General features: G+C 44.9%; 1 protein-coding gene across 1 annotated transcript; it reads left to right on the top strand.

Annotated features, from left to right (window-relative positions):
- The first annotated feature begins 7,320 nt into the window (after window positions 1-7,320).
- Window positions 7,321-80,813, top strand: znf827 (zinc finger protein 827). Its single transcript, XM_056279769.1, is given in 15 exon segments — window positions 7,321-7,389; window positions 20,180-20,264; window positions 25,120-26,400; window positions 28,921-29,093; window positions 29,344-29,839; window positions 40,344-40,622; window positions 52,834-53,076; window positions 54,453-54,510; window positions 56,241-56,341; window positions 66,895-67,032; window positions 70,846-71,017; window positions 73,226-73,392; window positions 76,317-76,520; window positions 76,669-76,846; window positions 79,763-80,813. Coding segments are annotated over 15 exon segments (4,695 nt in total).
- The last annotated feature ends 27,546 nt before the right edge of the window (window positions 80,814-108,359 follow it).

Raw genomic sequence — 108,359 nt, forward strand, 5'->3', positions numbered from 1 at the left:
CACATTTGATTTGGCATATTTGGGCCATATTTGCTATTATACATGTGGGCCACTTCAGGCCCACATCCATTTTGTCAGGGCCAGAAGAAGGCCATCAGTGCCGCATCATTGCCTGAAGTGGCCCACATCCAGATGCTATCCGGGTAGTGGTCTATTCTGTTGCCTACCAACACGGGGGACTCCGGTTCAAATCCCCGTGTTACCTCCGGCTTAGTCAGGCGTCCCTACAGGCACAATTGGCCCTGTCTGCAGGTGGGAAGCCGGATGTGGGTATGTGTCCTGGTCGCTGCACTAGCGCCTCCTTTGGTCGGTTGGGGTGCCTGAGGGGAATAGTGCTATGTCCCCCTGGTGAAACTCCTCACTGTCAGGTGAAAAGAAGCGGCTGGCGACTCCACATGTATCGGAGGAGGCATGTGGTAGTGTGCAGCCCTCCTCGGCTCAGCAGAGCGGGTGTGGAGCAGCGACCGGGAGGGCTCGGAAAATAGGGTAGTTGGCCAAGTACGATTGTGGAAAGAAAAAAAAAAGGAGGGAACATTTTTAAAAAAATGTAGTAACAACGGCAATTGAAGTTGGTTTAAGAAAAGGGTTATCACTCCCTACGGAGGGCAGAGAGGCTTACAGAAAGCCTTGCAGGACATTTTCTCACCTAGAAATATTTCACTTCAAGAAGGAAAGAGTCATCATGAAACCATCATTGCACAGTATCAGAGTCACAATGCTGCTTGACCAAGACAGAGACACTTGAACGGTTTGTGTTCAGTCTATATGGTTCAACTGGAGAATGCATACAGCATGTGAAAGATCGAGTCTACAAGTGGATTTTTTTTACAGAAGTAAGATTCCCATTATTCTGCAGCTTGTCTGCAGCTTGTCTGCAGCTTGTCTGGCTCTCAGACATGCTCAAGTGGAGTGGAAGCATCGTAGTGGGATGCCCGTTCATCTTGTCAGAATCGGTGTTGCAAGCTAAAGTCGCCCCTGGCTTGAAGGACCTTCTCTGGCTTCCCAGGCCTTTTAGGAAGACCTCTGGCCTAGTTCACCAGGGGCAACTTAGGCTCCTCCTCTGTGTGTGTGTGTGTGTGTGTGTGTGTTCGTGTTCACGCATGCGTGCGTGCACATACTGTCTTTTTGCGAGGGAATTGTTGAAGGTCAAAGGGTAACAAGTTGGCCACCTGCCTCTGTCACACTAGCAGAGGTAGCGCAGGAGGGAGAAGGAGCAAAACAAAAAAGACATAACAGACAGACCGAGAGAGAGCGAGAGGAGAGAGAAAGCGAGAGGAGAGAGAAAGAGAGAGAGAGAGAGAGAGAGAGAGAGAGAGAGAGAGAGAGAGAGAGAGAGAGAGAGAGAGAGAGAGAGAGAGAGAGAGAGAGAGAGAGAGAGAGAGAGAGAGAGAATAAGAATGGGGGAGAAAACATGCATGCAGCTCTCTGTAGCTGTAAGTACAGAGTCTTTACTACTAGAGCCTTTGATAATGCAGAGTAATATATATTCCATATATATGAATATATATATATGTCTGTCGAAGCACTATTGCTTTAAATAAAATTGATTGACGTTCCCCTGGTTGTCTTATCATTTGCATGGAACTTTGTTTACTCGGTGTCCCGGAGCCGATGTCTGACCGAGGGGACTGACTGTTAGAGGCGCGTTATTTCGACAATCCCAATATTGAAAAAGCTGGTGGAGGATTTGCCCCCATGCCGTTGATATTTGGTTGGAGTGACAATCTCCCCTCATAAACGTGCCAGCCGAGGGTAAGAGCGTAGAAGGCCAGAGGGCAAAAAGAGAGTGGGCCACCTGCTTCTGTCACACTGTCAGGGTGAAGGGGGACGAGAGCAAATAGGGTGAAGTATGTGCGTGTGTGTGTGTGTGTGCGTAGGGTTTGGGGTGGAAATGTTGTGTAGGAGGGGGACAGGTGGCATGCCGGACAGCCCTGGCACAAGCCACCCCAGGATTTATCACTCAGCGACAGTCACGGCTAGGCAGGGGACAGATGTTTCTGTTTACCTCAGGGCGACGTCTGACTTGCTGAGCCTAGCGTTAGCCCAGCTAGCCTCCGCACACGGGGCCGAGCCTGAAAGGAAATGCAAGACAAGGAGAGAGAGAGAGAGAGAGAGAGAGAGGTAGGACGAGAAATAAAGAAAACAAGTAGAGGAAACTGGATGAGGTTAAGTATGTCCCTGAGGCAGACGGGCTAGTTATCTTCTTTCTTTTTTTTTTGCTCTCTCCTCTGTTGCATCCTTCGCCGAGGCACCTGAAACTCGTTTAGCCCCCGTGCGCCGTTGCGGGGGGCCGCGTAAATAAGCGATAATGGCGACTGACAATATGAGCCGTTTCCAAAGCGGTTCAACTGTACCCACTTTCATAAAGTGACAGAAAAAACAGGTTTGGTTTTTTTTTTCCTCAAAAAAGGGGACGGGGGGTAGTGCTGGTGCCTCTCTCCCACTCTCTTGACTCAACTGAAAATTGCTATAACAGTAATGTGACACACACACACACACACACACACACACACACACACACACACACACACACACACACACACATTTATCTCATGCTTGACTATGCACAAAAGATATAGGTCACACTGACAGATACTCGCTGCCGTGTCCTCGGTTAATAGGAAACCTTTTTCAAATACACACGGCGTTTTCTCTTTATTGTTATTTTAAAGGCCTTTTGTGTCGGCGTTGCGTTGCGTGCGCGCCGGCCGGCAGGGTAATCTGAGAGCCGTCAGAAGCTATAGCCGGAGCGGCACATCCCCCTGGGCAACAAGGAATGACCTTTAGGTTCAACCCTGAGTGAGGTCATGTTAATGTTGCCATAGCTACTATCGGAAGATTATCCAGTTGCCAGCATTACCTCAGCTGCCTGGCATGGTCGGGGTCAGAGAACAGGCTGTGACCTCCCCGTGGTGACCAAGCTCAACTGGGAGTAAAAACACCACAACTCTGACGACTGAGTGCGATGCATATCTCTCATGCACTACTTTTTCTTTTTTTTTCTTCTTTCCAGGAACGGTGCATGTCTCGCATGCACTGTTGGTGGGAAAAGGTCCTCGAATTAGGATCATATATATGCTGATTTACACCAGGAATTATTGGTTTGCTAAGTTTGACATGAATAGGACACCTGTATATCGTTAGTTAGGTTGTTTTTTGTGTGGTATATTGCAAGCTGAAGGTGAATTCACACACAATAGTTATACAAGTTTGCTTAAAAAGTTATTTGCACTATTTCAAGAGCCTGCATATGCTAGTAAGTACTACGCCATAGGGGCCGCAACGCGAGCAACCGTGCCAAAGGTGGATCCCTTTTTTTATTAAACGAGTTGTATAGAAGATACAATATTCAGTATTCAAATATATCTGTCAAACAACAAATACAAACAACAGAGTTGTTAATATAACCAACAATAAACCAGAAAAAAAGGGATCCCTGCAAAATGAAGACTCATATCTGTGACGTCATCAAGACGCGCTAACCACAGCAGTCCCAATAAGCAATTAACGAGTGACGGACAGAGACGCATATTGGATTTGAGCTTTTGCCAGCAAAACTGGTTCATTTAACGGTGGGACCCGCAACCAACCGGGACCAGAAAGTGTACCCACGCCCGACACATTCTCATCAAGCGAAACTTCAGCAGTATTTTCACTGACTTCCAAACCTCCCAGAGGTCCTGCCATGTGCTCCCAGCAGCAGTATGGAGCGATGTGCAAGAAACGCGAAAAACAACAAGCGTTTAACCTTTTTTTCTTTTCACTGAACCGTCCACTTTCTGGTCGAAGCATCTGGTCCTCACAGTTCTCATAAGAGGTACATCTGCAGGTGCGGGTGAAAGACACAGCTGTGCACAAACACACAAGCACAGACACACAAATATCAGCACCTTCCTTCACAAAAAGGTTAAAATAAAGTGTTGTTTCTCTTTATCCATATAGGTAGTGCAGTATAGTTTGCAGCTCAACAGGCAAAGATTGTTTTGTCAAGAATCTTTGCTCTCACAAATGCTTCCGTATTCTGACGCGAATAAACAACACACGAATAAACAGTTTAGGCTTTCAACATCACAACCTATTATCCACTTCCCAGCAGGGAAAATAAAAACCTGATTGGGAAGTCTGAATCCTTATCGGCTAGAGATGTTATGAAGCATGATGTATTGGACAAGGCTCTGAAATGTTAGTAACTGTCCAGCATCTATTTCTGGAGCAGCCTTTTCCTCCACTCTCATCCTGACACACCACAGTTAATAATGTTGTTCTGTTTACTAATTAGCAGAAATGCAAAGTGTCTTTGTCACCTGTGGACAGCCAAGAGGGCTAATTTGGGCCTTTCACTAATTGCCACGGTAACGAGCCTCCTGCGCCTCTGCTGGGGTAGGTGGCAGGGATGGCGAGAGGAGGATGGAAGGATGGAGGGACGGAGGGACGAAGACACAGCTCTTCTCACACATGGCTGAGGTGTGAAAGAACGCGGCAGGCCGACAGAACACAGCCTGGAGGAGTCCGGCAGCAGGGAGCGGGGACAGCCTGCACTGTGAAAAAGCCCAACACCAAGCTAGGGGGGGGGGGGGGGGAATCAACACTGGCCGGTCTTGGTCTCTCAGCATTGATGGGAAAATGCTTGCATGGGGTCGGATATGGTTTAATTTATCCATTCACTCGGGTACTCAAACTTTAGGTCTTGCGATTATTTGGCTTCTTTTTCCCTACCGTGAATGAGAACTGCCTTTGAGGTGTAGCTCAGTGGGCTAATTTCAAGATTTCGACTCACCGCAATCATCATTCCACTAATGACCAGAGCTGTCACTCTAAATGCAGTCCATACCTTTTCTATAGGCAGCTTACAACAGGTTTATTGGTCTATATGAACTGGAAATAACGACTTACCTACAAAATATGTTGTAACAAGGCCAAATAACCTATAAAACACAACGTCTGTTGTTTTGTTTTAGTTGAAACAGTCCCAAAGACCCAAAAGCTCTGCAGATGGAAAAAAAACTTAGATATTTGTTTTGAACTGGACAGCACAATATTTCTAATACACAACTCCAGTTGCAAAATCTTAGGTTATACTTCTGGGGCCGAATATTTTGCCAATCCGATCTACAATATGATCGTTGAATGCGGAATTCATCCTATTCCCTTGCTTTTCTGGCTTTCAGATTGAAACAACCCCCTCTCTCCATCTTTGCATCATTTGCAACTTTGACGGCGTTTCACTTTTTTTTTTCCTTGAGGGCAACCGATTTGGTTTTATACTTAACACATAGAAACTGCGCTGTGCTTATACAGACATTATTCTTTTTATTATTACTAATTAAAGAAAGAAAGAAAGAAGATCACTACTTTGTTTTAATACATTTTTGCGTGAAGCATTACACCCTGAAAGCTTTTGGGGGGCACCTTGTCTGTACGCAGCGTGTGTGTGTGTGCGTGCGCGCGCGTGTGCGTGCGTGCGTCTGTGTGTATGTGTGTGTGTGTGTGTGTGTGTGTGTGAGTATGAGAGAGAGAGAGGGAGAGAGAGGGAGAGCGAGCTAGAGAGAGAGCGAGCGAGCGTGTGTGTGTGTGTGCGTGGCCAGCGTGCGCGTGCGCGTGCGCGCGTCTGCGCTGCTGTTGCTGCCCTTTGATCCCTGCATTAGTGTTAGTTAGGGGCTCGGAGACACACTTGCACCGAGAGCAGCCATAGTCAAGACACGGCAACAACAACAGCAGCAGCGCCTCCTCCGCCTCCGTTCCCTGTTCCCGTTCCTCAACAATACACTTTAAAGCCGGAGGGAAGCCAGGTGCACGACCGAGTCCCTGCCATCACCGGTCTCAATGGGGGAGAACCTTTTTTCTTCTGATCCCTAAAAAAAAAAAAAAAAAAAAAATAAGGACGAGAATGTGATTTAAAAACGGGGGGAAAATGCCAAGGAGGAAGCAGGAGCAACCCAAGCGACTGCCTTCACGTAAGTCGTGTACTCGATTCGTGCGATTTGTGTAAGGGCTCTTCTCGTGTTTTGCGCAGTAGTTTAGGGTTAAAGAGGTGAAACAGACAAAAGACTCGGCAGTAGCTTATTTCTCTCTTTTTTTTGAGGTCCGAGCGAAGGCAGCCATGTTGTTGGCGATGGGTAACGTTAGCTAGCCAGCGAGTGCATAAATGATACGTGGCTTTATTAAAGAGTATAATCGATGAAGGTCCCGTCGCTGTTAAGGTTGCGGTCGGTTGGCATATGTGTCCGTTTGTCTGTGTGTGTGTATGTGTGTGTGTATGTGTGGTGTGTGTGTGTGTGTGTGTGTGTGTTTGTGTGTGTGTGTGTGAGAGAGAAAATAGCGTCCAAGCGTTTTGGCTCGTCGGTCCGATGGAGCTAGTCGCTTTCGGGGCAGAAAGGGGGAGGATCTGAAAATCTGGCCGCAATAAAATGAAGGGTCAGTCGGATCAGACGAGCCAGACTCGGGCTGCCCGTGCCCTGGCGTTCCTAGTTAGCAATGGCGCTATCTAGCAACGTCCGGCAACTTCCATTTCCCCGGTGATAAACGTCTAACTTTGCCTTTCGGTTTGCTCCAAATCAGGGAGCGAAGCGCTCTCTGCTTGTTCTGCCGTCGACTTTAAAAGTGAGGTTGCGGAGACATTGGGGGTTTTCTTTTAAAATGTATTATTATTGTGATTTAATGCAAAGGTATTTCTCTACCCCTCCCAGTTCAGCGGGGTCGTCTGCAACGAAGGCTGTGTCAAAGCCATGGTCGGTCACCTGAAGTTCACTGCTTCTTTTTCCCTTGCACCCCCCCCCACCACCCATCACCACCACCACCACCACCCCCCCCTTTGCAGCCATTCATTGCAGACAGACTGCGATCAATAGTACGATTAGAAAATGGAAAACGACAATCAGTTAATGTTCAGGATTTTTTTTCTTTTTAAGAGAGTACAATGCCACAGTAGCCGCACTAGTTTGCACGGGGAATGAAAAATAAATACGTCTCAAGTAGTAGATCTACTTTTTTGTTCGTTTGACCCAGCGTAGCTTGGACGTTCGTACGCTTTTATCGGTCCAGATAATGGAAAAACCTGCTGTGTCCTAGTCTGACCGCTAGAGGATTGCTTAAGGTGGATGTGTGCAAGAACAACGATTATTTAAGGAATCACCTCCTTGTGTCATTTTTTTTTTGCTGTTCAACAACTTTGTGCACAATTCACGCACAAACAAGCGGATTAATGATTTTATTTGTTTGGAAAATGCCACAAATATTTGGGTGACTAGTCTTAAATCAACGACGGCCCCAATACATTTATCTCATTGCACTATTATTCTTTTTTTTTAAAAATGTCAAACAATGCCAGCTGCTCAGCATAACCAGCTGCGAACCAAAGCCTTCTTCGTCAAGTTTGCACCCACATCCGAAGTGAGAGGGTAGGGTGTCTGTATTTGTTGCTCTTTCGCATTTTTTGATTGACTTTATCGGAACATATTTTGCATTTAAAGGAAAACATTATTCCATGTGGTGTTAAACAACACATGAGAAATAAGGGTTTTATCAATATCTGCTGATATGGCACTCAGGTGTTTGACCCGGGGTTGAACTTGGGAAATTGCAGCAGTTGGCTTGGAGGCATGGAGGTGGAGGCTGGTTGAAAGTGATCTCAGATTGTGTGTGTGTGTGTGTCTGTGTCTGTGTGTGTGTGTGCGGGATAGAGCAAGAGAGAGAGAGAGAGAGAGAGAGAGAGATATTTGTACAGTAAACCCTCACTCATATGCTACTAACAGAGTATTTTAGCCACTTTGTTGGACAACACAGATCAGGGTTGATCTCAGGATATGCTGCCATACACTCACTTTGCATCTGAAACTCCCAGTTCAAGTGCTCGTCCACTGGTGACTGCTTATAAGTGTGTGTCTGTGTCTGTGTGAAATGAGATGTAGAGACTAGTGTTTTTTACATGTATCTCATGGGTACGTTTTCCTGAGTTTCCCGTGTTTTATAGTGACACTAGGCTGTTAAACTTTTTTCTCCTCCTGTAAAACTGTGTCCAGTGGGTCCGTGTCCATTTTTAGTGTTTCAGCTTGTTATATTGGCTTTACAGATACTAGGACAAATAGCATACCTGTTTGTCATGCGAGAGAAGGCCTAGTCTTGGCTGGCTGGTGACTGACTCATGGTGTAAGAGTTTATGTCACGTAAGCCCGTTGATTAGTTACATGCTGAAGTAGTGTCTGAAAAAATAGCTTTATAATGATAGAAATGCAAAATGCTTAGTTTTAATTATGCCCATGTTAAAACCAAAATCTAATATGTAGGCTGAATTAATAAGATGGTGATTGTGATTCATTGTTATTGATAAGAGGTGTACAGAATGAATGTTAGATATAGGTCGACCAGTTAAAATGCATGAGGCTAGGTTTGCATAGCTTGTTTTGACCAATGAAGGTGTGTAGTTGAACTGCTCTGTAAAGGACCCTGTACCAAAAATACCCTTCACCCATCCACCTGAAATCGGGTGTCTCTGGGAAGACTCCCATCGTAAAGACCTGCCTCCTCCGTACGCTGGAATGAGCTATTTGAGCTAAAGCTATTTCTAAGTTCAAAGTTCTCCCCCATTCGGGCCAAAAACTGACACTGAGCGGTATGGATTTGTTAAAAAGCTCTTTTGGTCTGTTTGTAGCCTCCCACTCTAGAGTGGACGTATCATCTGGTTCTATTCGCTGTCAATCTGTATGTTTTCATTATTCAGCCAACACCACCTTGGTGGTTTGCCAGCCAACAAGCACAATATCGAGCTTCAAATCTCTTCATCTGTGGTGGGAAAAGGGCAAACTAATACACTGCCTTTAACACTAGAGGTGATTTATCTTAGCACAGACCCAGATGCATGGGCTGTGTAGACTAGTGTGTACTGCCTCCGTGAATTGTCTATGGCATGCCTTGATCACATAGACCCCATGAGCATACGTGAGCACAAATATGAGGAAGCACGCAGTTTGTGTGTATTTGTGTGTGTGTGTGTGTGTGTGTGTGTGTGTGTGTTGTGTTGCACAAGGCAGTGATGGAGGTCACAGTACAGTATGGCGCCCTCACTCTGACAAGTAAACATGACCTTTGGTGCCACAATGAAAACTGCCATTCTTTATGACCTTGGTGAGTATTGCTGTTTGTGTAGTTCTTTTGGCTTGTTACCAACTCTTAAAAGGAACACACTTTCATTACACACAGGAGTTTTATTCATATTTTGCTTGTGAATTGATTTCCGGAAAAAAAATATGCAGTTTTAGCTGTTAACTTGAGTTGTCAGGTCATTAAATAAGAGGGTAAGATACAGTGCTGTAATACAGTTCCAGCTCGTCTCTGTCTAGTACCTAAAAGGCCACTATTGTGTGGTGGAGAGCTAGGTTGGAGGTGATGTGTTTCTAAAACTGGGGGGTTGAGATGCGCTGCTGACTGTGACAGTTTTTTTAGTTTCTTCCCACTCATGTCAGACTACCTCAAAGTCTCCTGTACTACATCACCAATCAGGGTGGGGTTGCTGGTGCAGCAGGGACGAATATTGAAATCCGAGGAAGATGACGCAACTATTTTCATTTCTCATTGTAAGTCATCTAATGAAGTTGCCCAGTATTGAAATTATGTCTGGTGTCAACTGATAGGTTTCATCAGGCAGAAGAAAGCTCTTTGGATATGTCTGCGGCTCAGAAACATGATTTAGGGTTAAATTACACTTGAATGTAGGAAAACGATCAAAACGTAATCCCTCTCTTAGTCCATCTCAGTATTTCTTCACCAGTGCTCTTCATGTGCCATGAAAGTGTTGAGTATGATGAGTATGCTAAAATTCACATTGAGGGAGAATTTATCACAACGGGCAAAACCGGAGGTCTGATGGGAGGGACATTTGTCCTCTGCTCCTTCCTCCACTAGTTATATGCATTTTGAACGAAGGGATTTTCAGTCTTCCACACGGACTTCTGCTCCCACTCACCAGCAAATGGCCCACTGTGTCTGGGTGGCTCTCTACCTTACCGTAATGGCGGGTCACTGGCTCCCTTCCACTTGCTATGATTATAATGACCTTGGCGGGGCTGGGGCTTGAAAACATTGGATTAAGGGGAAAGGAAAATGAGGGGAGGTTTCCATTTCGTTCTTGGCATCAAATTTGTGGGGAATTTCTGCCAAGAACCCCCACTCCCCACCCCCCATCCGCCACGTCCCCCCCTCAAGTTGATGGGGCTTGGGTGCTCTCGCAGTGTCGGCCGAGTGGAGCTCAAGCGAATAATGATACACAGGCTTTCACTTAGAAATGAATCAGGGGAGGGGAAAGGTGGTGGATGCCTCTCAAGCCACACACCGACGTGGAGGGCATGGTAAACCCGTATTTGATGAGCATGAACATCCATGGTTTTGACAGAGACTTGAACAGATTGTAGTTGGAAATGCTAAGGCTGACACAAATGAAAAATTTCAGTTGGGTAAGTTTTGCTGGACCTGGTTTCAAAGAGATGGCCAAGCCTCAAGATTCTCATTGACAGATTATCCTGTTACTTGCTCTGTTAAACTGATAAGATGGCCACCGGGCAGGATGATTGTTTGCTCATCAGTAGTAGCAGGTTTTAACAAAATTGGTCTGTAAATGCTTATTGTCAATAGTAAAGGCTCTCACTGAGCCTATCTCGACTGACCTGAACTAGGCTGTTATATGGAATGAGTCTCAAAATCTGTAGCGTGTGCATAATTTGTTTCTTGGTGCTGTTTTCCTGACACCTGCCCAGTAGCCGCTCTCATTTAGTTGCCTACTTACCTATTTAATTATTTACCCTCTATTTGACCACATTTGACTGAACACAATGCGGAGCCCTACTTCATATTCATGCGGTTAAAGAAAGTGACATCTTGCAGAGACCCTGTACAACCAGTCCTCTCCTCTTCAGAGACTGAGCAGCCTAGGTTTCCTTGCTCAATGAAAGAGCTGTTGAGGGAGGAGAGCGCATTGCTCACTCTCCCCCCTCCCGTCCCCCTCCCATCCCAATCTGCCAGCCAACGCAGGGACTTGAACTGGCAGCTGGCCCGTCATAAACCCATTTTTCTTACCTTTTAAGATTACCACAGTCACCAAAGAAATTCCTCACAGCTCACCAGAAAAGGTGTATTATAATAATATCTGTATTTTTTAATGACCTTCCCTCAGACACGACACCATTACTCCACACAAATGACAGGTCTTTGCAAACGGTCAATAAGGATTATATTCTCAAGGTATCGGCTCAAAAGGAGTCTGAGAAATTTGTTAGGGGAACTGGGCTGAAGATGCTCAGCTACACCTGTTCATTAATTTGCCTCAAAAAATAAGATTGTCTGCATGGAAAGCACAAAGAAAATAAAAAGAAGTTTTCATTTGATTTTTTTTAATCTGTTTTGCTTGTTTCCAGAGGTAGGTAGTGAGCCTGCTGCACAGCTGCTAAAAAGTGTAATGCGGTGTGCTAGTTTTGTGACTTTGCTCAAGAAAACTAGCAACGAAGCTACTCTGTCCAGCCCAACAAAATCCTAGTTATCTAAGTCATGAATTAACAACATGCAATTACGATTGTTCAGCCTACATGATGCTTAGTATGTCTGACAGACAAGGGTTTCATTTGCTATTGTTTTGTTAGTAAGACTAGTTTTATTAAGATGCATTTGAAAAAAACAACACATGGCTGCAATTAACATAGTCTGTTTGTCTCCTGTTTGTGCTTTGACTTGTCTGCCAAACATCTTTGCAGGGTTTTGGTACTCTAGGCTACATAGAAGTAAACTTCACACGCTAACACTTGGGGATGCACCGGTGCTGGTACTGGTATCAGATATTGGGCTGATAACCAGTCTAAAATGCAGTATCGGTATCTGACATACCCAGTGACTAAAATCCAGTACCAAAAGCCACGCATAACACGTCGTAAATAAAAGCAACATGGCTTTATTTACAGCCCTTTTTTTGGCACATGGAAACCTGTGTCTTGTATGACCAAAGACATGTAGGTCGGGTGAATCAGCCATACTAAATTGTCCCTAGGTGTGAATGTGTCAGCCCTGTGATGGACTGGCAGCCTGTCCAGGGTGTCTCCCCGCCTGCCACCCAATGACTGCTGGGATAGGCTCCAGCATCCCACAACCCAAATTCGGATAAGGCACGGATGGATGGATGGAAACCTGTATTTCGTCAGTGGTGTATTGCAACTATTTTGTCCATTGACTGCAAACTAACGATCTAAGTCTTAACTGTTCAGCAAAAGTAATGGATGTGATCGGTAGTCTGTATCGGCCAATACTTTGAGAATTTGTACTTGGAATCGCTATTGGCAGTGAAAAAGTGAGATCTTTGCATCCCTACCCCTCCATTCATTCTGTGGTCCACTTGAAGTATAGTGCCAGAGTTACTGACTTCAGTCTTGGTGCATCAACAAACACCCATTGTGGTGTTGGGGTGCAGCGTTGACTTGCAGAATGGTCGTCACAGCTCTAGGAAAAATAGAACAGAAATCTATTTTGCTGTTGATGGACCAAAGTCAGGGTTTGGTTGGCTTTTCTCAGGTCGACAAGGGAGTTAGTTGATGGCTGGAAAGTTGGCTGACTTGTCAGCTCGATCGGCTCAGTAGAAAGAATGGACTTGGGGTGACCGGTCTGACCGCGGTGTGAATGGAGGGTAAGGCAAAACTAGGTTTTTGAGGATAGAAATATCAAACTTTTTAAGGGTATGGTACAAATCTGAAGTAAAATTGTCAAATGGCTAAATCTCATTTGAAATTAAAATTTCTAGCACTCAGTCACAAATTATTTTTGATACCCCACATGTGGATATGTTGAAATCCAGTCTTGAAAGATATTAATTACGACAAAGCACCACTTCTAAGTGGTTTTTCATCTGTAGCTCCTGGAATCAGGCAGCGGCATAGTTGTCCTCCACTGGAGATTAAAAAATGCCCTCAATACTTATTACAGTACCTGCATGTCTGCCTGGTCTCAATCAGAACCCCCTCTGTGTGGAATGGAAGTACCTCAGCCTTGGTAACGATTTTCCCTGTGTTGACAAGTCACAACATGGAGATCTACAGCTCGGAGAGCAGCCCTTTGGCTACACAGAGCTCCGCTTGCACTGAGTAATAGCAATCTCTCAGGAGTAGCAGGCTTTCAGCTGGCAGCAGTTCATACGAAACAGCTCGCCGGTGCAGCTGGGAAAGACGAGCAGAGTAGAGAAGGAGAGAGAGCGAGCTTGTGGTGGTGGTAGCGGTGGCGATGAAGGGAGGGAGGAAATGGAGAGGAAGAGCTGTTAAGAGCTTTGGGCGGTTTCTCTGTTGTTGTACCACACAAGTGCACCGAGGGCCCTGCAGGACAGGCCTTTAACAGGCATGGAGAGCATGAGAGAAGAGGAGGAGGAGGTGGACTGAGAAGCTGAAGTCGACCGGTCGTGCCAGACGCCCGCTCTAAACAGGAAGGTGATTTAATGGGCTCTGTCTCAAATTTTGACTCTTAAATGAAAATAAAAGAGAGCGATGGAAATGAAATTGTTGAGAATTGCAGAACTCGTTGAATTGTCTCTGTAGATAGACCATCACCTGTGGGCATTGGAAAAAAAAGATTTGAACTGAGGGAACATATCTAAGTAATGAATTCAGTTGGGGGAAATATTTGGATACATGTCTGGCCATTTCTTTATTTTTTCAGTGGCAGTTCACTGTAATTTATTGATGTATAATAATGTTGCAAGGGGGCTTGGAATGGCTCATGGCCAACATGTTGATCTTTGTCACCCTCAATGAATGCACTCAGCACCTCGCAGTGCTACAAATGACTTCACTTCCTGTGTGGTTAAAGAGGGCAGCAGGCCTCTTATACCAATACACACACACACACACACACTGAAGCACAGACTGGGCTTTATTAGCCTTTGGTGCACTGGCCAGGCAACACCCCATCTTGAGCTGCTGTGGGACTATTTCCACAGTGAATGTTCACGCAGTCAGGAGCCAGGGACAGGCTAACGTGTTTAACTAGCTGGGCAGCGTGTAAGCTTTTTGTGACATGGGATCAGTTTTATAGTCCTGGAGATTAAAAAGTGTATTGAAAAAAAAAAGTGCTCTCAGACACAGAACGGTTGGACCACAAGGCACTGACAGCTCTCTAGGGAAACAATATATCACCTCCAAAAAGAGATTGCATGTGCTTGGCCGTGAGACAAGAAATCCAAAGAAGTTAATATCACTGATGTGAAGTCATCTCTGTGAGAGTTTTTGTCAATGCGACGTGGATTTATGTATGATACAGAAAACAGGTGAATGGTTGACCCTGAGTCTTCTACCTACATTTAAGAGTAGGCGTTGCCTTTGGCACAGTAAAAGGTCTTTGCCTATTAAAAGATGCTACAAAAGATGCAGAAGTTCAGATTTCAGCCTTTTGGTTTCTTTAAAACAAGAGCATAAGGTCACATGATTTTTGTCCTCGTGATGCTAATGAGATTATTTCAATGCTGCACAATTTATTCTGGGAAGGCCTCATGTAGCCTTAGATGCCCTAAGACCTTTCTATAGTCTGTAGAGTCTATCACTGAAGACAAAGTAGAGACATAGCAGGCTTTAAAAATATCTAAGGTAAGTCTTAGGATGAAAACTGAAATAGCAATATTCAGTCCCTGATTGCCTATGTGTTACCTCTACCCATAAACTCCTGCTTTGAATGAAGGCCATGTTCATTGAGATGGACAAGTCATTAATCCCTCATATTCTACAGGGGAGTGGTCAGTGGCAGATGTACTTGCACTTCCTCCAGAAGGTTTTCCAGATTAGTGCAAATCCCACCTCCGCTTAGAAAAATAATAATTTAAAAACCTAATTTTGCACGCACAGCAAGACTTTGTACTGGCTGAAGACGGCCATCCCTCCTCTCAGTCTCATTCTCCCCGACTCCGCTTCTATTTTTCCACCTTTTGGTTCTTGGAGCTTAGCTCCTTGTTGATTTGGATGGGGCAGTGTAATTGTTTGGAATCTGTGTTCTGTCATTTGCATGTAGCAAGCAGCCCCCTTTCCACTTCCACCTTGTTGTACCTGGCAGCCAGAAATGTGATCATCAGAGGAGTACACACAAGAACATGACCTATCCATGGCTTTTAAAGGGTAATTCTGGTATTTTTAAACTCGGGCCCTATTTTTCCATCATTTGGGGTCTAAATGACTAATGGGGACAAAAATTTTTTAGAACTGGTCCAGTATTGAGCAAGAACGCTTCAGCTGGCAGCCGCGAAACGGGCTGCAGTGTAATCCGTGGGGGCAAGTGCACCCGACAAAGTACGTCCACTAAAAGTGCTTGTTTTTGCTACTGACAGGCTTAGATTGTTATTTTAAGTGTCTGACAACATTATAGAAAGGATCCCTACAGAGATGCAGAGAAACGTTTCATCATTCATCTAAGTGACTTCGTCAGTCTCAGCTGACTGCCGGTATCCCTGACCTTATAAACAGCACAGTTGCATAACGACCAAAACCAGCACAGTTCGGCAATCTGTTTATGCAATTTGTATATGAAACTCATCGCCAGTTTTGGTCGTTATGCAGCTGTGCTGTCAGTAAGGTTGGTGATACCTGCAGCTGAAACTGAGTGAGGAAACGTTTCTCCCACTGAACTTTGTGTCCAGAGGAACTGATTCAACTTTCTGGGACATCAGGTCTGCAGTGACCATTTTGACCGAGATGACTGCTGCCTGCCAAAGAGGCTGGTTAACACTCCTCTGCCTGCCCCCCCCCCCACCACCACCCTCTCTTCAATTTCTAGGGGCTCTTCATCCATATATTCTGGCTCAAATAAATACGAGCAATCATTAAATTCAAATGCCTCATCCACATTGTTACAATCAGCTAAATATTCAGCCATGACTTTGGAAATAAATTATTGCTAGCAGTTCCTCTATGTCCTAGGCTGCGCTCCCTCAAATGAGTGGTGAGCTCTGATAAGATTCGTCATGACGTCTTCTTTTGTAAACGTCCGAAACCACACCTCTGCACGCAAATGGTAGCAGCAGTGAAAGGGGTGTTACAACAGAGACCGGAAGAAGCAAAACATAAAGAAAAAGATCTATCGCTGTAGGGATCCTTTCCATAATGTTGTCAAACACTTATAATTATCAATCTGAGCCTGTCAGTAGCAAAAACAAGCCCTTTTTATTTGATGTACTTTGACAGGGCGCACTTGCCCCCACGGATTACACCGCAGTCCGTTTCGCGGCTGCCGGCTGAAGCGTTCTTGCTCAATGCTGAACCAATTCCAAAAAATTTTTTTTGTCCCTATTAGACCCCGAATGACGGAAAAATAGGACTCAGGTTTAAAAATACCGGAATTAGCCTTTAAGTGATGGTTGTCATAGTAATCATTATGCCACTAAACAGACTCAGCGGGTGAGGGATGGCTTTGAATGCGGCAGCCTGGGGTCACAACCTGGTTATGACAAAACAGATAGACCCATGAAGGCTGCTTACAGCAAACTGACTGCACAAAGTAAATGGCAGCATACATCGCATGTCAGGTTCATATAGATTTAAGGTCGAAATTTAGCCTTCCTTGGGCAATGCGTCTTCTCTCCACCTTGAAGAAAGGAAGGCAGATATTGGTGTGACAGAGAGGGAAAGAGCAGCATGGGGTGAACAATGCCTCTCATTCCCATCAGCTGCCCTGGCCAGCATTTAACATGGAGATTGGAAACGGAATAAGCTCTCCCCCCATCCTCCCTGGACCTGCATGTAAATGAGGTTAGCGGTTAGCGTTTCCTGCTGTGCCATGGCAATTCTTCTCTCCCTCTCTTTCTCTCTCCCTCCCCCTCTTTCTCCTTTTTTTATAGTGGCCTGAAACTGCTCCTGTATTCCTGGGGAAGGGAGCAGGACCAATCCTGATTAGTGACCTGTCCTAACTGACAGACTAAAATCCAAGCAGGCACTGCCTTCAGCGCCTCTGCCAAATTGCAGTCAACCCAATACTGCCATAAAAAGCCCCACCTCTCACCCTCACCCCGCTCCCACCATTTTACAGATTCTCTCCTACTTTCTCCTTGCCCACTTTTCTTCTCAATGCTCCACTGCAAATAAACAGTGTCTTTTGCCCCTCTGCTATACTTGTGCTACCATTTACATATTTGCACCTATAGAATTTCTATTTCTTATGCCCCTTGTGCCTTAGCTTAGCTCATCTCTTGATTGACGAGTTTATTTAAAGCTGCTGAATGAGCCTTTGCCAGTTGGGCAATTTACAAACAATGCATGGATGCTGTACACACACTCCTACCTTATTTACCCTCCTACTCTTGCTTGTCTCCCACAGAAACAAAATCAGCTCTCAGCTTTAGTAAGCCAGGAAAGCTATGCAGCAGAGTGATAGCTTCTTCAATTCAAAGAATGCACTGTCTTGTGAAGAATGATGATTTGACATCTAGCTTACTCCTCAGTGAATGAGGTTACTTTGTCAGCTTGAAATGGAAATGTGTGGGATTCTACCAGAATTTCACGTGGCATAATTGTTTTAAAGACACCATTAAATTGGTTATCTGAGCTCAGTTCATGACATGTTACTCTGGGGGGGGGGGGGTGCAGGATGGAGTTTCGAGAGTTGAACAGTGGTATAGTTAGAGTACAGAATGGTTGCCAAATGCTCACTGACAGCAGTTGATTTCACAGTACTTGAGATGAGGAAAATAAAAATAATACAGCAATGAAATGTGATTCAAGTAATTGCATGATACTTGGTGTACTGAACTGGGATTACTGTCTTTCTTGAATTTGCTATAACACTGAATGGTTGAAAACACAGACTAATAGAGACTAGCATATGTGACACTGACAGTGAATCCTCAATACAGTATCTTGAGTTGTCTACTTCACTCAATATGCTGCATCTCTTTGTGCAATTAAGGAAAGATTTCTTCACTGAACATTTACAGGGAATTTTTTTTCTGACTTGTAAATGCATTAGGAACGATTATATTAGAGGGACAGCTCAGGTTGGACGGTTCGGAGACAAAGCAAGAGAGGAAAGATTGAGATGGGTTGGACGTGTGGAGGAGAGATGCTGGGTATATTAGGAGAAGGATGCTGAATATGGAGCTGTCAGGGAAGAGGAAAAGAGGAAGGCCAAAGAGGAGGTTTATAGATGTGGTTAGGGAGGACATGCAGGTGGCTGGTGTGACAGAGGAAGATGCAGAAGACAGGAAGAAATGGAAACGGGTGATCCGCTGTTGCGACCCCTAACGGGAGCAGCAGCGGTAGTAGTAGTGACTCGTAAATGCAAATATTTCAGGGGCACAATTTTTGTGAACTTTGGGCAAACATAAACCCTCAGGAAAAACATTTTAGAAATTATTGGAAACAACATTTACAGTTAAAATGAAACCCTTTTTCCCCCACTTTGTCCATTGTCCTTGTTTCACCGCGGGGAAATGCCACACATCTAAGTTTCTCTTGTTACAAAGGACAGCCCGATCAGTATCTGTAAGCATGACTAGCTCTGCACCAAACCTAGAGGCAATCAAATGAAATACAATAGTGCTATGGTTGCAAAATGTACCTTACCATAGCTTGTTAGAACAATATCGCATTATAATGTGACGGCGTTACTGTCAGAGTTTTTTTTCTTTTTCTAAATTCACTGCTTAGCTGTACATTGTTGCTCCATAAGAGAATGAGATCTTCTTTTCACTTGGCAATGATCTACTGATCTACCAGTGCCAGTTAAGCAGACTCGCTAAAAAGCAAATTTGATCATTGCCACAACTAACATTAATGTTAATCGAGTTTACCTAGCTGGCTAGATGGCAGCAGTGGTGTTATATTAGTTAGCCTTCATAATCAACTGCAATGTCTTGTGCACATTTTGATTTATTTTATTTTTATTTTTTTGTAGCCAAATTCTCAGAGGCTTCGATTAAAATGGAATGAAATAGTTCAGAAATAATTTTTATGGCATCTAGAGATTAGATTAACATTTACGAATGTTTTTAAGATTGTGTGTTTTTGTCTTCATAATCAAAATAAGTAATGTAAGTACTGCAGCTGTGCACACAAAATTCCAAGCCAATGATTTCTCCATGTGGGCCAATAGCTGTCAAAAGTTAGTGGCGCAGTGGGCCACTGCAAAAAGTGCCTTTTCTGCTAAGTGCTGGTATATGTATATGTTTATGCATGTGTTGTATGCATATTTGATTTAGAAGGTTGACGTGTTTGTTGATTCGCTTTGGATGAGACAGATGAATGCATTTTCCCCAAGCCTTTGTACCCAAATGGCCTTAGCAATTCTACTTGTGTTATGGTATTAAAATAGGACTTTTTCTCAATTATTTCAATACAGCTGTGACTGAAAAACATCCTGTGGCAAACCCTGTACCACAACCAGGGTTCTCCGGCACATGGACACAGACAAAGATGGTATTTGAGGGCGCAACAGCCTGTTTATTAAAAACAAATGGTAAACACCTGGGATTAAAACAGTTAAAGTCTAAAACCAGATGCCTTGCAGAGTCTTGTGATGGGGAGAGAGCTATGCGGGTCGATGTCCCTGCAGCTTCAAGCTCACCCCTAGTCCTTGGTGGGTCTTGGTTTGGGGCATGGATGCTATTTAATCTGCCATGAGTTGATAGTTGGGCCACACCCCACTCTGTCACACTTACATTTTGTATTTTTAATGTCAGAAGTCATGATTACTCCTAAGTGTTTTGTTAACGATTAGCCTTGTCAATAATTGATTGGTAACACCAGTGACAATCGATCAAGGAAATTTCTTCAAATTTGCCATGTGTGCGCGTGTGTGTGTGTATGTAAATGTATACACGTACATCTACATATGTTTATGTGTGTGTCTGTGTGTGTAAGACAGTTTGGGTCTGTTTCATACATTGGTCCTTGTAACACAAAATCATAAGATAAAGATAGAAATGGAATTATGTTGTTTTCCAGCTTAAACACAGCTTTCGTGTTGTATCTCCTTCTGCAAAGATACAATGGACCCACTGCTCTACCCATCTTGCAGTTTAGTTTCATAGCTTTGATGACACATCTGAGATTATGAACATGTACAGATTTTTTAAAACACGAGTTGCTAAAAATGGAAGGGAAAAATAAACCAGGGGGTAAAGGGCGCTCCATCTGCGGTGAGGAATTTCAGAGGTCTGGGGCTCTGAGTCGTCTCATTCTCTTCCAAGAACACTTCTCCTTCCTGTTTCACCTCTGGCTTGCTGCCCAAAGTACCCACAAACCACGGAGGCCAAGGCTGAAAATACACAGATGGTAATTTGCACTACATTTCAATACAACTCAGCCACCATTATATATAGCCCTGCTGCCTGAACCTTGGTCCATACGGCGAGTGTCGCCTTACCTCAGATTTCAGCAAAACGGCGAGGTTTTAGTGTTATCTTTGTCAAAGGCTGCAGGTTGGTTGTAGAGATATGCAAGAGTGAAAAGTTTGAAGTTAAGTCATTTTGGCTTGATGAGATTTGCTTATGTTTATAACTGGGGGTGATGAGCTCAGTGATCCCCAGACAGTAGGAAATACCAATGGGTTGATGCGGGTCAAATGGCTCAGCCGGCATTCACCTCAGACAAAAAAGGATAATGAAGTCGCAGGAATTGGAGATGCACATTACCTTTTTGAATCTTAGAAGCAGAGTCTGTTGGCTCATTAAAATAAAAAAAAATAAAAAATTGCTACCACCAAATTGCATGAGGCACCAGTACTCTGGCAGTAAGAAAACAAGTTGTATATTAGGGTTTTCATAAGGTCCTTTGTCGGGTTTCATCGGCTTCAGGAGTAAAACATTAAAAGTTTGCTTAATCGACAGATTCCTCCTCCAAAACAGGGGGACAGATAGACGGATTTAATTTACGTCCGCCAGTTCATCTGGCACATTATTTTTACAGGATCTGTACTTTTTTGTTCTTTTTAAACCCCCCCCCTTCCCCCATCCTATTCCTGCAAAGGAAGAGAACTGGAAAGAAGGAGAGGGGATACACAGACATGGAGAGAGAGCGTGCCGTGTGGAGTGATCAAGTGAGGGATCACGAAAGAGAGAAGGGGAGAGATCCTGATCCGACGTGTCCCAATTAATGGAATTACCTTCCTCCTCGGGAGAACTGTTGGTCATTTGCAGAGATGTGAGCCTTCGGTGATGCGTCTCTCCCACCATATTGTTCAGTGAGCACTAATAAGGCAGCCTTGACCGCCGGGCATGCTCATTAGCATAGCCCGCGGCCGTGGCAACCCCCGCCAGGGCCTAGCTGGACACTTAATTACTGCCGTGGCTTCTTCCCCACCGCATCCACACTCACTCCGTTTCTTCCTGCTTTCTCAGCCCTCTGCCCTCCCCCCTGTAACCCCACCCACAACACACACACACACACAAAGTCCAAGTAGGGAGGTTGTAGATATATTCAGTTCATGTGCGATATGGGTACTGTTGCGTTACTCTCATAATGTGTTGTTAATCTTTACAGTTGTGAGATATTTTACGGTTGACAATCATTAGTACAGTTATTAGTGATTCCCTGACCATCTCAACCGCTGCTGCTTTTCATTAATATTATTCCAACTGTTGTGACCTCTCTCTCTCTCTCTCTCTCTCTCTCTCTGTCTCGCTCTCTCTCTCTTGCTCTCTCTCTCTCTCGTTGCTGTATTAGCTGATGGGGATGATTCTCCTTTAGACATAAGCATATTATAGATGCAATGTCCAGGCAGCTTAATCGGCTAATGGCCTCTTCCTTTCTTCTACCCTGCGGAAGCAGCATCCATTCATCCATCCGTCTGTCCATGCATCCATCCCTGTGCAGACCTTAGGGTTGGTAAGGCCAATTTTCATGCCTGGCTAAGTCAGTGAATGATTTGTGTGTGTGTGTGTGTGTGTGTGTGTGTGTGTGTGTGTGTGTGTGTGTGTGTGTGTGTGTGTGTGTGTGTGTGTGTGTGTGCGCGTGCGAATATGTGGTCAGAAGCCTCACGCAAGTCATGTGGTGGGTGACCTGTGGATCAAACTTTAGTACCTCACCCCGCTCTCCCTCCTGTAACTCCCACCCTTCTTCTGACCAGGGCTCATTGTGTGTGGCAAGGCTAGATGAAATCAGGCTGACTTGAAACTGGACCCCAGCAAAACACGAATTTGCTGCATTCATGCACCTTTCTGCGCACACACACACACACACACACGTCCACAAATCCACTCGCCACCGGCTCTAGAAGCTATGGATAAAGTAACCCTGCCAACTTCACAATGGAGATTGTCGACAGCACTGTATGGTGAAGCGATGAACAAGCAGGCTACCTGTGATTTCCAGCTGTTATAAGCTTTATTCTCAGGCTGTGGGCTCCCTGTCTCAAAATGTTGCGGGTATGATCTTCTGACAGGTCATCACAGCACATGGATTTCCTAGTGCTCGAAGTTCTAGAGGTACTCCATCTCAGAACCCAGTTCTTATAATTGTGCAGAGAAAATCTGCGATTAACTTGGAAAGTGAAATATTTCAGTTGGTCTTGCATGCTGTAGGCCTCCTTTTTCCATATTCTTTGTTCTGTATTCTCTTTCGCTCCTATTCTTAATTGCTCTTTTTGTCTTTAATGTGGTGGCTCTATATATCTTTGTGTGTCCCAGAGAGAGAATCCCAAGTCGCTGCACCACTGAATCACTCGCCTGTGAGTGATAACAGCTCTGGACTGCTGAGCACCCTGCAGCTGTTTGTTTCAACATGCAAGTCATCCCCGCCATTACACCACTAAATGGTTCCCTTTCAGTGGCAGACGCTTGCCGCCTCAGCCCGTATCTCCCTGCCTCCATCACTGAGGGGCTGAAGTCGCTGTCGCCTAGCCAGCCGCTGTACTGGAGGCAAGGCAGTTGTATGTGTGTCACAGGGAGGGGGGGAAACCGTGTGCAGCATGAGGGGGTAGTACTGGGGTTGCGGGTTGCTTTTAAATACATTCTTAGTTGTGTAATTGTAGTTAAACGCTGATGTGCATACATTTAATTGTTCCTGCCTGTATATTTAGTGGGCACAGAGAAGTGATCACGAATTGGGAGCTTTGACAGAGCCCTCTAGGAGCCTGGGCTCGGGACTTTGACCTTGGAAAATGTCATCCTACCCGCATGGTTGGCTTGCTTATGTCACACAAAGCCATGGTAGTGGGGCACATCAGGGCACTGTAGCATTCCACCATTAGCCAGGCGGTGTAGTGTTGCTTTCAACTACCCACCCCCAAGGTTTAAGAATGGGCCTAGGAAACAAGAGAGTTCAGTCTCGGAGCTGAGACCTCGGATCAGCAATCCTGTCATTTCTCTCTAACCACATTACGGTCATTAGAGACCCCCGCTGCTTTCTGCATGGCAGACTGAAACGGTTCAACCCCTCACTTGCTCTTTCACCTTCCTTCACCTGCTCTTTCTCCCACACCTTCGTTGCTGTCAACCCTACTCAGGTGACAATTCTTCAAGGATGCAAAATTGGTGTGTCACAGTCTGATGTTCTTTTATCACCTCAAATACAACTGAAGAGTCTTGATGATCGGTAATGTACGCCATGCACTCTTATCGGTGTAAAATACCTCGCATAGTCAAGATGCCGTGTATTAGACATGGGTGTTTGAATGTATGAAGGAATGTCTGTAAGCAAGTGTTATTGCATTATCCATGAGCGACAGATGATATTAAGTTGTTGGCAAGTGGGCAGGCCCTGTTTGATATCTTTTGTGGTAGGAGTGCAATGGTCAGAGCGCCTCATGGTTGTGTTCACCTTCATGAACCGTGGTCACTGGCCAGATGTCAACTCTAATGATCCCTTAAGGTCACTGGTCTCAGGTTGCCCGGCAATGGCTTTACTTTTGCCTATAAACACCAGGTTTTTGTCAGGGTCATCCGGGTGAAGACATCTCGTGTGTGTGTGTGTGTGTGTGTGTGTGTGTGTGTGTGTGTGTGTGTGTGTGTGTGTGTGTGTGTGTGTGTGTGTGTGTGTGTGTGTGTGTGTGTGTGTGTGTGTGTGTGTGTGTGTGTGTGTGTGTGTGTGTGTGTGTGTGTGTGTGTTGAGAGATAGAGAGAGAATAAGAGAGGGGCAGCAGTTTTAAATAATTCTTTCATTGCCTGACAGTTTCGAAACTGGATGTTTGCCCTATTTGTCCTGTGAATTTCATCTAGTTCATATACATGGAAGTTTTGTTTTGTTGAGGATTTGTTAAGTAACCCAGAGAAAAGAAAAAAAAATTCACTTTTGACATTTCCTTTTTGCCGAGGCTTGGTGCTTTTGACATTCTTATGCAGGTTTGTTAATATGTATCAGGAATATCCACTTCTCTTTGTTCGCCCTTGTCTGGCAAGCTGTAATGTTTTGCTTATGAATATTGATACATGAAGTGTATATTAATGACCCTCAGTGACCTTAACCCTATCCTTATTGGCTCCCTGGTGGTATCTTCAGGCTCATGAATATTAATCTAGTTCTGTAACCTCCATTACCCTAATCTTTGCTGTCTAGCCTCCCAGAAGGACCCGTTGTCATGGTAACCCTTTCACTAGGCTCTTCTTGACCAAGGGTGGGAAAAATGCAGTTTAAAAAAAAAAACTTTAAGTGCCATATTTGTTGAGACTCGTGGAAAGCTTCCAATATATTCGTTTTTTTGTTTTTTTGTTTTTGGCATTGTGACTTTTCTGATCTGCTTGTTGTTACCCCTGCTGCGAGCACCAAAGTCTATTGGGCAGCTTTAAGGGGCGATTTTAAGTTGTGCTTTGCTGTTAATTGAGATCTCTGAGGTGTCAGAATAAGTTGTAGTCTGGCTTGGTGATGGTACAAGAGACTTTTACCGTACGACAGCCAGTGATGACAAATAAACCATATATCACATTAATTTGCAGAGATAACAACTGTATCATTGCTGTCAGCCCCTGTCCATGGTGACCTCCTTTTCCTAATTTCTGCCAAGTCAGCAGCTGGCTCTGAATAAATGACGTCTGTGATCTTGCTGAAAGGTTATGGCTATGCCATGTCTGTTAACAAGAGCAACATGGTGATGATGCTCTTCCCTTCTTATGATAGATCGTCACCATCTCTGTTACAAAACTGTCTGTGTTCCTGCATTTGTTCTGTCAGTGAATTGTGTGTTCTTTCCTCCTAGATGTGGACAGCAATGAGGAGGGAGGGCCTGATGGCAGTCCTGTGGAAGAGGAAAGCTGGTTTGGGAACGCCTCTGACACACGCTCGGAGTCGTCGTCCTATGGAGATGCACAGGATGAGCTCCTCCTACCCCGGGGCTCCTCTCCTGAAGAACGGCCTGGTGCAGCTGCTGGGTCTGGGGATCATGACACCTCTGGTGGCGAGAGTTCATTGGGGTGTCCCACTCCTGTTCATCGTGCCTCCCTGGAGCTCCTTGGACTGGACGGAGCTGCATTCACAGCCCAAGACTCACTTTCCTCAGTGGTGTCGTCTCTGTATGGAGAGGCAGCATCCCAGGCCCTGGGGAAGCCCCTCAGCAGCAACCTACGGCGCCTTCTAGAAGCTGGATCCCTGAAGCTTAACGCTGGTGAGCTCCTGGGCCGGTCATCCAAGGGAGGTGCTGGGGGAGAGTCTCCTCCCATAGGTCTTGCTCCACCGCTGACTCTCTCGCCATCTTCTCACCATGCCCAGCAGCTAAGTGCTCTTGCTCGGAAACTTGCCAGTAACAACAGCAACTCAACCTCAGCCTCACCAGCCTCCTTGGCACCCTCAGTCACCAACATTAAGCAAGAGCCCCTTGACCCCTTTGCTTCTGTTACCCCAAGTAACGGCAGCAGCTTTGTATGGGTGGGTGTGGCAGACAAGTGGCCTCCAGCTGGCTGTTCAGCGCCCAGCGGATCAAGCCTGTCTCCAGACTCTGCCATCCAAAAGCTAAAAGCAGCAGCAAATGCTGTACTTCAAGACAAGAACGCGGTGGCTTCCTCTTCTTCCTCTTCGTCCTCCTCCTCTTCCACCTCTGCCCCTTCCACAGTGCCCACCCTAGGAGGAGGTGGTCGAGGGGAAGATGTGGTGCGCTTTGATGCCTTTACCTCCCCATTCAGCCCGCAGTCGGCTAGCTCCACTCTCGCAGCACTCTCCAAGAAAGTCAGCGAACGGAGCCAAGCCTCGTCAACAGGCGTTGCTGCTGCTGACCCCCAGTCCTCAGCAAGCTCTTTCCTCTCGCTAGTCTCAATGACCTCCTCAGCTGCCTTGCTAAAAGAGGTTGCAGCAAGGGCAGCAGGTAACCTGCTAGTGGAAAAGAAGGAAGGTTCCCCCCTAGCCACTGCTGGGGTCCTTCATGAGGACGTGAAACCCCTCCTGGACAGAAACCAGAAAGCCCCTACACCCTCTACACCCACCCAGGGACTAGAACTGCTACTTCCCTCCACACCCAAGGGCAGGGGAAAACTGGGCAACCAAACAGGTAACCCAAATCATGTCCAAACTCATCATGTAGGATGAATTTATTGACTTTTTTTTTCCTTTATAAATTAGGACGTTGCCAAATCTCCTGAATATAGCGTTTCAATATGGCTTAAACTGTGAGGACATTTAAAAAAAGAAAACCAAACCAAGCCCCCCCCCTCCCCCACGAAAAAAGATTGAGACCTTAACTTAAAATTTTCTGCCATTTCCAGTAAGCAAGAAGAAAGTTTTTTTTTTTCTACAGTAAGCCTGGATGACGGAACATAGTCATGATTCACGGTCAGCTCTTGCCATCAGTTTCACACAGAAATAGGCCAACAAAGGTCAAACAAGCTTTTCACAATCTAATAAAAAGTCCTTTAATGTTTATACTGAACAGAAAGACTATAAAGGTTGAAGAGCATTCCAGCACCACTTCATGTTTTAGAAAGTTTTTTTCTCCTCTCCATTTTACTTTCTTGTGACAAGTAATAGTACAAATTTAATTTGAATTAAAGTTCTAGAATCTACTAAAGACAACTCCACGTTTGACTTGACATGTTATTGTTACTTATTATGATTACAAGTAAAACAACAAGATGACCTAGTGGTTAGTCAAGTCATCCTCCAACCAAAGGGCCCAGGGTCCAACTATAGTTAGGATCTAATTTCAGTGATCAAGTTTGCTCATCAACCCCTACTATACTGAACAAATTTAGTACAGTCCCGAATGTCCGTGGCTTGTTTACCCTAATGTTATAATGGTTTTGGTCTCACCTCAGTGACATTGAAATATTGGGTAGTGTAGCCTGAGTTTAACTGTCAGCCGAGCAGAGAGCAAAAACGAAAGAAAACAGCCCTGGCTGGCCTTTGTATCTGGGAAAAGGTCTGTGGGCTCAACGGGGGGTTTCGACTAAGACCTCACTGCCTTCCCAGGCCAGCTCGTTTGCGCTCGGATGTGCATGCTGCCAAAGGGGGCCGTCAGTGTGTGCTCAACACAGTGGGGAGCCCTGGAGTCCATATCCATCTCAGCAGCCTCCTCCTCCCTTCAACCCCCAATAACCAGAGCCCTCTGCACTGATCAGCCCAACAGACTTCTGGCCAAACACAAACCATCAGACTTTCCACTGACTGGATACAGACACGCATGCAGGCATGCGCGCACACACACATACACACACACCTCTCCTTCACTCTGAGTAACTCACAAATGGCCACGCACTACTTCTTGCAAGTGTGAACTCAGACATAGACATATAACCCAAACAAGTGTGCACACAGAGATCTCACTCTCGCAGAAGGAGAGAAAGAGCAGGCTTTAAATGAGCAGCCTTTAGTGAGAACAGAATGTTTTCAGGGAGATGGATGGGCGCTTTTGAGGGATTGTGTCACAACCCCGCCAAATCTAAAATGGCTGGATCAAATTGACTTCAGACAGATGAGGCAGTCGATGTAATACTCTGTGATCTGCATGCTAAAAAGGGGGTCTGCTCTAACCCGCAAACCGTCAAGGTCGAGCAGTGCCGTAAAAATGTAGGTAGCTGTTTGGTCGCCAGACTGAAAAATGTGACCTTGATTGTTGACTGTCATGTCTTGTTTTATTGTGGTCCCCTGCCAGTTCTGCTGTAAAGCAATATTACACTACTAGGTTGTGTGCGCTGTATGGATATGTGATGCATAGCTCTATATTTGGAAAATTGATCTTGATTATAGAAAACAGGCATGTAAATGCCCGAATCTGACAAAGGCAGAATGCTGGTCTTCCCCCCACCCCCCACTCCCCCAGCATACTCTCACACACCTCGCTATCTTTATTGTTGCTTCACTCTCCGCATCCTAGAGTAAGCAGAAGTCGTTTTGGCACAGTGATTTCTTGTGCGCTTTGAGAGGTTGGGCCGCAGATGGTAGTTTATTGTTGCAAATAGTCAGTCTCGAGGTTTTACACCTCAGGTCAATGAATGGCTGAGCACAGTAATTTCACCAAACACTGATTACCAGATGTTTTTCAAGGAACAGCACTAGAATACTTATGAAGCCATCCTGACAAGCCCTTGTAGAATTTATAATGCAATCATGCCTCTTTCTAATAAGACCAATTAAACAGTAATTGATGCCGGATATGAAGCCAACAACAATAATCGGGATACTAAAACATGCTTCAGTTTTTACCTCTCTTGTTCCATTGCTTCTCACTCTCATATCCCCTGGTAGTTTTCACTATAATGTGTTTAGACCTACATCCCTCACAGACATGCGTAGAGTTTGTTTTGGGATACACCTTAAGGGATTTTTTTTTTAGATATTCACAGGAAGAAAACTGTAAGCACATTTCCATCAACCCACTCTTGTCTTGCTGTTTAAGGCCAAATTCTAGTCTTTCCAAATATTCTTGGAATTTAAATGACCATTTAACCTAACCTAACTCTAACCACAATCCAAATATTGTCTGTATAAATCACTGATTTTTAGTTAGAACATGAAAGCCTCAACCTGTGTTTCCTTTTGCGAAGAATAAAAATGCTGTGTGGTCCCCCTTAAGGTTCACCTGAGGATGGCGGCAAACCGTTCCAGTGTCCTGTTTGTGGACTGGTCATCAAACGTAAGAGCTACTGGAAGAGACACATGGTTATCCACACAGGCTTAAAAAGCCACCAGTGTCCCCTGTGTCCCTTCCGCTGTGCTCGCAAAGACAATCTCAAGTCTCATATGAAGGTGAGATTAGTGGGATTTTGTTGTTTATTCAAAATGTAACCTGTTTTCCTTGTATTGTACATCAGCCATCTCCAGTGATGGTGACCAATATGGCACTCGAGATGCAACTAAATGCTGACATGAAATCATATGCATCTAAAACACCATATGACAAGGCACAAATTAATACTTGGTTGTAGCATGTCTTCCCTAGTAAGAGAATTGTCTCTTCAGTGGTGATTCCACACATAATGAAAACCTTTCTTTTCAGGTCCATCAGCACCAGGATCGGGGAGAGACGTTCCAATGCGAACTTTGCCCTTTCACCTCCTCCCGCCACTTCAGCCTGAAGCTTCACATGCGCTGCCACCAGCACTTCCCTCGAACAGACGTCAAGGTGAAGGAGGAGGCCACCACCGACACGGAGGGCGAGGGCTCCCTGATGGGAGACAGTGGCTTCACGGACCTGAGGGGGACTGAAGCCTCCCCACTGCGCTCAGACAGCAGGCAACAGACATCCCCCCCAGTTGAGGCCTCCACCAACCATGTCAACGTCAAGGAGGAGCCACAGGAGAGAGACCTGTCTGTGCTCTCTCCGTTTACCATCTGCAGGGAACGCCCCAGCAGCAGTGCCAACTCCTTGGACCTCTCTGGAGTTGGGTTAGGGGCTGGGATTAGGTCCAGTCCAAGTGGTCCAACCACAGCCTCCCTCTTCAGTCCCGATATCACCACCAAGACCGCCACTGACCTGCTTATGAAGCTGTCAGGTAAGGACAAATTTGCATTGCATGTTTGTAAGCGGCTGTTGGAACATGTATGCTTTCAGTTAAATACATCAGATTTGTGCTTATTGGTTGGTTCATGTAAAATGACATTAGCCTTTTAGTGGGAATTAAAATGAAACACTGACCAGTGAATGGAATGCATGTAGTTTTTGTCCCTTTTCGAACAATATGTCGATTAATATCCGACAAAATAGTCTCCCGTTTAATAATGGTGAAATGTTTTTGTTTGTTTTGTTTTTTTGTTGCTTTTTTGTTAGTTTGTTTTTGTTGTTGGTTTTTTTGGTGTAGTGTTTCCTGTTTGCATTACTTCTTGACAGGAAAACAACAAAGCCCTTGCGATTACGAACTGTTAAGTTGTAGTAAAAATATGATGACAAAAATCTTTGAAACATTTTAGTACTTGTGTAGCTGACCTGTAGACATTTTAATATGGTAATACTTGCATACTTGCTATAAAACGACACAACACATCAACACAGATTTGTCACATCAAAGAAATACATAAAGTAAGTGTACAGTTTGTATTATAGTTGGATAACATTTCTGAAGGTTGCTTTGTTTTCGTCACGTACTAAAGAGAAATAGAGGCGGTGATATCGTATTACATAAAACATGGGAATTCACTTTGTCATTTTAAAGATTTCTCAACTCTTCAACTATTAAAACTGACCCAGGCAACACAATATGTATTGACAGGTACGTGTGTGCTGCCTGGTACAGTGTTACTACATTAACCATTTCACCAAATGCTGCAGTTTTATTGAGTCAATCAATGCAATGTATTGCAAGGCAAAGCATTCTAGCCATCAAGAAATAATATGATAATGAATAGTATGAATGTTGATGTGAGGGGTTATGTTAGGGACTGACATAATGATAAAGTATATTCTAATAATATTAGTCAGGGCTCTACACTAACTTTTTGCATTGGTTGCACTGGTGCGCCTAACTTTTTTTTTTTAGGTGCACCAGCACAAAATTTAGGTGCACCCACATTTTTCATTGTGTCGCCTTTAACACCAAAAGGTCTCCTTTTTATCGCTCTTCTGTCATATAATGTGAATGATTTTTTTAAAACAATAAGGTGTAGAAAAAGCTTGTCTTTATTTTAAACACAATATATAAAGAATATATATATACATATGAAGAATATATAAAGAAAAATAAAGTGTTTAAAGTGCTACACTGAGCTTAAATTGAACATTTAAAACATTTAAACAGTTCCAAATAAAAGTGTTTGTGCTTAAAGTGCTTCAATGAACTGAAATTGAACATGTTAGATTTAAACATTTCAAGTAAAATAAAACATTTGAAAATAAAAAGTGCTCAAGTCCTCCAAAGTCTTATAGCAGGTCTCCGCCTGCTGCCACATGTCCCTCAGATGGCCAACACCTGTAATTTGGCCTTCTTCTTCATTAGAATGATCTGTGACTTAAATTTTGTGAACGGCATTTTCTCCTTGGCAATGTTGTATGCGACATTGAATTTTATGATAATTTCTGATTCCTCCGAGGACCTGATCAATACAGCCTGACGCTGAAATGCAGCTGGGAGAGGGGCCACTGTATTTACACACTTGTTACGGCATGTAGTATGCTTTTTGGACAAGTTATGCTTTTTTAATGTCTCGATCCGAAATGTTGTCGACTCTCCGACGAATGCACTATTACCGGCCATACTCTGACCACACTCCCGACAGTAAACGCAGTGCATTGCGTTCCGTTCTTTGTCGTACCTCAGCCAGGGAAATTGTTTTAACCAGTAACGCCTGAAAGAATATATTTTGGGCTTTTTGATTTGACTCTCGGGGCCGGGCTCTATCTCAGACTCGGTTGTCTCCTCTGGTTCTGAGTCTGATGTTATCACGGAAGGACCGGGGCTCGGCATTCTCCCATGGACCGTCACCGAGGCCAAGGGCTCCGTGTCTTGGCTGGCTGTAGGCCTACTCTCGGTAGATGAGATGGATGGAGTGACAGTAGGGCTGGTTGAAGGAGTAGGTTTCGTTTTTTTAATGAAAAAACTTTCAATGGCTCTACCCCTCTTCATTTTCACTCGTTTTGTCGCGTAGACCTATAAGCTATTATTTTCCCATTCAAGTTCTCTGGCGCTCAGCCTGTTCAGGTCGCTGGCATTTTTTGAACTGACACTACTTAGAGCAGTGAAAAGGACCACAGCCAATCAGAGGCAAGGACCCGCCCGAGCTCTGTCTCTTATTGGTTTAGACCACGATACCATCAGGAGAACACAGAGAGATGCTGCGCTTGCGAAAGAGATTTCAGTATTCACCCGAGCAGCATCGGGTGCACCAGTGCGACCTATAATTTTTTTCAGTCGCACTCTTAAAAATTTTGGTTGCATGTGCGACCAAATTGGTCACACTCTCGAGCCCTGTTAGTGAGACTATCTGAAAATATGGTGTGTGATGAGTCATTGAAATGGTTCGGGGGAACTGTTGTACAAACCGCATGACCCTAGTTCAGGTCCCGTTTTCTTTTTTATTTATCTATTTTTTTCTTCTTCTCCCCAATTGTATCCGGCCAATTACCCGACTCTTCTGAGCTGTCCTGGTCGCTGCTCCACCCCCTCTGCCAATCCGGGGAGGGCTGCAGACCACCACATGTCTCCTCCGATACATGTGGAGTCTCCGGCCGCTTCTTTCTGCCTGACAGTGAGGAGTTTCACCAGGAGGACGTAGCACATGGGAGGATCCCGCTATTCCCCCCAGTCCCCCCCCCCGAACAGGCGCCCTGACTGACCAGAGGAGGCACTAGTACAACGACCAGGACGCATACCCACATCTGGCTTCCCGCCCGCAGACACGGCCAATTGTGTCTGTAGGGATGCCCGACCGAGCTGGAGGTAAGACGGGGATTCAAACCGCTGATCCTCGTGTTGGTAGACAATGGAATAGGCCGCTACGCTACCCGGATGCCCTCAGGTCCCCTTTTCAGCAAGTATCCACCCTGCGGAAGTGACCATATATGAAACACTGAATCCATTCTAGCTTCAGGGGCTCCCAGTGGTAGCTGACTTTGCACTCGGACCTCCAATAGAATTTACCCACAGGGAAAAATGGTGTCTCTCTTTAAATTACGTTCTAAAACTGTAAAAGCTGAATGAGTGGGAGAAACTGTCCAGAGTCCTTCAGTTATGATGGAAAATAAATAAAGATGCTTTCTTTACAAAACGCAAGTCAGGAAATGGAGAACATCATCAAACTTCAGTGGCACCAGCAGAAAACTTTGAATTGGATTGCAAAAGTGATTTTTGGGGGGTGGCACTCAAATTCTTAAAACTTGGAGTATCATGTAGGAATAGTAGTTACGATACAATTGCAGCTTTTGTATTCATATAAATGAGAATAAGTAGATGTAATTTGGTAAAGTAATGCAAATGACGTGGATGTGAAAGAATAAAAAACTTGTTGGAAGACAGAGAAAGGAAAATATTGTGCTCACACCATTTATGCATCTCCTTCATTATTGTACTGTAGTTATGGTATTTGCGGACAGCTTTATGGTGGAGTATTGAAGTATCTGGAAGCAAGATCACGCTCTTGTAATTTTAACATTTCTTGTAAGAATGCTGATCTGAGACCAATGATGTTATCTTGAACTGCTTGGTGTCATGTGGCTCAACCACTAACACCAAAAAAGCATCAGTTTTATTTCTATTTGATGACCAATAGCCAGCCATTGAGCGGTAATGGAAGACTATTGTATAAATGCACAAAACTGCTAAAATTTGTGACACTCATATTTTGTGTTGATTAAATAAACAACTACAGCTTTTTCTGGAAACAAACTTGACAAACTTGCTGTGCTAAGACATATTGGCTCTACAGCATGTTTAGATGCATTTCATCGTGTTTCAGAAATGTCAAAGGATGAACTTTTTTGAGACAATGGCAAGATTGATGGAAAAAGGTTGACCAGGGTTCAGTGCCGGGGTCGAGGCTGCGGCTGCCACTCTTCCTCTTAATGCCATGTAATTAGATTGAGATCTCGAGTGAGGAGGGGAGGAAAAACCCTGGGAACATTAGATTAATTAAAAATTCATGCATAATTCATAATTAAAAAGGAATTCATAATTTGAAATGATTAGCGCCCTCAGCACCATTCTGTGACCCCACTAGGATGCGTAGGGACGAGGCCAGCTTAGTTAACTCCCCCTCGATTTCATGCACCCTGCCTCCACATGGATGCCCCCCGGGTGCCAGTTGCACTCCACTCCCAGACTGCACAATCAAGCTCTGGCAACTCCCCGAGGAACCAAGATGGCTCCTCACAATGTCAGCCCAGTGTCAAGTGGCGGACATCTTAGTCAGGGCATTGCTCAAGGAGAATGAGAGAGGATTTCAAAAGAGAGGATGAGAAGATGGTGAACTTGAATGAGTGATGATAGGTTTTAATGAACACTAGTTCTTTTGATCACAGAGTTCTGTCTTCGTTGGTGGGTGGGGTAAAAGAGAGAGGAGTACAGACTTTAGGAGAGCTAGGCTCAGATCTTTGCAAGACTGGGCCGTGCCATAAAAGCAGACAGGGAGGGAGAGGTGAGAAAGTTCCCCCTGGGACCTCTAGACTCTATTTCTTTTGACCTCCCTGCCAACCCAGATTGAGTGTGTACATGAGCAGCTCATCCTTCCTGCTTTTACACTTGCTGTCTCGGAGCCACAATCCCAGAAGGCCTGTGATAGTGGGAGGAAGAGGGAAGGGGGAGAGAGAGAACAGAGAGGGCAGAAACAGGAGGGAGGGAAGCGGGGGGTGGAGAGAGGGTATATGAAAAGATTTTTAAAATAAAGAGCCAGATAAGTTGACAGTGAGTGAGGGAGACGTAGGAAGTGGCGGTGAGGGAGATGCATCTGAGTTCCCTGGGCATAAAAAGCTAGTGAACTCTTTCTGACCTCTGACATAATAAGCATATCATTTTTTGCATTGGCCTACTCTCCACTGGGTGTTGGACCGATCCCCTTTGATTTTCATCCTTGCATGCTGACACAACTGTCAGCTATGCAGTGTGATCCACATTTTGATTCAGAGATGAAAGCCACCAAGGCACTTTGAAATGCACAGCCCCTACCCCGTGCCCAGTGGACCCAGAGTTAATAATGACAGTGGGCACTGCAAACCCTCAAAACGCCACCCCAACCCCTGCTGTGGTGACATGGGGACAACAAGCTTGACCCCGACCGGGTGCGAATAATTGGCATGCAGGGGGTTGTGGGAGGTGTCATATCTGTCACGATGCTTCTCTACTTGTCTTATTTATCTAATCCTAAGAGAGAATCTACCACACAACGCATTTACTCCGCGGCAATAAACCACAGGCCAAATGTTGGGGCCATGTATTTGGGAGATCACATCAGCATTTACAGTCAACAGTATGTTTAAATTATATATTTGCTTATGGCCCAGTCTGAATGGTCATTATAAACCATATCATATATAACGTATAGTGGTTTTAAAAACTTGTCGTGTCTAGTTTTTAGTTTTCCTTTCTCCCCTCTTTAACATCTAGCATTAATTTGAATGTCCCAGGCATTCCAGTTCTGGATGAGCGGGCACAGGCAGCCTTTTATGTGTGACCTCTCGTCCATACATCCCCACTGCAGCCATCAGTATCGCTGTCTGGTGTCCAGCACACTGTCAGCTATTGTTGGGTTCTCAACCTGCCCATGTAGCCTTGTTTTTTTTTTTTCTCCTGGAGAAAACTGCAGCCAATTGTTAGGGGGGAGCAGACCGGTGTGACAGAGGTGGAAAGCTAATGAAGTTATTTGACGGCGGCCCAGGCCATGGAGCGAGAGGTGAGGCGAAGTGGACAAGCACCTGGCAGTGATATGGATGAGGAGAGGGAGAGAGAGCTGGAAGGAGCGCTGGTGGCAGGTGTTGGCAGAGTGTTAGGACATAAAGACAAGCTGATGGCATCGTCAGCCCTGGGCCAGAACCAGCTCGAAAATTCTACACGCAGACTGCTGACGTCGTTTAGGTTACATATTCACACAGCTGGGAAGCTCAAAACATAGATGCCCGATCACGAGATGAACATTTTCCTCCTCAGATCCGTGCCCCCCCCCCCCTATTTTACAGTCAGATGTACAAAAGTGAGAGCACATGAAGATATACTCATTGAGAAATTCTGTCAGACTGAAGCTCTGCAATGTAAGTCAAATTGTTCCTGCTGATACCGTGGTGTACTTTGTTAGTGAGCAGTCTGCCTGGAGGAATAAAAACTTTCCCATTGGATTAGGCTACTAAATAATTCAGCGGGCTCTGTAACATAGATTCAGAGTAGAAATACTCTATTTATAGTGGCAAATCAAATGATCATTGGAGCGAAGTGACTTGGTTTTTGAGTGCACATCCTGGGGTTGTTTTTTGTTTTCGTGAAGCCACCGAGCAGAAGGATGTGCGAGCTTAAGTTTGTGAGGGTCTTTTCCTCCTATTGGCTTACATGCTACACATCACTTGTGTGCAGTATGATACAGCATGTATACAGCATATTGCCTACATGTGTGTTCAGCACATATGCCTATTGTGTGTGTGACTGCAGAAAGTCCAGATTTTATTCTGGAGACATACCTGCATGTCTGTGCAAACGCGTCAGTGTTTTTTTTTCCCTCTATGTAAGGTGGCGGTGGCCAAGTGCGCTGTTGCTGTGTGATCCGACATGGCCCAACACGGTTCTAATTAGAGGACGTCCTTCCAGGTGCTGACCAGGTTATACTTAGCTTGCCCGCTGATATCTGACGGTGTGACATTTCCAGCTGGTGCCATGTGCAACCCTGTGCTACTGCCCCCTAACTTGAAGGTTACTGCCCCCTCCTCCACCCTCCTTCCCCTGCCCTCTTGAACTTGAGCCCTAGCATGCCATGGTGTGGCATTGTAGCACTGCATGGGTGGTCAAAACACCAGCATCTGTCCCCTTCTCTTGCCCCTTATCCCCTGTCTCAGAGCCCTGTATCCCTCCAGTGTAGATCATCATTAATCAGAAGAACTGGAGCCAGCACAGATTGATGATGCGGGCAGGGGGCAGCAGGCCTATGGCGGTAAGAGATGTTAGGTGAGATGGCAGGGTGAGGAGTGGAGCAGATCTCTGCTGGGGCCGGAGGAGACTGGACAGCATTCAGCCCAAGAGTGATAGCCTCTCTCTTATATCTGAGCTATGTGTGTGTGTGTGTGTGTGTGTGTGTGTGTGTGTGTGTGTGTGTGTGTGTGTGTGTGTGTGTGTGCCCGCACACCCACGCATTGCTATACTCGTGAGGTCCGACCTTTGACGGCCCATCTTTCTCATGAGGACAAACTGGGTTTGTGAGGATATTACAGGTGGTCCTCACTACTTCAGGGATCTATTCTAGGGCTATAACTTAGAGTCAAGGTTAAGGTTAGACTTATTATTAGGTTAAGGTTAGGGTGAGGCTTAAGTTTAGGCACTTGGTGCTGATGGCTAAGGTTAGGGGCTAGGGAATGAATGTAGTCAATGTGGGGTCCCCACAACTGTAGAAATACCAATGTGTGTGTGTCTGTGTGTGTGTGTGTGTGTGTGTGTGTGTGTGTGTGTGTGTGTGTGTGTGTGTGTGTGTGTGTGTGTGTGTGTGTGTGTGTGTGTGTGTGTGTGTGTGTGTGTGTGTGAGAGAGAGAGAGAGAGAGAGAGAGAGAGAGAAGAGGGTTTTGAAAAAGTCCATTGTCATGAATAAAACTCAAGAATCTCAGAGGAGGATCTCCAGTACTTCATTGTTTACCTGCAATTTGCTGGGACAATCTATCAATGAAATTTCATTTCTTTGCATATGCAAGTGCATGTAAGAAATGATAATAAATTGTTCCTGATCCCGATTCCTGATCAGAATAATCCAAATCTTTTTTTTTACTTACCAAGTAGATTAAAAAGGAATTTCCTTTGGTGGGCTGCTCATGCAAAAGACAAAAGATGTAATGCAAAAACAAAGGTAATTTCACTTCAGAAGAAGTAGGGAAAGAAAACAAGATTTTAGGGGAATGACAGAACTGGATCAGTCACGGACTAGCTTTAAAAGCATGCTTCTTGGGATTGGTGTTCATTCCCTCTCTGACTTAAATGTAGACATGTGCCTGTCACAGTGAATTACTCCAAAAAAAAATGGTTTGACCTCTACCTGCAGTTCAAAGAGTGCTATAGTGTGTGTCAACAGAGAGAATTATTCATTTCTTACAGTCAGAAGCACAATTTAGACTAAACCGCCTTCATTACGTTCACTCAGATATGCAAACTTACGTCTTGTTTTAATTGATTGATTTAATTAATTACCTTAATGCATACTGGCTAAATGGCATAAAAATAATTTAAGACAAAGAAAAATTTTCAGACTGTTTTTGAACGTGAATGTACAGTTTTGGGAGCGCTTCCTGAATAAAGCATTTATGAGTTAGTAAATGATATCTGGGATCGATGGTCTTCAAGGGAAGCAGTTAATGATTTTCAACATTACCTGGGTATATATATGTTTTGGAGATGATGCTCCATTAGCAGCCATAACACTGAGCAGTTCTCTGTGTGTCTTGTGTCCACCGCTGTCATTACTGAAAGACAACCTGTGAATGTGAAAACTGAATCTTTTGCCTTATCGGCAAAAGATTCAGTTTTGCTTTTTCTTATTCGAATAACAACGTCAGGTAGCCTTGTTATTCACATTTTGTTACACAAAACAGCTTATTGGCAAACCCTCACTGTGCTTGATGGGATGCCACGCAAGATTAGTACTCTACCAACTGTCTCATACTCGTGAGACACCGAGGGGGGTTACATTACAGGAGGATTGCAACTGACCAGGGGTCTCAATTATAAAAGTTGTGTATGCACAAAACGGAGCCTGAAAGAGGCGTACGCCACTTCCTCACGCAAAATTTGTGATCTATAAAAACAAACCGGACGGGAGAATGTGCGCACCTGTACATAAACGCAAATGGTGAGGTGGGGAATTGAAGCCAGATTGTATAATGATGCCTCTCACATTTATGTCTGATTTTGGCGCCATTTTCGGCTTTTGTTCGCATGTACACTTTTAGTAAAGCTCCTACGCACTGTTTTATAAATGAGACCCTGGGTCTTCAGGAAGCTTAATTGACCACATGTGAGGCGCATTAAGATCACCGTGATGTTCACAGTGTCACCTACTTTTATATTTACAACAAAATCATTGTGAATATATCTTAAATATTCAATATATTGTTCACCCCTACTCGCCACAAGACATTTTTGAGCTAACATCTATTGTTTTCCCTCACCCTTTTACTGAAGTGTAGTATGAAGTGGCAGTAGGCATAAAGACAGGCACTGGACTTGCTCTTGGCAGTTAGTGGAAGTTGTTTCATGTCTGATAATTAATAATTCATTTAAGGCGGATTAGATGTGGCCCAGTTTCTCCTGCAGATGACTTAGGGCAGAGGGATCTGCCTGATGGTTCATTCCCTAACCTAGTCTATGTGCTGCTCTGATAGAAGTTATAACTTCAGCTGATTACTATCACCTCCTACAGAATTACAGGAATTATTTCATGTTCTTAATGTCTGCGGAGGATTGAGACATTGGCAGAGGGAAAGCGAGGACTAGGAATCTAATCATAATTTGAACTGAGTTTAGCACAAATTGTACAGAAATGACAGAGAAATCCAGTGAAGAATAGTGAAGAGGAAGTTGAGGAAGGAGTGGCAGGTTGGTGGTGGATGCCTTGTAGACCTGGAGGCAGAGGGACTCAGTCATGATGTCTTACCATCTGTGCTGGCCCGTTGTTTCCCAACATGATTTTTGTTGAATTGATAGTCTAACGTGTGGAAAAACCAAATTCACTTCTGACCATGAGCCGAAACCTGTTTTATATGTGGTATCGCTGTTTTGTATGTGGTATCAATGTTTTTCTATTGCATTTTTTATACTGTTATGTTGCTGTATATTTAGCTTAATCTAGTAATATAGTGTTCACAAGTGACTGTAATGGCTTTTATTTCTGCAGCCTGAAAACAGATTTGTCTGCATGTCATTTATGTATTGGATGATCATTTTAAACAAACACTAGGTATCAAAGACAATGTGCTAGTGTTCATTATCACAGATATGACAGCTAGTGCTCAAATTAGGCATACATGATCATCATAAAAGGCCAGTGCAGTTGTCATACAATATTCGTAAAACTCGGATGTTGCTGATTCTGTGCTGCATACATTATTTGAGTTAAGTTGCTTTACAGTTCTGCACACCCGATGCCAAGCTAGAGAGGATCTGTAGTCACTGCATGACTTCCAGTGAGCCTGATATATTTGGGTTGAATTCATCAATCACCACATGAACCTAATACTGTTAGACCAAGCTCTTCTCCAAAGTGTTGAATATTTGACAGAGTCCACAAAATATTAAACAATGTGCTCATGGGAGTTTTCCCCTACCTTCACTCTCTCCTCATTCCTACTCTTTTACTTCTTTGCATATCTTCTCTTTCCTTTTCTTCTTACCCCAGCGGCCAATCAGAGGGAGGCTCTAAAGTCTCCATTCCACCTGAAGGAGGAGCCCCAAGCCGAGGAAGCCCTCAGCCCAAGGCCTGCCTCCCAGTCCCAAAGCCAAGGTCAGCCAAGCTTCCCTGCCATCCTTTGCCAGGATGGACCAAAGGGGGCTGTTGGAGCCACAGAGCGCCCAGGTCCACTCAAACCCAGGGAGGGGAGCCCCATGGCTAAGAACAGCCTGTTGAGCCAGGACATCAATGTTAAGGTGGCTTCTGAGCTGCTGATAAAGCTGTCAGGTAGGGCTTGTTTATGTGTGTCTCTACAAGGTGGGGTTATGGGCATGACATATACACAACAAGCCACAAATCTTTTTACATTTTAAAATAAAGTTAGTCTTTTTTGTTTAGCTTACTGACACTTATAGGGATCCGTGGTAATTGCCATGGACTCTTAGTCCCAGAGAGCTATTCAAAATGAAACACAGCAGCCAGTTTTGTAATTTCAGCACCCTTACCTCTGTCAAAAAACCCCATTGTTGAACCTGGATTTTGACTATCAGTGTTGTAGTATCTTTTGGTAAATGTATTTTATGAGATTGTTGTGCTATGAGCTTGCTATCTATAGTAACTTTGCCTCATCAAACTCACCACCACTTGCTTTCTTTTTCTTCATTTGGCTGCTAATCAGAATTTTATTTATTGCCAAGTTATTTACAGGGTAGTGCAGGTTTTATGCAAGGTGTCCATATACAGAGAACACAGTAGGAAAGATAAAAAAGGGGTGAGAGGGCAGCAGTGTCAGGATCTGTGGGTGTCTGGGGGCTTGTTAGAAAGGCTGAATGCTGTAGGGAAGAAGCTGTTCTTGTGGCACGAGGTTCTGGTTTTTTTAGACCTTAGCCTCTTGCCAGAGGGGAGTGTTTTGAAGAGATCATGGCCTGGGTTGGAAGGGTCGGCCATGATCTTTCCTGCTCACCTCAATGTCCTGGAGGTGTGCAGGTCATGGAGGGACGGCAGGTTGCAGCCAATCACCCTCTCAGCAGAGCGAATGATATGCTGCAGTCTGCCCTTGTCCTTGGCAGTGGCAGCAGCATACCAGGTAGCAATGGAGGCATTGAGGATGGACTCAATGATGGCCATCTTAAAAGTGCACCATCATTGGCTTTGGCAGGTTGAATTTTTTCACCTGCCGCAGGAAGTACATCCTCTGCTGTGCCTTCTTGGTGAGGGATTGGGGACCTGGATGATGATGGTGCCCAGGAAGGGGAAGGATTCCACAGTGTTGAATGGGGAGCCACACAGGGTGATGGGGGTGGGTGGGGCTGGGTATTTTCTGAAGTCCACAACCATCTCAACTGTCTTTGAGCACTGAGCTCCAAGTTGTTTTGGCTGCACCAGGACACCAGGTGGTCAGTCTCCCACTTGTAGGCGGACTCATCCCCACCAGAGGTGAGCCTAGTAAGTATGGTGTCGTCAGGAAACTTCGGGAGCTTGACTGGCTGTTGACTGGAGGTGCAGCTGTTCATATACAGGGAGAAGAGTAGAGAGGAAAGGACACAGCCTGAGGGGAACTGGTGCTGATGGTTCTGGAGTCAGAGATATGTTTTCCCAGCTTCACGTGCTGCTTCCTCTCAGATAGGAAGTCGGTGATCCACCTGCAGTTGGAGTCAGGCACGTGCAACAGGAGAGTTTGTCCTACAGAGCCGGGATGATGGTGTTGAAGCTGGCATAGGTTCCTGCAGGGTCCAGGTGCTGGAGGTTGGAATGGAGTGCTGTGTTTACTGCATCGTCCACAGACCCGTTGGCTGTGTAGGCGAACTGCAGGGAGCCCAGGAGTGGGTCAGGGATAGCTTTAGGGTGGGACAGAACAAGGTGCTCAAAAGACTTCCACAGAGGTCAGGCCGACGGGTCTGTAGTCATTGAGTCCTGTGGTCCTTGGTTTTCAGGGGTCATGGATGATGGTGGAGGTCTTGAAGCAGGTTGGTACATGGCATGTCTTCAGTGAGGTGTTAAAAATGTCTGTGAACGCCGGAGACAGCTGATCAGCACAGTACTTCAGGGTGGAGGGAGAGACAGAGTCTGGTCCAGCTGCTTTGCGGGGGTTCTGTCTCTTGAACAGCCTGTTAACATCCCCTTCCAGGATGGAGAAAGTTGTCCTTGTGGTAGGGGAGGAGGGGGCCTCTAAGGTGGGCAGTTTTGGAGAGGCCCGGACTCCTGCTGAGGCAGGGGAGGAGGTGCTGGTGGATGGAGTCACGGAGGATGGTGTCAGGCCTGTCCCAATGTCTTTCAAATCAACAATAGAAATTCAGATTGTTTGCCAGGTGTAAGTCATTAGTGGAGTGGGGGGCTTTTGGTTTGTAGTTGATCTGTCTGAGGCCCTTCCAGACAGAGGCCGAGTTGTTTTCTGGGATCTGCTGTTGAAGCCTCTCAGAGTACAGTCGTTTGGCATCTCTTACAGCCTTGCTAAACCTGTATTTAGACTCTTTTTAAACCAGACCTTGTCCCCACTCCTAAACGTTTCCTCCTTTACCAACCTAAGCTTGTCGTCTGAGTTTAGTTGTAAACCAGGGTTTGTCATTGTTGTAAATAACCTTGGTGCGTGATGGTACACAGCTGTCCTCACAGAAGCTGATGTAAGATGTCACAACCTCAGTGTACTCTGCCAGACTGTTGGTGGCAGACCTGAAAACATCCCAGTCAGTATAGTCCAAGCATGTGCGAAGATCCTCCATAGCTTCACTGGTCCACTTCTTAGATGTCCTCACAACAGGTTTAGAGAGTTTTGATTTCTGCCTGTATGCTGGAATCAGGTGGACCATGACATGATCAGAGTGTCCAAGTGTAGTGCGGGGGACCGCGTGATAGGCACTGTTGATTGTAGTGTAACAGTGATCTTAAGTGTTCTCCTCCCTGGTCAGGCTCTTTATCAGCTGACAGTATTTAGGTGGGTCATGGCTGAGATTCCCTTTGTTAAAGTTGCCATGGACAATAACGAAAGGGTTTGGATTTGTCCGCTCCACACACAGTATCTGGTTGATGAGCATGCGCTGTGCCTCCTGCATGTCGACCTGTGGTGGAATGTAAACACCGGCCAGAATGAATGAAGTGAACTCAAGGGGGGAGTAGAAGGGTTTGCAGTTGATGAAAAAAGTTCCCAGAACAGGAGAACGGTGCTGCAGAATCACTGTCACTATGGTGAAGATTTAAAATGCAATGCACTATATCACTTTTCCTCAGGACAGTATACCCAACTTAAGCCTACAAAATGAGCAACTGCAAAAGTGCAATTCATGATTTAGATATTTGTGGATGTGCTACAGTCTTAAGTACACCAGTGATGTAAAGCAATGTGGTTAATATATAAAGAATGGTTTTTGGAGGGGGTGTATAAGGTCAAGCTATTTAATGTTTTATTGATATTTCTCCTTGCTGTCCATGCAGATGGTCTCTTGGTGTCTCGCATCAGCCAATAGTGGCTCAGAAAGACAGTTGTAGGCCAAAGGTTATGCTGCTGACCACCATAAAAGGATTCTGTTGTTTTTCTGCCATGGCTGCCCTCACAAATCTGAAATTGAGGGCTTTTCAAGGGTGAGCAAAGGTTACCTGTGGAAAAAGCTCATCTGGTGAGATGGTCTTTGTTTCTCTGAGGCCTCTGCTCCAGATTTTGGCTGCAAAGTCGCTGTGTGTCCCAGTGACAAAATACAGGTCACTCTTGTCTCGACCTTACATTTTCTCTCCATTCTCTCTCTCTTTTTGATATTTTTGCCATCCTAAGTTTTGGTGACATATTGACAACAGGGAAAAGATAAGGTTTTTTTTCCCCTTTTTTTTTTACGTGTTGTGTAGTCAATCTTGTTTTGTAAGTTCCTCACCTAAACATGGCCAATTGATTGACACTAGGGCTATCTGTTTGCAACATCGCAGCTGAAACACAACCCAACTCTGCCTCGCCTACCTGTTCGTGGCAGATGATGAGACAATACAGAGTTGACTAACAGCCTGTCCTGGAACCTTTTTGTCCATTAGAAACCATTCTCCATCATCTTCTTGGACTTCATGAATGAACCTGACTGTTTAGGATCTGTTTCTAGCTAGTTTGAAGTTGATAACAAATCTTCAGGTAGGGGCTAAAATGTTTGTGGTGTTAAAGCTTACATGGCACTTATTATGATATGAATATTATTGTTGTTTTTATTTTTGTATATTTAATTACAGTCATTTATTTTCATCACTGTTAACTGGCATTTAAAGTCACTACTTGTTTTAGAATCTATCTAAAACATTATCAGATGCCAGGTCCAGTTCGAGTGTGTTACAGACAGGTGTTTCTCCATTGTGGGCTACTGAAGTGTGTATCTCTTAGGTGTAATTTGCTCAAGTATGCATCACTGCATGCAGTTGGGGCTAGCTGGAAAAAAAATACAAGATGTCCAGGATAAACTCTAAATATTTCCAGATTAAATGTAACGTTAGTGTGGTGGGGGTTGACGGGTAGGGTGGACGGTGGCTTGGCTCAGCTTTACTCATCTCAGATTTCCTGTTTGAACATAATGAAAGATTCCTCTTGTATGCAATTTGATCTCTATACCTGAGATGATGCCCAGCCCAGAATTATCTTGTCTAGTAGGTCACCTGAAACACCTTTTAACTCGGTGATGAAAAAAAAAAATCTACCTGCTTTGGATTAGGAAATTTTACTGGTCAGTGTTTTGAAACTGTGCGATCAACAAATTAACAGGTTGAGCTTGGAAAATTTGTGTTCAAGGGTTTGCATGTGTATGTGCATCCATGTGTGTTGTGCACATGCAGTGAATGGCAATCTAAGGTGGGTGCAGCGGGGCATTGTTCTATCCACAGCCCCTGATCCTGCGCCTGTGTGTGTGCTTGACAGACATCTAACACACCAGTTACCATTGTTCTCTCTGGGTCGGCTGGTGTTCAGAGTGACTCATGCTGGCCGGGAATGCTGCGGTAGTACATGTGCGCTGCTCCACTGCCTGCCCCTAGGTCACGTTCCTCTGTGTGTGCGCGTGTGCGCGCGCGCGCGTGTGTGTGTGTGTGTGTGTGTGTGTGTGTGTGTATGGAAGTTTTGTACTGTGTTTGTGTGTGTGTCTGTGTGTGTCTGTGTGTGTGTGTGTGCACGCATGCATGTATATGGAAGTTTTGTATGTGTTTGTGTGTGTGTTTGATAAAGACAAAGATTAGGACATGTGCTTATGACACTGGTCAGGGTATGTGTGTTTAACAGAGATATGGGAAGTGTGCAATTACTCCACTGTACTGTCCCTGCCTTTGTTCTGTTTCCTCTCTCCCTTACCCCCCCCCCCCAGTCTCTCTCTCTCTCTTCCCCTCCTCTTTTTTTTCTGTCTTTGCCATCCCCACCTGCATTAACGCTATCCTGTTAAACTGTTTAGGCCACGAGCGGTGTGGCTAATGTTTATTACCCTATATCAGTTAGACTAGCTCTACGAGATTGACCTAGGCGAGGGAAAGATGCTGCAGCATTTCGTCCGTCCTTTGGCTCCCTCTGCCCCCTCACACAGTCCTCAAAGTGCAGTACCGTTCATTGCCATGGCAACAGCGGGGGTGGTAGATGGAGAGGGCTGTCTGGAGTGACAGTCCTGACAAGAGTCTGGACCCTCAGATGACCCTAGGGGGAGGGGAAGGAGAAAAAGAGCCTGTGAGGAGGAGAGGAGAGAGGACCAGTGGAAGGTCAATGCCATTCCGGTCATGTGCGATTATGGTCATGAGGTTTAAGGGTGTCTGCGCTGCAACCCTTTCTTGATCTCCGCTCAAGGTCAACCTCAAAATACAGCGGCGCAGTATGGACACTAATGTAAAGAAACATTATTGGGAAGATTAGGATAAGTATTGTCCTGATTTAAAATGCCACTCTCTATCTGTTAAAGGCAAAGTTCGGCTTTTTTGAAGTGGGGCTGTATCAGTGTATTGCCCACAGTAGATGGTGGTTGGTGCACCTGCAGTTTGGGGAAGTAGGCAGGGTTAGCAAGCAATGTACTGCCTTGGAAGGGGCCAGAAACAAAACGTATTTTAGCCACCTAAAAAAATCAATATCAGTTTAAGTGTATGCTATATTTAGAATATTTTCATCACTTTGCTGTCAGACAGCCTTTTTTTTGGCACTTCATTTTCTCAACCGTAGAACTTTGTATACCTACGCATAAGCGCATCTGTGCAAGCACTGTATTACACCACCCGCAGATCAGCTGTTTGGGTCAGAAAGTGATGATGCTAGATCAGACTGAAATCAAACTTAACTTTTTCTAAAGATTTCAAAGATGATGTGTGCTTGTGCTTTTCTGGGCTTTTTTTTTAGGGTACCCCCCCTTCTCCCCAATTGTACCTGGCCAATCACTCCGCTCTCTACATGGCCAATTGTGTCTGTAGGGACGCCTGACCAAGCTTGAGGAAACACGGGGATTCAAACCGGCGATCCCCGTGTTGATAGCCAACTGAATAGACCTCTACTTTACCCGGACACCCATTTTTCCAGGCTGTTTAAATAAATAAGTCCCCTGGTTGCCATATAGATTTTGCTGTCTTCCGTTGAGGGATATTGGCCTTAGACAGCCATGGCTAATTGCACTGAATATAGACATAAACACTCCACCTGCAACAGTGAAACGACTCTGCGTCTGCAGTGATCATTTTTATGAAGGGGGTTATGTGAAGCCACTGCCAAATAAGTCACATAGACACTTGCTGAAGAGCACTGCTGTATCCAATGGCGCTAATTACCTACAAATAAATGAAACCGTTTACCAAACACTTCAGTAAAGTTGGAAGTACATTCACAGATTTGAACTTCCCAGATCAATAACTCATAAGCGAATCATTGTTAAAACACGAACGACACCTCTTTCTTACCGTGGTAAGACAGACAATGTTCTACAAGCTAAATTTCACCCAAATGAGCCATTCTCCAAGCTGGACAAATAACATTGGACTCTATGAACAGCTGGCTGTGAGACGATTGTGCAGGGGCTGTCTAAAAAGTGCAACACCAAAAAGAGATGCTACAACGATATTCAATAACTTCATTCTTATACGGTGTAGTGTCCCCAAAATCACTTCACACATCAATAGTCTGCTGTTGGTTATACTTGTGCTTAATGGTGGCTAAAATACGTTTTGTTTCTGGCCGCTTCCACAGCAGTACATTGCTTGCTAACCCTGCCTATCCTCCCGCCTGCTTCTCCAAACTGCGGGTGCGCCGATCGCCATCTACTATAGGTAATACACTGACTATAGATAAGCACCTCATGCCACCCCACTTCAGAAAATAACAAACTATCCCTTTAAATAATTTCCTATTTCCTCACTTGTCAAGAAATGCGGTAAATAGCCCCACAGAACATTGAATATTGTTTTCCCTTGACCATGGAAGTGGAAAATCAAAGCATGTGGGGTCATCATCATTATTGTTCACCACGTGGTAACATGACTTGCATCATCCCTGTAACTAGGTCACTTCTTTTTCTTTCTCCTGTCCCACTCTCCTCTTTCCTCCTCATAGATGGTGTTCGTTAGCGGCCATGAGTTGCCTTGCTAGAGCTACCTCCCCCCACATCTGTTAAAAACCAAGCTGGTGGTGTCTGGGGGCTAATTATGCCAGACTAAATAGTCCCCGGCGCCAGTGGCTACCGTGTGCCAGCAGATGGGCACTGATGTTGCAGGGCAAGGGGAACACGGCGTCACAGGAAGGGGGGGGGGTTGGGGGCACAGGGTCCTAGATGTTGCCCCGGCAGGCTGGCAGAGTGAGTAACTGCTGTGCCACCCACTTACCACCAAGCTTCACCATAGGTGTGGAAACACGAGCTGCACTGGCTAAACTCACTTGTCATACCTTGGATGTGGTCCTTCCTCTTTTTTAGATCACTGGACAGGCCCTCTCATTCCCAACTGGTGGCCGCTTCACTTGAATAAAGGTGGTCCATTGTGATCGGAGACGATATTCAAATGCTAGAGGAGAAGCCATCATCGTAACACATGTCGTGCACACATTTATATGCTTTTTCTATGCTGCTGGCCCATAAACATGCAAACACACAAAGCTGCTCATTAAGAGCATGTTAATGGATGTAATGTACTTGAAAAAAAAACAAGCTTTAGCCGCGCTTAATTGTAGCTCAATGTAGCCTGCAAGCAAACTGTACTGTCCTGTAAGCAAACAACTCGCCATTCTAATTCATAGCACTGGCAATGTGCCTGTATCACGTTATCTAAAGCTCTTCAGTGCTCCGCCAGTGCCCTCACCATGCCCCCTCTTTGTGCCCGCTCAATGACCTTTCTTACTCCTGCCCTCCCTGCAACCACATACCCTCTCTCTGTCTCTCTGTCTCTCTGTCTCTCTGTCTGTCTGTCTGTCTGTCTGTCTGTCTGTCTGTCTGTTTCTCTCGCTGTCTGTCTGTCTTTCTGTCTTGTCTGTTTCTCAACCTATAGGCCCAGTATTATCCGTAGGTAGAGTTGCATCCTATAGCCCTTTGTTATGTGTCTTTTCTTGGGAGACCAGCCTAATGGGCGACATAATGATTGACTGAATTGCTGAGAGGCAACTGATTGGCTTCAACTGACTGTTTATAGTCCTCTTGTGTCCTGATTTTTTTGTTATTTTCAAGTAAATGCCTCGTTGACTGTGGATCAGCTGCAGCCGTTGTTTTGCCTCAGACCAGTTTGTAGGGGCCATCTCGGGCAGCTTATGGACTGTTTATCGGGCCTGCTGGTCTTTAGTCAGGTTTATCTGTGGTTTACAACTATAGGGATGCTTGGCTATTTAAAGCTAGCTGGTCTAGGATCAACTGAAGCAGCGGCAGCTGTCTGTGGAGGCTGCAGGCTAGACTGATGTGGCTCCCACATGACATGCAGTCTCCACACTGCAGCCTTTGAAGCGCCTGAACTCTTCACCCCTGTCTGAGCAGGTCGGTGAGAGAGCAGCAGAATAGAGAGAGGGAATGGGGGCAGAGAGAGAGAGAGAGGGAGAGAGAGAGAGAGAGAGAGAGAGAGAGAGAGAGAGGGAAGAGGGAAGAGGAATGAGAGAGGTAGAGGTTGTCATTTGCACTGAGGCTTTTCCTCAACCTCTCATCCTTCCCCAGCCCGTCTCTTATCTCACTTTCTTTCCACCCCTTAAGTGTTTGTTTTCTGGCACTCTGGGCTTTATTTTTCTCCTTTTCCCCTCTGTTTCTGTCTTTCGGTTTCTTCCCCGCTCCATCAATGTCTCAAAGCGCAGCATGATAAGATGGCTTTGCATGATTTGAATTGGTAATGGAACATGACTGCTTCACCCAGTTATGGCTACTCTGCAGTCCAGGGTCCGTAGCATCTACCTACTGCATTACACACAGCCGGAAAAGTTGGCTCTTATATCCACACTGATTAAACCAGACACCTAAGGTCAAAGTTGATGAGTAAAAACAGAGAAGCCCAGAAACACCAGTCACTTTCATTCTTTTTCAAAAGCTTTGGGGGGGCAATGTTGGGGAGAGCAAATGATCTATAGTGCATTTACAGTGGCTCGACTAACATACGCCAACGTTTTACATGTCTTGTGTTTATGGCTTTGTTATTCAGGCATCTAGTCCATATCACTTGAGATATTTTGGGTTCTACCAATAAAACACAGCTATTGCCTTAAAAAAACCCACAAAGTCAGCTTTCATTTTGGCATACTTCAGAAAAGTTTGACACCACATTTACGTCAAAATCATTGAACATTTGTGAAGTGTATTTGTAAGCGACGTTTGTTAAGGAGAGGGAAGAAATACACTCATACGATTATACTGCATCGGTAGTTGCTAAAGTATTAGGAAGATAATGCAGTTTTATGCAAAGTTTGGGAACTGCCCACATGATACCATCATCTAATAGCGTTATTACATTCGACTAAATCTGTATGATTTATGCTGTGAATAAGATGCTATCTTGTTGGTTCAAGTCTGACCACCATTGCCCACAAGATTCAAAAACAGTTTTCGAGAGGTCACGTTATTTCAAAATAAAAGCATACGTAACCTCGAGTTGTGTTCGGTGATGTCACATTATAATTCAAAATAAAAGCACACGTAACCTCCAGTTGTGTTTGGTGGCTTGGTCGGAGAAGCGACAAAGCCGTTGCGTTGCTGTGGTAGTTGCAGTTAGAAAGGTTAATGGGAACATTTTTTAACCGGGACACAATCACACGTGTGTGCGCGCATACACACACGCACACAGACACTCCTCCAGAATGGAGGCTGTCGCCTAATGGCAGCTGGTGCATCACAGACAAAAGTCCTGCACCAGAGGGGATGGCACATACGTGCGCATACACGTGGACACACATGCGCGCACACAAAAGCTAAACTAGTTTAGACTAAGTCCATTGTTGTGTTTTTTTTTTTTTTTTAAAGCCCTATTGGCATTGGGGGCGGGGGTGGGTCAGTTCTTCTGTTATTGCAGGTAGACTTCTGACCTGATCTGAGGTGTTGCGTTACTGTCAATCTGAAATATTGTTGCTCTGTGTGGATCGATGTTTTACTGTAATCTCTGTTCGGCAGCTCTTTGTGAGCGGGTTTCTGCCAGATATGCTGGCGACCGTGCTTAAAGTATCTCCCTGTCTTTGTGCGTGTGTGTGACCCAGCAGTCCACTCATCCCACATTAGGGGTAGTGAACCCATGATGGGAGGGCACGAGAGACTGAGTGTCCCTTGGTTGACCCTGCCAGCTCAGCGCTGCCTACCCCTCTGCTCACTCCTCCATCCCTCCTTCCCATCTCCCCCCCCTCCCAGGCCGCTTCTGGCCAACTCGGGCCACCTGATTAAGGGATTAGTGGGGCTGATGTTTGTCACTGTCCCTCGTACGTTGGCTGTTGCCACTACCGAGACACCCAGGCCTGCGGGGAGAAGCCGATTAGAAGCATACACAAATGTCCACCCACACGAACACGGATACACACATTTTTTTTCGGTTTCTACATACACATGTACACGGGGCAGTCACAAACCCATTTACACATGCACGCAATGTAGGTCGGGTGCCTGCCTCGTTGACTCACTATAGCCACGGCCAGTGGGGGAGGAGGAGGAGGAGCAAATGTTAGGGGAGGGGGTAGCAGGGGTCAGTGCAGGGTTAGTGTGCCCCACCCTCTCTTTTTCTCCTGCTCTTGTAACCTCCCTCTAGCCCCTCCCACCACTCTCTGTATCGTGCCAAATTCATATATCCTATAATCGTCCCGGGTCGCTATGTCAGCAGCACCGTAGCAGCCCCACTGCTTTGTCCTCCTGCTCGCCGCAGCGCTGAGCCGTTGCACTCCTGCTATCACTCCAGTCAAAATCTGTTACCTCGTGAGTACAGATGCCATCTTTCCTTGGCCTTATTTCAGCCTGCTCCATTTGCCTCACCCTTTGAACTTGTCTGATAAGTGGCCCGTGAGTGAAAGGCTGTCTCACCATTCAAGAATTCGCTCCCATTCAGTTTCCTTTGTCGCTCTGTCCCAGAAAACCACCAAACTGATGCCTGTCTTAATAAAGGTAGAAAAAAGAGCGTTGTTGACATACGGAGTAAACACCCGTCGCCTTTAATTAGCAAACTCTTTTTTTTTTCTTTTTTTTTTGTCACTTTCTTTAGATAAACATACCCACAGGACTGCACGCCTCATATTCAGTGAATGTTAGCATCTTTCCTGCTCTCTTCAGCGAACCTGCATAGGTTGCTGTAGCCCTCTTAGCATCCTTGTGACCTGCCAGTACCCTCTTGCAAGAATCAGAGGAATACAACGGTCTGGTTTTTGAGTTGCATAACATGCTGATGTCGGAAACGGATACTATAAAGGTAGTAGGCCTATTAAATACAATTATAATGATTTTATATATTCAGGGGAAATTCCAAGCATGTCCAGCGTGTGTAAAGCATAGTGCTATGGCTGTTTTGTATGTACATCATAGGACCATCTTGTAAAGCAGCCACATATTGGATGTATCCCCTCTAAATTCAGCAGTAGATGGTTCTAGTTTTCATAAAATGTTGGTGCTTCGTGCAAAGAAATTTAATCTATCTTGTGTGTGGGACAAGTACATGCTTTGATAAAAGGCTCATCTACTTCTAGTTTGCATATGTAGTTGTCATGCATGTAAAGTAGACTCTTCTGTGTCTCAAACCGTGCTGAAATTGGGGTCATCGTGAATGCTAAAATGTTTGGATCACTCGGTTAATTTGTGAAAGCTTATTCAGTATGTAACATGCTTGCAGACAACATCTGCTGAAAGTGCCATTTTTCCTATTTTGCAGTTAAAGTGCATACGTGCGATCAAATTTCATTGAAGTTTTTAGTTTTTTTTGCATCAGTCCCTTATTACTAATTTCCCCTTTGACTGTCAGCCGAGTTGGTTGTGTACATCGATATGCTAACAGTAACCTCTCGCTTCCCTGAAGCCATTTCCTGAATCCTGAATAAAAAGCTTTAACATCTTCAATCCAAGCCCTGTCTCTCACTGTCCTGTGGTTCATTTATCCTCTGCAGAGAACAACAAAGATGCCCAGCACCAGAAGGTGACAGTGAAGACGGAGCCTATGGAGGTAGACCCTCTCCCCACAGAGCTAGCGCCACCTCCCTCTCATCTGCTGGCCTTCAGCACTTTAGGGGCAAGTGAGAAGAGTGAGCCATTACCCAATCTCCCCGAGATGCTGGCCCGCCCCCAGAAAGACCTCTTCTCCCAGGACATATCAGTCAAGATGGCCTCTGAACTCCTATTCAAGTTGTCAGGTATGTTCCCCTGAGAGTCTGTAGACATGCCTATATTAATGGTATGGACATACTGTTCTTGTGCATGCAGCAGTTCCCTTTTGCCTATAGCACCTCAGTGTCAACCTTGAACTGTTTGTGACACTTGACAATAAAACCTACATGTTTACATTTCCATTCTCTGGTGGCTCTGTTGTAAAGGGGAGGATATATGACATGTAATGCGGTCTAGACCCTCCGCCCCAGCCCCCACTGCTTGGCCATGAAAGTGACATTGAAGCAGCAGACAGTTGTTTATATTGTGAGATGAAGACAGAGCTTTGAAGTGGACCTATTGTTCCCCAGAGGAAAGGTGTGTGTGATTGTGTGTGAGTGAGAGTGAAATTCTGTGCAGCTTCTGATTGCTTCACTTAAATGCCATATACAGAGGCAAGCACCTTTAAAAAAAAAAAAAATCCCTCGCTCTTTCTCACACACGCACGCGCTCCACCACCAGGCACACAACATGCGTGCGCACACATTTTCATACACTGCCTTTCTTTTTCCGACAAGCTGCCCGGCATGCACACCTTTACGCACTCGCACAGGACCCCGTGGGGGGCGGTGTCTGCACAAATGCCCCCTCGACCCTCCTCCCTCTTCTCCTCCTCTCGTTCTCTCTCCCTCCCTTGACTCGCTTTCAAACATGCCGGCTCAAGCACACTTGGCTGCACAGGCTCCCTCCCCGCTCTTCCCCTTCCTCTTCCCTTTACATTTCTGCCGTGCGGCATCTCCATGGCAACGTGGAAAGAGACCTCTGTCCTCGGTGAACAATGTGATTTCGAGAGTTGCACAGAGGCTACGGAGGGCAGAGAGTGCCCTGGCATGCCCACCCCAGGGTACCAGGGCATCACTAGTTTTGTAACGTAGACCACCAGTACCCCTCCACACAACTGGCTTTTACTGTTTCACTGAGGACAGGAGTGGAACAGAGTGGGCTGTCACACAACGAGCAATCAATATGAATTACCTAGAGCAGTGGGACCTCAGAGACCATCGGTATCAAGTACCATCAGTAACCAAGGTTGCTCTTGCATCTTTGAAATTCACTTCGATACTTTGCCTTGAAACACATATTTGGCCGCATTCTGCTATTTTGCTGTGTATTTACAGCTGAATACTATAGTGCCACAGAGAAAACCAGCATAAGCAAGGAGTAAGATTAGTCGAGTTCAGCCTAAGTCGCTCACTTTTCAGTTTGGTATGCTCTGTTTTTTTGTTTGTTTTCTCAAGTTTTGGCTCTTCTGTTACAGTCAGTAACCATCAGTAGCCACTGCATCATATTGACCAGTGTAGTTAAGTCACACTAAAATAGCAGACAAAAGAATGACTTTTCACTTGATTTTGTTTATTTTTAGAAAAAGTCAGCAAAGCCAATGACCACAACAAAGACGGTAACATGATGGGAATGAACAGGTGAGACTAAAATGCTTATTAAAGTCACTTTTAGTTACATTAGAACCATTTTTTTAAACAATCGTCTGTTTCATAGGGGGCATAATTACAACGCCCAAGTTCATAGGCGGCGCTAGGGCATCAGGTATGGGGAAGCTAAATTTTCTAGGATTTTCATAAAACAAAATTAGCTTAACCCAGCAGCTAGACTGGCACTTACAAATAAAGAGAATCCACACCTTACTAAAATACGACTCAATGAACCTTATTCAGCTGTGAGCATTCGACTTAAAATTACGGTCAAATTTCCTGTTAGGCCTATACGTTATCACTGGTGTCATCATTGAGATGGCGCAGCAGAATAATTTCACTCATTCTTAACAGATTAACATTCATTTATCCTAAAGTCAATTTGTCTTCACCAGTAGATGTTTGTTTTGTTATTGTTTAAGAGGATCACAGGGTGTGTGCACCTAAAAGCTGTGGCTGGTAGACGAGAGGATCTCAAACCCGTATTCATTATAACCATTTTCCCCCACAGCGCTGCACAACTGCCGCTGTTGGCTATGCATCGCAAATTGTGGTCACTCACTCATGGATGACCTGAGAGGGATGCTTAGTAGGGACATTTAGTAGGACGCGCTCCCAGCTTGCATCAGGTGCGCCGTGGGTCTGGCCGGTTTCGTGCTTGTTATTTTACAAAAACATAGACATAATTCACAGTCGGTTGGAAATGAAAATCAGTTTTTTCCACCTCAGCGATTAAGGTATTACAAGTATCAGCCGGGTGGTGTGGCGGTCTATTCAGTTGCCTACCAACACGGGGATCGCCCGTTCAAATGCCTGTGTTACCTCCGGCTTGCTCAGGCGTCCCTACAGACACAATTGGCCGTGTCTGCGGGTGGGAAGCCGGATGTGGGTATGTGTCCTGGTCGCTGCACTAGTGCCTCCTCTGGTCAGTCAGGGCGCCTGTTCAGGGGGGAGGGGGAACTGGGGGAAATAGTGTGATCCTCCCACGCACTTCGTCCCCCTGGTGAAACTCCTCAATGTCAGGTGAAAAAAGCAGCTGGCGACTCCACATATATTGGAGGAGGCATGTGGTAGTCTGCAGCCCTCCCTGGATCAGCAGAGGGGGTGGAGCAGCAATCGGGACGGCTCGGAAGAGTGGGGTAATTGGCCAGGTACAACTGGGGACACAAAGGGGGAAAGTAAAAAAAAAAAGACAAGGTATTACAAGTATCCAGCAGTACACCAGATGCAAAACAAAATGAAAAGCTCTTCGAGTGTAAGCGCATATTATTGTGTGCTAGAACAAGTTTGCGTTGGTTGGTATAAAAATAGAATGACCAGAAATAAAATTGATAACAAAGTTCAAAAATCAGTATTAATGCATTTTGAAAATAATAATAATAATAATCTCCCTGTTTCTGGACCTCCATCCTATGTCTTTCCCTTATATATATATATATATATATATATATATATATATATATAAGGCTAGTTGTAGTGAGTTTTAATGTTAGCCAGTAGTTACTGCCCAGAAAAAAAATTGTGATTTTTTTTTTTCATTGATAATTTTGAGGAAGCTCAGCTTCCCCTTGCCTCTTTATAGCGCCGCCTATGCCCAAGTTTAACATTTCTTCGCTGAACTTCTCTTGACTCATGTTAATCTATCAGCTACATATATTGGATTATGTTTATCTTTTCCTAGTTGACAACACTAAGTACTCTCCTCTTTTCTGTTGTTGCAGTCCATTCCTGGATGAGCGCTTTAGACAATCACCCTTTAACTCGCGCTCCAAGAGCTCTTCCCCCGCAGAGGCCAGCTCCTCTGCCAGGGCAGCCTTCCACGGTAAGGTACACGTACACACACAGCCATTTGATTTCACTTAGTGGAAAAACGTCTTGTATCGCAACAGTTAAATGCAAGCACAGAATGGAGGAATGCACATTATAGTGGAAGTCATGTCTCTGTAAGGCTTACGTGTTTGTGTTTTATTATTTTATGCATCGACTACTCCCTTCTTAAAATATAACACTATGAAATGTGGACTTGTATTAGACGGGTAGACCCGCTTCAGTGTGAAGCGTTTTGGGTGTAGAAAAGCTCTATATAAAAGTAATGATTATTATTATTATTGTTGTTGTTATAATTTGCAAATGGCCAAAAAAAGAGGATTAATTGGACATGATTTCAGCTGAACTAGACCTTTATTGTTTGGATAGCAATAACATAAAGAAATTCATCCTCCTGAGAGAAACATGAATTGGCAACGCTTAGGAAGGCATCGCATACCAACACGTAGCCTACCTACTCCGACAGAAAAGCTCCCAATCATTTATAGACCGTACAAGCTATTTTAAGATCATAACACTTACTCGGAGCTGCAAGAACACGTCACAGTAAACTCATATGGGCTGAAGTATAAGGCAAAAAAAAAAAACAAACCCCAAACAAGACGGTGTGTGCTAAAACGGCAGTAATGCCATGCAAATGCTAGTGGAGTCCAGGAGCATACCTCCCCTCCCAGGAAAGTTTTGAAAAAATTGTGCTTTCTGGTGCGTTTTAAGGGTGAACTTTTAGTAGTAGTAGTTACCCTCTTTATTTACTACTTTAAGTAGATATATGTTTGTTTTGCATATTGAAGTAAGGGAAACTGACACAAAATTGTTACAGAAGTTGACCCATTTGAGTAACAATTGGCAGTTTTTCTCTAACTTGTATCCATTCAATGATAGGAACAGACATAAATCTGAGAAACCGCTACAGATGTAGGCTTGTGGAGTCTATGTAATGTTTCTTTTTAGAAACTGTCCACATCAGTCTTAATATCATACTACTTCAGTCATCTATCTTTCTATATAGTTACCATTTATCTCCTCTTGAATAGATCCATCACTCGTGGGTGACTTGCATTGGTTGCAGGCCTCTTTGGAGGCGATTTTGGTGAAGAAAATTACAAATTCCACCCTTTCGTCTGTGTTTACATCCTCAGCACTTAAAGAAATTCAAATGAAACACTCCTTGAAGAAGTAGAGAGATTTCAGTGGACAAGCATTCTCCTAGAAGCTGCTCTGGAGCATAGCAAAGTTTTGTGGTCAAACTGTCACAGGTGTGCGAATACAGTCAAAACTACCTAGATGGCTGCAACCACAAGCAAAACATTTTTGGATTAAAATGTGACAGCATAACAAAATTAACCATTTTCCAGTTATTTTTGCTCAGAATGGTAAGAAATTCTTCCAGGGTATGGAAAATGTATTAAGTGGGTCTAGATGAAATAGAAAGCAGCTGCACCCGCTCCCTTACCATTGGAGAACACTCTTAAATGCCCTCTTAGTCCTTGGGTCCAACCAGAAACTACGACTTAAGCGTCTCATGTAGTCACAAGCCTGTGTTGGAAAACCCTTTCTGGTCTGAAGATGTCCATCTTTACAGCTCTGTAAGGCCTCTCATGCATTTCCCCAAGCTGAAGGCCTCTGCCCAGAATGCCTTGCCCCTTCAATGGTATCCCAGGCATTTCTCTTCATGCTCCTTTGGCACTGAGGGATCCAGAGGTTAATTAGCCTGTACCAGCTTTGCCCATCCCTCTGCCACTTAATGAAAATCTGATTGGCTTCTGGGTATCAAGGGTGTCCTGAAAGTTAATTCGCCCTGACTGCCCCTCCTTTCCCTTGTGTAGTTGACACTGCAGAACTGTCTTCCTCTTCTCTCTCGCTCTCATTGCTTGACTGCCTTAGTCTATCGTATCTCTCTTCTCCATCATGAGTCTGTCCATATCAATTGTTCCCCCTTTGTTCCTCATAGTCTCTTTCCTTTTTGCACCTTCTCTCTCACTCTTTCTCTCTACTCTGCATATAAGCAAGCTTCTCTTGTAGCAGACGTAACTGCACAGAGCTCTTGTCTAACATTTGTCCTCTTTAGAATGGTCAAGGAAGTCCTCCATAATTTTACCCGTCCCAGTTCTCACCAGCTTCCAATTAACAGCCATTAGCCTTTACGATCTAGATTAACAGTAATATAGCTCCTATTAGTACCGTTTGTCCCTTTTTAGTGTTTTCATGTTCACCCCTGTGTTCATATGGGTTTCCTCAGGGTACTCTGAATTCATCCCACAGTCAAAAGCCATGCATAGTATGGGAAATGGAGTCCCTGAAGTGCCAATAGGTGTGAATGGGAGAATGAGTGATTTTGTTTTTGGGCCATTTGATAGACTGGCAACCTGGTCAAAGTGTCCCCGCCCTCCACCACAGGTATTGATTGAGTGTGGTCTATTGATAAATTAACAAAAAGATTAAGCTAATTTTACTGTGATTGCATGACAGAGAACAGGTATGAATTACTGGATTTGTCTAGCTGCACCATTAATAAGTCTGTGACAACTGAAAGCTATATTGTGGTCATACAAAACATTGTGCATTTGTTCAATAGACCGAGTAAGGGACTGAAGAGTGAGCAATCATCTTTGTGTTTTCAAATTGTGACTTCAGGGGTTTGTCCTCTTCTCTCTTGAGCTTTGGGTCACACTGTCCATTCTTTCCCATTTGTTCCTGTCTCTCTACAACTCTAATAGCACTAATTAAACCATTAACCACTTGGAGCCCCACACCACACCCTAATTGGCTTAATTATTAGCGCGTGTGCGAGACTGTGACCCAAGGCTTGTGCCTGTTGGCTCTTGTTTACCTCGTGTGACCAGGCCATAACCTAGTCTCACCTCTGACTCACGACGGCTAATACTGTTTTGCGCTCAACTTCAGCCACAAGCCCCTTAAGAAGGTCTGGGATTTCCCAAGCCAAGCAGTTCATAGATGGGTAGATAAGAGAGGAATGGTGTGAGTAGCCAGTCAATCAGCCACAGGGATCGCGGTTAGTGAGAGGCAAAGTGTTCGACCACTGGAGTGGTTATGAAGTCCATAACCTGAATATAATGTTCCACCAATGGAGGGAGTCAGGAAATCCATAACTTGAATATTGGCTGAGGAAGCACACACTGAAGTTTATTGATAAGTCTCGTGTTTTATCACCATTACCACCTGTTAAGCGCCACATGATTAAGTTAATGCACATACAGATTTGCCTAATCGATCTGGTAAGATAGTTCATAAGTAAATATTTCTGTACACCAGTCTGCTTTAACCACACTTGGTCACTTACTACCTCGCTTGAAGCTTGTTGTCGGACTCTCTGGTATGTCAGAGTTGGACACTTGTCATGCTGGTGAGTCATAGCAATGCAGCGGCAGGGGTGCATATGATGCCTGACTCATTAGCAATAGAATGATTAAACCTAACCAGCACGTCTTCAGTCTCATGTATTCATCCAGGATGTTAGAAAAGACATATTTGAGTTGAAATCCTAAATACTGTACAGTTTTACTATTGAATAACATTTCTGTGGAACACTGAATAAAATGAAGAATACAATTTTCAATACTTACCACACATTGTTTACCATTTTTGCAAAATGAGAACTAAATGTGACACAAAATGCTTACTGCGTCAAGACAGATACAAAGCAGTCACAAAAAAATATACTGTGACATAATTGAAAACTAGAAGAGTGCAGATCCCTGCCAGGCATATCTCCCCTTCTCTGGTGCTTGGACTTGGCGACAAACCACCACCTCTTTTTTTTTTTTTTTTTTTTTGCCTACTGGGGGAAGGGAAAAACATGAGAGGTACTGCTGGTGTATCTCCCATTCTCCGGTGCTTGGACTTAGACGAAAAACCAGCTGAGGAGTTAAATGCGATATAAAACAGGGTTTTCAAAGGTTTTGGATCCCCACAACGAGAGGTCCTTGATCATACAGTCATAACTGTGCACAAAAATTATTAGGCTGACAGGCCCAGCAGTATGCAAGATTAGCAGTGGAGAGATACATGGACAGAAAAACCAATGTTTTTCCTGCCATTTTAAGACTTGTGCAGCGCCCTCGATTGAATGGGAAATATGGGGGGGGGGGTTACTAATATGCAGCACTCAAGCTAAAAAAATCTACCTAATCAAAACAATTTTGCCTGTCAGTCTGTGGATCCACAGCCTCCTAGGCGACCCTTGCACGAATACAACCAAGTCTAATATGAACTTGCACTTTCCAAAACGAAAAGGTTTACTATGTGACCATATTGGTCTAATCCTAACACGGACTTTATTTTCATAATATGATAAAGCTTGGTAAACCGTTAACACTCATGCAAGCGCGACTCACATCTACGGTTGACTCAGATTGGGCAGCGACAAGAATGTGCAATACTTTCCTTTTCGTCTGCAACCTAGAAGAAGTTGTTCCTTTATAAAGTTTGCATTTTTTGGGTTGTCAAAATTCTTTTAATAAATATTGATCATTGCTACCTGATCTCAGTCAACCATAGATGTGAGTCATGCATGCCTCAGTGGGTCAGCGCTGTTTTGGTGGCACACGGAGGGCCAACAGCATATTAGGCAGGTGGTCATAATATTTTGGCTCATCAGTGTACATGTTCTGTTGACACACCAAATAACTAGCAGAGAAGACGTTAGGTCAGCAGGTCCTGTCGGTTCACAGCCTGTTTCTGCAATTTTTTTGAAATGCTCAATGCATTTTGTTCTGTATTTCACTGACAATTCATTTTCAGAATTTGATAAGCAGCTTCATTACCACTTTATATAATATGACTACCCTTATAAATTGTAAACCATTCATAAACCCTTTATAAGGGTAGTCTTATTGTTAAGTGGTACCGCAGCTTCAAATTCATGTTTCTTAAAGAATACCTTGTTCTTGGAAATTTGGAACTGATTCCAAGTCATAACCAGTTTTCAATACTCAGACTTAAAGTAGAGCATCCCCAGTGAAGTGTTCTCCAGCACCACTTCTGAGGCCAACATATATGCACTTGAATGCTTGACATAAAAATTCCCCCAAAATGCAAAAAATCATTGATACTTTCCATCATTCTGGTATGTCTCTCTGCAAAATGCCTTGTCAGCCAACCACTTTGTGTAATGCCAGTTCAGTTATTTTTCCTTTTGTAGTCAAAAACAGCGACTCCAGTGAGCTATCATCAAATCTACTCATTTCATAAACCTATTTTCTTTTTTTGTTTTGTTTCTCGTGTTGTGCCTTATGCAGTTTGCAAAAATGTCCAATTTATTATTCCAATAGATGAGCTTAATAAAGAGCTGAACAGAGTGAATTTTTGAATACACAGTTGCATACATAATTCTTAGTTTTCTTCCATAACAAGATTTTTTTCTTAAATGAGATTCAACTTTTAACAAGACTAAGTGTTGCCTAGTAACAGCTGTACCAAATGTTGAGGGTGTATTATGGTTGAGAATACCATGTAGGCCAACATGATGGGACTGCTGGTGAAGAATTTGTTCAGTGAGTAAATTAATATTCCAATAAATGAGACAAACAGAATGGCAAAGCTATTTTGTTAAATTTTGCATTCCTAGACTTAGGGATGCCCAGTTTGGGCATCTGATTATGATGCCTCCTGGGCGCCTTCCTTTGGAGGTTTTCCGGGCATGTCCAACTGGGGGAGACCCCGGGGTAGACCCAGAACTCGCTGGAGGGACTGCATGTCCAATCTGGCCTTGGAACTCCTTGGGATCCCCCAGGAGGAGCTAGAGGGCGTTGCTGGTGAAAGGGACGTCTGGAGTGCCCTACTTAGCTTGCTGCCACCGCGACCCGACCCCTGAGAAGCGGCTGATGATGAGAGATGATGAGACTTAGGGATTCATTTACAACAACAGAGGTGTTATTTCATTTTATTGTTTGACCAACATACAGCACCCCCACCCCCTGGAAAAAATGAAGAGAAATAAAAACCAATTTTGTTAGTGGATCCTAACATCTGGGTTGCTCCAATATCCTAAAACATGCTGCGCTACATAGACGACAACTAGTTGTCAAGTGTGGCCTTGGAAGTCAAGTGACCACAGTAGTACAATGCGATTGTCAGGCTCTTTCATAATGAAAGTGTACATGAACATGACTGTTTTAAGCATTAAAACGAGGACTAACAACCTGAGGACTAACAACCTCTTAACCAACACTAGGCTAGACCCATGGGCCCAGACAGAAACAGCGTGTGAAGGCTTATAACCGTTTGCATTGATTATAGCATCACTGCTCCCTGGGGTAATATGCTTAGCCTGCTTTTAGCTTTCACAAAGGTTCATTTCACAAAGTATTTAAGTTTACGACCAGCATCAGTCTTCACTGGGCTATGAATTGAAGTGATATTATTGCGTTATTGAAGGCCGTAGAGCTCCCATTATACAAAGGAAATTCAAACTTGGATGATTACCCCACTGTTGGCAAACGCATTGTGTGAGATTACTAATGCTTTCGAATAGCACTCTCATGCAATGTGCAAACAATAAGATACTTTTGAATAGGACCACATGGGGTGAGCATCTTACGCATTTCCTATGACACCATTTAGTGGAAAAACAAAAAGGAATCACGGAATACTGTACTTGTCAACCTTGAGACCTCAGATTTTTCAAACCAAAGTGTGACTTTGTTTCCTGCATTCTGGCAACTTTGAAAGTACACAAACCAAAATAATCAGCCCAATACCACTGCTTTTTAAGTTAAATACTTTAATTTCATAAAGCCACTAATACTGCCATCTTAATCACCACATATACTAATGCATGAAGTCTCCCATTTACCAAGCAGGTCTATGATTCTGGCCCTGGATTACTGTCACAGCCCTTTGATGCTTTTCAGCCTCTCGATGGTGATCAGTGTCGTTGCCCCCTCTATGCTCAGTGGAAATAATGTTATGACAGATTTTACAGTAAGAGGGGTTGTTTTTCCATGACATCCTCTTGTTTCCTTCTCTCGCCACCAAATCAGTCACTCAGGGAAGCTCTCATTGCTGTAAATGGAGACCACACATTTGGTGTAGTTGTATTGTCATCTGGGAGTAAACGGTAGGATGTTGGAGTCATAGGACAGGTTGTGACAGTGGGGGAAAAAAAGTGGAGATGTGCCACAAAAATGCGGAAAAAATATGAGAGAATTGTGAACCAGGGTGGGCACCAGATGAGGGCAAGGTCAGCAAGTGTGACCAACCTGGTCCAGCCTCAAAAAGGTTTGCGAGGTCCTCTTATTTAGCACTGTCCCTCTGAACAATGCAAATAAGGTTGAACCAAGTGCGAGCTGTTTATCACAATGATTCCTCAATTTTACTCCACTCATGCCAAATTTATTTTAAGCTCTTTTATTCTTGCCTCGTTCTAACTGTAGAGTGTAGCTTTGATTATTAGAATTATAAGAAGAATGCAAAGGATCTTAAAATATTCTCCTCATTCTCTCCCTTTTTTGAAGGACATTTGTATGTTGGAAAGGTAGGCAGACAACAGTTAAGCTATAATGGGAGGGCTGCAGGCATATATCAAGAAAGGACCCAACTTGCTCATTCCTGGAGTCTCTGTATGGCATCACAATACCTGAAATGGAAATATAGTCTTGTTCACATTAAACATGCCTTTTAGCTGCATCCCGCCTGCAGGCTGTATAAGACATTTCTGCCAAGGACAGCTAACATGATTCAGTCTCATGTGCCAGTTGGTAAATCCATCCTCGGTTGTGTAAATTGTTTCCTCTTTGTATTTTCAGAATTTCCTCCCCCTCGGTAACGTACAAGGCAGGTGAAGTGCTGTTTCTAGGCTACACAAATCAGGACAGAACATTTGACCCTACCCACTATTGTTCAGTTTTTGGGTGCAAGATTTTTATGCAGGGGTTGGCAAAGAGATCGCAACACTCCCCCTGAGTGTGGCTTCGAATCTTAATGCAGTGCTGTACTTAAACCGTAAGGTTTATTCTCTTTTCCCTGTAATGCTGTTCTATTCATTTTCCCCCTCTTAACAGTTCTTTTTCCCCTTTCTTTTTCTATTTTTGTCATAGGATGGAGATAGGGTTGAGAGTGTAGTATTCTGGTTTATTTGCATGAAAAGCCATGCAAAATGCTGCTTGGAATGAGCCTATTGCAGAAAGGTATAAAGAAAAGGATGTGTGATTATTTTAGTTTCTTTTTGAAGTATATGTACACACACAACTAAGTCCTTATTCGGGGATATATCCCTGATCTTTTTTGGTGGTAAAGCTCACCAAAAGTGAGCGGTTGTTGTGCTAAGAGTACATTTGTGTGCTGCCATAAGACCACAGCTTGAAATTAAGTTAATTACACTTTATTGGTCCATTTGTTATAGTGGATTTATGTTCATTTTGCTGCTCGCATGCCCAGAATGGGAGCAACACAGCACCAGCCACAGAGTAGCACCCCTTGGGGGCTTGGAATTTAGTATGATGTGGTGTCTGTATTTCCATGTTATTCTACAGAACACTATGAAATACACACGTTGTTCTCAACCCAGCTGTGGCTATGAGGCCTTTCAGGATAAACCCTACTTCTGCCATTGCTTCTTCTTAAGTGGTTCTTTAAGTAATTACAGTTATTGGTCATTTGATGTTACAAAATTAATTTTGTCTTTTCAAATCAAAGTCTTGTCATATTTATCATTACCTAGACTGTTATTGCACCTTGGCTAAAACTGTAGTAGTTGAACTGTAGGGCTCTGTAGGAGTGTTGTCAGAGATGACACAAGCTGCCTGGCTAGCTGGTCAATAACTACATAATGTCATTATTTCAATTCTCTTACCAAGTCTGACAGATTGTCGTTGCATCATTTATGAAGTCACATGCTCACGCATGCACAGTTCAGTGTTGTCGTCCATGGTCTCCTACTGTAGCTTCAAATCCCCTTGACAGCCTCTTATGCTCAGTGTAGTTTTGTTGTGAAGTGTCACCTGACAAACATGAGCTTTGTGGTGAAATTGATAGTGTTTGTTTAGACAGGACTGGTCAAAATAATTGCACTTCAAGAAAGGTTAAACTTCAGTTTGTAAATGCTGCCAGTGGCACCGTTTTGGGAAGGAGTTTGGCCATTTCATTTGGACAACAGCTGAATGAAGAGCATCTGCACACTCAAACCTGTGCAAGAATCTGTTTTGTATTTGCGAGCTTTCGGTCAGAGACCTTCTTCAAGGCATGAACAGATAGCAAGTGAACGCACCAAGGGCTGAGAGAACATCACTTGATTAGCCTTAATGCAGAACATTTGTGTCAATCAGTTGGACTTGTGTGACTAAACACCAAGGAAATTGTAGTCCTAGATATAGTGGACTACAAGTTTAAGACAGTGTCTACGGAGACGGTCAAGAAACACTAAGTACATTGAATTTACATAATTTACAATATTCCCAAGACAATAACAATAGTTAGATGCTATGTAAAAATCAAGCTATAACCGTCGTATAACATAGAACATATAGAATCTGTTATAATATATTCATGGAAAAACACTCATGTCAAAGTCCTCACTCAGACCCAGTGGTTGCAGTGTTCCTAAAGAGTGGACCCAAAAAAAGCGCTCTCTGGCATAACCTCCTGTCAACATCACTGCCTCTATGAAGAGCAATCTGCTCCATGCCCTGGAACCCAAGGGAGGAAATGAGGTGTGAGTGGTTATTAAAGTGACAGGCTATGGGATAGTTCATATCTTCGTGTCTTTTATGGAACTTGTGTGTCCGCTACTTCTTTGCTTAAGGGGACAGGTAGTTTTACCAACACAAGAGTTTATCACATAGGCATTTCAACAGGTAGACAAAAAAAATTGTATTACATGTGATAACTCCCCTTCCTAGAAATTTTTTTTCCCTGTCCTAGGATGTCGAAAGTCATTAGTTCTCCAAATATTATGGCATTGAGCAGGGTAGTTTCCCTATTTAAGGTGAGCCAGGAGAGTGTTGGGGATTAGGCAATATGGTTGTGCTAACCAATTTATTGCACAGGTTAAGTCCTCTTTTATAAATAAAGAGAGGTGGATCTGTAAAATGTTGGGTGAGGACTGGATCTGTGGCCAAGATACGCCAATATTTCAAGATAGTGTTCCTAACCATGTGAGCCTATGGAGTGTATGTAGTAATGTTTTCCTTTTGGAAAATTTTCTTTTTTCAATAGGTCAGATCCAGGCCTAGATAGAGCAACATGATGAGTCTCCTCTATTCACTGAGTAGAATAACCCCTTTCTAGGAAATGTTTCATCTCCAGGACCTTCTCTATAAAGTCTTCATCACAATGGCAGAAGCATCTTGGACAGCCGCTAAAACCACTCAGACAGCCCGCCCTTGTCATTGACTCATAAATGGACAGGGAAAAACACCCTGTCGGTATTAACCGTGTGTGCGTGTGCGTGCATGTGTGTTTCAACTTCATAAGTGCAGTCAGTTTAGTAAATGTCAACGTGATGTCACACCCTGCAGTCTATCTGTAAAATGCTGTTTTGGATAATTGGCATGGTGGTGATGATGGTTTATGTGTGTCTCATTGTTCCAGATTCAGAAAAGGGTGGTGAGGTCACTGGAAACGGGATTGCCCAGTGGAGATTGAATGAACAACTCTACCCCTGTCCTGTCTGTGGCAAGGTATTTGGTAGACAGCAGACCCTCTCCAGACACTTGTCCCTGCACACAGGTAGGTGTGTTTGCATGTCTGTGTCATTGTGTGTACCTCTGTGTGCGTTGTCTTGTAAATGAAGAAGGCTAGACTGGATTACCCTTACTTTAAAGAGGTTATTACTGTGATTAGTCTCACTGGGAAAACTACCCAGCTAGAATGATGCCTCCCAGTATGAAGGCACACATGCAAGTACAAACACTCTTCATTCATTCAGGTGTAGCTAAAATTGATTATGTCTTTTATGTTGTACTTCTCTCACATGCTTGTACGCACACACATAACACCACCACCATACCCATAAATACTCTCAAATATCTCAACTCCAAGCCCTGGATTACCTCCCATATTAAGCGCAGCCTGAAAGAAAAGCAGATGGCATTTCAGGGACTGGGTTTCCCTTAAAACATTTAACACACAGATCAGAAATGACATTATTAAGGCCAAACTTGAATATAAGGACAGATTGGAGCAGGAGTTTAGCGACATGAACACAAAACAAAGCTTAACACTAACTGGTTTTAAATCAACTCAAGATCATTCCACGACGACAGACCCCACCACCTTTGCCAACACTGTGAACACCTTCTACGAACGGTTTGACATCCACAACCACTCTGCTACCTTTGAGGAGCTGCTCAGTACCCTCCCCTCTCATGAACCCACACACCCACCCTTCACCATGAAGGATGTCCAACAGCAGCTGGGCAGGTGCAAACCTGGAAAGGTACCAGGGCCAGATGACATCCTGGCTAGGGTGCTCAAACTCTGCACCATGGAGCTCTCCCCCATCCTCTATTCCATCTACTGTGAATCTTATCCCCCCTCTGGAAGACATCCACCATCATACTGGTACCCAAGAAACCCTGCCCCTCTAAACCCAACCACTATCAACCGGTTGCACTCACTCCCATAACCATGAAATGCCTGGAAAAACTGATGCTGCGCACCATCCTACCAGCTGTCAGTCCGCAACTGAACCCATATCGGTTTGCCTACACGGCCGAACAGGGGACAGAGGATGCTGTGGCATGTCTCCTCCACTCCCTCCTCCAACATGCTGGAATCACCTGGCAACTTCACTTCAATTCTCTTCATCGACTTCAGCTCTGCCTTCAATGCAATTCAACACCACCAGATGATCAAGAAACTTCACCACCCCTCATCCACTGGGTCCACAACTTCCTTAGCAACAAACCACAGGCTATGAGAATAGGTATAGTAACATCATCAGCCATCATCACCAACACCGGAGCCCCTCAGGGCTGTGTCCTCAGTTCCTTTTTCTACACGCTACACAAATGACTGCATCAGCCCTTCACCCATCACCACTTACTACAAATACTCTGATGATACTGCCATATTGGACTACTTAATGATAATAACCACATGACAGCCTATCAACACTCCATTTCTAATTTTACACAATGGTGCATGGACAACTACCTCCAACTGAATGTGAACAAGACAAAAGAACTGGTCATTAACACATCAAACACACCCCTCACTCCACTGAACCCCAGCTCCATCCACGGCAAGGCAGTAGAACAGGTCAACAACTTCAAATATCTTGGACTCACTTTAGACAGTAAACTCGGCTTTGATCAACACATCGCTGATATTCATAAATGATCCAAGCAGAGACTCCACGTCATCCACTTCCTGTTGCCCCCCACCTCCTGTTGTTACTTTACAAAAGCATAATCCAACCCATCCTGCGGTACTGTTCCCCCTGTCTCTATACCATGCTGACCATCTCCAACAAAAACAAATTTACCAGGATCACACATGCTGCCTCCAAGATCATCCTCTCCCTTACACCCAACCTCTCAGACATGAATGACAGAGCCATCACACGCCTTGCACTCACAATCGTGAATGACACCGATCACCCTGTCAACTCAAGTTTGCCACTACTGCCATCAGGCCGCAGATACAGGACTCTGAAATGGAGAAGAGCTCGCTTTGGCAGTTTTGTCCATTCTGCCACAGCGGCACTTAACAAACTGCCTTGCTGACCTAGCATAGAGCCAGATCTTTATCTGTGTGAGTGAATGTTATGTGGTTATGTATCTGTATGTTGTGGTGCAGTTATCCATATGTTTCTGTACATGTAATGGCAGTGAAAACATCTCCTGCAGGACAATAAAGACTATATCTACCTAACTATATTTATCTATCTAATATGTGTGCATACAGGAGACGTCCTCAGGATAGAGCTCTGTTATTAAACTTGGCTCCTTAAAACAGCCAACCATTCCCTGCCCCTCAAATGATCCATCACTCCTTCTCCATGAGCCCTCTCTTACTAGGGAAAAAAAAGAGCGTCATCATCCTTTTACTAAGCATTTTCATTTAAGCACACGTTGGTTTAAAAATTAATTGAACTTACTTGGGAGAGTAAATGAAATCACTGAGCACACAAATGGAGTCTCGTGCAAAATGCCCCCGCTCGTCTGTACATGCTTTCACATTTCGCGTATACACAAACACACTCAGGCGCACACACACACACACACACACACACACACACACCATCTGAGGGGGTTGGCTGTGAACAGCTTGGCCACACCACAGAGAGCAGAAGCAGGGGCATATGTCAGCGTGGTGGTCTTTTTGGTTTCCCTAGCTACATAAAGGTTGCCTGGCATCCTGTCCTTGGGGCAAGTTTATTTTGTGTGCGCGTGTGTGTGTGTGTGTGTGTGTGTGTGTGTCTGTGAGAGAGAGAGAGAGAGAGAGAGAGAGAGAGAGAGAGAGAGACAGCAGTGATTGGAGGTGTTTGTAAGGGAGTAATTGGGTATTACTTTCTTTGGGTGTATTTTTAAAAGATCTTCTCAATTAATGTGTGTTGTAATGGCTGTGCTGTCTGCCCACCCTTCATGTGTAATGTAACCTACCACCACTATCTCTGTCTGTGTTTGTGTGTGTGCATGCATGCTTGTCTCTGCATGTACTATATTTTTACAATCTGCTGGAATTTAAAAGTCATCACAAGGAAAACATACCCAGAGAATCTGGTAACGTCTGAAGCGCAAGATTTTTTTTTTTTAACCTGCTGTTGTCTACAGGTCCAAAAATGACCCTTAACAGTAGGGAAAAGACCCTAAATTATCTTTTTTCAATTTGAAATATGATGACTTTTCCTAGAGTGACCCCAACATTAGAAATAAAAAAAAAAAAGAAACATTGTTTTGTTCATATTTCCATGAAAGCTGTACACCACTAGGGTACTAAGATTGTCTTAGGGTCATGTTTGACCCTAAGACAAAAACTACTTTCTGCACAATTCTGCTACTTACTTAGGCTATACAAGTGCTATCTCTTGCTAAAAAGTTAATTTTTACACTTATGCAGTACCTTAAGCAATAATAGTAATAATAGTATTAATAACAATAATAATAAACCTCTGCTTTAGTAAAGAAAACAAGTATGAGAGGTGTGTTGTTATAAAAACAAGTGGTGTGCACTGATTAAATGCAGTCTTTCTGTACTGTGAGGAGGGAAAACCCAGATAGTCACAAAGTTTGTGATGAATTACAGGTTGTGTCTTCTGGGTTTAAAATTGAATTAAGTTGCTTTAATTTACAGGTTTAATGAAGGCGGGTCATGAATGACCCTTAAAACGGGCAGTATACAGAATGTGTGGACAGCATTAATGTATCTATTTTTTAAAGTTTGCATTATGTTAAGATGGGGTTTGATACTAGCAACTGGCTGTGGGTTTAAGCTTTGGGTAAGTACGCAGAGACTGACAGTGTGACTGACTACTCTCACCAGGCGTGATAAGTAAAACGAGGACGGGTTTGTGTGTCTGTGTGTGTTTTGCTGCAGAAGAGAGGAAGTATAAGTGTCACCTGTGTCCTTACGCAGCCAAGTGCAGAGCCAACCTCAATCAGCACCTGACCATCCACTCTGTCAGGCTGGTCAACACGGACGCCGAGCAGATCGTCACCGCCGTCACCGCCGAGTCAGCGGAGCGCAAGAACTGCCCCTACTACTACAGGTACTACTTACAGAACGACAGACTACAACGGCCACCTCGGCCTTTAAAAAGGTAGCGCTAATGGACTGTTACAAACAAGCCTGCTGAGTCTGGTTTATAAAAGATGAGAGAAACTCATCTCTTCTTTTTTTTCAATCCCCCTCCCCCTTTCCTCTTCAATTGTATCTGGCCAATTACCCCGCTCTTTTTGAGCCGTCCTGGTCGCTGCTCCACCCCCTCTCTGCCGATCCGGGGGGGTGCACCCTGACCGACCAGAGGAGGCACTAGTGCAGCGACCAGGACAAATACCCACATCCAACTTCCCACCCGCAGAAATAGACAATTGTGTTTGTAGGGATGCCCGACCAAGTTGGAGGTAACACGGGGATTCGAACCAGCGATCCCTGTGTTGGTAGGCAATGAAATAGACCGCTATGCTACCCGGACACCCAGAAACTCGTCTTTTATGTAGGACTTCAAAGTAAAAATTGGTTTGTATTGAATATTAAAATTTTAGGCTTAGAGTACGCTGTGAAAGAAAAGTGATGTAGCTGCTGGCATGAAGGTTAACTACTGAACATGACAGGTGTTAATGGACTACAGATAACCCAGACCAGACAGTTATGGGCATTATGTGCATTGGAGCAGCTATAGGTTGAAAAGAGAGCAAATTTGTGATGTTGGGCTATTTCACGTTTTATAGGCCTTGTTAATGTTTGTTAGATAAGCATTATGTGTTTTCCGTTTTGTTTTTCAGGTAATATTTTCACTTTTTCAATTTTGCTATTCAAGTTCGACCATGTATGTTGTGGATTATGAACAGTTAGTGTGACTTTAGTAACTTGCTAACATGTTAAAAGTGTTCAGAGATTGTTATAGTGATATTTTGAGCAAATTAGAGCCGAATTTTATCGAGCTTAGTTAAGTGTCTGTATGTGGGTGTGAGAGAGGACCCCCCCCCCACACACACACACACACTGTAACAAAGCAACCTGTTGTTTTGCCGAGTGCAGACGCCATTTTGTGCTAATACTGTGGATTCACGTGTTGTAATATATTTTGCACTGTTATCCGTGTAACAGGTTTGATGCACTTAAGTGAGTTTTGGTGAATTTTATGAGAGTTACTGAGCGTCAACTGTTTTTGGTAAAATACAGTGCGGCCTGTCCAGGGTGTCTCCCTGCCTGCCGCCCAATGGCTGCTGTGATAGGCTCCAGCATCCCCGCGACCCTGAGAGCAGGATAAGCGGTTTGGGTAACAGAATGGAAGTTCGACCATGTCTCTCTGAAGTTTAAATTGTTTAAAAATTGTGTTATAGTTGTTAAAATGTTAATTTTGTTGTCAGTTGTTTCCTAACAGACATACTTACATATGCAAGCATTAACATCTCATTTGGGTATTTATCTTGACAGAATATAGAGTTTAAAAACCGGTGGTCGTTTTAGGTAGGAGTGAAATCCTGGTCATTAAAAAAAAAAAAATTCTTCTCATCTAGTTCCCAGGGGTTAAATTTCTTGAGTCTAATGTTTCTTTAATTTTAATCGGTCTTTAGATAAAAGGTTCATATATTAAGGTGGTTTCATCGGAAGTAGAAACTTCCCCGATCGTTATATCGTTCATCCATTTTGGACTGTTTATTAGTCCGAAACCTGCCGTCCACCCTATTTCTTTTCTTTTTTTATGGAGAGTACTACGTGTTTGTAGCTGTAGCATTATAAAGCTCAGTGGTTATTCTTCAATAAGCCCTGTGATGGACTGGCGGCTTGTCCAGGGTGTCGCCCCGCCTGCCGCCCAATGACTGCTGGGATAGGCTCCAGCATCCCCGCAACCCTGGGTAAGGATAAGCGGTTTGGATAATGGATGGATGGGCTATTCAAATAAAATTTACTTGACTTGACTTCACACCCTGTAGCACATCGTCTCCTATGTCTGAACAAGACATATAAGAATAAACTAACATCTAGCAGCCCATTATTACCTCTAGTAATCTACACTAACCATAACATCTCTGAATATGAACAGTGATGATGCATCCAATCATAAAGACCTCTGATAAGTTGACACCACAACCTACATGTAGATGTAGGTAGTTGCGCGCACGTTGAACTCGCAATCACAACCCAGTGGCTTGTCAAAACGTAAGGGTAAAATAAGTCCCATAGCTAACCATTCTCTCTTGGCCTCTCTTCTTTCTTCTCTCCCCTCTCTCGCCCTCTGTTCTCTATCCAGCTGCCATGTGTGCGGTTTCCAGACGGAGCTGAACGCCCAGTTTGTCAGCCACATGTCTCTCCATGTGGACAAGGAGCAGTGGATGTTCTCACTCTGTTGCAGCATCTGTGACTATGTCTGCGTGGAGGAGAGCGACATGAAGAGCCACGTCAGTGCCGGGCACGCAGGTAGAAAACTGTCCCTGCTGTGTGCCTGTGGTAATATTGCTCTGTAGTACTCTTGAGGAACATTTTTGGTAAAAGCAGAAGCTTTACATGGGCCGGAATCTCTTAATCCTCATCGGTAGAATATTTTCGCAATTCCCTTGTCTTATGGTAAATAGACTGCATTTATACAGTGCTTTTCTAGTCTACCGGCCACTCAAACTGCTTTACAGTTTATGCCTCACATTCAACCATTCACACACAGATGGCAGAGGCTGCCATGCAAGGTGTCAACCTGCTCACCAGGAGCAGTTAGGGGTTCAGTTTCTTGCTCAAGGACACTTTTTTTAATTTATCCCCCCCCCTTCACCTCAATTGTATCCAGCCAATTACCCCACTCATCCGAGCCATCCCAGTCTCTGTTCCGCCCCCTCTGCCGATCCGGGGAGGGCTCCAGACTACCACATGCCTCCTCTGATCCATGTGGAGTCGCCAGCCACTTCTTTTCACTTGACAGTGAGGAGTTTCGCCAGGGGGACGTAGCACATGGGAGGATCACGGTATTTCCCCCAGTTCCCCTCCCCCCCCCCTGAGCAGGCATCCCGACCGACCAGAGGAGGCGCTAGTGCAGTGACCAGGACACATACCCACATCTGGCTTCCCACCTGCAGACACAGCCAATTATGTCTGTAGGGACACCCGACCAAGCCAGAGGTAACACAAGGATTCGAACCGCCGATCCCCGTGTTGGTAGGCAACAGAATAGACCGCCACGCCAACCAGATGCCCTTTGCTCAAGGACACTTTGACATGGGATCGGGGATCAAACCAGGAACCTTCCAATTACTAGACGACCCACTCTACCTCCTGAGCCATGCTGCCTCATATACTTGCAGCATTCTCAAAACATGCTGAATGAGAAATTACAGCTTCCCCTAAGAGTCTGGGGGATACAACCGCACAATAGAGCTCCTGTTCTTAAGAAAAATGTGCCCTACATTGTGGCCAATTACACTGTATGGAAGGGCACTAACAAGGAATATTTTGTGTACTCTGTGCATTCGATAAGAGGGATCCCTCCTCTGTTCTTCTTCTTGCGGTTTCTCCCCCTTTTTTTTTCCCTGATAAGGTTTTCCAGTGGAGTTTTTCCTCATTCAGGTCGAGGGTCTAAGGGTAGAGGGTTTTGCATATTGCACTGATTGTAAAGCCCCTTTGGGACTACTTTGTGGTTTGGGCTATCCAAATTAACTTGACTTGATTACTTGAAGTCAAAGTGTTGTAAGTTAATGGTAATTTAAACTCCAAAAAAAGAAACCTATTGTCAGAGGAGGACTCAGTAACTGACGAGAAACAAGAGTAGAATGGCCTCCTTCGGTAGACCTCATCTAGACCTTCAAAACCTCAGGTCTGAACCCCTGTTGATCGATAAGTGTTTTCATCTGAAACAGCTTTGTCCAGTTTATCGCCGAGTGTGTGTGCCTATGTCCATGCTTGTGTGTCTGTGTTTTTCTGTGTGTTGGTGGGATTGTCCAGCCTAGACAACTGAAGTGTCTTTCAGAGGCCACAGTTGCCTTGTTTATCTAAGAGGGCTGGCCGTTATCGTGCCTGAGGGTAAAAATCAATAGGCCTTGGGTCCTTTGGAGTTGAGCTGGGTTTACAATGCCACAGTGGCCATCTTTTAAGTCCCTTAGCCTAGCTTGGCATTTACCTCACACCCACACAGCATGGACACTTCAGCCGACCACACAAATGTGCAGGTATAGTGCCTGTAGTCTCCACTTCCCAGACACATGCAGTCCACATTTTTCAAGTCAAACTTAGAACCCTATTTTAAGGTCAGACTCATCTTACCTTGATCCCACCTCGTCCCATAGTATCTCACTCAGCCATGTTTGGCATATCTTTAAAACTGGGAGGATGAGGCGAATAAAAGGCTGGTATCCACCAAATGGGCAAAGGGTTGGTCTGGTGCCCTTTTCAGTAACTGTTGGCTATTTCTTTTGCTGCTATTTGCTCTGGAAATATCAAAAGCTAGAATTACCTTTCTCATTCAAATATTGTCAATGCTCTTGGCCAATTGCAGATGAAGCTACAAGGTAAAAAAGCTGACGGAATACCTTTCAATTAGAATAGAGGAAAATATGTTTCACGGTCACGGCTCGCAGCTTTTGAAGGCTTTCTTTTTTTTGTCTCAATTCATTGGTACTTTTTAGCATTAGGCCTAGTTGATGTAAAACATGGTGAATACTGCAAAATATGGGATTTTTTTGCAAAACTGGTTGAACATTGTATTCAGGATGTTGCTGCAAATGTGCTGCAAATTCCAATTATATTTTTGATTTGGATGAAACACCACACATAGTAGCCCACACCTAACCGTACAACTCAAGACTTGTGTGTGCGTGTCTGCATGTGTGTAATAGTTAACACAAAGCATTTCCCGATCTTTGCACCCCGCTCTCCCTCCTTCCTGAGGGAGTGATCATTGTTAAGCTGTGCCCTGAGATGCTCCCGCCATCTTAGCTCCTATGGCAGTGACCCTAACTCCTCACCCCTCGGCCCCCCCCCCCACCTCTCTTTCGTTCTCTCTCGCTCTATTTCTTTCGCTCTCGTTCTCTATCCTTGTGAATCTCACACTGGGAGTGAGGAATCAATAAATGCACCGTGCTCCTTGATTGGACTGGCAGCGGGAGCCTCAGTCAAAGGACAGAGCACTGCAGCTGCGGTTGCCTGCATGTGTGTGTATGTATGTGAAGTAAATGGTGATTTGCAGCTCTGTAAGATTACTATGCATCAGGCAGTCAATAGCACACTTAGTCTTTGTCATAATCATGTTTTATCAGCCAGGATGAATCTTTAAAAGCAAACATTGCTCCTACGTTGCTGTGATGATTAAAGATGAGGATCGTTATATTGCAGAGAGTACCAACCCTCTCCTTCTTTTCTAGCTCTGAACTCTCGGAGCCCCCTGAGCGAGACTAAGAGCACCTCCTCCTCTCTATCAGCTCTCAGCGATTCACTCAACAGCTCTGAGGGCGGAGACCTCTCCCACAGTAACGAAGAACTCAAGAGCCTGCTAGCCCCGCCCTCCTCTGCGGGCAGCCAATCCAGCTCCGGAAGTCATTCGGGATCAGAGGAAAAGTCTGAGAAAGGCAAGGCATCATAGGAACCATCACTGTCAATGCACTACCCATGACTGATCCTTGAAACCTTAGGGAACAAATGTCACCAGCTTATCACCTTGCCTCATTTACTCACGCTCACTAACGCTCTCTCCCCCATCCTCTACACTCTCTCCAGGCTTCGAGTGTGTCTTCTGCAACTTTGTGTGCAAGACGCGCAGCATGTACGAGCGGCACCTCCAGATACACCTCATCACACGCATGTTTGAGTGTGACGTCTGCCACAAGTTCCTCAAGACACCCGAGCAGCTGCTGGAGCACAAGAAGTGCCACACTGTCCCTTCCGGAGGGCTCAAGTAAGGAAAGCAAGTACAGACAGAGGTTCCTAACTCCGACCGTTCTTCCCCTCCCTCACCCGCTTCCCCCTTGTCCTTTAACACATGACCCTTCACACACACAAAGACACACACACACACACTCGAGTAGTTAATCAGAACTGCAAACAGATTAAAAAGAAACACTACTTTGCAAAGTTTTTCCCTCAACAGTGAGACGGTAGCATTGCGTGACCTTTTCAGTTTTGTAGCACCTGCTTAAAATTTCTCATCCTTTACAGGTACCTTTTAATGTCACTATGCCACAAAATTGTGCAGAGCATTACCATCTTACAAAATCTTTGGGAAAAACCTGTCTTTTTTCGAAGTGTTAATTTTAACAAGGGGCAATGTTACAAGAACCACAGTTAGCATTGTCTGATTTTTTTTTCCGCTGGCCTTTAAGAGTCAGTTGTTAGTTATAGATTGCGGAAAATGATGAACAAAAAGTGAAATTGAAAATTCATGTCTTTTTTTTTTTTTTCAGTCCTCCAGTCAGTCAGCATAACTTCTTGCTTGCTTCGTGTACTGATTGGCGATATCAAAGGTTCTCTCGTAGATATTGGCAAATGGAACTCATTAGACAGTTGCCAATGCATTTGCAGGGGCTTTTTGGAACAGAAAAAGGAAGAGATGGACAGGGCCTTTGTCATGAGTTCTGTTATTCCATTGCCTGCAGATAATAATCATGCCAAGAATAGAACCCTGATGAACGCAATCTGTAAGAAAGTTCCAGTTCTTCCAGAGCAAATAATATCTGTTTCAATCAAAATCAGACCCATTCCCCTTAAAGAAAGAATGTTACAAAGTTGTTTTTTTTTCTACCAGTTTTTTGGCAGGCGTCTTATAGACAAACCCTCAAGAGTTAGTATACACTTGCAGTGGTTCACCTCACCATACACACTTGCAAGCACAGATGCACAAATGTTGGCGCTCTCACAACTGAAACCCCACTCAATTACCGGTACATTTACATGCCAATTTCCAATGCATATTGACAAAAAAAATCATAATGCTTGCAAGGTCACACACACTCAATCTTTTTTGATAAAACACTGACCCAAAATGAAAGTTTTTTTCCATGTTCTAGTTTGTCTCCACCCCAGATACTAAGGACTCACACAAAAATTGCAAACAAATGCAGAATTATGCAGGCACCAATTCACTACCTTGAAATAGCCCAACCTTATTCCCTCATCCACTGCTCCCCTGTTAACACACCCCTCTTCCCAGTTCCATATTCCAATCCTACAGGAATCTCCGCTGTACTGTGACATTTTTATGTACCATTTCAAGTCTGTCTAGCTAACATGTAGTCCATCTGTTAACCTTAGACCAACAGATCCACTGCACCACACACTTATAACATTGGTCTGTGCTTTTAAGACAGTCGCGATAACATACCAGGTGCAAGAAAACATGTGACGCATTTGTAGCCACCTGGGATTGAAAAATTTGGCCACCCACATAAAAGCGTTCACCTAAGGTTCTTGCTACACCGTCTTTAAAACCCAGGATAGACCTCAGGACAGTAGAAACACATGTTGGCCTTTAAAAAAAATCATTCCAACTAACACAAGTCTTTTTTTTTCTCCAATGTTTCAGTTCTCATAACAATGAATCTGTGCATGTGAAGAACCATTGACTATCATTGCCATTATCGCCTCATCTTGTCATTAACAAAATATGTGTGCTCTACATTTTGTTTTTGTTTAGCCATCTGTGGATTCAGGGTGTTAACATTATTTGTGGATGTATTGTAGAAAGTTTCACAAGACTTACTTGGGGAGTCCTTGTATAGAATCCTGTAGCTGAAAGCACACTGCTGTCCAGAAAAGCCCCCTCTGAGGCGTGATGCTACTCTGCAGTCAGCATCTTCATAGCCAACCTGTGGTGTTCGAGTGAACGATAGCGTATTCTGCAAATGATCTATGTGGTAAAAACTAATGTATCCTTAGTCTGGCGCCAAAGTCGCATAGACTAAAGGTTAAACGTTTGATACCAAACCCAGTCACCTCAGGGCCTGGTGTCACTGAAGAGGCAAAGGAACATGTGGCTGCTGAATTTTTCTAGCAAGGGTAGGAAAAAGATGGAGGCAACCCATGATCATTTTGATTTTTTTTTTTTTATTATGAGGGAACTCAATTTTTTGTCTATTTTCTGCAAAATCATCCACACATGGGGGGGGGGGTATGTTTTAGTTTCTAACGGGCCCGCTATGTCCCCTTTATTTATGTCAACTGAACCTTTAATTGCTTCAAAGAGCAGGCGAAACGTAGCCAAACAAATTTATAATGACCTTATGGGGATGAAAGCAGGTCAGCAGAGATTTTAGTTGAATTATTACAAAAAGGGTACATTTTTTAACCTCCATGTCCAGTGTAAGCAAGTGTTACTTGATTAGTGTGTCCATATATGTAAGGGTGTGTAGAGACGGAGAGAGGGGCTTGACTATTTGAGGTTTTTCTGAGGTGATTCTGTTCTGCAGGGTTTGTGAAGCGCTTTGGGGCCCTGAGCAGATGAAAGGTGCTATTTAAATGTAAGTGCCACTCCATTTCTTCATTTCCCTTCATGTCAAACTGGTCCCATCTTTTCTCCAGCCTGTCAGCCCCTCACACATGGAAACACACACGCACACACATTCTTATAAAATTACCCCACATGGGCACACATTCAGAATAATTAAAACTATAATTTTTCCACACATACTTCTCCTTTGCCTGTCCCTCTCCTCTTCACCCCTGTGTGTGTGTTCTCAAATTTCAAGGTGTGTATTGTGATTCTGTATCCGTTGGGCACTTCCTCCTTTCAACTGTCTTCTGCTGTTGTGTGTTGTACCGCTTCCCACCCTCCTTCCCCCACCCCCCACCCCCCTGGCCCGCTGTTTCCCTTCTCCAGGTGCCCGTTCTGTATCTACTCCACCAATCGTCCAGCGGCCATGGAGTGCCACCTCAAGACGCACTGCAAGATGGAGTACCGCTGCCGCATCTGCCAGGCGCTGTGGCCCGACCAAGCCTCATTGGAGGCACACATGCGCGGCCACCGCCTGGGCAACCACTACAAGTGTGAGCAGTGCGGCTACTTGTCCAAGACGGCTAATAAGCTGATAGAGCACGTGCGTGTGCACACAGGCGAGCGGCCCTTCCACTGTGACCGCTGCTCTTATAGCTGCAAGCGTAAGGATAACCTCAACCTGCACAAGAAGCTGAAGCACGCGCCGCGCCAGACTTTTGGCTGCCAAGAGTGCCCTTTCACCACTACACACCCCTTTGTCTTCAGCCGCCACCTTAAGAAACACCAGGGCGGAGGGGCAGGGGGACCGGGTGGAGGCGCACGAGGGGGAGGGGGAGAAGGAGGTGGAGGGGAAGAAGAGGAGGATGAGGAGGCAGGAGAGGAGGAGCTGCTGCTAGAGGGCACGTCGCCGGGGGGGTTGTCGACAAGTCAGAGCAAGGAGCCCTTAGTGGGAGGGGGAGGAGGAAGCAGCGGAGGGAGCGGGAGCAGCAGCCCCCTTATGAGTCTCACGGCCTCGCAGGCCCTGCAGTCGGTCGCCCTGTCGCTCACACTGGGGAAGTCCCACCAGGTGCAGGTACCGCCCCAAGCAGCCCAGCGCTGTTTGGTGAGCTCCAATGGCAGCAGCAGCCGAGGCTTTGGCGGACCGAGCAGCGGCAGCCCCTCTCTCTTCTTCCCCTCCTCTCGCCATGTCTTCGAGCAGTACAGGAACTATGAACGGGCGCACCTGATCCCCCTCACCACCCTGTTCTCCAACAACAGCCGCTTCACATTCCACTCGCATCCCCACTCACCCCACTCCAGATCGCGGCCCGCCAGGTCACCTTTCCTACTCTCGTCCACCTCCCCATCCCCCTCTCACTCCTCACCCGGCCCCGGCTCCCACAAACACTCCTTCCTAGCCTACCTGGGACTGATGGAGAGGGCCAAGACAGTTTGACCTCACCCACTTCTTTCCTCCTTCCTCTCCCCCTCTCACTCCTTAGTCGGTGGCGGGAATGATGCTCACCCGCTGCAGTGGGAGCGACTTCTTTTCCAATCAGACCAGCAGAATAAGCTGGACCAGACAGAAACAAACTTATTGAAAAAAAAAGAAAAAAGAAATCTTTATGAAAGAAAAAGGCTGTATGTGCTAAAAATGCATTTATATCAAAAAGCTGCTTTTCCTATTGGTTCTATCAATTGAATAATTGTTACTACTACTAATCTCTTGTTCTTATCCTTTTTTTTTTCTTTTTTAAACTTCTGAATGACCTGGACCCAATTGCATTATCTGAGGAAAATAATGTATCTGTTTTTAGATATTTTTCTTTGGTTGTTGTCAAGAAAAAAGTTGAAAAAGACAAAACAAAACTTGCAAGTGCTACATTCTAGTGCATTTTCGTCGATCGCTACCATGCATCAAAATAGCATGCCTGTTTCTGTGTTTCAGCTAGCTTTGACGTCATTAGGAAGCTGATACGAAATATCCTGAAGTGTTAGCGGCCCACCGTGGACAAGAACTAATGAAACGGACCGCTTTTCTTTGAAAAAAAAAAAGGCTCGTTTCCAAAGCAACGCCTCAAACCACGCACTTACTTATTTATCAATCTTGTACATAGTTTTATAGCCCTGCCCTTTCCCACTGCTTTGATTTCTCTCGGTTTTGTATTATGGTGAAACCATATGCATAGTTGCTGTCTGATATCCCCCTCGTCTCAGGAAAAATATTTGCCATCGTCAACCAATATCAACTTAACACGAATTTCCACAATATGGATAGTAATTTTTTGTCGTAATCTTCCTGGGAAACGGGATATTCCACACAGTGAAATCCCATCTGTTACGTGTTTTGCCAGTGCATTTGCCCAGAGGTTAAGGGTAGCACCTGTTCCTCATGATAGCAATTCTTTGGTTTTCAGCTTTTCTCTCAACAAGCTGTCATTTTGCATTACTGCGCAAAAAAAAAAAAACCCCCAACAAGATAATCGGACATGATGATCCAAATCTGGCACACCTGTCACATAGAAAGATAAAGCATTTGGTGTAGAAATAATACTACGAACAAATAGATTTGAGATTGATTATATTGTTGCATGCCATCGCTGTATTTGATTTCCTCAGTATCCGTTGGCTTACCCCACTCGTCAAGCTGGAAACATTTGTTTCCTCATTTCTGAGACCAGGTGAATATCAGTCAAGCATTGTGTGCAGGACTATGTATTGTGCACCTATAATTAGAAGAGATATATGAGATTGTTTTGTGGAGGTGACCAGCTCTGGGCTAGCTATACCCACAGCTCATGGTCACCACAGGCCGATTCAATGGTGCTTTTTGGAGCTATTTTGTAATTTTGTGTAAGAAAAAAAAAAAAGAACTGTTCCAAAATGACTTGAATGAATGTATTTTTTTTTTCATATTTGTTTATGTACATGAGAAAGTTGATACAGAAGTGTAGCATGGAGGTTTTCTGTCCTGGTATAGAGAGCAAAGTGGCATGTTTGGTGGCCTTCTGTGTCTTTTTGTCTTTTTTCGGTCTTTCTTTTTATTACTGAGCCTTTTACATCATAATAAATATTTTTACTAACATTCATAGAACCCTTTTTGAAAAAAGCTTCTGTAGGTGCAATTAAGAAGCAAGCCATTCGAGTGTACAGGATTGTGTTCAATGGCAATGCCTTCTGTTAGGCTGACAGACATGGTACTGCTTTCTGTTCCCCCCTTCTCAATCTTTTTGAGTTTAAATTGCACTTAACTTAGCTGCATTACAAGCCAAAAGCACTTAGACCCTCTATTTTCCCTTGAAGTGCAAACTTAGCAAACTTGCTCTATTGAGCCATCATAACGTGATGTAGATGGTCGCTTGGAAATGTTTGCTTAAAAAGGCTCAGTCAAAGCCCATAGTTTCATGTGTAGGCATTTGGCGGTTCAAGGGTCCGTCTGTGAAATTGGAGAAAGCAAATTGATACAAATTGCATGAATTAGACAGTGGAGGTCAAGCTCTCTCTGGGAACTAAAGGTCCCAGACTAAATTGTTATAGCCAATTTTGCACAGTGCTGCACTTTGATTATAAGAAATGTATTTATCCGTGCAAGTCTAAAAATTTCAAAAGGAGCGCGTTTGTAAGCTAGGGCAGCATAGTACGAGACTTTTGTTTTGAAGCTTTATCCATATTCGCCAGTGCTCATGTTCCCAAGTGGTCTTCAAGCCAAAAGGGTTTCTTATTTATAAAGGGATTTTTATTTTCCTCACCTTTTTGTTGATTTTACTTTTCTTACACGTTTTCTTACAATTGGTTGTTGATCTTTTTTTATTTTTCTACTTGAATCCTATTGGAAAGTGATTTGACAGAAAACTTGCATTGTCAAGACCAAATTGTAACTTAATACGGGATATGATGTTAGGATTGAATCCGTCATACCCTGTTTCAGGAGTAGCGCTTAGATGTCTGCCCTCCGCTGGTGTTTTGTCAGTTTGCTATTGCTTATGTCCATGTCCAGCATGCCGTTCCCCCACCCCACCCCTCGAGTGAAAGGAACACCCCCTCCAGTACACATTGAAAACACACCCAACGAAATGACCTCCTCCATGAACTATCTGCGTTATCTTTTATACTCTAGTGCCACTTGGTGGAAGAGAACCACCTGAGACTTCTGAGAATGAGTCAAACTACTTGTCAGGGTGAGAGAGAGAGTCCATTTTGACACCTTTTTAAACTGTCTGCCTTTTATTACTGCATAATCAAATGTAATCAAGAATGGTTGCACTTCCTCATCCTCTCCCGCCCGTTTTGACTTCGAAGTTTAAACAGGCAACAGGGCACTGACTGTCCTTAAAACCAGTATTTCTGAGCACTTCTGTTTTTGTTTTGCCTAAATTGGGAGCAGCACAGTGATTTTTTTTTTAACATGAAAGCGTAACTACCTTTTCAATATGTTGGAGTATGCATGGCATTGCCCCTCTCTCCCTTTCCTCTCTAGTTCTTAGCACTTAATTGTTTTTTTTACTCTGAACTAACTTGCTTGATTTTGTTTTGTTTTTAGCATCACACAGCACAGTCTACAATCAATTAGCTTTAAGTTTGCCTGTATTTTATGATTTAGAAAAGGCTCAACTTTCTCTTTTGTTTATCTTTTGGCACTCAATAAAAATTGGTATGTGCTGTACAAAGCTTTTTTTTTATTATTATTATTCCATTGTTAAGGCTGTACAGGGTTGTTTGTGATGATAACTGGTAAATAGATCATTTGTACTTTTTTGGTTTTGTATTTGTTTTCTTTGTTTGGCATTATTTTATGTTCCAATTGCCAGATCTAAATGTAACAGGATTTGAAAGTAAAGCTTACATCAGACATGAGCTGTCTCCTCTACTTTTTCTTTTAACACTTTGATGGCATGTATGATGTTCTGTCCCGATTTCGATTGCGAAAGCCCGTTTGCTTCCTGTTCTCCCCAAGGGTAAAAGGGATTATCTTGTCTTTGTCGTTAACCAGTTATTCAGTAGATGCCTTGATACATGGGTTCTCAACCTGGGGGTCGCGAGATAACTGCGGAAATACTATACCCACAATTAAGCTAGTATATTTTGTATTTTCTCAAGATTTAAGTTAGTTAGAAATATTCTAACACTGATAATTGATACATATTATCCTATAGGTGTGTGCACAATCGCTGATCAAGCCTGTGATGCATCTAATAAAATGTGTAATGCACCAGGGGTGTTCTATATTACTAAGCACATTGAACCAGCACACTTACCCAGGTAAAATGCGCAGCCAATACATCTTAAGATATTATCGAATAGAATAGTAGATTATTTATTAATTAATAATAGTTATAGTTAGTAAAATAAAACGAAATTAAATAAACAAAATAAATCAAACAGATATATTTGAGAGGGGAGGGTGAAACCAATGTTCACCCCCAGGTGGCAAAGTGGCTCTCTATCTTGAAGTGATAGAAAACAAACAACTCCCTTATTGTTCTTGACTGCAGTCGTCCCCCAAAACTAAATCTTAACCCTTATCTGGCTGCAGCCTATAACCATTAACCAGTTTGATTAAACAAAATGTATAAAGTTCATAAAAAAAATTAATCAAGATTGACTTACAGGGTATATAAACAGTTTCAACAATCCCGTCAGCAAAACCACAAAGTACTGTCGATATTATAAACCAAGTGCTTGCTGTTGGGGCCTGTTGGTGCACCGAGGCAACTTCAACCGCTTGCTCCTCGGATCGATGTCAGCTCCCTGAGCCGATGGTTTTACCTCAATTCCTGTAGCTCAAGGTGCAAACCGTGTACGTCTGTCAGTGCAAGTGTAGGCCACTCACAGGCGCCTCCACTCAGTCCACGAGCCTGGGAACCGTCACCCTCCAGCTGCCTCCTGGCTAGCAGCCGAAGCAAGTCCAGTGAGCACCGCCACAGTCCGCTCCTCCTCATGAACTCAGAAGATCCCTGTGAAGGGAAACAGAGTTAGCTCACAAACTTGTCAGGGTCCTGCAGTGCTAACTTGTAGTATCAGCTAGCCAGTTAGCTAACATCGGTAGCTAGCTAACTAGCGCTACTCAAATAAACACTGCGAAACTCAATATCACAGAACAAGAAAACGCACGAGGAGTAAGGACAATCCAAATGACCAGCACTGTTTTACACTTGTGGGCCTATGTACACAAATATACGTTACACTTGGTCTCCACAAAACCAACGGTGACACAAAGCAGCACAAGAAGTAACCACTCTCTCCAGAGTGTAGACTTGGACTCTCCAGATTTCTCTGCGATTTCATGGCTACAGTGGATTAACAAAATACGATTGGGTCTTTTACAAAATTCAAATAAAAACACATTAAATGATTGGCTCATTATAAAATTTCACTTCAACAGCGGGAATCTTTACACTACAAAGCATCCCGGTAAATGTAGTAACGGCAGAAACAAGATACAGGACATATGTTGTGGGTCTGACTCTGTGTTGTATAATAAATGAAGACAGACTTTCCCGAGATGCGCATCTGTGATCTGTATTTGTGTGTAAAGATACATTCACAGTATGAGTTTCTTACATACTCTCATTCCGCGCCTTTCCCAGGAAATCCCAAAACAAAGAGAACAGTCAAGTCCCAATAACATTACAAAAATAATAAAATAGAAAATAAAATACATCAGTGCCAAGTATGAATAAATTAATCTAACATTGTATTTTCTATCAAAATAATAAAACGATGCATAAACCTACATACCTGTATTTGTGTGTAGAGATACATTCACAATACGAGTTTCTTACATACTCTCATTCCATGCCTGTGTAACATGAGTACAGTCCAGGGGAGGTTTCTGTAAGACAACAGGTGAAGCAGTGCTTCACCAAAAAACAAACAAACAAAAAACATAAAACACATATCACATCTTTTTTAGATGCCAAAATTTCCTTACAATGGACTATTTCCCCTGTGAATCAAACAAAAAAGTGTCACTGTTAAAAAAAAAGGTGTCGTGGGTATTTTGCAACACAGCGCCCTCTTCAGGTGACACAGGGGAGTGTTCTGCTTCACTAACCCAATTTAAGTTAATGTAAGTTGAAAAAGTACCTTACACGTTGATTGGACAGTTATGGTTTATGACGCGTTTTAATGCCCACTCAGTGAAGCAGTGTTTCATCTAGTCTTTCCTCGACATGAAAATGATTGACACCCGTCTAACCAATCAGAGAACACCAGTTCAGCCTTTCCGATCCTTGACTTGTTCTCCAATCTTCATCATACCTTTTGGTATTCGAAGCGCGGTGAAAGATAAGATAAGAAAGATAAGAAAAAAAGATTAGCCTAAGATAAATTCGTGGTTACTATAGTAGTTTTTGGTGGTTCTTGTATATATCCATCCATTATCCGAACCGGTTATCCTGCTCTCAGGGTCGCGGGAATGCTGGAGCCTGTCCCAGCAGTCATTGGGCAGCAGGCGGGGAGACACCCTATATATTGTAAATATTATAATAATTAACTAATCTGTTCAGGTTTTTATTGTTCAACTTTATATTTGTATTTTTGATCTTGACCTCGTGTAGTAGCCCTGTACTGCAGGCTAACGTTAGTTGTTCTACCTAGCTTAGTGAGCTAGCTCCTGTCCTTACTTCGCAATTTTTTTGCAAAGAATTATGATGGATGCAAACATCGTGGAATGGATCCTACGGGAATCTTTTCACACTTTCTCCTATGAGGAAAAAGTAGGAGTGAAGGCACAGGAGAGACCAAAGCCCGCATCAAGCTGGTGCAGAGGGTGGGCTCGGTAAGTGAAAGTTTTAAGTGTTCTAGGTGTAGCAAGGTGGAGCGGCTAACGGGGAGTGTGCTAACCAACCGCTTGTATTGCTGGCCTTGCGTGATGTTTCAGTGTGCTGCTGCAGGAGACGGGTGTTCTTCAAAGTTTGCAAGAGGTGGATTTGAGGATCTACGAAATGTTAACAGATCTGCTCAGCTTCATGAAAAATCAAAGGAGCACGTCAGTGAAGCCATGCAATTAAGCCTGTTGGGAAATGTGAGGATGGATACTCGCAAAGCGTAACGACACGGTCCGGAAAAACCGTGACATTCTGAAACACCTGATTGACTCGGTGTCATTATTGGGGGGTCAGGAGCAGCGTTTAGGGGGCATGATGAGAGTGAAAAGGCCGATATTTTCCCGCGATGATGATGTTCTGGCTGCTCATCTGAAATTGTCCACTGTGTTTTCTGGGATGTCTGAGACCATACAAAAGGATCTGATTGAAGCCATTGCTGCTACCGTACAGGAGATAACGAGTGAGATTGCCGCTGCGCACCTTTTCTGTCTTTTTTTGCTTCACCAAAAATGTTGGTCAGCAGCCGCCACTGGTAAATGCTCCATACAACTAGTCTCAACAACACAACTAGCGCGACAAGACACATGGCGACACACAAAAGCCTCGACACACTGCTACACCAGTTAGCAGACTTACGTGCACAAAAACAACTGAAATGGCAACTCTAAAACACAACACTGTTGTTACACCGGCTGTAGATGTGTTCTGAAGTACTTTTAACGTCATCTTTGCAACTAAAAACGGCGAAATTGTAGACAGCAGTAAACTACGTGGCTTTCCCCAGAAATCCCAAAACGAAGAGAAGGTCAAGCCAGCGGAAATTAGAAGTGCATTTCACAATAAAATCCTCGCTATACTCTGCTTGGCTATATCCCCCGCGATTTCCCAGAGAATAGCGTTTACTCATAATATAACAGCCCAAATGAAACATTGCTTATTTACCACATTTTATAAAGACATACTAACACACATTAACAACACTGAGTGAGCACAGGAACCCTGAATAAATAAAAAAAACAACCGCTAACCAGTGTCTTTCAGAATAAAAGCCTGTGTTTCAACCCATACAACATTCTCCAAAATATACCATGCCCTGTTCATAATACAGCGCAACAACGTCACACTACTACACATACAGTAGAAAAAATACATATATAGTGTGCATTAATCATATTTTACAGGTCCTTACACTTACCATTCTCATAGAAAATATTTTATTTGGATACTGCCTTCGCCGCTCATAACATATCATTAAATCTTAGGCAGTGTTCCAACATCCTCACCAATTATCTACTGTGCTATTCATGAGGAAAGAGTATTGATCGTTCTTTTCTTCTTCTTTTTTTTAAGGGACATGCTCTTTTGTAATAAGTGGCCGTACAATGCCACTGCAGTAACGCAGAATATGATCTGTCACGGTGTCTAGCGGGCATATTTACGAGAGTGATGGGAGGTCTTTTCTCCCTCTCTATGAAAGTTACAGCACGTTCTCCCTAAGCCAAAGGCTGGCCCGGCCTAATGAAAACAGATGAAGCAGAGATAAAGTGTTTGCCGACATTAAGGGACTCATTTATCACCGTTAGCCCCCGAGCTACAGAACACCTTGGTCTGGAGCTCTCCTTTAACAGGCCCGTGCCTTCACACCGCCTCCCCGGCATCCACTTCCTCCATCTCTACCAGAACCTCTGCCGGTTTGCAGCGCCTTTTCTGATAATTATCTACATATATAAGAGAATATCTCATATTGGAAGTGGTTAATATTGGATATGTTGAGGTTTTTGCAGCTTTTTTTTTTGTTTGTTTTTTGGCAACAAACATTTTAGCAGTGTTTAGGTGGGTGGGTGGGTGGGATGGGGGGAAAGTAGGAAAATAAAACTCAGACATTAAATTACATCCATTGTCATTTCCTTGACTCTGCAACTGAAGAAGTTTTTGTGGTGTGACTGCATCTTTGGGATGGTACTTGGTTCTTTTCTTTTTTGGGGGGGGGGGTGTCCATCAGAGTGCCCATCAGAGTGTTCACTCAGGGTGTTGAGATCTGAAAACACCCCTCCCCATCTCTCTCGTTGGCAAAGGGGCTGCTTGTCTTGCCTGGGTATTAATGAATCTTTTCGTCTGTACTTAAAGCTGCTTAATTAAGTTCAAAGCGGCGCTTGGGGCACCGTGTGCCTGCTCAGCTGACCTCCCTGTGAGTGGAAGGGTTGATTAGGAAGTGAGGAGGAGACACATATGCGGAGGGTGGGTATTGATTGGAAGGACGAGAAACCCCGGTTGGATTTTTGGGGAATTAGAAGATGGCACCACATGGGGGCCATTGTCCTCCTTTCATTTTGTGAACAACCCCCCCCCCCATTCCCAAACTAACTCAAGTTGGAGAAATTGTCCAGTAAAGTCAACAGTTTCTCCAATATGGACTAAAAGACAGAGTTTTCCCTTATCCCAATAATAGCCCTTCACCCCGGCACGGGCTGTCTGTGCGATGTCGACCTCTCGACAACTCCTCACAAAAGTTGGCTGCTGTCGATCGATAGCGTGTTAGCTTTTTGTTTGTAGGTTCAGGCTGCCTTGGCTTTATTACAGCTGCTGAGAGTCATGGGGGAGTCGTGCGCGGCTTTGTGAGAGAGGAGCTCCCTCTTGTTTGCCAAAAGTGTAATCCCGCCATGACCTGGCGTGACCCTGCCCTGAGAGGAAAGCTGCTTAGACAGAAGTGCGTGTCTCTGGAAGCGCCCAGCTGCCTGGCCCATGCTTCTGTCTCTCTCTCCATGTGTTCTTCTCTCTCTCCCTCTCTCTCTCTCTCTCTCTCTCTTTCTCTTTCCATGTGTTCTGATCACCACATCTGTTTCTGTCTCCCTCTCCTTTGCTTTTTCTGACACACTGAACGCTCTGGCTCTAAATCTCTATCACACTCCATATTTCCTTCTTCCTTCCTTCCTTTATTTCTCACTCGTCTCACTTGATACTCAATCAACCCCCCTGACCGCCACCACCACTACCCCGACGTCTTTAAAGGGATAGTCTGGATTTATTGCCATGAGGTGGTATGAGTTACTGGTAACGATTTATATTAACTACATTACACGACACATTCATTACACAGTTATAGACTGTCTGTACATATGCCATAACTGATCCAGTATGAGTCATAAAGGTTTTATTCATATATTATGATTCCAGCTCGCTGGCTGATCATTCTTACATTAGGCCTACTGACTGGTTTCTTGCCTCCACTAATGTCTTCTGTGGCTTGATGATTTTACCATACCACATCTGGAGAGCTGAATACTCAGATCAAGATGAGAAGTAGGCCCAACATAATTATCAGTCTGCGAGGTGAAATCATATTGTAGTGTGTTCAGTGTTCGGGTTCACCAGGGGGTATAAGTATTACTTGTACATAGTTGGCTGGGAGATGTTTTGCAGTTCCAGGGGGCTGGTACACTGTTGCTGGGTCAAAGGTTAGTGGGTCGGGACTATGTGAGAGAGAGACAACCTATGAGTCGGGTTTAATGGCGATCTATACAGCGTGGCTGTGGCTGACAACAGCTGTGGATAAAGCAACACTCAGTTGTAAGTTTTGAAGTGTGTTCTGTAGTAGCGGTGAACGCTACAACCGGTGACAGAAGTAAAGTGAATATTGGACCATATGGACATTCTATGACTCGGAGAGCTACCACTTAGCTGTTGACTGGACACTTACCTTGTTAGTGTAACCCCCTTTTCTTGGCTATACCGTGTAGAAACCACACCAGTCCTCTGAATTCAGGATAGCTGCTGCAGGCCCATTTATTTTTGGTACAACTCAGTTCTGGCAAAATCAAAATGAACACATAGATGTTGTGGTCATATATTGTCAGCTCAACTCCAGCCCAACTCTGTCACCGTCGTGTGACAAAGGGCTTTCTACTGCTGATATATACATACATAGATAAACACGAAGTAAAATACAATAATAACAATTGGTTCAATCAAAATAAAACTTGATCATATAGTTTACAACAGTGTTAAATTTCACTACTTAATATAAACATTTTACATGACAGCATTCCCTGAAACCGTTTGTATTGATATGAAATGAAAATAACTATATGTACATCGCAGAAAATTTACATTCAGCAAAACAACATACCTGGCAAAATCAAAATGAGCATATAGATGTTGTGGTCATATATTGTCAGCTCAACTCCAGCCCTGTTTGTAAAGAAATGTAACCAAATGTTAGCTAGCACACGTTAATGTTAAATGTTAGCTAGCAAAGAGCAATGGCGGCCATTACACGCTTGCTTCATTACCTTATGTGAACGTTTCGGGAGATTTAACAAAAGCAACACAATATATATATATAGCATGGGAAAAGATTGTGCATACATTTATACAACAATTGCCGCAACTGGAATGCATTTTTAGCAGTTGTATAACACTTTTTTTAGCCATATTTGGAGTGAGCTCTTTAGGACAACCAACTCTGTCGCCGTCGTGTGACGAAGGGACAGAGATGTTACATAATGCACGTGACCACAAACGTCACCACTAGGAGGTGCTAAGTGAAAGATGCCAGGTTTGAATATGGGGAGTACAAGAGAAACTCTATAAAGAACAATAACTTAATATATTTTGCCGAACTTCAACAAGCTTACAACATGCAATTCCCATCTCTGTTACATTAGCATCATCTATCTTTACTGCTGTGAGGTGAAGCCTTCAGTGCATATCAAGATGGAGGAAGACGACGGGCATGCATATTGCAGCGAATTCGGGGGGCAGCCCGGCCGGACCGTCACAGCCGGGACGCGAACTTGTGTATACCACACCGCGGGCGACAACGTTATCCAGTCGACTAAAAGGTCCAACCCGTTAGCCAAGGGCTACCGAGCCTATTCATTCGTGATCGATACATTGCCCCCTTCCTTCTCGAAGGAACGTTGTTACACTGCCCCCTTCCGTAACGATCTTTTGGACCCGCCCTTCCTTTGGGGTCCAGCCGGGCTGCTCCCTGAACTCGCTGCATTGGTGTCAGAAGTGGGATGGTGAGACCGTGAAGGACCGTGAGTCCATCGGAAGCGTTTCCCGAAGGAGGGGGGTAGTGTAACGTACACGAATAAGTAGACACGTTAGCCCTTGGCTAAGGGGTCGGACCCTTTAGTCAACTGGTTAACGTTGTTGCCCGTGGTGCGGGTTCGCGTCCCGGCTGCGGCGGTTCCTGCCCCCCCTGAATTCGCTACAATATGATGGTGCTGCACAATCGTAGGGAGGACAACGTGTGGCCGGGGATAATTGGCGGAGAGGCACCGAGGTGAAACGACAGCCGACACCCATGGGAGAGCGATGCTTAGCCGCTGATGGGGACTCAGAGGTTGGCTGCTATTCCGCGCCACACCGCCCGCGGGAAAAGCCATCAGAGTTTTGGGCACGGAGGTAAACAAAGATGGTGGCGCGCTGGAGCTGCATAAACCGGTAGGCATAAAAAAAACAACACTTAAATACACCGGCAAACCGGACTGGGAGGCTTTCCATGCCCAATTTGAACTGTTAGCCCGGGTGAGCACTTGGTCAGATGAACAGAAAGCCCTCCAACTTGCTCTTTGTTTGATGGACGACGCACTGTCTTGTCTGCTGTTGTTGGGTCCTAGCAAGAGGACTGATTACAGTGAGTTAACCAGCATGCTGGAGAGGCGTTTTGGGCAGCGCTCTTGACCGGAGCTCCTGCGATCTGAGCTGCATGGCGGACTAAGACATACTGGTGAGCAGCTGTGGACTCTGGCTAATGACATTAACAGTTTGACGAGATGGACGTACGCATGCATACCATCTACAGTGCAAACTGAGCTGGCCCACGACCAATTTATCAGGGCACTCTCCCCGGCTAACCTGCGCACCCATACCCAACTGGCTCATCCGCGCTCCTGCATGAAGCGCTGGAGTATGTGCTAGAAAGGGAAATGGTGATGGAAGCGGCGCAGCACGGCACGTTGTGGCAGAGGTGTAAAAACCAGGTCCAGAAAGTAAATGTCCAAACCGTGTATTTGCTCCAACCATGTTACTAAACCAGCTGAGTTCATTAGCTAGTTTTCCCTACCAAGTTGAAGAGTGGTGTTGACTAGAATCTGCTGGTGTAGTGCATGAGTGTGGAGCAAATACATGGTTTGGACTTTTACTTTCTGGACCTAGTTTTTACACCTCTGGACTTTGTGGACACCACCCCGATGGTCAGAGTGGCAGGGGAGTGCGAGACCACTGCCCAAAAGCTGGTGTGGCCGCAGCAAATGACAGAAATGATCAGGGGGCTGGGCCCGCCTCCAGCCGGGTGCCAGCAGATACGGCTTCAGACACAGACGCGGCTCTGTTTGGGCTGTGGCCAGGCCAGACACCTGGTGAGGAATTGCTCTGCTTGGGATAGATGATGAGAAATGACATGGGGTCACAGAAGGCGGGACGCTGCGCACCCCCACACCAATGTCCCATACTCCACCCACACGTGTGCCAGGCCTCGCATAACAGCAGGGGCGGAGGGCAGGAAGTTGTGGTGGGGAGGACTCCTATTTCAGACGTTTTCCCCATTCCTATCTGCATTGAGGGTGTTTCATGTACTGCCTTAATGGACACGAAATTGACAGTCACCGTGGTCCAGCCAGAGGTGGTGCCAGTGGGGACGTGGCTGGAGGACATAGCTGTTCAGCTTCGTACAGTTACAGGTAAGCTAGCACCAATGAAGGGGAGGGGACAGCGGACATTGAAGGTTGGGGGAGGACTATGAGACAACTAGTTTGGGTAGCAGAAGTGCAGGACACGTGCATTCTGGAGCTGCACTTTTTGAGGGATCACGGTCATCAGCTAGACCTGGGAAAGGCCACATTGAGGTTTGGCGGAGGTCATGTTGTGTGGTCGCAGGACCCTCAGTGTATGGGAGAGCTGACAGCGAGACCCCAGAGATGCTGGTTGTGGGGATGTGAGCACGTGGGCCATATGCAGATGGCTATTTTCCATGCAGACCCTGTGTCCTAGGGAGCTGTAGTGGCTGGGGGTGTCCCAGAAACATGGGGAGGGGGGGGAGGGGGCTCAACGTCCACTGCTGCTCCTGTTACTCCAGTATGCACCACAAACCCGGGGATAGCTGCGCAGAAGGGCTGTGGAGGCTCACTGGGCAGCAAGAGGAGAAGGATGGCAGTTATGTGGGAGATCTGGCAAAGGAGTGCCAGTAACCTGGAGGTGCAATAGCAGGAGCGACTGTGGCAGTGGCTGATTGAATTTCAGGACTGCTTTGCATGTGATGAGGAGCTGGGACAGACCCCTCTAGTGCAACACTCCATTGAGACGGGGGATGCCATGCCCATAAGGCAGTGCCCACGATGCCGCCGGCGGAGCAGGCTCTAGCAAAAATTTGGCATACAGGCATAATAGAGCCGTCTGAGAGCCCCTGGGCTTCACCGGTGGTCATAGTGCCAAAGAAGGGGGGGATAGTGGTGCTTCTGTGTGTACTACAGGAGCCTTAATGAGGTCACCAAGAAGGACTTCTACCCTGTTCCATGTGTGGATGAATGCCTGGATCTGGTGGCTGGCTCCTCTTGGTTCTCCTTGTACTTAAGGAGTGGCTACTGTCAGGTCCCGCTATCTCCTGAAGCACGACCCAAGACTGCATTCTGCACAGAGAAGGGACTATGGCAGTTTAAAGTCCTTTGTTTTGGTTTGTTCAATGCACCTGCCACATTCGAGCCCTTAATGGAGAGGGTGTTAGCTGGGGTTCTGCATACTAAATGCCTGTTTTTTTTGGATGACATCCTGGCTCATGGCAGCTCATTTGATTCAGCTGTAGCAGCACTATGCAGAGTGCTGGAGAGGATCAGGGGGGCGGGGCTGAAGCTACACCACAACAAGTGTAGGCTGCTGAGCAGGGAGCTGATGTTTCCTGGGGCACCACATAGGCAGCGAGGAGAAGATTGGCACTGCAGAGGAGAAGGTGCGAATCGTACATGAGTGGCCCACCCCTAAAGAGGAGAGGGGGTTAAAAAGTTTTTTAGGGTTGGCCTCCTACTACAGGAAGCTTGTGCAAGGGGTTTTTGTGCATCACATCCCCTTTGTACAAGTTACTACAGAAGGACCAGCAATTCCTCCGGTCAGAGGACTATGAAATGGCTTTTTGCACACTGCAATAAGCCCTGACAAGCGCGCCCCTCTTTGCGCCCCCTGACCCCCATTTATCCTTTGTCTTGGACATGGATGTGAGCGGGGAGGAGGTAGGCGTGGTCTTGTCACAGGTGTGGCCAAATGGAGGGAAAGTTGTGGCCTATTACAGCAAGCCACTGAGCAAAGCTGAATGGCAATATTGTGTCACTCGCAGGGAGCTACTGGCAGTAGTAGTCTTTGCCATCCGGCACTAAGTATTACCTGTGTGGCTGATCTTTCACCATAAGCACTGATCATGCCACTTTGAAGTGGCTAGTGACATTCAAGGAGTCAGAGGGGCAGTTGGCTCATTGGTTGGAGGAGTTGCAGTGCTATGAGTTCCCCGTAACCCACCATACAGGAGAACGGCATGGCAATGTAGATGGGCTGTCTCATCGGCCATGCAGCGCAGAGGGCTGCTGGTATTGTGACCGCAAAGAAGCCAGGGAACATGAGCTGGTCCTGGGGATGGGTGGCCAGGACAGATAAGAGTGTGGGGAGGCCATACTGGCAAGTAGAGAGCTGCAGGTGGTGGTACGGACTGGTCAACATAGCAGAGACAGGACCAGGACCTGCAGCCTGTGATAATGTGGGTGGGTGCACAACAGCGACCGCCATTGGAGGACGTGGCAGCTCTCTCTCCATGGATGAAAGGGCTGTGGGCCAAGTTCAAGACTCTGCGGCTGCTAGATTGGGTCCTCCAACGAGCCTGGGTGGAGCCAGCAACTGGGGAGAAGAGGTGGCAAGTGGTGGTGTCCAGAAGGATGCAGGAGGCTGTTCTCCAAGCCATGCATCGCTCTGCAAGCTCGGGTCACTTTGGGGTGATGAAGATGCTCCACTGGCTCCATCAAGCTTTCTACTGGGGACGTCTGAGAAGGGACGTTGAGGACTTTTACAGGTGCTGCAACCTCTGCAAAGCTCGCAAAGGCCCACAGGGCCAGTCAAGGTCTGAGCTACAGCAGTTTCCAGTGGGGGAGCCCATGCAGCGGGTGGGTTTTATTCACTGCTGTGGACTATTTCCCTAAATGGCCGGAGGCCTATGCACTTTCGGATCAGGAGGCCGAGACCGTCGTTAATTCCCTGGTTGAATGTTTAGCAGGCTGGGGGTCCCGGAATCCATCCATAATCAGGGGAGAAATTCTGAATCCAGAGTTTTCTCCACCATGAACACATGGTGGAGAAATGTGAATGGTGAGCTGGGAATCATTAAGACTTGCACAACACCCCTTCACCCCCAGAGCAACGGATTAGTGGAGTGGTTTAACCACACCGTAACTAAACAGTTATCCATCGTAACATCCAACCATCAGCTCGACTAGGATATGTACTTACCCCTTGTCCTCATGGTGTGCCGCTCTGTGGTCCAGGACTCAACTTCATGCACACTGGCCCCCCTCATGTTGGGCTGGGAAATGAGGACCCCTGCAGCGCTGGCCTTTGGATGGGCTCCGGATGTACCATCTGCCCTTGCAGGCCCGAGCTATGTCAGGCAGCTTCAGGACTGTTTGGACACCACACATACATACACCTAGAGGCAAATGCAGAGTGCAGGAGTGCAGCAAAAAAAAGGAATTATGACCTCCATGCCAGGGGGCAACACTTTGCAGCCAGGGAGCTAGTTTGGGTCTACACCCTGACCTGGATGAAGCGCAGGTGCCCTAAAGTGGACAGCCAATGCGTGGGGCCTTGCTTAGTCTCAGAGCGGCTAGGAGAGGTTGTCCATCGGGTACAGTTGCCTCTGCAGGGCCGCAAGGTGGCGTTACACCGTGACCAGCTGGCGCCATACAGGAGTTCTGCAACACCTCAGGCGACCGGGGGGGGGGGCACCCAGGGGCACCCATGTTGTCTGCCGTGACATCTGGGGTTGTAGCAGCCAGTCCTGGCGATGCAATAAGTGGGACCCAATCTGCTGCCCCAGTGCCCAGCTTGGGGGCCGGGGCAACCCTGACCAGAACCAAGGGTGGACCAACCAGGGGACAGAACGTCGACAGGTGACCGAGGAGGCGGCGGAGAACTCCTCTGAGGTTTAGAGACTTTGTCCACAGGGTTGAGGACTTTAATCGGGGGGGGGGGGGTTGAGGTGGGTAGTGTAGCGTATTCAGATTCAACAGAGGGGTATAAGTATTAGTTGTACATTCTGGGGGGGGGATACACGATACACTGTTGTGGGGTCAAGGGTTAGTGGGTCGGGACTATGTGAGAGAGACGACCTGTGAGCTGGGTTTAATGGCGGTCTGTATGGCGTGGCTCTGGCCGACAACAGCCGTGAATAAAAGCAACACTCAGTTGTAAGTTTTGAAGTGTGTTCTTTAATAGCAGTGAACGCTACAATATGAATAAAACCTTTATAACTCATACTGGATCAGTTATGACATATCTACAGACTGTCTGTAGCTATGTAAGGAATGTGTCATGAAATGTCGTTAATGGAAATTGTTACTGAGTTACTCACTAGTATTACCAATGCATGAACATTACCTTGGTTGGCGACTCGTGGTCAGAGATCTGGCCGCTTATCCCAGCGAATGGGCATAATAAAAATTAACTGCAGCAAATGGGGACAGATAATAAAAACATTTTTAAGCCATAATAAAATACTTAAAAAATACCTGATAACTATCCGCAAAACAACACATCTTTAGCATATTTTCGATGCACGATTCTCCGGCCTAAACCGCTCTATAGCTTGGAACTACTTTTTGTTGCTGAAGAACACTAGCATCTTACCATGCAATGGAGCCTGTTCGCATCCTATATCACGCCACCTATTGAACTGTCTCAAAGAGAACCTACGATTGGTATAGACCTTGAGAAATGCATGCAGGCTCCAGTGCATAGTAATACAAGGGCATTCTTCGACGGCAAAAAGTACTGCAAAGGCGAAAGCATCGGAAATTCGCAAAAGATGTATTGTTTTGTGGATGGTTGACAGTTGTCATTTCTTTTGGTCGTTTTTGTTTTTTATTAGCTGTCCCTGTTTGCCGCTTTTCATTTCTCTGTCTGCTCACTAGTACAAAAGCAGCCAGATCTCTAACCACAGGACTCACCAACCAAGGTAATGTCCACACATTGATGCCACTTCTAGTGAGTAACTCATACCACCTTATGTCAATAAACTCAAACTATCCTTGTAACACCTGCTGGCCCACCCTACCCACTCCCTTCTCCCTCTTTATTGCCTTGTCATTTTACCTTCTCCTTCTAAGACCAGCCCAGGCCAATCTAAGTACCCACCATCTCATTGCAGCATCGATACTTCTCACGCTCTCTCTCCCTTTTCCCTCAGCCCGATCTACCAAGGGACCTGGGCCCTGTGTGAAGGAGAAGTTTCACTAAGTGGAGACAGATGCAAACACAGAGGGCCTAATGTACGAGGCCCAGTCATGCGCTGCCTGTGGTACACAGGCAAAAGGGGGAGGAACAACTGAATAGGGAAAAGTAGCAGTGGAATCAATTTTGCAAGGAGCTGGGGCCGAAAGTGTGTGGAAACGGAGCTGTGTCAAAGCTGCTCATGTATTCATAGATCCTTTTGTGGTTGTTATTAAGTGGAATGGTTGTTACCCAAGTTGAAGTGGCAAACGTAAAGTTGTGCGTTTACCCAGTCTATGGTCAAGTTTAGTCATTGTGCAAGTCCACAAAGCTTTTTGGATGAATAGTGTTGCGCAACTTACAAACTGAGGATAAACTAATTCATTTCAAACAGCTGCTTTCAAGGTCACTTCTTTGTGTGCCATCATTGCTGTATTCAACTCCATTGCCATTAAATGCAAGAAGACGATGCTCAATATTATTTAGACAGTCTAGATCTGTGACTCACCTCAGAGAATGGGAAAGGGAGATGATCGGCAGTCTCCTGAGGTGTATCACTCATTTGCCGATCTGGACCAGACACACATGGAGGAATGTGTGCTCACCAATTGGTATCCAGGCCAGAAGTGTTGCATCACTGGCAAGTGACCCCTGTTGTGGCTGCTCCACAGTCTTAGGGGTGAGACACCATTTGGCACGGGGGTCAGCGGTAGCAGAATTGAGGAAGTACTGCAAAACTGGTGGGGGGTATTGCAGGGCTTTGAGCCTGGCATAACCAGAAACGGGACAGCCTGAATCAGCAGGGGGGTGAGAGGACTATACAGCCTTGGTTACTGCCTGGCCTCTACTATTGGAAGGCGATAACTTTGTGTATGAGAAGAATAACTGAAATGGATGGCAGAGGCTGGCCCTTCTTAACTATGAGCAAGTCTGTGAGAAAGGACAGAACACAAGCCAACAAAATTTCCTTGTCATTATGTCCACCTGTTCCCATGGCTTTACCAGACAGCTGCCAGCCAGGGGTTACTCGGTCTCCATGGGTAACAAGTAAGAGCTGGGCAGATTTTCACATCTAGCGTGCCATTTAACCTGAAGTTTTCATTCAGTATTTCTCAGAAGTTTGAAAAATACATTTCCCCGAATACCAGACGGCACTCATTATGAAATATCAATAGATCCAGCGCTCTGTTATTCTGGGCTATTTCCCTGCAAGATGCAACAGTTTCAGTGATTCAGGTCTACTGAGAGCTCAGTGGGCAGTTATAGTGAGAGCATGGCTTTAAAAGAATAGCCCAAGGTCAGGTCCAAACTAATCACGCGTCTTATTTCCCTGTGAGGAGTAATGAAGTAGAACGCTTCCCCTCATGTGACCCTGGGAGTCTGTAGCGCGGAAATCAGGAGACCAATTAGCCAATAGAGAAACGAAATAAGAGAAATTTTTTTTGCCGTAAATTTGGAACTGAAACATCAGGAAAGCTGCTTGGAAGTACCAACAGAGAGCCTCAGTCTTGTTCAGTATAGCTTGGTATGTCAAAAAGAAGTAAAAACATGCACTTTGACTGGACTGTGACCTTAGATTTGATAAAAACCAATTCATCCTTTTGAAGGGCTGGCCTCATCGAGGTCCTCGTTCACCAGGGGGCGTGGCGTCTCCATTAGGTGTCAAAACACAGAAAACCATCTGGATGAACCAGTGAAACATCTTTATTCCTACGGTAACTTCCCAGTGTATGTTATTACTACTTCTTTTTGACATCATATGTTCCTGGACTGCCAATATACACCTACACAGATGTTTAGCTTTGTATATATGATGTAAGTCATGAATTCTTTAATTGTATTAGACAAAAATCCATGTGCAAATCCTAAAGACTGTATGTACCAAGGGCTGATTATAAGCTGGTTAGCTCTCCTAATGATCCTATGCACTTGAGCTTTTAATGATTTCAATTATTCAATTAGCCCTAACTGAATTCCTGTCTTCAATCAATTAATGCCATGGCTGCATACACATCCATCTTCCAATCATGACATTGGAAATCCCTCCATCTATCCTTATTTCTGGAGAGAGTGGGTCAAACAAATTAATGGAGATCGCATCCATCCATGTCTGTTTTCTCTCTTTTTTCTCCATTTTGTTTTTTTATTATCTAACCTTTGGAAGTTTTACACGGATATAATGCAAGAAGGAATGCTACAAATGTGTAAGGGGTGACTTCTGGGATGAAAAAACGAAACCAAGATTCATAAAAATTCTCATCTGCACTCTCAGGAACGCAAACTCTGAAAATAGTCAAGAAATAAGCTTAAGATGCTTCAATTGATAAAATGTGACAGACAGGAATATAATAAGCGATGTACAGCGGTGTGCATGAGATTACATACTGATCACACTACATCTATTAAAATGTTTGTTGGACTTGAACTGAAATAATATTACATTCAGGCCGGCACAGTGGCACAGTGGTTAGCATGGTTGCCTCACAGCAAGAAGGTCCTGGGTTCGAGCCCCGAGGTAGTCCAACCTTGTGGGGGGGGGGGGGTCACCTGGGTCGTCCTCTGTGTGAAGTTTGCATGTTCGCCCCGTGTCTGCATAGGTTTCCCCCCACAGTCCAAAGACATGTAGGTCAGGCGAATCGGCCGTACTAAATTGTCGCTAGGTGTGAGAGTGTGTGTGTGGGCCCTGTGATGGCCTGGCGGCCGGTCTACGGTGTCTCCCCACCTGCCACCCAATGACTGCTGGGATAGGCTCCAGCATCCCCGCGACCCTGGGGGCAGGATAAGAGGTTTAGGTAATGGATGGATTTATTACATTTATATCGTACTTTTCAAGACATCCAAAGCACAAATCTCTTCTTGGACGAAATATCTTTGTCCAACACACAGTATATAGTCCGAAACACAGTGTCTCTTGTGATGTATACACACATCAGCTCTAATGCACACAAAGCATCGCTGTATCCTTTATCAGAATGGATTTACTTTAGACCTTGGTTATAGTAGTAAGGTGTCTATTCATCCAGGCTTTTTAGTTGTGGCCCTCTCCATTGACTACTGTGGCACTCAAGGTAAAGTGCTGCCACTCACCTCAACCTTGTCGTTGGGGAATTTTCATGCACAAAGTGACACTAAAATATGTCAAAAAATACCCATTCTTTCCTATCTGCCAAGCTTTTGCACGAAATCTCTATAGACTAACGCGTGCGCACGCACGCGCACGCGCAGTTTGGCACCATCTGCTGGAGCTCGGAGGAAAGCATCTTGCCTATCAGGAGAGACGTGGCTTGGGAATTGGTTAAAAGATAAGAGTAAACAGAAAAATACCCTTACTTGCTCCCCTCCCCCCCAACCAACACACACACACAGTTTTGATGATCCATAATGTTTACTTTTCTTTTTTTTAAACAAACCGTCTCAATTTGTAACCAAGATAGAAACCTGGCGCACAGACACAGCCCAGTGCTCGCTCACAGTAAACTGGTTATGTTCAAAAGACAGCCAGGCGGATGTTAACTGATTGATACGACACCACTAAGAGGGCAGTGCTCCGGGTTCAGCCAGTTCATGGTAGACTTGGGAGCATAGAAATGGTTGCCAAGGTGTCCAGATAGTCATTTAAACCCTCGCTGGTTGAAAGGGAAGCTGAGGGCAGTACAGCTTTTTTTTCTCTCGTGCTGTTCTTTCTATTGCCATTACCTTTTCTTTGACATCCCTGCAACAACCAGTACTATGGGTTCGGGATTCTTTCAAATGTAAATACCAAATGGTGCTCATCTTGCACAGGTTCAGTGGGTCGTGTGACCAGGGTTGATGTTCGGCGTAGTGCTGACTGTGGGCAAATCATTTCCCTACAGTGCCAAATAAGCATAAATGTGCATTTCAGAGGAGCTCTTTTGATTTTTCTGCAAGAAAAAAAAGAAATGCACAAACTATCACATGCAAACATAAAACACGTACATATATGTGTGCACACATTCCCACATCTTGCTGCTAGAGGGAGACACTTGTCTCCTGTGTGTGTGCCAGAAAGCACTATGGTTGGTTGGCCGGAAGACAGTTGCCAGGCCAGTGGTCTGGTATGGTCCAGTGCGGTTGGCACTGAAGCCTGCCCATCTGCCCACGTTGACTTGTTTGCTCCCACACCACTTGTCCAGCAGGAGGAAATGTGCCATGCTGTCCTGGCACCAGTCCCTGAAATGTCAACCTGGCATGACAAACCCGGGCTGGGGCCCCCTTGGCCCTCACAGGCCCAGTATTGTGGGGCACTGCCCTGGATCCGACTGGGAGCCAGGATCATGCCAGGGTAACAACAACTACTGATTGACTACCAGGGTGCTGCCATCTTGTCCTGGGTGGGCAGAGCTTGTTCGGTCGGGTAGAGAATGACTGCTCTCATTACTGGCCCTGAACCTTACAGAGCACGGCCACTCACTAGTTGATAAAGAACAGCTGGACCGATTTGTGACACCATAACCAGGAAATACTTCTGAGTAACAGGGCTGGATGCTTTTCTGAAAGGGGGAAAAAAAAACATTCTGAAAGGAACAAATTGTATCTCGCCATCTCTTTTTACACACCAAAGACAATGGACGAGTAGGACATGAAACGGCAACCGCACGATTTATTTACACCGTATTTTCTCTTGTTTGTGACCGAGTGGCTGTGAAGGTTCTCTGAGGGTCTGACATTGGCTAACTCTCACCTACCCCACCCCCAGGGCAAGCGATTGTGAGCAGTTTTAACACAAGGGGCAGGCCACACCGGGAGAGAGTAGTTAACAGCCTTTATCCAGTTAAATGTCTCCTCTTTCTCTGTGCCAAACAGAACAACTACAGCATTCCTGCTCGCTGCTAAGGCTTTAAAAGCAGCTCATTAATCCTGACATCATGCAAGACCTTTAAAAAAAAAAAGACACTAACCTGCAAGCACAAAGGAAAAGAATGGGAATGCCATACCATTTTGCTGAGTCTGGAATTGTAGCTGGGGCTGTCTGGCAGCGATCCATACACAGTAAAAGTGCTGTGTGTGTGTGTTTGTGTGTGTGTGTGTGTGTGTGTGTGTGTGTGTGTGTGTGTGTGTGTGTGTGTGTGTGTGTGCAGATACATATGTGTGCATACTCTCATCGACACAGTGAGGCGGTGGACAAGTATGACAGGGTGCCCTCCGCATGTATTCAGGGAACGTGTGTGGCCCAGCGTTACCTGTCATAACATGGTTTGTCTGGAGCCTTACAGCAGCACCCTGACCAGGCCATGAGAAGGCCAGAAATAATAGAGACTGGCAAGAAGGCAATATGGGGCCAGGGGAGAGGGTAGAGGGAGGGGAACGGAGGACATATGACAGGAAGACAAGGGAGAGTGAAGGCCGGTAGTAGGTAAGAGAGGGGGCAAAGACTGGCAGGAGAAATGAGAGAAATGTATCGTAATATGTGGCGCAACAGAAAAGGTAATGAGTTTGGAGCAAGTGGCTCAACCAAGCGACGGAGAGAAAAGGGATGAGAGCAAGAACAAGGAGGAAGGGCGTCCGGATGGTGTGGCGGTCTATTCCGTAGCCTACCAAAACAGGGATTGGCGGTTCGAATCCCCGTGTTACCTCCAGCTTGGTCGGACGTCCCTACAGACACAATTGGCCGTGTCTGCAGGTAGGAAATCGGATGTGGGTATGTCTCCTGGTCGCTGCACTAGCGCCTCCTCTGGTCAATTGGGGCACCTGTTCCGGGGCAGGGGGAGGGGGAAATGGGGGGAATAGTGTGATCCTCCCACGCACTACGTCCCCCTGGTGAAACTCCGCACTGTCAGGTGAAAAGCAGCAGCTGGTGACTCCACATGTATCGGAGGAGGCATGTGGTAGTCTGCAGCCCTCCCCGGATCGGCAGAGGGGGTGGAGCAGCGACCAGGACGGCTCGGAAGAGTGGGGTAATTGGCCGGGTACAACTGGGGAAAAAAACGGAGGGAAAAAAAAAGAACAAGGAGGAAAGAGTGGTGGTTGTATGTAACTGACATGGGCCACAGACTCCAGGGTTGTAATCAGCCAACAAAAACGAGTGGGTCTTTTTCCTCAGAAAGTGGACCGTTTTATTCCTAGCACAGGATACTTTATGCTAGTCAGCCACTGACCTGCTATGGCTAAGAGAGCGCCGTACTTTATAGCATAGTAAAACTTTAGAGTTTGCTGTAAGGATTGCCAAATAATGGATAGTTCAGGCTTAAAGACATCGTTCGGTAGTGACTGGAGTAACTGCGGTTTGGTTCGGTTTCATTCGACACGCTTTAGTCGGACTTTTTACACCCTTCGTTTTGCGGGGCGGGTCAAACGACCCCGGCCTTGACTACTCCCATTCATGAACTGTGAACAGAGCCAAAGATGGAGCTGTGAGACGGTTGGAGAGGAGAGGAGGAAAGGAAAAGTGGGTTGTGGGCCGGGTTGCTGCTAAACAAAAACCTCATTGGCTTCTCCCCCCCCCCTTTCTTTATTTGACAATATCAAATGTACACAAACAAAACCAGAAATAAATAAACCGCATCGATACTTCCAGAGGCCACACACGTTAGCTCCCCTTTTTGTTTTGATGCACAATCTCTTTATGCCGGCGTGATGAGCGACAGAACCACCAACCGTAGGGCTGGGAAATAATTCAATATTATCTTTCAAGGGTATATATTTCAATGCGAAGAAATTTGGATAATGTCATATCGGGATACACAATTTGTTGTTGTGTAAATTAATGATCACGAGACCCTGAAACCGACAATTTCTCGCCAAAATCGTTCTGAAACATTTCAATGAGTATTATTTGAAAACCGGTTTGTGGTATTGACATTATAGTTTACATCACCGCACGGCTCAATGAGATGAACCTCGGCTGGATTCTTAAACACGGTTAATTTTTTGCATATGTAAGCAGATATTTTGGTATATACATTGCCGATACTGAGTAAAATTCCCTTTGATTGCCGTGATAATGTCTTCCATATGGCCCGGCGCTACCACCAACCCTGCAAAAGAGATCTGAATTCACTTTGGCAGGCGGGGCCGGCAATTAAAGAGGTGGATTAAGAGTGATTGCATTTTGTGTCCTGAGGAGGCGCTGCTCGCCATCTTGAGAGCTCTCATTAACATGGCTGCCGCGGGCCTTGCCGAGCACCACCGCAGGCAGTTAAAAAAATAATGGAGACATTATCAACTCTAATGTGTTGTACCTGGAGCGGGGATAGATTTCATAATCACTATTGTGACGGGCTACAAGCCGCCAGTTGTGCGAAATGGAAAGGTTGGATGAAGATAACCCTTCTTTTTTTTCTGACCAGACCCCTGAGTGTTTTTTGATCAGGCACTGTGCGTGGGGAGCCCGAGCAGCTGGATTTCATTAATTGAGTGCTGGCAGCTTTCCGCTCTGGCGGCAGGGTGAGTCACACCGGCGGGATTGGTCTCTCCCTCCCTGATATCATCTTCCAACCATAACTACAAGTAATTATTCACTCAAATCCATTACCGGGGGTCAATCAAGTTCCTCAATCACTTCTAAAGTCCAATTACTGGCGCCAATAAGGCACTGGTTCTCGCCTTCCTGCAGATGAAGGCCTTGGCCTACGGGCTGCCCAGTGAATTACACATAGCAAACAAGAGACTGTGCATGTGTGTGTGGAAAAATCAGCCTCCACAGGTGAGTAATAAAGCAGAGGCTCACACTGGTCTCTTAAGCATATTCGGACCATAACATCTAACAGACTTCATCTGGCTAAATAGAATTTGCCTCAGAAATAAGGTACACTTAGAATACCAACAAGGTTTCACAGAGAAGGGCTTACAAAGTATGCACCCCATTGGTATTTATTCAAATCTATCTTAAGAGTTGGGGGGGGGGGTGTTGTCTTTCGATAAGGTAGCAACACAGCTACACATCTGGAGCAGCGGCACCAAGTCCACACTGGGACGTTAAACCATCTGCAAGAACACAAACTGGAGAAATGAGTGTATGTGGGCAAACACGTACACACATTCCCGCAGCTCTTCAGTCCACTCCACCCCATTAACGTGTGGCTCCTTGGATCGCTTTGCAACCTTCTTGAAACCGAGCCCTGAGCCTGGAGGAAATGCGTCTCACACACTCATCCGTCAAGACAAAGAGACAGCAGCGCAGCCAGCCGAGTCAGAGACGAGCTGGAGAGCGAGCGAGCGAGAGTCCCTGTGTGTAACATGTGCAGAAGACAGGCAAAGGAGGAGGAAGGAGGGGCTTCTGTCTGTGTTTATGTGTGTAGGAAGGTTGGAGCCAGAGCGTTTCTGTAAATGGTGAGGGCAGGCTACGGTATTCGCCTGTGAGTGAGGAGTAGGGAGCAAGCGCAACAGGGGTGGGGGTGAGATGGGGGGAGGGCTGAATCAGCAGAGCATGACCAGTCGACACAGTACACACACACATACACACACACACACACACACACACACATGCTCGCTTAAGATTAGCATGGTAGGAGGGCCGTGGTGATATTTCACTTGGTGTCGGGCTTCCTTCACGCTTCGGTGTGACCCGACCTGATCAAGACAGCAGCCAAAATAAAACCATCAACAAACACCGAACGAACGGACACCCCTGCTATATGCTCATTTTGTTTACAGACAACACCAACCCCATTGTTCTCCACTCATTCCTGACTGGGGTTTTGAAGGGAAAAGATGACTTCTGGACTGCAATTACAACACAATTTGTTTATTGTGTGCCAGGAAAGCATTTTGACTCAAGACTGCTGACACAAAGAGAGGTCGTCACTGGCAGCCTCTTTATTAAACATGAGAATTTTTTCTTAACCTCATCAAAGAGCCAGTCTCTGTCCACTGCTTACATTGCAGGGATCCAGACAAATGCTGAACACATGTGGATGGCCCCGTGCTTGGCCTAAAATGGTTGAACATGATACAGCAGCATTTGAGTTAATCTTCTCCAAGGAAACCACATGGTGTGTTTACACTGGAGCCTGTTTGTATGTATGTGTGTGTGACTGTGGGTGGAGAAACTCCAGACCTGCAGAACTGACAGTTCCTTTTGCAAAGCCAGAACTGTACAGTGTGCATGTGTGCGAGCGTGTGCGTGTTTGCGTCAGCATGATGGAGGAGATGGGTGTAACTCGGGCCTAATGAATCCATCTGCATTCAAGGGGCATTCCTCCTCCTGTACACTGGCAGGAGCAAACAACTAGTGACCTGGCAGCTGGTTCAGCAGTATAGGACTTTCACTGTGCAAAAATCCAACAAATATAAACCATCGAGGAAAATCATGAATCACTATTAGAGCACATGGGGAATAGTATGTGCAGTGAAATGCACTATCCACTCTACACCGGTAGAGGAAGCACTACAAAGAGAAGGTTGCAGGTTAAACCACGGTAATTTGTTCTAATCTGCTGTCCCATATTGCTATCGTTCCTGTTTTGTGCTTCAGAAAGTCTTGAGAACAGCTAGGGGTTTTCTTGAAAAGGGAAAAAAACACTGCATAGCTTTAGTCCCAGGAAGACTGATGCTGCTGATGCAACCTAAACAACCATGATGGAGAAGTGGTGGGGTTGGAGGTTTAGAGGAAGAGGGTGAGTGTCAGCAACGGTTGACACAAAGGGACCGCTCTATCAAATTTGAAGGGTTTTAGAGACCTCTAGTGGTTATCAGAAAACATTACATAATTGAGATCGTTCCAGCCCCCCCCCCCCTTTAAAAAGGGA

This window comes from Lampris incognitus, chromosome 5 (genome assembly GCF_029633865.1).
Source record: "Lampris incognitus isolate fLamInc1 chromosome 5, fLamInc1.hap2, whole genome shotgun sequence".
NCBI lineage: Eukaryota > Metazoa > Chordata > Actinopteri > Lampriformes > Lampridae > Lampris > Lampris incognitus.